Consider the following 144,179-nt stretch of genomic DNA (forward strand, 5'->3'; position numbering starts at 1 on the left):
TTCTATTTCCATGTACATGATTTGTGTTAAAGATTCTCAAAATGAACCTAATGCTTTAGCAAAAGAAAATATAAACAATCAAAAGAAATTAGAGTTATCTAATTTCCTCAAGGGGTTCCAAGATGTTTTTATTGACGACATCCCTTGTGAACTACCTCCCAAACGAGGCAATGACGACCATGCAATTGAACTTCTTCTAGGAAGCTCACCGCCTAATAAACCTCCTTATCGAGTTTGTCAAGCTCAACAAGAGGAGATCATGCGACAAGTGCATGAGTTGGTTGAGAAAGTCATGGTTAGGCCTAGCTCATTCCATTTTGTTCACCAGTGTTATTAGTGCAAAAGAAAGACGGCACATATCATATATGTGTCAACTATACAACACTAAATAGGATCACTATCAAGAATAGGTTTCCCGTTCCACAGGTAGAAGACCTATTTGATAAGCTATAGGGGTCGACCTACTTCAGTAGGATTGACCTAAAAAGTGGCTACAATCAAATAAGGATAGTTGATCAAGACATTGTAAAGACCACATTTCGCACTACATTTGGTCTTTACGAGTACATTGTCATGCCTTTTGACTTGACCAATGCACGAGCCACATTTAACCGCTTGATGGAAAAGCTATTCAGGCCTCACCGAACCTTTACTAGAGTGTTCTTTGATGATATAATCATCTATTCTAATTCATTGAACGGACACAAGCAAGACCTCCAGGTAATATTTCAAGTTTTACAAGAGAATAAACTTTATATTAATCGAAAGAAAAGTGAATTTTTCTTACAAGAGATTCAGTATTTAGGTCACATTATCTCTCAAGATGGCATCCAAATGGATCCATCAAAGCTAGAGGTAATAAAAGGATGGCCTAAGCCAAGGAATCTGCATGAACTAAGAAGCTTTATAGGTATGTGTGCATACTATAGATGCTTCGTCGAAAAGTTCTCACAAATCGTAGGACCGTTACATGACCTAACAAAGAAAAATGTTAGGTATATATGGTCCACCATGGAGAACAATGCTTTCGAAAAGCTTAAAGAGAAGCTTATCTCTCAACCTGTGCTTACATTGTCAGACCTCTCAAATCCATTTGAGGTCTAATGCGATTCTTGTGGTGATTGCCTTGGAGCTGTTTTGCTCCAAGAAGGACACACCATAGCCTATGAAAGTCAAAGGCTCGACCGTGTTGTGCAAGCTCTAGGCATATATGATAAAGGAACTCTTAGCCGTTCTACATGCTCTAGACTCGTGGAAGCACTATTTATTGGGGACTCCTTTCATTCTGCAAGGAACGGATCACCAAAGCCTTAAGTACTTCATGACGCAGACCAAGATCTCTGACAAACAAGTGAGGTGGGCAAATTTCCTTTTGCAATTTCATTTTCATATTGCTGACATTACTGGCAAGCATAATCAAGTGGCGGATGCACTCTCAAGGCAACCGATAGTGAATGAGGTATACATAGCAACTCACAATGATCTATCTTCTATGATAGATGAGTTCCTATCGATCCTGATTTTAGAGATGTAATTTTAGCCCTTGCACTAAGGAAGAAGGAAGAACTATTTACCCTAAAAGATGGTTATCTTCTCTATGGCAATAGACTATGCGTTACTAACTCACTACGTGAGAAAGTAATGTATGAATCTCATGCTCCTCCTTATGCAGGGCCTAGAGGGATTTAGTCTACCATAAAAGGGATAGAAACATATCTCTATTGTCCCAAGTAGTGATTCATCTAGTGAGTCTTCACTAGAAATCGACCGTAATCGAGAATTAAACAAGAGGAGTAAGAGATATAAGAGGCGACGATATTGAGCAAATGTTGTTGCTAGAATAAATGAAAAGAAATCTACCGCAGAATGGCTTAATTATATAGGGGCATGTGATTCTCATCGAAAGTTGGTAGATAATTGGGGTGAATACTTTCAAAGCGTTATGTGGTGTAGTCCACAACCCATTGACATCGCACAAGTCGAGGCTACAGAGAAGCCAAAGTTGAGCCGTACCGTAAGGAGACGACAAAATCGAGAGTTAGCTCAACAACAAAAGGAATCAGAAGTTAAATCACAGTCCACAGAACAACATGACCCCACAGACTTACACCCTGCACCTAAACATTTCAAATCCTATACCACAGAGGAACGTAAGGTTGTGTATACAAAGGCTCAAAGAAAACCTATCGATGGGAGCAATGGAGTCTATGATGGTCCAACAATAGTTAAGAAAATAGAGTTAGCAGACCCAGGAGAAGAGTCTAAACCTGTTTTCATTGCCCAAGATCTGACCGAGACTGAGGAGTGTGTACTTAAAGAACTTCTCAAGGAATTCAAAGATATATTTACCTGGACTTATCATGATATGAAAGGTGTTCCACCTTCCGTGGTGCAACACACAATCCCTATGAATAGCATGGCTAAACCAATTCAGCAACAACGACCCTACCCAATGAATCCTAAATATGCAAAAATCGTTCAAGAAGAGATTGAAAAGCTTGTGGAATGCGGATTCATATACCCTATTGAGCACTCAGAATGGGTGTCACCAATAGTGATTGTGCCAAAAAAGAATGGGAAACTCAGAGTGTGCGTGGATCTCAAGAAGGTCAATGCCGCCACTAGGAGGGACCATTACCCCTTGCCATATTCAGAACACGTGCTTGAAAGAGTTGCAGGGAAGGAAGCTTATAGCTTTTTAGATGGGTACTCTGGCTACAATCAAATCACAATTGCGTTGGAGGACCAAGCTAAAACAGCCTTTATAACCGAATTTGGAGTGTTCGCATTTCGTGTTATGGCTTTTGGTTTAACCAATGTCCCTGCTACCTTTCAAAGATTAATAAACATTGCTTTTAGAGAATATTTGAGGGAGTTTTGTGAAGCTTTCTTAGATGACCTTTGTGTTTATTCCTCTTGGAAAGAACATCTATCATGCTTACAAAAAGTGTTTGAGAAGTGTAGATTGTATCACATCTCCTTAAACCCTTTCAAATGCCAATTTTGGGTTAAACATGGAGTCATTTTAGGTCATATAGTGTCCAAAAATGGGATTTTCACACATGAGAGCAAAATTAAAGCCATTGTTGAATTGCCACCACCTACAAACTATAAAAGAGTTCAAAGGTTCATGGGCCATGTTGGTTATTACCGACGGTTTATTTTAAACTTTGCCGAGATAGCTCGTCCTTTGTACAAGCTTCTTATTGAGTTCAAATGGACTGCGGAGTGTGACCATGCTTATAAGTCATTGAAAAAGACCTTGACTAGCGCTCCTATTCTATGAGTGCCCAATTGGAATGTAATTTTTCATGTGCATATTGATGCATCGAACTTTGCTATTGGGTGTGTTCTAGCTCAACCAGGAGAACATAAACTGGACTATCCCATTAGCTTTGCAAGTCGTCAGTTGAATGATGCCGAAAGAAACTACACCACTACAGAGCGAGAAGGTTTAGGTATGATTTATGCAGTGAAGAAATTTCGCTACTACCTTCTGGCCAACAAGTTTGTGTTCTATGTTGATCATCAAGCTTTGTTGTATCTAGTAAATAAACCTTGTTCCACGGGAAGAATTACACGATGGTTATTAATTCTCCTTGAGTTTGATTTTACCGTTGTGGTGAGACCTGGTAAAAGACATGTCATGGCTGATCATTTGTCTCGCATACCCAATGGTGAAGCCCCTACTGGAGTCGATGATGAATTATCTGATACTTCTCTATTCCTAGTCGAAACCATACCTGAATGGAGTGAGAAGATTGTGAACTTTCTAGTTAATGGTTTTCCACCCAAAGAGCTTCGTAAAGACAGAGCTCGAAAACTGTTAAAAGAATGTGAACCTTACTCTCTCATTGTGGGAACTCTCTACAGGCTAGGGAAGGATGATATTCTTAGACGTTGTGCCTGTGAGGATGAGTATTTATACATACTGCAAGAAGCCCACATGGGTATAGCTAGAGGACATTTCTCAGGGGAACTAACAGCTAGAAAGGTGTTGCAATCAGGCTATTGGTGGCCAACCTTATTTAAGGATGCATCACTTTTTGCAAAAGGATGTGATGAATGCCAACGTTACAAGATCACACAACAAAAGGATAGGATGCCCTTACATCGTGTTAAAGTGACTCAACCATTTGAAAAATGGGGCTTGGACTTTGTAGGCTCAATTAGTCCGGCAGCTCGTAGCACTCAATCTCAATATATTATTGTTGCCACTGACTATGTGACAAAGTGGACGGAAGCCAGGGCAACACGTAAGGCCGATGCGAGGTCAACTGCCAAGTTTCTCTTTGAGAACATTATTACAAGATTTGGTTGTCCCTTTGAGATTGTGAGTGACAATGGTACTCATTTTATAAATGGAGTAATATAGCTCACCATAAATCCACACCTTATTATCCACAAGCAAATGGCCAAGCTGAGAGCACCAATAAGACCTTAATCTCTATCTTAACCAAAACGGTGGAAGGTCATCGCACAGATTGGGATTTAAAGCTTACATCAGCTCTATGGGCTTATCGTATTGCGTATAAAGTTGCCTTTAACTGCACACCATTCAAGATGGTGTATGGCCAAGAAACAGTTATGCCATGGGAGTTTGTCGTTCCTAGTCTTCGAGTAGCTTCTCAAGAAGGTTGGGATGGTAACCCCTTAGTTGAGCGATTATATATCCTTGAAAGGCTAGATGAAGAGAGGCAATTACCTGTGCAAAATGCACTTATGGAGAAAGATAGGAGGAAGAAATGGTTTGACTCTCATCTAAAGAAAAAAGATATCAATGTTGGTGATAAAGTCCTTATGTATGGAGTGCGTAACGAAAAGAAAAAGTTGAAATATGCGGGAAAAGGACCATATAGAGTATGTGAGATCACCCCATAAGGAACCATTCCTATGGCGACTCTTGATGGAGTTGAAACCATTGGATTCCTCAATGGGAGCAATTTTAAAAGATACTATGATCCTTTAAGCCAAGAGGAGTTGCATGCCATCCATACAAAAAAGGCAGCCAAGGCACAAATAGAATTGAAGAAGATACAAGCTCAAGCTGAGGCTAAGGAGCGACTAACAACGTATAAGACGAAAACGAGAGGCTAACCTAGGAGTCACACATGCATTCCACGTTGAAATCGACGAGGATTGGTTGGACTCTGACACACCTCTAATACCCTATTGAGCTAAACAGCACATATGGAAAAGTGCTATATAACGCCTTATTGGACACGGGTGCTAAATATAATCTGCTATCATATAGGGTGTGGTGTCAGTTAGGGAAGCCACCTCTATCTGAGAGTATTATCCAAGTCAAGGGTGTCAACAAGAAAAAAACTGCAGTTTTTGGAATCTGGCACACTTCTGTCAGTTATGAAAATGGGGTTGTAGCTCAAGACTTTTTGGTCATGCCTGTTGGAACTATGGAGGGTAATATAAACCTAGGACGCACGTGGATGATAGCCACCAAATGCACTATTGATTGGGGGACAGGGGGTGTCACAACACAAAAACCAACTCTTAGCCCTGCCACGCAAGCCATAGTCCCTGAGATATTGCCTCTTAAGGAAATAAAACCCAAAACATTGCATGTCCAAGAGGTTGAACCATATGTCCCCATAGCCCAAGTCTCTAGAGCTTCAACTGAGGTAGCTGAAATAAAGCTTGAGACACACAAGACCCATCCCAATATAACAAGGAAAACATACAAGTGGGTCCCTAAAGCTTCTTTAGCAACCATAGCCAATGCTAAAAGACAGGAGCCTGGTAAGAGACGTCTCATTCTCCCCAAGAAATGTTGCGTTGGATTCCTAAAAAACTATTGGAAGCCCAAGGCTACTATGAAGAAAATGATCAAATCTGGGTGCCAAAACGTAAATTGTGCTCTTACTTGTCACCGTGCCCATGTGAGCTCAATCATGTGGCTCCAAAACAAATTGAAGATCGTGGAAAGGAAAAAATCACGGAATGCGACACACCCGCTCCATAGTTAGTTTGGGTACCAAAGAAAGAACAATTTGTTCCACCTAGCTCACAAACAGGGAAAGCAAATGAAGCTTCTTGCTCTTCATGTAGTTCCTATACGGAAATAGAAGCTTCGACACAACCTCCACCTACCATTGTACTTATCCATACAAGCAAGAAAGAGTTTACACCTCCCGTTGTACGTTCACCACCTACAACGATGTTGCAAATAAAATCATGGGAGAGTACCTTACCACCCTTGCAACTAGATGAAACGCATAGAGCGATCGAAAACTATTGGTTAAAGCCTTCACCTATAACAACTTGAAACAACTGGTTTCAAAGGGTGACGACATCATTTCAAATGGTATGATCTACCCAAGGAAGGGGGGAGTGTTTGTTGACATCCATCATTCACTTGCTTCCCTCTCAACCTTTCTCCCTGACCTCTTAATCTCCAATCTTAGGGAATGTATATATAAAGCCTTATACTCACAAAAACAAGATAAAAAAGTAAAAGAGCAAGAGCCATAACACAAAATCATAAAAACACATTATGCACAAGAACACGACCCTTGTAATATTTGCACTCTAACCATCATCTATTTGCGTGTACAGATATGGCTAGTATGCTAAAGTCATCCACTCCTGCCTTGGGTGAGAGGTTTCCTCGTTACTTTTCACAAATGTTTCACATGGTCTTTCCGATGTTTGCATGTGAATGGGATTTGGTAGGTATACTAGCAAGTGAGAGGAGTTTTGAGGAGTTAGAGTGGCTGATACGTCTCTTGACCACGACTAATCCATACTTAGTAGAGAGTATTCCTCCCATTGGACAAGCCTGTCCTTTTGACCAAGATGACTATAGGTGTCTAGTGACCTTCTTAGTAAACATGGGTACCTATGATGAAGAAGAAGATTTACATGACTACACGGATGGCACATACGGTCTCATGGATGATGACTTTGTTTATCTCGACGACGAGGATAGGAGTTTAGCCTTAGGGTTTCCCCCCAATCTCTACAATGTCCTATTCCCTTGACTCTCTAGGGGGAGTGCAAATAATTAGGTTAGGGTTCCTTATGTTTTTTTTTGTGTGTTCAATAAGTGTTGGTACCTTTTTCCACTGATGTGCCTCCTAGAGGTATTCTTTGTGTTTCTTAGTGTGTACAGGAACGTGTTGCTGTTGTTAGGATTTGGACCTTCATGGGATCTTTCTCTCATTCACACTTCAAATCAAGCGCGACCATCGACACAAACAGGTGTTTCTTGTCCATTAGCATTGCCCCTTATCTTTTTGCATCCATGTTTGTCTGCTTTGATTGTGATTGGTAGCATAATATTCATCGCATTTGCTTAGTACCAAACATTAAATTCAATGAATTTTTTGTCATAATCACTTGTCTAGATTTAAAAATCAAGCAGTCCGACTAAACTAGTTTGACCAAGTTAGGTGTTAGAGATCTTCTCTTAATACCATGGGGAATGCCTTCCTAATAATCAATGGTTACTTAGGTTCTTAATCCAATTTAAGTAGCATTGTGTGAAATGTACTAGGGCTTTCTAGTGGACTTGACCCTATTGACCTTTAGCTTAAGTATTATAAAGGGAGTTTACTTGTGTGATGAGCCTAGGGAGGTGTATCAGTGTTATATGACCCCCCAAAGTTACAAAATTAAAATGTTAAAAATGAACAAACAAAAAATTAAAGTGTCACAATGTAAAATCTTAAGCTGGAAGAGAAATCTCAGCTTGATTGGGTACTTCACTCACATGTATCGACTATGGTACTAGAGTCCTAGAGGTTCCCAGTGTGGGCGTTTTTCCTTGAAAAGCAAAAAACCCAAGCATACAAAATAAGCACACACATCAAAATTGAATCACTGTGAAAAGACTTTGGGGGGTCAAAGAAAAGGTAATCAGTCAGGCGATGATTTCATGAGAAATTCCTTTTATCGTAGCTTAACTACAAGGTCTTTTAGGTATAGCCTCTAGTCAGCCCTCGAACATGAAATACTTGGCTCTCGCGATTAAACAACTTAATTGACCAAAGAAAATTAAGAAGCTTACCCATGGTATTAATAGTCGATCTCTAGTGCCTTTCGACCGTTAAATTAGCGACCCCAAACTTGTTTAATTTTTTACCTTTACATCTGTTTATGCATTTGATTATGTTGCAATTTAATGTTTATTGTGCTGACAAATTGTTTAAAATTCTGTTACCAATCAATTTGTCTGCTTAAAACTGCATATGCTTTTTAATCGCTTATGAGAATGCAATTACTATGCAAATGTTGTTTGATTTTGCAGTGACTTGAGAAGGCTAAGGACATTCATCTCAAATGCTCTTCCACCTCGACGAACGAGCTTCAACTCAATAGCTTCCGAGGACGGAATCTACATCAGGAAGGGGGGCATGTTAACCCTCACGGCTCACGGACACCCTATCACCTACGACGGACGTTGTAACCTACGACGGATGTTGTAACCTACGACGGACATTGTATTATTTATTTGGTAGAGTCAGGTACCGAGCTTGTCGGTCCAATAGGAAAAGGGTAAGAGTGATCGCCGATGAGAGACGCACTCTAACTGGAACATTCAAGGGATTAGTTGGCTAAGCATGGGCGCCCAAGTGTGAATGGGGCAAGCTCATATAAAAGTCAATTAAACCTTAAATTCATTCATTCTCTCATTTGTGCAATAGAAGAGTGCTCTTGCTCCATCTCCGTCTTCTTCTTCTTCATCCTTGTGTGTGTGTGTGTGTGTGTGTGTGTGTGTGTGTGTGTGTGTGTGTGTGTGTGTGTGTGCGCGTGAGAGAGAGAGAGAGAGTGCGATCGAGCATTGCGACGACAGCACGGTGGCGGCGAAGCAGTTGAGCACGACGAAGCGGCGGCTCGTTCTTCTTCGTGGCGAGGAATCCTCCACGAAGCAAGCGTAGAGCGGTGAGTGACATAGCATCGCCTTCTTTGAGGTTACTAGTTTAGGCTTGTTGTGTACTTGGAGCCATTTGTGGCTCGCACACGGTGTATCTGTAAGTTCCTTGCATTGACACGTGCGACATACACGCACAGTGTCCAGCTGCTAACACTCTCCCCTTCTAGTTCATGTCGTCCCTGACATGGCAGTAGAGCTGCTTTTTCAGTGGAGGCTTTCACGCATCTTTAGAAGGGACTCATATCGCGCATGCTAAGCCAGTAATGTCAGGCCAAATATCTCTATATTGATGGTGAAGAAGCCGGTGTAGAAGGCTTCTTCGAAGGCCTGGAGGTGATAAAAAGGCAAAAACATAATTCTCTGATATACTGCATGTATCACCTCGTGAGAAGGCTGAGCAGACAGATCGTATGCACATCTGTATGTGTCTTGGAAGAAAAAGATAATGTCTATTGCCTCTCCAGGTTTAAAGGTTTCGAAGACCGCGAGAAGGGTTTTACATATTTTTCTAAGCATGATGCAAGATAGGTCAGGTGAGCTAGTGAATAATTTAATGGCGCCCGTTAGGGTTTTCACCATGTATTGCTCACTCATTGTCTCGCCTGCCTTCAAGCCTGGCAGCTTCGGGTAATTGAGTCAAGTGGGTTTGGCTTCTCTGCAACAGTTCGTGTGCTTTCCATGTCCGCATCCTTGGTAGAGGGCACAAACTGAGGTTGTCCCTGATTCTTTTAGGCGCCTCTACCAGATGAATTAAGTATTGCGGATATTTGGTGAGCCATGCCTTTCTCCACCTGGGCTGAGAGTCCACGATCAGCTTGACTCCTTCAGGTTTGGAGATATCTACTTTGTATAATGGCACTATTGGCTCCTCTTTTATCCGTTTGTTGATCGTAGCAGCTTCATACTTTAGAAGAGGATATGGGAGAGACAATTGTAGCCATTCACGACGAATGATATTGGCATCTATCTTGTGAATGGTCACAGATTTAAACACTCTCTGTCCCACTCCAATGCTTCTTTGGCCGTGTCTTGTATTGCTGCTTCAATTGCCTTCTGTAGCTTTTCTTCTTCTTCTTGTGTCAGATCCTAGGGTTCTTGTGATGGCCCCACAAGGATGTCCTCTTGCATGGTGGTGTCCACTGGATCTGACACATTTTCTATGTCGATGCCTTCCATTGTTGTTGGCCCGGTGCTAAACTGTTGCTCTTCAGTTTGTTGTTGGCCTTCTAGCTCATCTATCTGCTTCTGAAATGTCTTCTTTGCCTCTTTCGCTTGATCTCCCATGTTCACTAGGAGGTAGTTCAGATCTGCATTGATTTTTTCCGCCTCCTCGAGCTTCCTCTTTATGTCCTTGTTTTCTGTTTGCCATCTCTGAAATTCCTCGCCCATCTTCGTTTTCACGGCTTCTAGCTCAGTTTGCATGGCTTTGTTCTCTTCTTCCAGGCGGTTTTGCATTACAAGAGATCCCTCTTCTAGCATCAGCCTTTGCCTTTTCTCTAGTGTCAACTCCTTTTGGAGTTCCTTCATTTGTTCTTCATACAAATAATTTTCTGAAGTTGTGCCAGTCGAGCTAGTAGCTCTAACTCTGACCGGAGATGCCCTTAGCCTTTGGATGGTCTGATCTTTTACTTTCATCTGATCTTTCAGCTTGATCACTTCATCCTGGCTTGTTGCCTCATATTCTATCTCGGACTTTTCCTTGGCATTCCCTAAAGGAATCCACCTCTTTGGACTCATCAGTAAGTTATAGAGTCAGATTGTCCCTCTCTTTCTCCGCATCTGTCAGTGACTTGCTGATTTTCTTGTATTCTTCCTCTACTCTTTGAAGTTTGTGTTCTGCTGCCTGATTCTGTCGTTCCATCTCCTGGCATCTTTGTAATGCCGCGTCCAGACTGGATTGCAGCTTTGTTTGTTTCTCTATGTTTTCTTGGCTCTGTTTTTGCAGTGAGTCCACTTCAGCTTTGACAAGAACTTCATTTGTTTTGAGATTATCAATCTCACTCTCAGTGGCCATTGATCTTGCTTTGAGCCCGGTTAGTTTTTGCATTACCACATCCCAATCATTCGTTAGTGGCTGTAGGTCCACTATATTTGTGGCCATCTCTTTTGACTCTACTAATTGAAGGCTCTGCATATGTTCCTTGGGTCTTGTGCTTGCCAACTCAAAAGCTACAGTAGCTGCCTCTTCTCGAGAGTACCCAACAGCCAGTAGATCAAGAAATATGATAAAGTTTCTTTCTTCTGGATCTGGCTTGTCGTCCTTTGGCTCAGCCTCTGTCTTCTACTCTTCCTCTGTGTTCTTCTCTTGCTTGGACTCTTTTTGTTCATCAGGTCTATTCAACTCCTCTTTGTGTTCGGTTTGTGGAGGGCTAAGAGGAGGTGGTGATGGTGGTGAGCTGGATTCCCGGCTTGACGGTGGAGTTGGTGGCTTCTTCTTGAAATCCCGGTCCGCCTTGGTTTTTCTCTCTCTTTCTTGGCCTTCCTGCTCTTCTAACAACTGCCGTCTCACTTCATCCACTTCTTCTTCTGTAAATGGGATATTCGGGATGTTCTTCGCCGTAGCATCTAAGATCTCAAAGTTTTTGATATAATCTTCGAACCGATCCCGGTGAACCCTTCAAGATGATCCCGACATGGCTTCAAGCGATGGATTCCACAACTCGCTTAGATCTCCTTTTAGTGCTCTCTCGGCTCTGAAACTTTCCATCAGTCTTTCTAGCCGGGCTGCTTTCTGTGACTTGGTTTCCTTGATTGGCACTTGTAGATTTTCTTTCTTTCCCTTCTTTGACTCTGGCGGCTCCTCTAGCACGGTCTCTAACCAGCGCTTCAACCGTGTGGCTACCCTGGGTGCTTTGGGAGGTTCTTCTTCTTTGTCTTCTTTCAGCTTTAGCCAATCATTTTGTGAGGGAGGTAGAGGCCAGTTTCCTTTGGCATGCAATGCTTCATGGACAACTTTTGTTATCAGCTCACCAGGTACAATATAGGTGGGATTTCTGTTTCCCATCTTCACCAAATTGTCGTGGATGTAAGCGGCGTAATTTATCTCTTTTGGTCTGCCCTTTTGCATTGCCCAGGTGAAAGTGGTAGCAATGGCTCCAGGTCGCATCCTGTATTTATGTGGCCGCTTTGTACACATGTGGAAGTATTGATTGTAGAGTTGGCTCATGATAGCCACCTTCGGGTTTGCAATATCTTCAAATGTGTAGTTATTCTTCTTTTCCGAGTAGACCTTGACTTCATCTCGCCTCTTTGTCACACTGTCTCCTTTGTTCGAGATGCCTGTTACCATATACATGTGGTAGTGATGTGTGTGAACACACTAGGACCGCCGGGGTTTATTTTCCCTCTTTAGGAGGTTTTTTCCCCCGTGCATTGTATATACGCCCATCACTCTAGGGCTATCTATCTTTCCATTGCACACTAAGTAACACACTCTCTATTGTGTGCCTTGAGCTTCCTTCGTCTTCTCCAAGCTGTGTGTGTTTCTCTGCAACCCTAATTCCAACAATTGGTATCAGAGCAGGTCACGTCCTCTCTGGCTTAGTCGCCAGCTGCTCCAGCACACGCCTGCTCACTTTCTCCGATTTCAGTGAGCTTTGGCGAGCGTTCGCAGGTCGACAAATATTTTGGGTCATCTCGAAGAGCTCGGTCTGCTCAGAATTTTGATTTGGGCTCATTTCGGCCTCCATTTCCACTACGGGCAGTACTGCACAGGCTATTTCGTCATTTTGTGCAGATTTTCTGTCAGTGCCGTTTTCTGCATAACAGGTGCCTTATAGTCTTCTACGGTTTGTGCTATATAGCACAAGTTGTTCCCGCTCCATTTCTCCAATTTTTGAGCAGTTTTCACATCAGGTGCAGCATTTACCATGGCTGACAACAACAACACATATGTGTTCAAGATGTTTGCTGCTGAGGACAGGTTGGATGGGGACAACTATCCTATGTGGGCTTATATGATGCAACATGTTCTTGTGTCAAAAGGTGTCTGGAACATTGTGCAAGGCATTGATGTACGTCCTGGTTCTGAAGATGTAGGCGATGTTGAGGATGTTGCAGGTCTTGCTGCAAGGATTGCAGTTGTTAGAGTTGTTTTGCCTACGGCTGAACAAACTCGTTGGGATGTTAAGGATGCGCAGGCTCATGCATTGATTGCGTTGTCTGTGAAGCGCACCATTATTCCTCACATCCGTTCAGCAAAATCTGCAAAACAGGCTTGGGATATTCTAGCAGGTCTTTATGCAAGCCGCAATGAGGCTAAAATTGCTTTGCTGCGTAAAGAGCTAGAGTCGAAGATTATGCATGAGGAAGATGATATGGACACTTTCCTTGCCAGTGTCAAGGATATCAATGAGCAACTCATTTCTGCAGGTGAAGTCATTTCGGACAGTTCCCTTGTGCAGACTGTTCTTGATGCCTTACCAGATTCCTACCAGACTTTTGCTAATACTTGGAGACTGATGACCCAAGGAAATCCTGAAGTTGTCAAGTTTGATGCATTATGCACATTGCTGTTGCAAGAGTCACTTTCTAGAAAAAACAGGACTAGGCAGCGTGCAGTTGAACAGGCTTTTATTGCTTCTCAAAGAAAGGGTGGTAACAGTAATGCAGCCACTTCTTATGGTTCTTCTGCGAGTGGCAAAAATTCTGTTCCTAATGCCTCTGCTGGCAGCACTTCGTCTGGCAATTCTGGTGATAAGGGAAAAAAGAAGATGCATTGCCATTATTGTAAAGCCAATGATCACTTGATCAAGTCGTGTCCTAAGTTGAAGGCCAAAGAGGCTAAGAAGAAAGAGGGTGGTTCCACTGCAAATGCTGGTTCCACTACAAATGCAGCCATTGTTGAGTCTTCTGTGAAAGGAGATTGTGATGCTGATGTTGATGCAGAATGGGCTTTTAGCGCAGAGTGCACTTACAATCCTGCTGTCCATGATGCATGCTTGTCAGTTGCTGCAGATTCACATGTGTGGTATTTTGACAGTGGTGCTACAAAGCACATTACCTCACATCGTGAATTGTTTACCTCTCTCGAGTCTGTCCCTCATGGGAATTCAGTCACTTGTGCCAACAACGCCTCTTATCCAGTTCAGGGAGTTGGAAAGATTGTGCTCACTGCTGCTAATGGCAGTTCCTTCACACTTGTTGATGCACTTTATGTACCTGGGATCAAGAAGAATCTCTTGTCTGTATCCGCACTTGCTAGACTTGGACTTGTAGTCAAATTTGTGGATGACAGATGTACAGTTCATGATCTCAGTTTTGGTGATGAAATTGTTGCATCTGGGCTTTTGTGCCGTGGGTTGTATAAGCTCACTTTGTATGACAAGTGTGGACAAAATTTTGCAAATGCTGTTGTAGATTCAAGGGCTATTTCAGATGCAAAACTTTGGCATGCACGTTTTGGTCATCTGAATTTTGCCAGTTTGCTGCGTTTGCAGAAATCTGATATGGTTGGTTCTTTGCCGCCTCTTGAAGCACCTGTCAAACATGTTTGTGAAGGCTGTATTCTGGGTAAAATGCAGCGTTCTAAGTTTCCAAAGGATGGTTCAGTTAGGGCCACATGCAGGTTGCAGCTTGTGCATAGTGATGTTTGTGGGCCCATGCAAACTCCGTCCTTGGGCAATTACCTGTACTTCGTGACTTTCATTGATGATTACTCCAGGCATGCATGGGTATTTCCGCTTAAAGCGAAGTCCGAAGTTTTTATGTGCTTCAAACAATTTTTGGCTATGGCTGAAAATGTCTCAAAATGTACTATGGGCACCCTCCGTTCCGATCGAGGGGGGGAGTATATGTCTCATGAATTTAATGCATTTCTAGCTAGTCGTGGGATAAAACACCAATGTACAGTGCCTTATACACCTCAGCAAAATGGTGTTGCTGAGAGGAAAAACAGGTCACTAACGGAAATGGCACGATGTATGGTCAAAAGTCAAGCTTTGCCGCATTCTTTTTGGCTTGAGGCCATCATGTGTGCCACTTATGTACTTAATAGGTGTCCTACGAAAGCTTTGCAGTCTATTACTCCATATGAAGCATGGCATGATAGAAAGCCTTCTATTGAGCACATGCGTGTTTTTGGTTGTTTGGCATATGCTTTGGTGCCACAAGTGCAGCGCAGAAAATTGGATGATAAGGCTGTCAAATGTATTTTTGTTGGTTATAGTGCTGAAAGCAAAGGTTACAGGTTGTATCATCCGCAAACAAAACGTATTCTAGTTTCACGGGATGTAGTGTTTGTGGAAGATTCTGTTCAGCCCTTGCTGTCATGTACTAGAGACAGTAATGTAAGCTCACAGGACATTTATGACACTTTGTTGCCTCTTTTCAGTGGTGGAAATACGAATGTAAGTTCCAATGAGGCAAATGTACAGCCTATGGGGGTTTCTGAAAATGTTTTAGAACAGCCTATTACTGATGCAGATGTACATGATGTACTTGATGAGGAAAGGGCTGAAAATGAGCAGGCTAGAGGTATGCCAAAATGGCTGGTGCACACTTTGCGTGATAGTAAATTGGATGCACCTTTATCTAGTCGTACTCGTTCAGGCTCTCGCCATGCATCTTATGCATCAGATTGTTATGCTTTGGCTATGTCTAGTTTACATGATGTTGAGGAGCCTCTGTCTTTTGATGAAGCACAGAATTCAGAAAATTGGATTGCTGCCATGAAATCAGAATATGATGCACTTATAGAGAATGACACATGGACTTTATGTGATTTGCCTCCTGGCAAAAAGGCCATTGGTACGAAGTGGGTTTACAAGTTGAAACGCAAGCCGGATGGTGAGATCGATCGCCATAAGGCTCAACTTGTTGCAAAGGGTTATGCACAACAAAAAGGCATAGATTATGAAGAGACTTTTGCTCCCACTTGTCGTATGACTACTGTACGTTTTCTATGTGCATTGGCAGCTCATTTTGGTTGGGATGTACATCAATCAGACATTGTTACTGCTTTCTTGAATGGTGACATATTTGAGGAAGTTTATGTAACGCAGCCTCGCGGTTTTGTCATAAAAGGACAAGAGGACAAAGTGTGCAAATGTAAGAAGGCTTTGTATGGGTTGAAGCAATCTCCTCGTGCTTGGTATGAGAAAGCTGACACTCATTTGGTTAAACGAGGCTTTCGTAACAGTCCAGCAGAAAGCACATTGTATGTAAAGCGTGAGGATGATGTATTTCTCATTGTGGTTCTTTATGTTGATGATTTGTTGATCACTGGACCAAATGAGAGACATATTGCTGAATTTAAGGCTGATTTGAATGCTACTTTCAAGATGAAAGATTTGGGGCTGTTGCATCATTACTTGGGTATACAGTTTAAGCAGTGTGATGGTGGTATTGCCTTGTGTCAGAAAAGTTACATAGAGACATTGCTATGTAAGTTTGGACTTGAGGATTGCAAACCTATTGCCACTCCCATGGAAACAGGTTTGAAATTGAGTCTACATGATGCTGGCGATCCTGCTGATGTCACTCTTTACCAAACTACTGTTGGCTGCCTCATTTATGTATGCAACACGAAGCCAGATATTCAGTTTGCAGTCTCGCAGGTCAGCAGATTTATGCATAGCCCAGGGTCTAAGCATTGGCAAGCTGTCAAGAGGATTTTCCGCTACCTTAGTGGCACTTTACATCTTGGCTTGTTTTATCCCAAGGGGGGATCATTGCCGCCAGACTTACATGCTTTTTCGAACTCAGATTGGGCTGGTTGTTTTGACACGCGAGTGTCCACAAGTGGTTTTTGTTTCATGCTTGGCAGTTCATGTATATCATGGTTGAGCAAGAAGCAACCTACTGTGGCCACTTCGAGTTGTGAGGCTGAGTACAGGGCAGTCTTCACAGCTGCGGTTGAGTGTGTATGGCTCAGACGCCTTATGGCTGACTTGGGTGTTGGACAGGACACTGCCAACACTATCTACACTGACAGTCAGAGCGCATTGGCAGTTGCGAGGAACCCAGTTTTTCATGCTCGCACAAAGCACATTGAGGTGCATTACCACTATGTCAGGGAGAGGCTCTCAGCAGGAGAGATCAGCTTGGCTTATGTGCCAACACAAGACAACCTTGCAGATCTTTTCACAAAGGCATTGTCTCGTGAGAAGCTTGAAGCTTTCTGCAAAGCTTTGGGCTTACTCCCCTTTGTGGACTGATCCTGTCCTCAGGGCATGGCACTTCCCTTTCCTCATGTGCCAGCTCTCGTTCACCGCATCACTCCAGGGGGGATTTGTTACCATATACATGTGGTAGTGATGTGTGCGAACACACTAGGACCGCCGGGGGTATTTTTTCCCTCTTTAGGAGGTTTTTTCCCCCGTGCATTGTATATACGCCCATCACTCTAGGGCTATCTATCTTTCCATTGCACACTAAGTAACACACTCTCTATTGTGTGCCTTGAGCTTCCTTCGTCTTCTCCAAGCTGTGTGTGTTTCTCTGCAACCCTAATTCCAACAATGCCAAGGGCAGCTTCCACCACCTTCTCTGTGATGACAATCATTGTATCTGGCTTGCCTTGCAGATCTGTGACTCGGGCCACTCCATCTTCTTTGATTGTGGTTACAAATTCCAACACTCTTTTAATATCAATCCCCGCTGGCAAAGCTTCAAAGTAGTTGTGGAGATCCAGCTTCTCCAAGTAATCCCCCATCTTGCTCCTTACAAATTCATTGAGCTCTCATGGTATCATGGGTAGCTCCACTGCATTTCTTTCTGGATCTTTGAATACTCCTTGGTAGATTCTCAGATCATTGGTCTCTAGCAGATCATCTTGAATCCATGTGCTTGTGGGCTTTAGGGTTCCCTCTGGGATCACAAAAGGCTCCACTTCTTCTAAGTAGTCCTTTATAGACATCCTCTTCTTCTTTGCAGGTGATTTTGCAGCTGCCATGGATCTTGTTGCACTCAGTAGTCCAAAGTTAGCATTTTTACATATTAGCTGATAAACTAAGTTCTGACTACCCAAATGACTTGAAAATTGAAATAAGAACTCAAAAGGAACTAGGGAAAGTCTGCATGTGCTCACAGTAGCTTTTTGGCTAAAAAATTATCATGTAGACATCCTACGCATAGTATGTCTACCTTCTCTGTTTTTGGTGAAACTTGGCAGGCTTGTGGCCCTTGACCTGTGCAACATGGCTATGTAATTGGAATTGGGTTTGGGCATCAAAAAGTGCAATTTTGGACAGATTTAGGCTTTAAGCTCAGAATTTGGGTAGGATGTCCTCAATAGGTGGAAAATGATATTCAACTGGGTTGAAAGTTGATGTACAGGCTTCTTACACCATGTAAATGGTTTCCATGAAGTCAGATCCTGCACAGTAGGTCAATATCACACTAGAGACATCCTATGCATAGGATGTCTATTTTATCAGAATGACTTGAAGTTGGTTCTGGGGGTAGCCTTTAGCATGTGGAACATGGCCTTGCTCTTAGATTTTGATTTGGATAAGCATTGGTGTTGTTAAGAGCATGTGTAGTGTTTTCAGGCTCAAAAAGTGCATCTTGGAGGTTTTGGGGGCCAAATGTGATGGGAATGGCTTGAAATTTGATACATGAGCTTATGAAGGTGTTGTAAAGAGATCTGGAACTCAAGAATACCAGTTTGGAGGTCAAATATGTCATTTAGACATCCTACGCGTAGGATGTCTATTTCATCAATTTTCACATATGACCCCACAGTTAGCTTGGCAATGTGCCCATGAGTATATTGTGCAAGTTTCATGTGATTTGGACTAGTTTTGGTAGGTCTATGACCCATTATTGTCTCTATGCTCTGACTTTCCGTTTTTTGATGCATATGAGGTCAACTTTTGTCCAAATGTGATGAAACTTGGTGGCTAGCATGTACAAGCTATTCAAAAGCTGTGTGTGAGATGAGATGTTGAGTTTGGTTCCCAGATATGGCCTTGAGACATCCTATGCGTAGGATGCCTCTTGATGAAATTTATATGAGAAGTGCTACTGGTGCCTGTCCTGAGCCCCCCTGAGTCCCCTTTAAGCCCTATTTCAACAAAAAAGTCAAATAGATAGATAGAAACTCCCTGTTTGGATTTCAAAGCCTCTAAGCCATTTTTTGACTCTTGGAGTGTTTTTCGGCGATGAAATTTCTTGATGTCGGTCTCCATAGCTTCACGGTTCCTTGGGGATCTTTGCCATATGGTTTTTGTTGACTTTGGCTTCACCGGAGCTTCGTTTGGCAATTTTTCGCTCTGGAAGCGCCCGTGGTTGCGTTTACATATCCTCGATGACTTGTGGTGGTCTACCACCATAGGACTTGGTTGTTGATGGTCTAGGAAAGCCGCTCGTGAAGTTTGGTGGCAAACAGACGTGCGGTTTGGCCGTGAGAGCTAGTTGACGCTTTGTGTGTCTGATGCCGTTTCTGAAGCTTAGTGCCGCTTCGGGTCGCCTTATGGCCATGTGGGCTATATAGACTTGTCGAGCATGTCGAGATGCTCCTACCCATGAGTTTTGGTAGCATTTGGGCGCCTTTCCATCGATTTACCATTTGGTGGCCTCTTGTAGGGCTCTAGAAGTTAGGGTTTTTCCCAATGGTTGTCCGCCGCCTTTGGACATCCAAGAGTGGTCTCCTATGCTAGGGTAGCCGTCGATGAAGCCTCATTGCTTTTGGGTTAGCCGTTAGGTGGCCACTTCTACCTGTAGGTCTCTACTGCTCGCTTCTCGTGTGAACCCTACGCTAGTTTTCGCGACAAAACATCAAACATACGCGAAAAGCTCAAGGTGGTGAGCCTACCTCTCATGTTTGGAGCCTGTCGGGTGGTCGTGCGCGTCGTAGAAGCCGCTGGAAGTCCGGTTTGCTCTAGGTGGCAAGAGCTCTCTCAAGAAGGCAATAGTAGAAATGAGCTTTAAATGAAGTGAAAAAATCTTATAATGGGGGTCCCCGAACGACTTTCCATGAAATTTGACATGTGCTCCCAACTTCTTGCGAGATGCGGTTTAGGCTTGAAAATTTCTTGATTTGGACTCCATTTGCCCAGTTTCCAAGAAATTTGACGTTTCGATCAAAATCTGGTCAAAACACGCTTTTCCCTCCATTCACATAATTGCACCCCCATTGCACCATACGTTGTCCTATAGTCATTGATTATCCCCATATTTTTTGTTTTTCATTACGACCGTATTTCACCAACTTTTTGTATTTTTGAAGTTTTTATGCCGATAATTAGTAAAATTAAAAAGAAAATCGCAAATTAAACCCAAAAAATCATAGTAACTCAAAAACATCACCACAAAACACTATATACACTCACATGCAATTTTTATGGTCGGATTTCTCCGTTTTACCAATATTTTGCCCGAAAAATGGCTATTTTTACCTATATACACACACCTAGGGGCTTGATTTGACGTTTGGCCCCATATACTTGTAGATTCGTGTTGTATAAGGGCATATGTACTTAGGTTAGTCAAGAAAATTCGCAATCAAACGACAACCCTATAGTCGAAAAACATGCCCCTTTTTTGCTCTTTTACCATTGGGTCCGCATTTGAGAATGCCTCCCCCCCTCCTAGCCGGAGTCCTCGCGGACAACAAGGTATCGCCTCGAAGTGTGTGCAATGCATGGGTTAAAAATTGTGATAATGCTTGACCGTGTAATGTGGCTCTATTTGATGCATACTCAATCAATGCATGGAAAAATCAATGTTGTGCAAGAGGAGGGAATAATCAAGATGCTTATTGGCATTGGACGTCAAGGTTTCCTGTTTGTTGTTGATTTGGTTGGCGCATTTTCTTTGCAAGTAAAAGTTGTAACTCTACAGCTCTCTGTTTGATCGTCTTTCTTGCAAAAGTCGCTTAGTTTGCCGCTACTGCCGATATGGCCATGGTTGTCTCCTTGGAGAGAATTGTCGTGGCGGAATTGGCCATAGTCTTTGTCTCTTTTGCTTTCCATTTGTAGCTTTGTTTTGGAGGTTTTTGTAGGTTTATTGCTACTTCCGCGGTTGTCATTGTTGTGCTACTGGGGCTGGCACCCACATTGATCGGTTTGTCGGTTTCATATGTAGTGTTTGTCTGCATGCTGATGTTGCTTGTACTGAAGGGAGTTCCTGTTGCTTTGGTTTCGGGATCCAAATGCGAGTCGCATTTAAGTTGTTACTAAGCATTCTCTTTGGGATCAATATCTTTTTTATTCCCTTGGTTTTTGGTTGAACTGTGAGCTTCTGTTGACTTCTTCTGTTGTATTGCATGTATGCCATGTCACCTTTATCCTTTCGCACCCATACTTGTTTTTCACCTGCTGCTAACCTTGATCTGTGCACTGTGGTCTGTGTTGTTGGATGTTTGTAGTGAACATGGTTGGCAATTCCCTGTTTGTTCGCCATGGGTATCGTGTTGTTCTTTAGTGACACCCATCCTTTTGGTTCTTTATCCAGTGATTGTGGTGCTGCCATCTAAATCTTCCGGGGTTGCTGAGCAAAGGCTATCACCTGTTGTTCTCGTGCATGTTGAATTTTTACTACATCCAAATTCCAATCTATCTGCACATTATACTCTTTTTGCCAAGGTTGTCCCAACAACATGGGGTGTAGTGTGCTCTCCTCCTCCACCACGTAAAACTTGTGTGGGTAAATATATTGATGTATTTGTACATGCAATATAGTATAGCCCAATGTTTTCAGCGAGTGTGAAGTACTACTTTCCAGCACTTGTGGAGTAGGATGTAGTTGATCTTTGGGCTTGAGTTGTTTGTATAATTTGTTAGAGATCAGATTTGCTTGAGCTCCAGAATCAAGCAATGCCGTCGATTCCACTTGATTGCTACCCACTTTGGCTGCAATTATTGGCTCCACTGTGTCTTCACCAAAATTCTTTAGTCGAATAGCATTTATTTGCAAAGGTGATCCACATTGTTTTTGTTGTCGTAGAAGCCTTCTTTTTGCAATGTGTTCTTTTGCTTCTACTTGGGCTTCTTCTCGTACCCTCTGTTTCTCCTTCATCCGTTGTTTTTCTTGATGGATTTGTTAAAGCATATCCTATGTTAGTGGTAAATGATACTTTTTTAATCGACACCCACTAATCCAATTTGGCATTCCTTCTCCTACTAATGTAGCAAGTTTGACAGCTCCACTTTGTGATAAGTCACTAATCACAAAGGGTCCCATCCCTCGCTTTTTAAGTTTCTTGGCATGTTGCTTCAAGGTATAAACAAGTACATAATCACCTGTTTTGAACTCTTTCGTGCGCACATGCTTGTCAGAAAACTCTTTTTGTCTTCTCTTTTTAGCATAGATCGAAGCTACAGCTCTCAATCGAAGTTCATCTAGCTTTTCAAGATCATCTATTCTTGAAGAGAGCTCGTGCCCTATCCATTCTAAGCGTTTCACGACTCGTAGAGTCAGAACTAAAAACTCTATCGGTAATATAGCGTTTAGACCAAACACCATGTTGTACGGTGTTGTTCCTATTGATGTTTTGTAAGCTACCTTGTATGCCCATGGTGCTGAGTGTAACTACTGATCTGTCCTTGACTTTGATACAATTTTAGTTAGAACAGTGCATAGTGTTTTATTTGTCGCATCAGCTTGTCCATTTGTCTGTGGATGATATGGAGCAGATTTTCTATGTATGACCATGAATTCCTCTAGTAGATATTCAATGACTTCATTAAGAAAACGTGTTCCTCGATCACTGACAATTTCTATTGGTAATCTGTATCGTACAAAGACATTCTCATACAAAAATTGTGCAGTGGTTCTTGCGTCTGCTTTTTGTGTTGCCTTAGCTTCTGCCCATTTTGTGAGATAGTCCGTAGCCACAATGATATATTGGGTATGGGTGCGATATGCAGGGAATGAAATAGGCCCCACAAAATCAATGCCCCATTTTGCAAATGCCCTTGCTCCCATCATTGGCCGTAGTGGCATCTCATCTCTCTTTATCGGCACCTTGGTGCGCTGACATGCGTCACAACGCTTTACAAACTCCTCCGCATCCATATGCAATGTAGGCCACCATATTCCTACAGTTAAGACAATTTTTACCGTCTTATCGCCTGAAAAATGGGCTCCACTTATTCCTCCATGAGTGTGTTCTAGAATCAGCAGGTATTCACTTTCACTTGCACAGATTCTAAGTTGATTGTCCTTTCCTCGCTTATATAGTTGATTCCCAATTAAATTAAAGTCGCGAGCCTCCAGCTCTATAGCCTTTTTTCGCGCTTTTGTTATGTTTTCAAGAAATGTCCTTGTTGTTAAGAAATCAATGATATATTGAATCCATGCAGATGCAATGTTTACCTGAAACAATGTCGCGTGATCCAGGGGTCGTTTGACACTACATATAGTACAATTGTTAACATAAGCATGTGTGTCAGCATACATAGTTGGCCAATAAACCCCTAATTGTTTCAGTCTTTGGTGTGTTTTCATTGTTGAACAATGAAATGCACAATCCTGGACGTGTGCTTCTTCAAGATAACACTCAAATTCCTCAGGATTTATACATAATCGCAGAATTTGGTCCGAGCCTAGATGATACAGTCGTCCTGCAATCAACTGGAAGTTTTTTGTTTGTTGTTTGGATCTGTCTTCCTTGTTATCAAATCTACCTCCAAAGGAAAGAATACTAACAATTTACTGAGACCATTTGGGAATCATTTCAATATTGAAAAGATAAGCGTTAGGTATGTCATCGTCTACTCCTTAAGGGGCTTCCCTATTTTGCAGCCTTGAAAGATGATCCACCCGTAGATGAGTTTTACCCTTTTTGACCAACACTATGAAATCAAATTCTAGCAATATAATAAACCAGCGTACAATTCTCCCAGTATTGCATGGTTTATTTACTAGATATAAAAGAGCTTGATGATCTGTGAAGAACACAAATTTGTTTGCGAGCAAATAATGCCAAAATTTCTTTACAACATAAATCATTCCTAACCCCTCTCTTTCAGTGGTTGTATAGTTCTTTTCTGCACTATTTAGCTGTCGGCTCGCATAAAAAACTGGGAAATCCATTGTTTCGTCTCCAGGTTGAGCCAGAACACTCCCAATTGCATATGCAGATGCATCAATGTGAACATGGAATATCTTTTCCCAATCTGGTGCTTTATGTACAGGTGCTGATACAAGGTTTTCCTTAAGCTTTTGGAATGAAGTTTCACACTCCTCATTCCAGTCGAAACTAACTAATAAGCGATACAGAGGTTGTGCAATGACGTCATACATATATATGAATCTTCGATAACATCTGCAGTGTCCCATGAAGGATTGCACTTGTTTGGCATTAGTAGGCCTGGGCAAGTCTACTATGACTCTGATTTTGTCTAGATCAGTGGTTATGCCATTTCTTGAGACAATATGTCCTAAGATGCGGCCTTGCCTAACCATAAAAATGCACTTTTCTGGGTTAAGACAGATTCGATATGTTCTGCATTTCTCAAATACCTTTTGTAAATGGTCAATATGTTCTTCTCGTAGAAGAGAGTGTACATAGAGATCATCCATATAAATTTCTAAGAATATTCTCAGGTATTCTTTGAACGCATGAGTCATTAACCTTTGGAAGGTAGCTGGGGCATTGGTTAAGCCAAAAGGCATAACTCTATACACATATATTCCCCATTCTGTGGCAAACGTTGTTTTGTGTTGATCCTCTATTGCAATTGCCAGTTGGTTATACCCTGAAAACCCATCTAAAAAGAAATAAGCCCGTTTTCCAGCCACCCTCTCAAGTACATGTTCTGTGATCGGCAAGGGATAATTATCCCTTGTTGTGGCTGCATTTATTTTTTTGAGGTTCACACACACGCGTAGCTTTCCGTTCTTTTTGGGGACAACCACAATGGGTGATACCCAATCTCTATGCTCGATTTCATAGATGAATTCAACATCCATTAGCTTGTCAATCTCCTCTTTGATTCGTTTAGCAAATGTGTCATTATATGTGTAAGGACGCTGTTTGCTAGGTTTGGCATCTGATTTCAACGGTATTGTATGTTGGCATATCGATGGATCAACTCCTTTGAGGTCTTTGTAGGACCATGCAAACACATCTTTATACTTCTTGAGAAGTTGTGTTAACAGTTCTTCTTCTTCAGGCTCTAAATCAATTGCGATATAGATCGGCTGAGGCTTTTCACCTGGCGCTACGAGGTCTATCCGTTTTGCATTTTCCGGCCCATCGTAAGATTCTTGGTTTATTCTTTCCGTGACTAGTGGTGTCATTATGATTTTTCTGTCCTGGATGGTGAATTTTCGATAGTGTGATGCTACGTTCATGTTTTCTTTTTCTGACTCCTTCTTACCATCACTTTCTCCCTTCGTAGTTCATACCTCTCGTAACGACCGTTTTAGTTCTTGGTATTTTTTTTTACGCTCCATTTTGGTCCACTATGGGTCTTTCGTTTTTTCATGTTTTGATTGTTGATATTTTTTTAATTTTGTTTCTGTTTTAGTCTTCCATACTTGTTTTCCTCTTCCGTTCCTTCCCCTCGAACTTTTGAGAATCTACCTGATATTTGGTCTTTTACACAATCCTCTGCTTTGACAAGCATTAGATAGTGAGTTTTATCTTTTATCCTGGGCATCAGGTTCTCTCTAATTTTATTTTTTGCTCTTTTTTTTCTATATCGTTCATGGCGTCTAGGGTTTGATTGGCAAAATCATAAAACTTGATAGTTGTTGTTGTCTCCCCACGCTCGCTTGAGCTTTCTGAACACTTGTTATCTGCATCGTTATTTACCTCCAGATGCTCAGAGGAGTTATAAAACTCTTCTTGTTCTGGTGGTTCTACAATCTCATCTTTTGCTGGTATAAGGCTTACCATGTAATACGGTAGCACATCATAGCCGTCCTTATCGCAAAATTTTGTCATTGAGCTATCTGTAATGGTACAACCATCCAATGTTGCTAGTATGTGTTCCCATTCCAGAGGTTCTAAGGTATCTTCGGGAAAAGGTTCCGAAATATAATCCTTGTCCTCAATTGATCTTTCTAAGTCGCATTCCTCTCTTTTTAAGCTCCCACAATGTGAAGCTCCGCACATCCATAGCTCTTTTTTTTGCCCTAACCATGCTGGGAGTTCGGACCCTGCCAATGTACCTGAATCAAACTCTTCCACTGGTGTCTGGTTCACATCTTTGTAACTATGGTCTTTTAGGTGTATTTTGGTTGTAGTCTCACCATGTCTGAGGTATATGTGGTCGTAACCCCAATCCTGGACCATCTTTAATTGTCTCATGAATGGTCTTTCCAAGATGATCTCGTAATTGTTCTTTTTGTCGAAATCGACTATTGCAAATGTACGCTCATACTCGATTCTACACGAGGTGACAATTACTTTTTCTAAAAGTCCTAGAGGCTTTTCCATGAACCCATATGCCAGTTGCAATTTCATTCTGGTAGCTCTCAAAGCCGGTTTTTCCCATTCTTTCCAGATTTCCTTGGTGGCGATAGCGACTCCTACTCCACTGTCAAGAATAGCTTTGGAAACTACTCCTTGGAATTCTACTGGTAGTGGGGTATTTCCATCTTCTCCCTCGCAATATTCACCAACGTTGTTTAAAGGTACTGGCCTAGTGTTTAGTTGAGGCTTGTCCAATTCTCTGATACCTTCTTGAAGTTTCAAGGTGGGATCTTTTACTCCAAATTTTCTAAGCATTTGCCTACGATGGTCCACATGTTTGACCGTAGCCTTAGGAGTTCGGCTAAAGTGATTGTGCATGCCACTGGGCTGGACAATAACTCAATCAACCCTTGTGAATCCCATAACTCGGTTAGAAGAAAGTCTTTGAGATATGATTGCTCTCACCTCAGACTTGGCTTCATACTCCCCTAGGTAAGAGGGTAGAGTTTTTAGCGAGTCTGGTTGGATGTGCCATGAACTAATTGATCCCTGGTCTCCCCCTTGTGAATGCATATCAAAGTTCATTCGTGATCTTGCCTCAAATTCTTCAATAGGAGGTACGATCTCATTTTTCTCTTTTCTCGTGCTATTCATTTGGTAGCTCACCCTGTTAGCTTCGTTGGCATCACGGATTTGCTTCCACAGGTCATCTAGACCGTTACAATCCTTACCCATTTCTACCAATGTTTTAGGTTGGAAACCTTCAATTGTCCCATCTGTTGTATTTGGCACTATGATAGGTTCTCTCCTAAACTCAGAGGCAGTCGTGAGTCTCTCCTTCGTGTCTACTTGTTTCTCTGAAGTTGATTTGATAGGGGTTGGAGCTGGTACTTCGTGCCAACTAGCAGGTTTACCAAGTGGGTTTTCTATCAAGGATTGGGTTGTTTCAATCATCTTTCGATACATTTCCAAACTCTGTTTGTCTATTTTGGCATATGGATAAGTCATCCAACTTTGCTCTTGGGTTTGGTTGTTTTTGAGTCTGGCTTCGTATGCTTTTAAAAGTGTGTCTAACTGCTCATTTACCTTTTCTGCCAACACTGATCCTCCTGATCCTGCACTTTTGGGTTCTGCTATTTCCTTGGGTGCTATGGTTGTCGCAATGTGTGAACTTAGACTAGTTAGATCCTCTAACCGCTCTAATCTATCCTTTGTGTGTTTTAACTCCTCGGATAGAGCCGTTTACTCTCTTTAGATCCTCTAACTTAGACTAGTTAGATCCTCTAACCGCTCTAATCTATCCTTTGTGTGTTTTAACTCCTCGGATAGAATCGTTCTCGTTCTCTCCTGGCTTTCACACACGCCTTTCTAGCTTTCCAAGTGCTTCTCTGATTCTTCATTTTTGAACTTGGGGCATTGGTTTTTGGCTCTTCAATTATGGGTTCATTCGCCATTCTTTGAGCTTGGGCTCGTGTCACTGCCTGAATAGATATTATTGTCTTGTTTTCTGACCCTCCACTGGAAGGCACTGCTTCAAGCATGTTCAAGGTAGTTTTTGCTCCTTTGCTCGGGTTCTTAGGGCAATCAGGAATTAAATGAGTAATTCCACACTCGGTGCAATATGCGTTGACTCTAATGATTTCATAATGAGTTCTCTTAGCCAATGGTCTCCACCACACTTGTAACAGGGTCCCTTAAGTTGTCGAGGTGCTCCTTGAGCTCCTCTTTGTTGGTATGCATGTCTCTACCCGCCCATGCCTCCGTTGGCTAAGAACAACAATGTTCGTTCATCCAAGCTATATCTTCCTTCTCCTGTTGCCTGTGCAGCTGTTGGTGGTCCTGCACTTCCCATCATGCCCAAGGTTCTGGCGTTAGGGGTTCTTCCGGTGGGTAATAGACAGGATTTGCAACATATCCATTGGGATCTTCGTAATATGCATGCATAGTTACCAAAGCCTTCTCCTCTGGTTCGGTTATTGTTGGTGTGTATCTTATGCCGACTGGTCGTAATCCTGGTAGGGGTGGTTGCTGACCCAACACTGGTTGTGGTCTTTCTACACCTACAGGTCCTGGTAGGTTGCCTGCTTGATACCTAGGCATCGGTGGAAGTTGAGGAGATGCTACCTGAGCCTATGGAGCATAAGGTCGTTCTCTCACATATCCCTTGTTATAATAACATTTCTCCGTCACATGGTTTGTCCATTTTTGTTCAATAGCACACCACTTTGGCTGTTTAGCCTGAGGTTTGGCATACAGGTTAATCTTTTTTAGCACTTCCTCTACAAGTTGCTCCTGGCTTACAGCTACTTTTCCTTTCGGTGCTGTCTTAGCGAACTTGGTTCCACTTTGTTATGAGGATGAATCGTCGTCAAGATCCTTGAATTCACCCGCCTTGTAGATCGCACAATTGTCTAAAAGGTAAAGAGCCTCCTTAGCTAACTCATTTAACGTCGTGCTCCTCTTCATATGTAAGTCCTTCTGGAGATCTGCGTTCCTTAGTCCTTGTATAAATATAAGCACAAGTCTGGACTGAGTTGGCAATTCTTCCACAGGGCAGAACTTAACATATCTTTTTAGTCGTAGGGCTGCCTTTCGCACAGATTCCCCTTCTTTCTGTTTGAATTTATGGATTTGTGAGACTGTATTATGAGCTATTCCCCGTTGTGAGAATTCCTCAATAAACTCGTCAAACACCTCCTCCATAGACTCAAAGTCTCTACGCTCCACAGAGTCAAACCAAGTAGCAGCATCCTCCTCTAGGGTCAGTCCAAACCCTGTAAATTGGGTAGGGAAGTTTAACACCTCTTCAGCTCTAATTACGCGCACAAAGGCTGCTACATGATCCCTAGGATCTTTGTTTCCCGTGTATTTCTTGTTTACCCATTTTTCAACCTGAGAAGGTCTAATTCTACGATGGTCTACAAATCTCATCATTGGTTCTCCTCGTCCCAATCGATATACCTCCTCTGGCCTTCGGTAGTGGGAAGGTTCCTCTCCCAGAGGTGCTCCCAAGCCATAATTTTTGACGGTTTTTGCAAGAGATGGTTCATCTCTCCAAACTCGTTCTATGGGTTGTCTTCCAGGCTCTGTTGACCCTTGAGTTTTTGGCTTACTCTCTCCTTGATACCGTGAATAGAGTGGTGGTTCTTGTAAATCCCTTAGCCCTCGTGCGGCTGGATAACCATCTCGGTTTTGGTCTTGTTCTAATGTTGCACTTTGTCGAAGCCATGCCTGCAATGATGGTTGGGTTGCTTGTTGGTTTTGGTAGTTGAACGCCTATTGTCGGTTAGAATGTGAGGTTGCGTCGTACTCTTCTGAAAAGGGATTTGTCGACTTGCTAGGGGTATAGGTGTACCTTGGCACTTCTTCGGGGGCATATGTTGATGTTTCTGGAACTGTTGTCTTTTCTACCTCCTCTGGGAGAATACGTTTGTATTCTCGCCGGTATCTATCAACAAAAATGATATCCTTCCCCATAGCAATTTCATAAGAGAATAAGTAAAGAACCTTGTCTTTGCTTAATTTGTTTGGGTAAGGTTCTTTGCATCGAAAATAAGAGACTACTCCCTCACTCTCATGCTTGTAAATTCCCACATTCTCATTATAAGTAGAGACCTTGGCTGTTTTCTTATCATACATAAAAAGAGCTCCAGGCCGATCAATGTTTGGAGGCGGTTCTTGAGTTTCCGAAACCATTTTTCTTTTTTCCACGTTATCTCCATATCTATTGTAATCCTCAGGGTTACTCACTATCAGATAGTGGTTCCCGTTTTCGTCTCGCAATCTATCTCCATCATCATAGACTCAAATTATCTCCAGTCTCTGAGCAGGTCTTTCTTCGATATAAATACACTTGCTTCCTCGATAGTTAGAATAAACTAGGGCTCCCCTCGAGTTTGTTCCTTCTAGGAAGATTATAGTGAAATCGGAATCATTCAAAGGATTTTGGGAGGTGATTCCTCCTAGCATTGGTCCTTCATCGGAGAAACCTTCTGGCTGTTGACTACCCATCATGAAGAAGGACTTATCGGATGAAGTGTCAGTATCACTACCCTCCTCAATGATTGGTGCTAGTGGATCTAGCCTTGCCTGAGTTACACTCTCCTCAGTGGACACTAAGCTACCCTGATCACTGCCACCTTTTGATCTCTAGGAATGTGTCTTCCTGATCTTAAATTCATCAAACTTAGCAATACAATTTATCACAAATCCAACCACTCACCTGGCAAAGGATCAGTTTCCACTCAACTTCTTGCTTTGCCGCTGAATATACCAGGTGTACACAAGCGTTTAATTTCGGCAATCGAATCAAAGCATTTAACCACTAGAGGTGGTCTTAGTAACGATTGGTATAACTGGAGGGTTAACCTCAACCACTACTATATTTTATACACTTCGCATGTTCTTGATTAGGTCTGCTAATCTGGAACTGTACTTCCCTCGGATGTTGGTCAATTTACATGGAAAGTCTTAATTCCGTCTTTGCTCCGTCAAAAGGTCAAACAAGGTCCAATTTCACTTCTAAAAGAAGTTCTGAAACTCTTAAGTCAATTGGAACATCACTCTATGTCCTCAGTCAGCTTTTCTCTTCACCAAGCCCATGTAGACATCCTACGCGTAGGATGTCTATCTGCTCTATTTTGCCTGGAGTTTTCACTATAGATTCCCGTTGATGTGTTGAGTCCACAACTGTTTTTATTGTTTGATTTGGACACCTATAAGCTGGTCAATTAATCAGAAATTTGTTCCAGTAGCCTGATGTTGGTCTGACTAGTCAAATCAACTCCTATTTGGACCAAAATTGACTAAGAGGCTTGCCTCAGGCTATACAACACCCTGCTATGCCTACAGTCAGTTTTTGGCTTCAATATCATGCAGTAGACATCCTACGCGTAGCATGTCTAACTGCTCAAAATGGCTTCAAATGAAAAGCACAAACTCCTCTTAAGGTGCTTATCACTTTGGTATGCTCAAATCTGGGTTTAGAGTGCTAAACCACACATAACACATCCTATGCGTAGGATGTCTATATGGTCTGTTTGACCCCAAACTTGAGTCACAACTTCCTCTTGATGTCAGCAACCCAGTGCTATACTTAGATTTTAGTTTGGATTTCAAAAGACCCCAATTTTAGCTTTCCTAGCCCTTTTCAGACAAAGATGCTAAAGTCTGCTTAAAATCCAATTTTCTCACCCAATTGAGATGAAAACTTCCTCAGGCACTCAATAAATCATGCAGCCATCCTATGGTTTTGGTCTTAAAATAATGCCTTGGCACAATATGGGTAGGATGTCTAGCAATTTCCTTCCTATTTGGCCTTATCCTGTCAAGATATGGTAAAACTTCCACTTTTCAGGTGAAAATAAGGTAAAACCTACCTTCTAAACACACTGGACTCTCAAGCTCTCCTTCCACCGCCTCTACAACTCCAACTCCTACTCTATACACCACAACTTAACTAATACCTAAAAACTATCTAAGTCTACTTAAGTCGAAGGATCTAGGCCAGACACTCGCTCCCTAGACTCCTCCTAAGACCTAGAGAGTCCTCCACCCTCTGATCCTATCTAAATGTAAAACGAGACTCTGGCAAGCCAGAGAATCCCTATCCTCAAGGACTAGTGTCGGTCACCTACCTAGGGTTTTCGTCCCCGACAGCGGCGCCAATGTTGGCGGATACGTCGCGACAGACGTCAGCACAGTGAGAACTCACCTAACAAGATTTTTCAGCTAAGGACGAAGCTTGACCCGCAAGCGCGTGAAAGCAAGCATAGGCTGTCAACCTACACTCGACTGACTCTCGACTACTTCCTACAGAGGTCTCTACCCAATGTCTAAGCTATAACCTTCAGGAGTGCATAAGAGGAGATTTCCTACAATGCTTTCAAGAGCCAAGTACCCATCAAACGTTCTCGAAACGCCACAGAATTTGAAGGAAAACCTATTAACTCCAATAGGTCACTCTCCCTAAGGTCCATGAACCAAAATCCCAACCCTAAACACCTGGTGCAAAATCGCGTAGGATGTCTGGTCGAAATTTGCAGCTCGTCGTTTCTAAAAACTAAAGTACGTAATGTGTAGCTCTACTCAATGCGAACGCGTGGATATGCTGAAATGCGAAAACAGACAATGTATGCTCACCGAATCACTAGATGTAGCTCGTGGGTCAAGTTCGCGAAGCCAGACCGTACACCCGCAATGTAGGTATTGGCGCGTAGCTCTCGTCGGGGGCAACACGCTGCACTTCTCCGCACTCGATTACGACCACAGGTGTGTGCATAGCGTCAAGATGAAACTCTCACTCTCTCTCGTACACAGAGTACGCTCACTCACACAGATATAACTTTTTAAAATGACAAAGGTTTTTTTCATTAAGGTCAAAAGTGGTATAAATACCTTACAATCTCAAACCCTAATGTTCCAATTTAACCATCTACTCAATCTAAATGTCAAAAATGGGATACAATCTGGAAGCTTCTGCAAGCCCCACTATTTACAAAGGTAAAATGACAGCTTTTCTCAATCAAAGAATAATTACAAAAAATAATATCCTACCGAGCAATCATTCTCCGTTGGGTGTGTCCAGCTGCTAACACCACCTCTTCTCTCTCTTAGCGCTCAATCTTACCATAGCTTGATCTCCTTCTTCTTATTCCATTCTCCCATATTCTTCTTGGATAGCCTAGGTTGTGGTGGACGTCAAAGTGAAGGTGAAGAAGAAAAGGGTTTGCTACCTCATCAAGCTTCTTCAACAACCTTCTAGGTAAGGAGAAGTCTTCCGAATTGAAGGTGTAGTAGAAGAGGGTTTGCTATCTCATCAATTTTATTCAACAGTAAGGAGAAGTCTCTACACACATCAAATCTAACAATTTCCTTTTCATTTTCTTATTACTTCACACCTTGAATTTGTTTTACCTAAATTCATTTTAAAATATTAGTTCATACATAAGCTCTGATGTTCTCCATAAGCAGGTTTCTCTTTTGATTTCTTGAGAAGAAGAGTAAATTATTTATTTTGTTTCTCCTTTCAACTATATGATTTGTTTTTTTAAATTTTAACTAATAACATCATTAACCCACTAGCTGCAATGTATTTTCAGGTTCTATTATTTTAAGTTTTTTAGATTACAAGGATAGAATTGCTTAGAGAGATTAGAAATCATTCTTTTTATCCATAGGTTCCTACAGATCATACTTATATAATTAGTATGCACGATAGATGGTGAAATACATAATGAAAATTACTCCTTAATCACCCCGCAAACCTCTTACTACTTGTTCTTTTATACGCATGAGTTACTCTTTGTTTTCTTGTTTTAATATACTTACTTAAATTACTCAATAGAGATAATTTCCATGAACTAGAGGCAATTAAGTATTGGATTCTTTTTTTAATGCCAGACTTTGAACTAACTTTATTATTCTAAAAGTACATATTATTATTCTAGCTACTATTCTTAGAAAAGTATAACTTTTGAAAAGAATTATCTCCCTTCTAACTCTCTCAAGAAATTCTCATAAACCTTTCTTGATTATGCATTCAAGCTAACCGAGGAATGTAAATTTTCCTCTTTACACAGTATTCATGCAAGATTAGGAAAAGATTTATGCCTTGAACTAGAGTCCAAGGTTACAAATTTAAGATTTGAAGTTAGGTTATCATGATTGAATGTTTTCGTTTTTGAAAGTGACTTGCCATTCCAAATAGGGCTGAAATCCCTCTCTTTTCCTTTGGAAAAGCCCCAAATATTTACAACCTCTCCTTTCTTTGCAATTTAATCCTCTTGACAAAAGTATAGGTATGCCTAAATTTCATGTAAATGAAAGGCATTTTATTTGAAAGCACTTCAATTGCATGACTATTTTACATTACGATAGCATGATCACTCATAGGATCTTTACATTACGATAGCATGATCACTCATAGGATCTTTGCATTCTACTCTTACATCATCATTTACTGAATGCTCATGATCTATTCTTACACGATCTACCACCGATGAGCTTACAAGTTAGTGCACTCCAAAGTTTTGTATTTGTAACTCATGATTTTCATCAGAACAAAGGTTAATGCCAAGAGCATATGCATTATTCATTTTAATCTTGTCTACTTTCAAATTTATTTTGCAATTTAGGGGGGGGGGGGCGCAAGGGGATAGCTTCACAAAAGCAATGCCCACGCTACTTGAACATAAAACTCCCACCACTTCCATAGAGATACATGATGTATGGAAAATGATGCAAGATAGAAAAAAAGGATGGATATGATCAAAGACGGACTTAACCTTGAAATTGACGTTGAGACAAAACCTTACATCCCAAGAAACTTGTTGTTTTTAAGGTCTTTTTGAATAGATATTAAAATGGACTAGGAACTATGGGATCATAACTCAATGAATCTAAACTAAATATTAACTAGGATTGAAAATTTATCGAGAGGATTTGACATGGATAGCCTTAGCATAAGATAGGTTTTTAGGTGTAAGATTTATCTCAAATGTTTCGGAAAAGGTCAATGCAAGTGTTTACATGTGGAATGCAATCGGGGATAGTCCTTTCTGGCTAGGACTGAATCATTGGTCTATTTTTTAGATCGGGGTTCATTCAATGTCCTAGATTGGGATATAATGGGAGTGAGTCCTGACCGGGTGGGAATACACACAAATGCGTTTGGAAATTGACCTAGTCCGGATAAGCCTAATGTTGATGGGAAAGGAGGAAAAAAAAAGGATCAAGGAAGGGATTGAATGAGAGAGATAGACATAATTAATTAAGAAACTCTTCTAATTGCTTGGTAAAAAGGAACCTTGGAAAAGCTACAAACCTAAATGGGCTATTCTGCATGTCCACATCAGTGGGACAATTGCTCTACTTCTTGGATTTTTCTAAAAGGAATATAAACTAGATTATTCTTTTAAACGCTTTTCCAAAAAAGATAAAGAAAAATGAGAATTATAAATTGTGTAAAGATATCATCTCAGCACGTGGTAGAGGAGATAGGGTATCCCAATCTTGGCATGATGATAAACATATTCTTAGAGAAGTATATATGACCGATTGAAAGATAGCTATATAGCTTTAATGTGACTAAATGAAAAAAAAATGTTAAAATAAAAAAGGTAGGGACAACTTGATAAATGCACACTTATAGGGGTATGCAACAACTTGCATGCTACCTTTAAATGCTTGAAATAAACTCTCTAATTTGACTTGATTGGAATTTTTATTTGCTAGAATTGTAGTACTACTTGGAAACATGAATTTATTGAATGGTTCCGTGGGAGGAGGGATTTAATTGGAGGATTATATTGTTGGCCAAAAAGTTAACCCCAATTTTTATTTAGCTATTTATTTACAAAGTAGGGATTAAACTTGGGAACGTGTTGTGTTATTGGCAATAACACTTATCTTAGGGAAACACATCAATGAAAATTGTGCTTGGCTATACCCAAGAAAAAAGAGTAGATGACCTTGAACCAAGGGTGAATTCAATAATTCCCACCAGTTGGCCGCGGAAGGTCTAGTTCTATTTTGTTTGATGACTTCAATTTGAAAGGCTGTTCCTATTTCAATAGATTTCTCGGGGTTAATGATGTGAGGAGAGAATCATGCTCTCTAAGCTTCAATGATGAGCTAGAAAGCTATGGAGGGTGTAGCCTCAAGCTCACCATGGCGTTAGAGTTAGAGTAATGAAGATTAGAGTTAGGGTTGCACTTTGAGAACAAACATATAGTTAGCGTGTAGACACAATGATAAAATCCAAAGTGCAAAGATTCATTAGAAAAGAGGCTCTCAAATAGACTTGATGCTTTACAATCATTGGTTAGTGCTATTGCACACTCTCTTGCTATTGGACCATGTCATAATTTCATCCTTCTTAAATGGTTAGTTTGCTTTCCCATAGAAGCCACAAGTTGGACTTATCACAACAATTGCCCCCTTAAGCCAAACTTGGGGCTTTCACAAAGATTTCATGATGTTATAGTGCTTAGGTCTCTTGTTGAATACACCTACAAGATTATCATGATAGATAATGGCAGGTCTCACTTGATTTAACACTTCACAATTCTCAATTGGATACATCTTGGTGATTCTCAGGCGGATTCAATGACCATGGTTCAACAAGATATAACATGAAGGGTCTTGTGAGATCCTAAGGCTCATACAAAACAAATCTATGTGAAGAGAGAACTGTGTCCTCTTCTTGTGTATCATGTCATTGACGATAACCTTTTTGAGAGACATATTGTTGAATTTAAGGCTGATTTGAATGCTACTTTCAGGATGAAAGATTTGGGGATGTTGCATCACTACTTGGGAATACAATTTAAGCAGTGTGATGGTGGTACTGCCTTGTGTCAGACGAGTTACATAAAGACATTTCTATGTAAGTTTGGACTTGAGGATTGCAAACCTATTGCCACTCCCATGGAAACATGTTTGAAATTGAGTCTTCATGATGCTGGTGATCTTGCCAATGTCACTCTTTACCAAACTGCAGTTGGCTGCCTCATTTATGTATGTAACATGAGGCCAAATATTTAGTTTGCAGTCTCATAGGTCAGTAGATTTATGTATAGCCCAGGGTCTAAGCATTGGCAGGGTATCAAGAGGATTTTTTGCTACTTGAGTGGCACTTTACATCTTGGCTTATAGGTGCTGGGTGGGCCCCTAGTTGGGGAGATGGGTTTGCAAGGATAATTTTCTTTATTCAAACCAAGAATTGAGAAGTGGAGGGTTGGACAACCAAACCCACCCGGCCCGTGGTTAGCATATCAGCTTGCCAACAAAGAGCTCACGCCCAGCTTGGAAGCGAGAAAGTCAACGATGTCTGATTTTTGTGGGCTGTCCATCCCCTCGAGTTCCGTGCGAACCTCTGTCCACCGTCGATCCCACAGCTTGGGTTTCATTAAATACCCCGTGCCACTTAGTGTTGTGGGGGGAGGGGAGCGATTCCCAAGAGGACATGGCGGGCTAGGTGTGGGTCTCTACGCCATAGCTAGCAGGTAGACTCCAAGGGTTCGCTAATAGACCGTCAAGGTCGAGGACAAGGAGGCTGCAGTTTTGCGCCCTCCATCTACCCTTCCTTCTGTGGAGGAATCTCTGCACAAGCCGTCCGATGAGCTACACGTCAGCACAAGGAATGAATGGCTCAAGCCTCCAATCATTGCTTTCCAGATCAGCGCAGGGAATGGCACCTCGTGTAGACAACTCAACATGCATAATTGATTCTTCTGATGACAAGTCAGCAGCAATTGGAGGCTAATGCGAGAAGCCAACACGTCAGCAGCAGCTGGAACGTCTCTTCACTGTGCGCTCTAACAATGGCCCCCCTGTCCCCCGAGTCGGAGTCGGGCGGGCCCGACTCTTGACGGCCGGGAAAGGACGTTTACTAACTATCCTTTCCCTCGTAACAAGTGCTCCCGCCGTGGCTCCCGGCCTCCTCCGGTCGCCATGCGGTCACAGCTGTTACGGGTAAACGTCCTTTCCACATTGATCCGCAGTGCCGACTGCCGAGTTTTAACTTTTCAAAAAATGCTGGCGGGAATTTCGAGCTAGCGATGGAGGAACACGAGCTTCACTGCAACCTGACACAGGGCCCTTCATTCCCTCTTCAGGCATCTGATCATTCGACAACTCTTCTCAATCCTCAACTTCACGATCTTACCGATTGTAACCCTGACCCCGTCCCCCCTTCATCTACACCGTCTAGCTGCTTCTTGCCTTCAGAAGCTCGCAAGAGAAGCCTAGGATTGAAGAGAGCACCACATTGGAGGCCTCAGAGTTTTTCCTCCATTAAGAAGCCGCTAGCTGCTGATGGCAAGCAGGTGAATGCTGTGCTTGCCAAGGTCTCCCGTCCACTTTCAACAGAAGCCTGTAAGCCTAGTGTCAATGAAAGCAATGAGACTTTTCAGTCACCAGACATTGCCGAGTTAAGACCACTCCAAGCAGTGTCTGACGCTAGCTTTAACCTTTCGCAGGAGACAGTACATACAAATTTTTCTCTTACACCTAGTTCCAAATTCAGTATATCACGGTTTAAGCCTCCATGTCTTGCAACTACCCCTGTGATCTCGTCTCTGCCATCAAACTCTACGTCTCGACCTCCTCTCAGAAATAATAACAATTTGGGAAACACACAGAAGTCAGTGTGCAATGAACAAGTAGGCACAAAAATTGCGGCACAGGAAGCATTGCCAGATCCAACTGCTTTCTACAGTGTTATGTACTGCATGAAGAAAAAGAATGCCAAACACAAGGGGCCTTGGTTTGATGGGGTCCTTATTGCACGAGGCAGCAAGTGCACATTACAGGACACAGAAGGCAAAATAGTCTGCAAAGGGAATTGCTTTGGCAACAAGAACTTGGCAGTGGATGCTACTACTGAAGTAAAGCACTCTTTGGCTTAAAAAAATCTGCTGTGCATAGCTTGAAAATACTCGAAGAGTCCATGAATGCCTTGGTTTCTTTTTGATTACAGATCAGCAAGTACGAAGTGGAGGTCATGAGAGTAGCTTCATGTGAAGAATATGGGAGTGGTACACTTTTCACAGGTTGCTTTGATACCAGCTTGAAGACTTTGAGTGAGAGAATTGACAAAGATTGTGCAAAACGGCAAAAGTTTGTGGCTCACTCTGGCTTCAAGGAAAATGAAAGAAAATCAAATGTCTTGCTCTCATCAAGAAGTTCAAAAGCAAAGAGGTTATTTGGCCTTTGAAAGGCACACTAATCTTGTTTTCTAAAATCCTATTTATGTAATGCATCAAATATATGCACGCATGTCTGACCTCATGTGTTTGATGGTAATGACTTGTTTGGAAACTCCAGCCTGGCTTCACAGATCTTCCAACAAATAACTTCAAAGGTCCATTCCCTTTTCATGTCTAATGACACACCTTTGGCAGATTAATGTACTTTGTGGGGTGAGCTTGCTGGTATCTTTACATGTCTGTGTATTCTTGATGCTTTGATATTAGATCTTACTTGACGGAGTGACCTGTGAATTGGGAATTTTAGCCCAGTGTGTTGGGGAGCATTTTAGCTTGCTCGCACAATTCAAATGCAGAAAGTTTACATCCCTGCACTTAGACTGCACTTTTAATATTCTGAATTCCATGCTGATTATTCTTTACATCCCTTGTTTCTATACATTTGTAGCAGGATGCCTTGATTTTAAATGCAAGGTACCTTTCTGATGATTGTGCACCGGTTGTCGTAGATCCAGTAAGTACCCTACGTAATTTCAAGGTTATGCATGGTATGGCTACATTGTTCCGACTGAAACATGGTTTGCCTCTTGAACAGTATCTTGCAGCTAAACTTAGACCTCATCAGAGAGAAGGGGTGCAGTTCATGTACGAATGTGTCATGGGTTTAAGGTCCCCGCTCTTTACTGGCTGCCTTCTAGCTGACGAGATGGGTATGCATTTTAGATTACCTTGACTGCTTGAAGAGTGCGTTGAGTTCTATATTGCTAGCTGTTATGCGACCAAACATCAGAACTCTGATCCATGCAGGCCTTGGTAAGACAATTCAGGTCATAGCACTCATTTGGACTCTGATACAACAATCATCCGGACAAGTACCTTCTTACCCATACTTGACATCGTGAAATGAGCAGGACGATATAATTCTTTCGGGTGTGTGCGTTTACAGGGGAACAAATGTCTGAGTTCCTTCAAGCACATGATTGTTGTCTGCCCCTCCTCACTCGTGCAAAATTGGGGAAATGAGGTTCTTATCAAACTCTTTGACATTTCAAAGAGATTTCTGCTATTGTGCCATAAACGATGACTTGATGTGCTTTGAGAACTTAAATGTTTCTTTATGGTTCTTTCCATCTTCTTACTGCGTATGGAGTTTAGGAAAAGATCATAACTTTCCATTACAATCTGCTCCCTTGGATGCATATTTCAATGATACTTGACATTTTTAAGGCCTTATCCCTTTTGTAGATCTTGTGTATGTTAGACCACCATCATCTTGTTCATTCCCTGCCTGATATTGCCTTTATGGGATCGTCATAGATTTGGCATATCAAAATTGAAGATCAATTTACTGTATACACATGGAGCATTGGTCGGGTCATATTGCAGTCAAAATACACTGCTTACTTAGCCCTTAAAATAAAAATCACAAAATTTTGCAAACTCTGTAGCTACCTTTTGTGCTCTTGTAATTTAATTGGCTTACCTGTTTGAGCTGCTGGGGGTGGGAAATCAAACCATCACCTTTTGCGTACAACTTGGTTGGATTGGCACGAGGAATTCAAGCTTTTAAAAGGAGATATGTTCTCGCACTAAGCTCATTGCGTTTGCTTATGTAGGTCAAAAAGTGGCTTGGAACAGAAAGGTTGAAAGCACTTGTGGTCTATGCAGGTTTACCAAAAGAGGTATTTCCATGTCTTACTTCTGATATGCCCTCAGAGACAAGATTACTTTGTAGACGCATGAAAAAAATCAGGTTTTGTAGTGCTGTAGATTATTGCAGATCTATATACACACAGAAGTCATTGTGATGGATCCAACCTATAGCAGAGAAACATTGAGCTGTATGTCTTCAGCTTAGAGCTCAATGTTTCTTTGCTAGATGTTGGTTCCATCACAATAATTTATGCCTTTTGTGAAAGAGTGTCTCACTGAAGTTGATCAGCTCAGCTGTTATCCACTTTGCAGAGAGTATTCTGATCTACCTTTTTGAGCTGTTTAATTGAAGTTTCAAGTGACACTTTCTTTGTGAATGATTATTTTGTTCATAGTTGAAGCACAGTTGTCTGAATGTTACTCAAGTGGTAGGCTCTTGGTCTCATGGCTTTTTGACGTCTCAACTTGTGCTCTTATTTGGTAACTCTGCATGCCCTCCGCAAGGCAAATGCCATGGTGGGCTCTTGCACAAGGTGCATGTTCAGAAAAACTTTCTGATCAGATCTTGTTCCTAGAATTGGCAATGTCTGGAAAGGGTCCATGGAATGTGTGTGTCTGATATTGGTAGTTTTAATACTACTTTGAAAACAAATAAAAGCATTCAACTTGAAAGCATTTAAGCAGGTAGAGCAGAAAATTCTTGATTTTAAGAATGGTAAAACGCATCCACTTTTGATCACATCGTATGAGTTACTGCGGAAGCATCAAGACCTTTTAGCATCTTCAAAGCCTGGGCTCCTTGTATGTGATGAAGCTCATCGTCTGAAAAACAGGTAGCCGTATGGATTTTGGTTTTTGCAGAACTTTTAAACCAGAAGTTATATACTCGCTAATTTGTCAATGTCCGTTGGCAGTGCAGGGAACAAAACTATTAGTGCACTTTTGGCTTTGAATTGTCCTCGAAGAGTGCTATTGGTAATGCTTGGAAGGGTTCATTTGGGTTTGGTGTACTATTAATGTTTGTGGAGACCTATGCTGATTTATATTAAAAAATTGCAGACTGGCACTCCTGTGCAGAATGATTTGAATGAATTTTATGCCATGGTGGACTTTGCAAATCCAAACCTTCTTGGCCCGCTTTCCGCATTCAAGCGTCTGTACACTGAACCCATTGAACTTAGCAGGGATCGAGATGCAAGGTTTGAGAATCTCTTGTTCATTAAAGTTTCATCTCTGCAATTTGGCTTCTAAAAGATCCATCAAATCTTTTCTCATTTAGTGATGAGCAGAAGCAGGTTGGACAGGCCAGGTTTCTAGAGCTCCAAGGGAGGACCAAGTTTTACATTTTACGAAGGACAGCTGCTATAAACAAAGGATACTTGCCCGCCAAGACAGAGTATGGCAGCCAATGATTGAAGTTGTTTATTTTGTTTTTTTATCGTTACTGAAAACTAGTCTCACTGCTTTGAATGCTGACATTCACCCAACTTTTCAAAAGCCTGGCAGAGTCTTACAAACCTCAGAAGGTCGTGTATGATCACTCTTCTTGGAAGGGGAGGGAATGTCACCGATTTTAGTCATTGCAAGGTTGATATGCAAACGTCTTCGATTTGGCCCATAGCAATGGACAAGGCTAAATATTTGCAAGTGTTGAATGCTTGATATGCTCGTTGAAATTTTGCAGGAACCACTTGAGAAGCTGTAGGAGATTTGCAACAAATTCTATAATCTATTGCTTGTGAAGCTCCATGTGCTTGACTTGTGTAGGGCGCCCAAGAGAAGGGAAACTAGCAAAGCATGCATGGCGATCCTTTTGGCAAAGAATGTAGAGATTGAGGCAAGACTATTGGTGCCGAGCAACTGATAGAGCATGCAAGAGAGGGGGACACTCGGATAGTCCATGCAAATCAACCAGAGTCCATACATGGTAGGTAGGAGTCCGTGCAAGTCAATTGAAGTCCACACATGGCAAGTGGGAGTCCATGCAAGCTATATGGAGTCCATGCATGGGAGGTGGCAGTTCAAGGATGGCAAGTACGAGGTGACCCTAGTGAAGGGCAGTTCAAGCATAGCAGGAAGCAAGTGACTCTAGTGAGGGAAATTCAAGCATGGCAGTCCCAAAACTGCCATTTTCAGCCCAGGCGACTACACACAGAGGCACTTGTAGTTGAGGAACCGACACTTGTCCAAAACAGCCCATTAGAGGCTTAATTAGAAGAAGAAAGTGTAGATACTTGGTACTTGGGCTTTGTGTTAGGTGCAACGGAATTAAAATGGTGAAGATCTAGGTTTTACACGTCCATCAATCCTTTTCTTTCTTTCCTTGCATTAGTCGTTTAGCTTGAATGATGGTTCCTTTTATAAACCTTTCCTTGAAGAGAGGGAATGAGAAAGTGCGGTAGAGATGTGAGAGGGAGAGAGAAAGAGAGAGAAGAGGAGAATGACACTCGATGGGGTCCTAGCCAACCCTCTCAAGGGCCCTCCATACCGTTGCCGTTGTGGTATTTGCTTTTGATTGCTTAAATAGAATGTACACTCATGCAATACCTCAAGGGCAGAATCTACTGACTCGAATGGTGAATGTCGTTGTAATAACTCCTCAAGATGAGGCACCGGGCTGATTTGATGCACCTTTGGATCCTTCTCGCTGTGGGATTGCGGATGGCCACCAAGGGGTAGATTTGGGGCTGAAATGCACTCCAGATGTGAGAGGAATGAAGGGCTGAAAGCTGGTTGCAAAAATGTAGATTTGCGACATTAAATGCAGCAGATCTCTCGTGTAAAGCAGGGGCTGAAAACGCAGATCTTGACGATGCCGATGATGGACAACAGTGGAGCACTCGATGCCGGCGAGGGAATGGCCGAGCAGAGGCTCAATGGGTTGCCGAACGACCGGACCCCATTTGGGATAGGCCAGCGCTTCCAAATCCAACACGTCTCCATGACGGGAGGGGCTGAAATAGAAAACGCTGGCTGATTTGCTATTGTTGAGAGAGCGCTAGGGCTGCAAGTGGAAAACATTGGCTGATCTTCTAGAAAAACGCTGGCTGCCTGCTCTCTCTTTGCTAGCGTTCTTTGCTTCTAATGAAAACGCTAGCTCCCTTGGCTCCTTTATAAGGCTAAAAATTGGCTTATGAATTTCCTTAGGCCTAGATAGGGCAACCCGTCAACCACACCCAACAAATAAATCATTAAAATGATTTTTTAGGCTAGGGGGGGACTAGTTTGTGTGAAACTGTCGTATATCTGCCCACCTGGGAATCCGATGTGTACTTGGTCTTCCCTCGTCCAAGGGTAAGAAAGCACACGAGACAACACAGGATGCCTTGCAGGCTGCGTTGTTTGCAGATTTGACAAATGCACAGAAGACGAGTACCGTGACGTGTGCATTGAGGTACCTTACTAGCATTGGTACTATTGGGCAATGCGGAGGATGCAAGCTTATAAGTCATTGCTATAGGATTAGGAGACTCTCAAGTTTAAAGTTAATGCCTGGCTACTTATACTTTTGTGCAAGTAGATCCGACTCAAGTGAAGATGGTTCCTGACTTCATTGTAGAGGAGATAGAGTGCCGGACATAGATGAGTAGGAGGAGATTCTATGAGAGCTTCATAGAGAGCTTGAGAGCGTGGATCGGCGGGTCACTCGATCACGAGCACGATCTTACAACATCCCTCTTCTCCAGGAGGTTGCAGATCGAGAGAGCACGACGGAAGAGCATTCGGGGAGGCAAGTTGCATGTGCATAGTAGTCATGGTTGAGGGAATGAGGCAACGCATCTCATTCAGACGGAGGATGACCAAATTGAGCAAGAGGCAGGTGCTTCAAGAGGTCCCATCTTTGTTGAGCCAGAGTTTGATGAGGAGGGCAATGTCTTGACAGAGGGAGACATGGCCTCCTCATCTTCAGAGTCTAGTGTGGATGTTTGAGTATTCAGATTCTCATGTAGATAGTAGTAGTATGTACTTTGCAATTGCTTCTAGCATGCTTCCTAGTTTTGTTGACTCTTGAGTCAAGACTCGTGGCTTTTTGTGGATTATGGATCATTGGATATTCTTTTTTTTGTATGGAATCAAGATTCTATCATCTTGTATTTTGATGGGATTACGATTTATCATCTATGTCATATCAGTACTTTTATGAGTTGTATTGCCTCTCGAGTCTCTTCTGTCGCATAGTGTGCAAATTCGCAAATCGTTGTAAAGTGCAGCGGAAGTGAATGTTGATATTGCTCAAGATGAGTGCTCCGAACTATGCTCAAGGGTTCCTTTTACTTACGGAAGGAAGAGCCTTCCGTTCCTTTAGTGAGAGAGTGCAATGATCACAACAAAGTGAATGCTACTATGAATGAAGGTGCTGAGAGAGAGAGAGAGAGAGAGAGAGAGAGAGAGAGAGAGAGAGAGAGAGAGAGAGAGAGAGAAGAATACGACACCAGACGGTTCTCAAACCCTCCTCCAAGGGCCCCACTCTCTATGGCAAGAGAGGTCTATGCTATAGATTGCACAATCTGGTACAATGGTCTAGATGCAATGAACTTGCCGACGATGTCGACGACAATGATGACGGTGACGAGGATGGGCTGAAAACTAAAAACGCTAGGGCTGAAATGCTGAAATCTGCAAAACGCTGACTTTTTGTTGATCTCTTACACTGTTGGTGAGGACGGCGATGGCGACGACGCGATGACGATGCACTAAAAACGCATATGCTGAAATCTGTGGACAGCGGGCTGAATCTGAAAACACTGGCCGACTCAACGGTACTGCGAGGATCTGCCGCGGATAGGTGAGATCTACGAGGCTAGGGGCTGAATCTGCTGTGGCTAAGGGCTCAAACTGAAAACGCTGAAGTGCTGGGAGTGATCTGACGCCATAATCCGCAAACTCTAGGCTAGGTCTGCAAACTGAAAAACGCCAGGCTGGATCTGCTATTAGTGAAAACTCTAGGCTGAATCTGTTGTGAAAACACTAGAGAACTGCATTCCAAAACGTTGTTTGTTCTGTTGGCTGGAAATGCTAGGGCCTGTTGCTAAATTGGCTTTATCTTATAGAAAAATAATTCTAAATGAATTATTGGATTTATAAGTGAGAGGGTTTTCTCGCTTGGAACACCAATGAAAAATAATTCTAAATGAATTATTGGAATTTTAAGTGAGAGGGTTTTTCTCAGTGGAGACATCCGAGTACAGAGTATTCCTAGTGCGTCATTTAAAGTAACGACGGGAACACTGAGAACGGGAATATCTGTAAGGCCACCAGGAACGGGTACTTTTGATGCGTCACATCGGATGGGTGACAGGGAGCATCGGAAAGAAGTATCCGACCATCCAAGAACGGACATCTCTGATGCGTCATAGGATGGGTGACATAGAGCATCGTGAAGGAGATTGTACCGTAAGTCCGGTAGGAAAGGATTAGGTGATGGGTATTCTTGATGCGTCACAAGGTGGGTGACGGGTGCATCAGAAAGGGAATATCCATAGTCGGGAGGAAATTCCGAATTGTGTTAGAATTGTGCACAAGGAAAAAGCAAGCACTTGAATGAAGATGGATTTAGAGGAAACTTTGAGGAAAAACAAATGCTTTTTGAGAAAGCGGGATTGCCTTTCGTGAAAGCAGATGCTTTCTCGCGAGGAAGTCTATGTCTGCATTGCAACTGTGCATGTGATTGCATCTAGGGATGCCTGGGAAGTGCTGTGAAAGCATTGTTTTTAACTTATAAGGTTTTATTGAGTTTTTGGACAGATTCAGACCATTTTTAAAGGTGACCGACCGCCCACTTAATAAGTGGGCAGCCATCTGATAAATAAGGCAACAGATCAGCCAGCGTTTTCTCTCTCTCTCTCTCTCTCTCTCTCTCTCTCTCTCTCTCTCTCTCTCTCTCTCTCTCTCTCTCTCTCTCTCTTTTTCTGGCAGAGCAGCGAAAAAAAAAACGAATTTTTTTTTTGAAAAAAAAAAAACGGCCGCGATCTCTACGCGAGCAGCTATTCGTGCCCGTGGCTAGGAGCTATAAAAGCATCACATGCCCTTACTCAGGGAGGAGGACCAATCTTTGCAAGGAGGAGATGCTGTTGCAAATTTCAGCCGTAAAGAAGACGTTGCAGGTGATGCCCATGGCTGCCCCAGGTGTACCAGATGTCGCCAAGACCCAGTGCGCGAGTTCCCTCGCGAAGAAGTGCATACAGAGCGTGTTTCCATCGCGACAAGCTGCTGTTTTTCTCTGTTTTCAGCCCATAAACGTCGTAGACGGGGCTGATTTACAAGAAGGAACCCGAGAACACACCTCTTTTGTGTGTAGGATTGGAAGAGAGGAATTTTCTATGTAGAGATCTCTTCCGGGGAATTGCTTTTCGAGAATGGAGTTGTGTTTCGAGCGTCGAGACTTTGAAGGTAACGATCTTCCTGTTATGATCTTTGAGTATTTGATTGCAAGTGTAATTCCTCTTCGTGAGGGAGTAGGAACAGAGGAAGGCATGAGCCTCTGTAGGAGAAAAGCGCTCTGAGGAACTAGAGCCAGATCAGCCCAAGGGTTTCGTACCCGAGTTTGGGAAGTAGATCCACGGATCGGAGAGAGGTAGAGTCTCTCAAGTTGTGATCCGGAAGTTGGGATTCCCAAGTAAGGATTGCGTGTCCAGGAAAGCAGAGTTGTTCTGCGGGAAGAGGACTTTGGAAATAGAGTTCTAAAAGAGAGTTGCAGGGATGTCATGCCCTGAGTCTGGAAGGTGAGATCTAGAGGCGAGAACCTTGATTCTCGAGGAATTGGAATAAGGAATGGAAGTTCCTTGGAGTAGGGTTTTGCCCTAGGAATCGGAAGCCGAGGTTTCCAGGAACCATCAAGTCTTATTCTAGAACAAACGTGGTAATACGTTCGGTTCAAGTGCTTGTATAGACTTCTCCTCAGTAATAAAGATACTATTACGGGGGGGGACCAACCCATCTTCTGGTCCCCAGTACTGTGTCGATCTTCTCACTTTATCTCTCTCTCTCTATCTATTTCTCTCTATATCCTCTGGCTTCAATATTAAGTGATAAATTTTATTTATCCGAGTATATTTTATATTGCTATGCGCTCCTCTTTGTGACAGTGGTATCAGAGCTGGTCTCCTCTCTTTCTCTGTAAAGGAGGACGACTCTGGGAAGATACGGGAAGAAGCCATGACGAGCCAAGAGAGAAGTAAGCAGGCGGAAACCTAAGTCCTGCAGGAAAAGCTCGTAGAGTTGGGAATTTTTTTTTCTCTCTGCAAGAAGTCGACAGAAGACTTGGGATTCTTTGAGAAGGCGACAAGAGCATGATGCTCAAGAACCTAGAGAATCCAAGGAGCAGAATGCTCAAGATCCTTCAGAATCTAGAAAATATCCATGAACATCAAACCATAACCATAGCCAAGAAATCCCGTCATTTCGGGAAGGATATGAAGGTCTTTAGACCTAGGAACACTCCAGTCAAGTTTGATACTTTTGACGGAAGGGAAGATGTCCTGAAAGCTACTGCTTTCATTCGACAGTTTGAAGTTGCCTTTCCAAACGGCAATTTTTGAGAAACGTCGAAGGTGAGGTATTGTGACCAAACACCTCAAGGGGATTGCAAGTACTTGGTGGTATACCAAAGCTCTGCAAGGAACTTACAACAAGACTTGGATTCAATTCAAGGCTGAATTTTTCGATAAATTTTTTTCCTCTACACTTTGAGGAAGGCATCCAAGAAGATTGGGATGGGTTTGCCCAATAGGAACACGAGTGAGTCAAAGCAAGTAGTGGTTCACTCTTGCCAAGGTAGCTCCACTCTCGATCCTCTCTGAGGAAGGAAAGATGAAGAAATTCAACAAAGGACTTTTGCCCGAATTTTGTAGACGCATCTGCAAAATACTTTGCAGCAGATGGTAGAGTCAACAATAAAAGATGAAAGTGTACACCTTAGTGTACATAGAATCCAATCCCCGTAGTGGGACTGGAATCATTGAACACAGAAAGTTTGGAGTAAGGAAATTCAATCTAACTCCTGAGTTCTTGAATAGAAGACCCTCGAACTTTAAGTGAGAGGGCAGGTTTTCAATCAAAGTTACATCTTTGAGGAAATCATAAAGTGCATTGTGCTTGTTTGCTCTTTTGCACAAGATATGGTTATGTCTAACCGGGACTACCACTCTCGAGTGTTTATGAGAGCAGGATCAAAGTGAAACATTGTTTTCTGAGATGAATTGGTTTGCTTAACTAGCCGGAAGGTCAACTATTGATCTGGTATCCGGTAATTCTTGAACAGATTACCTGCTACTGTGGGTAGGAAATTATGAAGGAACCATTTTGAGCTTTCAAGCAAAGAAAATCTTTCATGAAGCTTGAGTACTCTTTAAGCCCACACCCCCTACACGGTAAGGGAAGATATGGTAGTGCTTTTTGCACAAGTGAATGAACACTCTCTATAGGAGGGAAGGAACAAGCGACGACTACGGCCTGTGCTTGAGGAATCCAAGGATTAAAATCCTAGATTATTTGATGAGCGGGTTTTGCTCTAAGATCGAGCCAAGTGATCATCAAGTTGAGCGTCTTCGCTCTAAGGATCTTACGAAGGGAAGGTAATTTCCCAGGTTCACCGAAACTTTAACACAGCTTAAGAATTATGTACACTTTTGAGTACATGGATAACACACGAAGATGCAGACCTATGCCAAGGAACTGGACGAGAGTTTGTTATACTCTCTTGAGCGCCTTTTTGCACGCAAGAATATTCCGACACGAGAATCTCTATTTGAGATGTGTTTGGTAGAAGAAATTTGAGCTTCTCTACGGAGAAGAGGTTTTCCGATGGTCGTTGATCATTGAGTACGCTATGTGCTTTTACCATTACAGTAGCAACTTTTGGTTGCGGTATATGTTTCTCCATGAGCAGGTCAAGTAGCATTTACACGTTGCTGGAATAAATTTGAACTATTTTGTTCGTAAGAATATAATTCGCCAACCGTTTCAAAATGGTAAGGATTACAAATGGGAGAATATCCCTGAGAATCAAAGAGGGTTCGCTCTATTGTGAACCGGGTTTGAACGTACGTTCAGAAAATGCTATGGCTAGAATCCTACCTGCTTGAGGTTTTGCAAATCGTCATTGATGCTCGCAAGGTGAATCATTTTTTATGATTTTGTAAGGAAGAGACACTAATGGGCGTTGGGAAATCACTGCTGGTGGTAATAACTCGCAGGAGGAAACGATTGGAAGGAAGTGCTGTCATGCACAAGGAATCTTCGGATTGGAACCGTCCGCCTACGTTGAGCGACGGCCTGGAACAAGAACCTTCTTTAAGGTGATCGCAAATTGTGGAAGAAAGACATCGAACTTAATGCTCTCGACATGCCCTATGCGGGGGGACACAAGAGGTTTAATATCCTCAGGACTAATAGCGCAAGGTTATGCGCAAGGACATAGACCTAGATTGATTTCTAGGAGGTTTATTCTTCTCGGAATTGAGAAGGTGGAATTGAGTTAACAGATTCTCGGATGAGGAAACTTCCAATCTGTTGGAAAGACGCGAATGATGAGTTCTTACATGGCTCGTAACTTTAATGAAAGGTGAAGGATATCCTCGAGGTCCTAGAGGAAATACATGAACCGGTAAGGTAAGTATTGAATTATTGAATTTTTGTTTAATTAAATTTTTAAGTTCTCTTTTGAGAAAGGACTAGCTCAACTCACCATTGAGCAAGATTTGGAATCTTTCCGGTTTCTCCTCGGCAGTTTAGTTGGACCTCTACAGTTGAGGACAACTGTTTATAAGTGAGAGGGATGTTGCTAAATTGGCTTTATCTTATAGAAAAATAATTCTAAATGAATTATTGGATTTATAAGTGAGAGAATTTTCTCGCTTGGAACACCAATGAAAAATAATTCTAAATGAATTATTGGAATTTTAAGTGAGAGGGTTTTTCTCACTGGAGACATTCGAGTACAGAGTATTCCTAGTGCGTCATTTAAAGTAATGACGGGAACACTGAGAACGGGAATATCTGTAAGGCCACCAGGAACGGGTACTTCTGATGCGTCACATCGGATGGGTGACAGGGAGCATCGGAAAGAAGTATCCGACCATCCAAGAACGGACATCTCTGATGCGTCATAGGATGGGTGACATAGAGCATCGTGAAGGAGATTGTACCGTAAGTCCGGTAGGAAAGGATTAGGTGATGGGTATTCTTGATGCGTCACAAGGTGGGTGACGGGTGCATCAGAAAGGGAATATCCATAGTCGGGAGGAAATTCCGAACTGTGTTAGAATTGTGCACAAGGAAAAAGCAAGCACTTGAATGAAGATGGATTTAGAGGAAACTTTGAGGAAAAACAAATGCTTTTCGAGAAAGCGTGATTGCCTTTCGGGAAAGCAAATGCTTTCTCGCGAGGAAGTCTATGTTTGCATTGCAACTGTGCATGTGATTGCATCCAGGGACGCCTGGGAAGTGCTGTGAAAGCATTGTTTTTAACTTATAAGGTTTTATTGAGTTTTTGGACAGATTCAGACCATTTTTAAAGGTGACCGACCGCCCACTTAATAAGTGGGCAGCCATCTGATAAATAAGGCAACAGATCAGCCAGCATTTTCTCTCTCTCTTTTTCTGGCAGAGCAGCGAAAAAAAAACGATTTTTTTTTTTTGAAAAAAAAAAACAAAAAAAAACGGCCCCGATCTCTACGCGAGCAGCTATTCGTGCCCGTGGCTAGGAGCTATAAAAGCATCACATGCCCTTACTCAGGGAGGAGGACCAATCTTTGCAAAGAGAAGATGCTGTTGCAAATTTCAGCCGTAAAGAAGACGTTGCAGGTGATGCCCATGGCTGCCCCAGGTGTACCAGATGTCGCCAAGACCCAGTGCGCAAGTTCCCTCGCGAAGAAGTGCCTACGGAGCGTGTTTCCATCGTGACAAGCTGCTGTTTTTCTCTGTTTTCAGCCCATAAACGTCGTAGACGGGGCTGATTTACGAGAAGGAACCGGAGAACACACCTCTTTTGTGTGTAGGATTGGAAGAGAGGAATTTTCTATGTAGAGATCTCTTCCGGGGAATTGCTTTTCGAGAATCGAGTTGCGTTTTGAGCGTCGAGACTTTGAAGGTAACGATCTTCATGTTATGATCTTTGAGTATTTGATTGCAGGTGTAATTCCTCTTCGTGAGGGAGTAGGAACAGAGGAAGGCATGAGCCTCTGCAGGAGAAAAGCGCTCTGAGGAACTAGAGCCAGATCAGCCCAAGGGTTTCGTACCCGAGTTTGGGAAGTAGATCCACGGATCGGAGAGAGGTAGAGTCTCTCAAGTTGTGATCCGGAAGTTGGGATTCCGAAGTAAGGACTTCGTGTCCGGGAAAGCAGAGTTGTTCTGCGGGAAGAAGACTCTGGAAATAGAGTTCTAAAAGAGAGAGTTGCAGGGATGTCATGCCCCGAGTCTGGAAGGTGAGATCCAGAGGCGAGAACCTTGATTCTCGAGGAATTGGAACAAGGAACGGAAGTTCCTTGGAATAGCGTTTTGCCCTAGGAATCGGAAGCTGAGGCTTCTGGGAATCATCAAGTCTTATTCTAGAACGAACGTGGTAATACGTTCGGTTCAAGTGCTTGTATAGACTTCTCCTCAGTAATAAAGATACTATTACGGGGGGGACTAGCCCATCTTCTGGTCCCCAGTACTGTGTCGATCTTCTCACTTTATCTCTCTCTCTCTCTCTCTCTCTCTCTCTCTCTCTCTCTCTCTCTCTCTCTATTTCTCTCTATATCCTCTGGCTTCAATATTAAGTGATAAATTTTATTTATCCGAGTATATTTTATATTGCTATGCGCTCCCGTTTGTGACAGGGCCTCCTGCTGCGATTTAGCAAATTTGCCCTACTTACTTTTCCAATCACTTATTAATAAGTGAAAATTGTGTGTTTCGGGAAAAATGGTTCTATGCATTGTAAAATGCTCATGATGGGTACTGAATGTCATGCTGATGATCATGCTGTGTGCAACCAGAGGATATGCAACTACTTTAAGTGCTTGGACATGCACAGCCTGCGCACAGGCTCACAAAGGTGCCAGAACACTTCCTAAGCTGACCTGAATCCTAGACTTGAGATAGCTTGTCCACATGCACATAGGGTTAGATTTGCACGCGACATTCCCTTCTTTTTAAAGTGATGTATTGGTATCGAGCTGCATGGCTTTTGTAGTCCGCCAACAACTCTGGGTAATCTCTGAAAAACTCTTCATCGACCCACACTGCCTCGTGGGTTCCTCGATCCTTGAACTTCAAAAAGTATTGTCTGACATGCTTCTTTGAGCCATGGCGAAACCGATGTAACAATACTTGCTCCTGCTTCATGACTTCAGCTTCATCGATGATCTCTGGCTCTTCTTCTTCGGAAATGTCCTTCGGAGGTGTTCCTTGAAACGCTCTCAACCAAGAAAGATGGAAAACGTTGTGCATTGACCATGAGTTAGATAATTGCAGTTTCATCGAAACCTCATTGATCGTTTTAATGACACGAAATGGACCATACATTCTGAAAGACAACTTAGGACACTTCTTTCCAACTTACTTAAGACGTTGCTTCATGATTCTTAAATAAACCGATTCCCCTTCCTTGATAGAAATATTCTGACGATGCTTGTTAGCCTGTCGTGAGTAAGACTCTTGAGCCTTGCTTAGCCGAAGCTTCACACTCTCAGAAATCTCATCCAAAGACCGACTTTCAGTATTGGCGTCAGGCATTTGAGTGATCGAGCGAGTCAAAAGTGATTGGAATGGACGGCCAAAAGCTATCTCATACGGAGTTCTCCCAATGGCAAAGGAATAAGAGTCATTGAAAATTGCTTGCACCAAAGGGAGATAGAGCTTCCAATGAGACTGTTGATTATGCACATATGACTTCAAAACATCAAAAGCAAACTAATTGTAAATTTTTATTTGACCATTTGACTGTGGATGAAAAGCTGATGAAAAATTGAACTTAGTGTCAAAATTTTCAAAGAGTGCGGGCCAAAAATTGGATGTGAACTTAACATCCCTATGTGAAATGACTGATTTTGGTAAACCACAGAGGGGATACCAATGCTTTATGAACAACCGTGCTACATCTTGTGCGGTGACTGTGGCCTTACAATGAATCAACATGCAAAATTTGCTGAAACGGTCGACAATTGTCAAACATTGAGTGTTCCTTGAATGCAAACTAGGTGGAAGGTTAGTGACAAAATCCATAGAAATATCGTGAAAAGATCAATCGGGAATAGGTAGCGGAAGCAAGAGGCCTTGTTGCTTACCCCGAGCAGCTTTAACCTTTTGACAAATGGTGCACTGTGTGACATAAGGAAACACATCCTTTCACATCTTAGGCCAATAAAAGAATCTTTCTATTTTTTCCAAAGTGGTGTTCATTCCGCGTGCCTACCCGTGAGAGAGTTATGAGCATCGTGTAATATGGTTGTCTTGAGAGAGGGCAACACACATAGACGGTGAAGAAAATACAACAAACCTTCATGAATGTGATAGTTGCTAGGCCCTTGGGAAGCAAGAGTCTGCAACCATTGCTTACCAAACTCGGAATCTGCATACTGGTTCTTCATGCTGTCGAAAGACACGCCCTGAAGAGAAACTGTGGATCTTGATTCAAGAGCGAGGTCTGTCCTTTGTGACTTAATGCTTCTGCAACATGGTTAGCTTTACCAGGCACATACTCAATCAAACCTCCAAATTGCTCAAAAATTGTGACCATTGTGCTTGGCGATCACTTCAATGTGTAGTAGGCATAGACTGGAGCCACTTGAGGGCTTGGTGATCTGTGCTAACTGTGAACTCTCTACCATATAGAAAATGCTTCCAATGCTTGAGAGAGTGAATGACTGTCAAAAGTTCTTTGTTATAAACGGAATAGTTGTTTTCTGCACTATTTAACTTCCGACTAAGGAATGCAATTGGACGGCCATGCTGCTGAAGCACAACACCTATGGCGACATTGCTCGCATCCATCCATACCTCAAAGAGGTCATCCCAAGAGGCAAGGATAAGACACAACGCTTCTGTCACTGGAACCTTGAGAGTTGCGAAAGCCTCAATGGTTGCCTTGGGCAAATCCACGCGCTGTCGGCGAGTCTTTACCCCTTTCAAAACTTCTGTCATGGATGTGGCAATGCATGTAAAATTCTCTATGTACGAACTATATGCTTGACATAAACCAAGAAAAGTACGCACATATGCAGTTTTGGGAAAATCCCAATTACGAACCTGTTCCACCTTTGCGGGATCTAGCTTGACGCCTTTTGCAAAAATTATATAACCCAGATAAGTAACTTCAGTGAGAAAAAACTCAGATTTCTTAGCTGCAATGTATAGCTGACACTCATCCAAATGGGTTAAAACCCTTTTTACATTCTTTTCACGTTGTTCCCACAATGTAGAAAAAATGAGAATATCATCAAGAAAGATGAACACACACACGCCGACCATATCGTCAAAACGGCCTACCATAAGACGGTTAAATGTATCTACATCACCTGTCAATCCAAAAGGCATGACCACATACTTCCATGCCCTCGCTCTGTGCGAAAAGCGGTCTTGTAGATGTCGCCTTTGAATACCCTTACCTGATGGTATCCACTTTTGCGATCGACTTTACTGAAAATCTTTGCCCTATTGAGCCTATTGAGGATATACTCAATGCGAGGCATCGGGAACTTGTTCTTGAATCTTGATGGTCATCTTGTTCAATGCCCTATAATCAACACACAAACAAGACGAACCATCCTTGCGCACAAATAAGATAGGAGCAGCTAAAGGACTTACACTAGGACGTATGAATCCTTTGGCCCCACCAACTCCATGAGTTGCCGCTCTAACTCTTCTTCTTGCGTCTTGTCCAAACGGTAGGGAGCCTTACTGACTGGCTATGCCCCCTCCGTGAGTTCAATGCGATGGTCCCCTGGCCTCTCGGGAGGGAGACGGGGTGGAAGATCATCCTGCAAAAAGAGATGCTCATACTTGGTAAACAAAGCTGAATACCTGTCTGGAGCCTTAATGCTCTGGGTAATTGGAGAGGCATAGATGAATGCCGCTTGTGCTCCTCTTCGTAATTTATGCTTCGTCTGCACATGAGAGGTAAAGAATGCAAACCCTCCTTACCATGTATGATCATGGGAGAATCACTTTTGGCATTTAGGGTGAGAGTATTGTCCGCCCAATCAATGAGAGGGTTATGCTCATGAAACCATCTAATGCCCAAAATCATATCACATCTTGAGAGAGGAGACACGACAAATTTTCTGCGGAAGGAAGCTTGTTGAATAGTGAATAACACATCAAGGCACTCTTGTGTAATGAGAGAGCCCATACCGGGAGCGAAGCTCGACACCTCGAGAGGAGTTGTCTGGCTAACCTCTAGGCGAGCTCTCTCTACAAGAGGGACACCAATCACATCATGTATACTGCCTGAATCAAACAATACGACAAAACGCTGACCCTTCACATGACCATAACATTTAAAGAGAGACTCATCAATGTGTGTGTTAGAAACATGTGGAGACTCAGATTGGTTCATTAAAGTGCTTGTTGTAGTTGTCAGTGCTTTGGGTTCTTTAGGTGGTAGTGTCTTAGGACAAGCCTTCTTAATATGACCCTTGATGTGACAGTGATAACATCGACCTTCCTTAGCATATATGACTTGTTCTTTTGGCATTATGTATCCTCCTATAATTCCTTGTGCGGCTTTTTCATATGGGGTTAGCTTAGGTTTAGCCTTGGATTCATTTTGAGAGTTCTTTTTCGAAGAATTAGAGGAAGATTGGCTAGAGGAGTTACTGTTCTTACCATTCTTACTGTTCTGTGGGTTCTAAGGAGTCTAGAGGTAGTGTGAGAAGACTTGTTCTCCTTAGGCTTTCCTTTGTTGTGCTTCATCTCCTATGCGAGTGTAATCGCTACCGCCTTGTTGAGATCCATTGGATCGAGTACTTCGACATCAAACTTGATATACTCGTCCAATCCAAAAAGGAATGCCTCTTTGTGCTCATAATCCGAATTGCGTAATTGGGTGCTGAGCTGCAAAATACGGTTAGAAACAGACATGACTGGCATACCATTTTGCTTGAGATTGCGCCAATCTTCTTTCAACTGCGCTAAGTATTGAGATGGCCTAAACCGTGCCTTGAGTCGGCCCAATTGAAACAAAGGGGCACGTCTTCTTCGGCTTCCTCTAGGTGCGTGGCCAACTGCGTCTCTTGCCATGCGTGATACCAATTAATGGCATCACCGGCAAGATACATGGCTGCCGTCAAAACTTTGCTATTTCCTGTTTTCTTAGTTGTCGCAAAGTAAGCATTAAATTGATGCAACCAAGAATGAATAACATTAGCATCCATCTTACTGTCATACTTACTGAACGTCAACTTCTCAGTGAGTGGATTGTTGGAGTATCCGCATCTCGACTTGAGCTACCTGATGGATTGTCTACATCTTTGACCGGCTCAGACTTCGAGGTGAGTACCTGTAGGACCAACTCTTGCATGTGTTGATCTCTCTACGCCTCACGCTCTAAGTCAAAGGCTGTCGCCTTTCTTCGGCCGCTATGCGTTGAGCTTCGCGTGCTTGCTCACACTCAAGATCCATAGCCGCCCTTCTTTCTTCGGCTACCAAGCACGCTTTCTCACCCTCACGCTCACGCTCCAAGGCTGCCTTTCTTTCTTCGGCCGCCAAACGCGCATGCTCACGCTCGTGCTCCAAGGCTACCTATCTTTCTTCGCGCTTCGTGATCCAAGTTTGCCTTTCTTTCTTCGCGCTCGCGATCCAAGGCGGCGCATTGCGTCTCTTGTTGTAGCATCATGTCCATCATCAACTTCACCAAAGCCTCCATAGGATTTGGTGCAACCCGTGGCGTAGATGGGGAAGGGGGAGGATCGGAAAAAAATACCCCTGGTGGGAAAAATTCTTCGTAACCACCTCCATGCTCATCACCTTTATGCAATGTATCCATTCCGCTTCGGGTGATGACCATGCACTGAGATCTTGAGTAGTTAAGTTTGCGAGGAACTTGGGTTCTTGAGGTTCTTGAGTTCTTGAGGTCCTTGAGGTCCTTGAGGTTCTGTAGCTTGCAATCGGTGTTTGAGAAGGCTTTTCTCTTACCCAAGCTCGACTCTTCCTTGCGGGCGCACCCCTTGGCGACCTTGCGCTCACACCAAAGTTGCTTTTTTCCACCTCACGTCAATTGGCCGGCCGCTAAGTGCACGGTCCGCTCTCAATGAGTGAATAGAGGAACAAGGGGAGGCGGCACAAGCCCTTCTTTCTTGGGTTACTTGTCACTCTACAAAAACACAATTAGGGAGCGACACGCCCAAGTAGACTTGGGTTACGTGCGATCGCAACAAGCAAAAAATTTCTTGTGGTTCTTTCCTTGAGTGATACAGAACACTACCAAAGCTCTGATACCAATGTAAGGTGCAGCGGAAGTGAATGTTGATATTGCTCAAGATGAGTGCTCTGAACTGTGCTCAACGGTTCCTTTTACTTATGGAAGGGAGAGCCTTCCGTTTCTTTAGTGAGAGAGTGCAATGATCACAACAAAGTGAATGCTACTGTGAATGAAGGTGCTAAGACTGAGAGAGAGAGAGAAGAATACGACACCAGACGGTTCTCAAACCCTCCTCCAAAGGTTCCCCTCTCTATGGCGAGAGAGGTCTACGCTATAGATTGCACAAATCTGGTACAATGGTCTAGATGCAATGAACTTGCCGATGATGTCGACGACAATGATGACAGCGACGAGGACGGGCTGAAAACTGGAAACGCTAGGGCTGAAATGCTGAAATCTGCAAAACGCCGACTTTTTGTTGATCTCTGACACTGTGTCGGCAAGGATGGTGATGGCGACGACGATGCGATGAAAACACAGATGCTGAAATTTGCGGACAACGGGCTGAATCTGAAAACGCTGGCCGACTCGACGGTATGGCGAGGATCTGCTGTGGATAGGTGAGGTCTGCGAGGCTAGGAGCTGAATTTGCTGTGGCTAAGTGCTGAAATTGAAAACGCTAAAGTTCTAGGGCTGATCTGACGTCGGAATCTGCAAACGCTAGGCTAGGTCTGCAAACTAAAAACTGCAAGCCTTGATCTGGTGTTGGTGAAAATGCTAGGCTGAATCTGCCGTGAAATCGCTAGGGAACTGCATTCCAAAACGCTGTGTGTTTTGTTGGCTGAAAACGCTAGGGCCTCCTGCCGGTCTTGTCGAGAAGGTGCACTACAAGTTGCTGGAACTTCTTCTGCCTCTTTTGCTGAGAACTGCTAGCGCTAGGTTTCTTTTATAGTAACCTAGCAAATTTGCCCTACTCACTTTTCCAACAAAAGTCACTTACTAATAAATAAGTGAAAAATGTGTATTTTGGGAAAAATAGTTCTATACATTGTAAAATGCTCATAATGGGTATCATGCTGTGTGCAACCAGAGGATATGCAACTACTGTAAGTGCATGGACATGTATGGCCTGCACACAGGCTCTCAAAGGTGCCAAAACACTTCCTAAGCTGACCTGAACCCTAGACCTGAGATAGCTTGTCCACATGCACATAGGGTTAGATGTGCACGTGACAATCGTGATCTTTGTAGTAACTAATTTGTTGTGAAATTCAAATTTTAGGTTAGATATATTTGAGAGAGAACTAAAGCTTTGAATTGTATCTGTTCTTGTCACTTGAATGTTGAATGTCGAGCAAGGGTCATGACTCGTTGGTATTTACTATTCATATGAAAGCCTCAGACTATCAAATGTTTAGTTGTGGCAGCCTCTGGTTTGTAGAACTGTGAACTAACATCCTTGGAGCGATAGTTATGAATTTTTTGTGAAGTACGGACAATATTGTAGGTTTTTGGCTTTGAAAAAAAACATAGGAATTTTACGTACCTAACAACTCAATCCATTTGGTACTATGTGCAGGATGGACTGAATACGTATTGTACCTTACATAATGTACCACTTTGTTGCAACTCATAAGTAGTGAGACCAAGTTGATGAAGAAGCAACCATGGACACCCCAGCAACACTGGTCATGTTGGATATACTTCAGATTACTACCTCCAACTTTGTACCTTAGAAGAATGCCATCTTGAGCATCGGTTGCCTTGTAGAAAACTTAACTGTAGACCACACTACATCCAAGAATCTCCATTCGTTATTTGTGAATACATCATGTCCAAATACTCCTAGATAATGAACTTTGAAACACATCCTGCCCATAATTCGGTCAACAACAAAGGATTGGTGCACTCATGCATAGTGTTTTAGATACGTCTGATTGGTTCCTTGCCAATGCATGTGCTTTGAACTCCAACCCACAGGTAACTTGAACTCCAACACAAGGGTCCAAATTATTTATAGGAAGCACTGCTTGCCTCTCTCTGCCACTCACAAGTCCCTCTTTGACTTAAGTTAGTGGCGGTAATGGCCTCATGACTATAAATCTTGCATCGTGGCCATTGTGGTCGCCACCATGTGTGCCATGCTGATCTCCTTTGTCAAGTCTTTATCACCGTTATCTTTGTCCAGCTTGCCTTTGCCTTTGTCTTTTTGTGAGTTCCTCTTTGTCTTTGGCTTCAAACTCCCGAGCCAAACAAAGCATCGTGTCACATTTATAGCAATGATTGTCGGACCTCGTGAGCGAGGCAGGTAACTGACCATTGGTTATTTCGTCCTTGTCAAGCTTGCCTTTGTCTTTGTCCTCTAGCAAACTCGTGCATTTGCTTTTGGCTTCAAAATCCCGAGCCAAACAAATTGACGGCTTCCTTGAGAACGTCGCCCACGCATAGGCCGCTAATTGGGAACTGGTCCATCCACTTTTCATAGCCGATGGTTGGTGTTGGTTTATCTTTATAGTTGTCGAGGGTTCATGGGAACATCTGTTGGCTTTACCATTGGCTTGGACTTCGATATTATAATTGCTAGACTTTTCAAATTGCAAGCACAAGTACAAGCACAACCTCAAAACAGGCCACTTGGGGCAACATCGTAAAATGCTTTTAAAAGCTTTGCTTTCATGAGCTCTCCACACCATGTTATTAAAAACAGGTCGTCGGTTCCTATGCTTCAAAACATTGTACAAAATGTAGTCCTAGAGGAAGTCGTCATGTCGTCGTTGAGGCGAGCATTTCGAAATGCTATCCAAAAAACTGATGTTGTGTAGGGACGTTGCATAACCCCAATGCTTGCGCTATCGGCGTCTCAAAACGCCTACTATCTCCACGGTGCCGACTCCCCTTGCCCTAGTGTTTTTGAATGCATGGTACAAAGATTGCCCCCCTTCCTCTTTGTCGCCCACGATTGCCAACGCCCAAATTCGGCTAGCGTTTTAAAACGCCGTCGTTGTTGCCAAGAGGGCCAAAAGCCGCACCACCTTGCCGATGGAAAAACGCTAGTTTCTTGATTCTTGCATTTCAAAACGTCATTGTTGGCACAAGTACGCCTTGAGGCTTTTTGTTGCTAAATTGGCTTTATTTGACAAAAAAATAATTTTGAATGAATTATTGGATTTATAAGTGAGAGGGTTTTCTCGCTTGGAACACCAAGAAAATAATTCTAAATGAATTATTGGAATTTTAAGTGAGAGGGTTTTTCTCACTTGAGACATCCGAGTACAGAGTATCCCTAGTGTGTCATTCAAAGTAGTGACAGGAGCACTGTGAAAGGGAATATCTGTAAGGCCACCAGGATCGGGTACTTCTGATGCGTCACAACGGATGGGTGACAGGTAGCATCAGTAAGAAGTATCCGACCATCCGGGAACGGACATCTTTGATGCGTCATAGGATGGGTGACATAGAGCATCGTGAAGGGGATTGTACCGTAAGTTCGGTAGGAAAGGACTAGGTGATGGGTATTCCTGATGCGTCACAAGGTGGGTGATGGGTGACAGGGAGCATCAGTAAGAAGTATCCGACCATCCGGGAACGGACATCTCTGATGCATCATAGGATGGGTGACATAGAGCATTGTGAAGGGGATTGTACCGTAAGTTCGGTAGGAAAGGACTAGGTGATGGGTATTCCTGATGCGTCACAAGGTGGGTGATGGGTGCATCGGAAAGGGGATATCCATAGTTGAGAGGAAATTCGAACTGGAAAAGAGGAATACGCGTATAGACGCAAGCACAAGAATAAAGATTGGTTCTGAGAAGCTTTTCTTAAAAAGCGGAATATTTTAACGAGTTTTCCAGGAAGAGCAAACGCTTTCCCGCGAGGAATCTATGTATGCATTGCATTTGTGCATGTGGTTGCATCCAGGGATGCCTGGGAAGTGTTGTGAAAGGCATTGTTTTTAACTTATAAGGTTTTATTGAGTTTTTGGGCAGGTTCAGACCAATTTTAAAATATGTCGACCGTCCACTTAATAAGTGGGCAGTCACTTAGAAAATAAAGCAACAAAACTAGCCAACGAATTCTCTCTCCCTATTTCGGATAAAACAGAAAAAAAATTTTGAAAAAAAAAAACGGCCGCAATCTCTTCGCGAGCCGCTATTCGTGCCGTGGTGAAGGAGCTATAAAAGCACCACATGCCCTCACTGAAAAGAGGTTACCAACGTCAGCAAGAGAAGGCTCTGCCGCAAGATAACGCAAGAGATCGCGGGACTACGAAGCACGGAAGTCGCTTTTCCCACGCAAGAGCGACAGGTATCTATTGTGGATTCGCCATACGAATTGTTGTGGCGTGTTTGCGTGTGTTTGCAAGTACTTCATCGCGAAGGAGAAGCAAGAAGGCTTTGGCGTAAGCTTGGGAATTCCGGGAACGGAATTCGGAAATTGTCTGCGGAGTCTCGACTCCGAGTACAAACGGAAAAAGGATTGAGAGCTCGTCTCTCGGATTTCCCTTACGGGAAGGAACGACCATTGAGTAAGAGAATTAGAACGGAGGGGTTTTCTCCGGTTCTTGTGCTTGTAAAAAGATTCTCCCTAATAAAGGATTCTCTTTAAGGGGGGGGGACCAGCCCATCTTCTTGTCCCCAGTACTGTGTCGATCTTCTCACTCTCTCTCTCTCTCTCTCTCTATCTATTTATTTCTCTCTATATCCTTTGGCTTCAATATTAAGTGATAAATTCTATTTATCCGAGTATATTTTATATTGTTATGCGCTCCCGTTTGTGACACTTTCCTCTTAGTCCTCATTGCTATTTAAAAAAAAAACGTCACTCTTGTTCCTATTCTCACTGTGGCTTCCCGAGACCAACGAGCTTAAAGCTTTGATACCATGTCAGAGTTGACGACAATGCGGAAGCAACGAGCGTAGAGCAACGGGAAGAATACACGAGAGAGAGAAGAAGAAGAAGAAGAAGAAGAAGAAGAAGAAGAAGAAGAGAGTTTTAACGTCGTAGGAAACCATCCCAAGAGACCTTAAAGATCTAGCCGACGAGGAGAGTTGTACTCAAGACATGTTATTCAAGCGGGAAATGGCATAACCAATCTACCACAGTTGGGTGATAGAAAGGTTATACCATTTTCCTCTTTTTATTAGCACTCACACACATCCACACACACCCAAGAAGAAGAGAGTTTTAACGTCGTAGAAAACTATCCCAAGAGACCTTAAACATCTAGCCGACGAGGAGAGTTGAACTCAAGACCTGTTATTCAAGAGGGAAATGGCATAACCAATCTACCACAGTTGGGTGATAGAAAGGTTATACCATTTTCCTCTTTTTATTAGCACTCACACACATCCACACACACCCAAGAAGAAGAGAGTTTTAACGTCGTAGAAAACTATCCCAAGAGACCTTAAACATCTAGCTGACGAGGAGAGTTGAACTCAAGACTTGTTATTCAAGAGGGAAATGGCATAACCAATCTACCACAGTTGGGTGATAGAAAGGTTATACCATTTTCCTCTTTTTATTAGCGCGTGCACACACACACACCCGAGAAGAAGAGAGTTTTAACGTCCGTAGGAAACTCTCCCAGGAGACCTTAAAGATCTACCCGACGAGAGAGAGAGAGAGAGAGAGAGAGAGAGAGAGAGAGAGAGAGAGAGAGAGAGAGAGAGAAAGAGAGAGAGAGAGAGAGAGAGAGAGAGAGAGAGAGAGAGATACTACTGAACCAACCAACCTTGGCAATGAATTGATGATAGTACAATGGGTGTGTGCTTATATAGTCACCTTAGTAAATTGCCCTACCCAAATTTTCGTATCGAGCAATGAGGAGAATACATGAGAGAGAAACCATCCCAAGAGACCTTAAAGATCTAGCCGACGAGGAGAGTTAAACTCAAGACATGTTATTCAAGCGGGAAATGGCATAACCAATCTACCACAATTGGGTGATAGAAAGGTTATACCATTTTCCTCTTTTTATTAGCACTCACACACATCCACACACATCCAAGAAGAAGAGAGTTTTAAAGTCGTAGAAAACTATCCCAAGAGACCTTAAACATCTAGCCGACGAGGAGAGTTGAACTCAAGACCTGTTATTCAAGAGGGAAGTGGAATAACCAATCTACCACAGTTGGGTGATAGAAAGGTTATACCATTTTCCTCTTTTTATTAGCGCGCGCGCACACACACACACCCGAGAAGAAGAGAGTTTTAACGTCCGTAGGAAACTATCCCAAGAGACCTTAAAGATCAATGATATGAGAGAGAGAGAGAGAGAGAGAGAGAGAAATGAAATGAAATGTTATATTAACGTCTTCAAAAGGCCATAATGACCTATGAGACCCGAAAGTTACAAAGTGGTGGATCTGATACAAAGTCAGAGTAACAAAATAACCTAACAACAGTACAAAACAAAGATATATACTATGGGGTCCTAAGTTGATCAATGTGAACCAAGCAAAAGACCAAGCAAAAAATGGGTGGCTTGTTGGGATAGCTGAATCACAAGAGATCTAGCATCGGTCGTTGGCGAATCTCATCAATTTCCTCCATGGTTAGTAGTCTGACCGGGCGTCGTGCATGTCTGGCCAGCATGCTCCGAATTTTCTGTCGTAGCCTTCGTCGATGCTGTGTAGTTCTTCGCAGTCGCGGGCGCCTAGATTTCTCCAGTTCAATCGCTCGATCAATCAGTGTGCCTCTGGTATGAGACGAGGGGGAGCTCTGCTGTGGGAGTGGCTCTTGCGGCTGTCCCGTGTCTGCTCTGAAGAAGTCTGTGATCTGTCTTTGAGACTGGCTAGCCTCGCCATTCATCAGGCTATCTCTGTGTCTGCGCAGCTCGAGCAAGAACAAACCCAGACATCTTTGATCTTCGTATCCCATGACTCTTGAGAGTGGTCCAAAACCTTCTCTGAACAAGCAATGGAAGCGGCCTCGTATCTCGTAGTAGAAGGGGCAGCGACATGTATAGTGTAGCTCTGTCTCAGGTTCCATGTTACACAAGGGGCATGTCCTGTCCTCTGCTGGTACTCCGCTGTATCTCCCCGTCTCAATCCGCAACTAGTGAGAAGATGTGCGTAACTAGCCAATAGCACATCGTATCCCATGAGACAAGTGGGTATCCATGTATCTGGGTCTCACCACAAAACCATCTTCCGTAAGCTGGAGAAGGTGGTCTTTGTAAAAAGCCATCTTCGTGCCCAATTCCTATGCTGGTTGTATCCATGTCCTTCTGGTGTCTAGCTGGGTCAGGTCTTGGCGTATGAGCTTGGTGATCTCTGACTGTGTAATGGTGAGAGATGGTGCATCCAATGAGTAATGGAATGGTGGCAACCGGTCTATGGTGAACCCATGTGCCTGAAACCATGATGTCATCTCCCCATACCAGCATGTTGTATCTCCTTGTATGGCTAACTGTCGAGAGGCTTCAAGTGCTATGCGAGCATATCTGTCTCGAGGAAGTGCCCATGTGCGGTTTATGAAGGAGACTGATCTGGTGAGCGCCTCCACCACAAGTGGGGGGGCCGCTAGCTCTGCTCGGATAATGGCGCGTGGTACTGATGCCTTGGCTCTAATGAGCCGCAAGATCATAGAGACGAGAGGTTTCTCCATGTTCCCCCATCCGTCTAAGCGACCCCTCCTCCCGTGGTGATCCAGTGAAGGTCCCCATATCTCGGTTCCATAGAGCAATGCTGAAGCCACCAAGGTGTCAAAGAGCCAGAGCTTCGTCCGGGGCTCCTCAAACTGAACCTGCGAACACATCCTCTCCAATCTACCCAATGCTGCGTGGGCTCTAGTAAGTCTGGTTTCTGCTGCTCTTCTGAGTGAGAATGTAGGTCCGCTAAAAACCACTCCAAGGTAAGTGTAAGCGTCTGTGTACTCCACAGTCTCCTGGCCGTATGTGAGTGTGGGTGCTGACCTCCTGATCCACTGTGGGGTGGTATTAAACACCATAACCTTGGTTTTACCTAGGTTGACAGACAAACCACTTTCGTGGGCAAACGTATGCAGAGCATCCAATTGACGTTGCATTCCCTCCGGAGATTCGGAGATCAACACTATGTCATCAGCATATAACAAAAGTGGAATCCATGTCCCTGCCAACTGAGCACCTTTATCCCCATCGCTGTCAATGTAGTCAAAAATCTCATCCACATACATACCGAAAAGAGTGGGAGAGAGCGGGCAGCCTTGCTTCACCCCAATAGTGGAGTGAACCGGTGTAGAAAGTCCCTCCGGGGTGCGTACATGCCCTACTATTGATCTGTACAATGCCATGATGCCCCAAATGAGTTCTGTGGGTACTCCCATTTCCTGTAATCTGCGCATCAATCTAGCTCTGGGTACCGTGTCGAAAGCTTTGCGGAAGTCCACAAAGCTACAATAGATCCGTCTCCCATGAGATCTGCCTTCCTTGATGATGGCCCTGAGTGTTAGGATATGGTCAAGAGTAGAGAAGCCTCTCCTGAATCCTGCCTGCCCAGTTGCACGTATTCCTTCCCTCTCTGCCCATCTACTCAGCTGTTGCTCAAGAATGGATGCATACAACCGTGCCAGTGTGTGCCCAATCATAATAGTGCGATAATTCCCAGGCTCCATGGGGTCTCCTGATTTGAAGATAGGTACGATTGTAGATAGGCTCCAAGTGTCCGGTAGGCCCTCACACATGGCACGGTTAAACATAACTACTAGAAGCTCTGCTAGTAGGTCTTTGGCATGCATGAAATGCTCAGCTACTAGGCCCTCATGATCATATGCTCTCCCAGTCTTCATCCTGTCAATGGCTTTCTTCACCATCTCAGCAGTGAAAAAGACACATGTACGTGGGCATCGGTCGGGGGGGTTGGGGAGGGGCGGCTGTCCAGGTACTGTGTACAAAGATGATGCGTACTGACCCCAGGTCTCTGTGGAGGAAATAGCAGGGGGGGGGGGGGGGGGGGGGGGGGGGGGGAGAATAGCTGATATAGATCCTGCTCGAGTCTAGCCAAAAAAGCCCTCTTCTTCCGCCGCACCAGGCGTCGGAAGTCCATCTGTGACTGTCTGTGAGCGACGTCCCCCAACAGCACCTCGCTCTGAAGTCTGGCTCTAGTCTGGCGGCACTCCTCATCGTACCAGCTGTTTTGAGGCATGCTCCCAAATCGGCAGCTCTGCTCAGGCTGGGTGTGTGGGTATGCTTCAGCTGCTGCCTCATGTAATGTCTGTGTTAGTATAGTAGTTAGCTCCTCCAGAGGTCGCCCCGGGTCCTCACTGCATAGGCGTCTGTAGATTCCGTCCATGTATACAGAGTCCGTCTCCCTTGTGAATGTGTAGCGAGTAGGGACTGCTACTCGTGGCCTGTGTGCTGCACTGAAATGGAAGGAGATGGTCATTGACACCAAAGCATGATCCACCGCCACTCTGACCGGTGTGGGCCCAACTGTGAGATCCTCGATACTAGAGATGAGATTCGGTTGTGCCATGACATAGTCTACCGTGCTGGCTCCATGTTTGTGTGGGAAGCATGTAAAGCCTCTCGCAGCAAGAAATCTCTGTAGGCCGTTCAAGATGGCCAATCCATGTGCAGTGCCCATGTCTATCAGGTGTCGCCCATACTCAGTATATTCCATATCGTGTGATAGTCTGGAAAGGCCCGCCTCTGCCACATCTATCTCTCTTAGCATCTCCTTTGAAGTATCATAAAACACTGCCTGGTGATGGGCAGTCCTAGCATTGAAGTCCCCGAGGATGATAATGTCACCGTCCCCAGAGAACTCCCATATGTCATCATCCAAAATAGAGAAAGGGGACTGTCCTTTGGGTGGTGCATACACTGATTTACTCGGGGGAAAGTAACAAATAGCTAGATAGAGGTATCTGCTTGTCTCTGCTTTCAGTCTCACCCACATGTACCTAGCCTGCTCGTCCCTGCGGGCTATATGTATCAGTGGCTGCAGATCCTCTCTAAATAACACTGCCACTCCTCCCGAGCCCCGCCCTCTGTGCTCTGAGCGTGTCTCTTGTTTGTAGGCTGTCGCCCACCTATATCCACTGATGTGAGGCATGGATTGCCCAGGGGCCTAGTGTGTCTCAGAGTAGAAGATTATGTCTCTTCCAGTAAAGCTATCCTCAAAAGCACCCACATCAAGACGCATAGATCCATTGCAGTTCCAGGCAGCTACTTTGAGTGTGGTCCCATAAGTCTCGCACCGTCATGTGGAGCGTCGCTCAAGTATTACCACTTTTCCGTCTCGGTAAAAAGCGATCTTGCCTTTTCCCCTTGCCGCTCTAATCTCCGACATTACTTCCTGCATATGAGCGATCTGCGAGAGGGTGGGATCGTCCCCAAGAAAGATGCCAGTCTCTTTAAGAGTTGGTCTTTTCTTCAAGAATGACTTCTTTGCTTCCATGGAGTGAAAACGGAGGATGAGTGCTCTTTCTTTTGAGGTTTCTCCACTGCCTCCACTTTTCTTTATGTTGCCCACTCTCCATGCCCTTGTGTGTGTCGGCTCATGAATCCCCATCAAGGCTGTGAGTTCTTTTACTTCTTCGTCCACATTGTCTTTGTCTGTAAGACCGCAAATTCTCACATGACCCTTCTCCTCTGCTCCTCCTCTAGTGTCTGGTTAATGATGTTGTTGGGTGTGGATGTGGGCGTTATCTCCTTGTCTTTTCCTTTCTTGGCCACCTTGATCCATTTCTCGGCTTCGTCTGCCTTTTGTTGGGTTTTGGTAAGAACATGCACCCAAGAAGTCGTCATTTCTTTGTGCTGTTCTTCTCCCTCTTTGATGGCCTGTACTTGTTCCTTGATCGTGTTGATATCTTCAATTACTGAGGGTTGTAGTTCGCCCTCTTCCAGTGTGTTTCTTGATCGGGCTTCGACGAGTTCTTTCTTGAGTGACGTGATCTCTTCCTCTTGGGTCGTCACTCGGTCTTCTAGCGTGCTTATCTTGCTCTCTTGGATCAGCACACGTCCTTCGAGAATGTTTATTGTGCTCCAGAGATTGCGGTTCATCTTGGTGATGGTCTCCGTCATTTCCTCTTTGCATTTTCGAATGGCATCCTCTAGGGGGTCGGCTTTTTCGTTCGTCTTCCTCATGTTTGATCGCCGTCCGCAAGGGGGTTAGATGCGCGTGTGCACCCACTCTAGCAACGGGCGCGGCACTGGATGTATGTGTGCACCCACATTGACGGCGATCGCGACGAGCGGCGGAGCGCAAGGCGGTGTGGCCCGGTGCCCTCAATATGTTCAGCTGTGTGTGTGTGTGTGTGTGCGCGCGCGCGCGCCTCGAAAACAAAAGTGAAGGAGGGGGGGTAGAAATGAAATGAAATGTTATACTAAAGTCCTCATAAGGCCATAATGACCTATGGGGCCCAAAAGTTAAAAAGTGGTGGGGGCGGGGGGCGAGAGAGAGAGAGAGAGAGAGAGAGAGAGAGAGAACGTGCGATAGACTCATCGCGATAGAGAGAGGGAGAGAACGCGTGATAGAGAGAGAGAGAGAGAGAGAGAGAGAGAGAGAGAGAGAGAGAGAGAGAGAGAGAGAGAGAGAGAGAGAGAGAGAGAGAGAGAGAGAGAGAGAGAGAGAGAGAGAGAGAGAGAGAGAGAGAGAGAACGTGCGATAGAGAGAGGGAGCGGGAAGGGGGGCGGGGGGGGGGGGGGGGGGGGGGGGGGGGGGACAACGAGTGGGGTAGGGGCGCAGGGGTAGGGCAGGGGGGGGTGTGGTTGCGGGGCCGGAGAGGGAAAGACTCAGGGGGGTGCGGGTGCGGGGTGGGAGAGGGGGGGAGATTTACCTGCGCAGGGGTAGCAGGGGGGGCCAGGGGAAGCGGGAGCGCAGTGGCAGCAGCGGGGGCGAGGGGAAGCAGGAGCGCAGTGGCAGCAGCGGGGGGCGAGGGGAAGCAGGAGCACAGGGGCGGCAACGGGGGGCAAGGGGAAGCAGGAGCGCAGTGGCAGCAGAGAGAGAGAGAGAGAGAGAGAGAGAGAGAGAGAGAGAGAGAGAGAGAGAGAGAGAGAGAGAGAGAGAGAGAGAGAGAGAGAGATGAGATGAGATGAGATGAGATGAAATGATATATTAACGTCTTCAAAAGGCCAAAATGACCTATGAGACCATCAGATACAAAGTGGTGAATCTAATACAATGTCTGAAGTACAAGTACAAAAAGTACTGAAAGTAAACTAGGTGTCGGCTAGAATGCCTCTGATCTCTGTTGGAGTCTCCGTCGATGGAGTGTGCTCTTGTGTGTCGGTTGTGGTTGTCTTGATCTCCCGAGCTTAGTCGCCCTGTCAATGAGGGTGCCTCTGGTATGAATGCGGGTACAACCTTGTGCTGGTGGTTGGTCTCTTGGCTCCCTCGATCCAAAGAAGTATGTGATCTGTCTCTGTGACTGTCGTACTCCATGTCTTCTCAACAGACTATCTCTATGTCGGTGTAGCTCAAGTGGATATAAGCCAAGGCATCTCTGATCCTGATACCTCATGACTCTATCTAGGGGTCCAAAACCCTCCCTGAATAAGCAATGGAAGCGCCCTCGTATCTCATAATACACAGTGCAGTGGCATATGTAGTGTAGCTCTGTCTCTGGCTCTCTACCGCATATTTGACATATCCTAGACTCCGGTGGTATCCCTCTGAATCTACCCGTCTCAATCTCCAGCTGGTGTGAGGATGTGTGAATCTGACCAATAGCACATCGTAGACCATGAGACAAATGAGTGTCCATGTAGCTCGGACGAGTCACAAACCCATCTCCCGAATGTTGGAGAAGGTGCTCTTTGTAGAAAGCCATCTTCGTGCCCAACTCTTGCATCGGCTCTACCCATGTCCTCTTGGTGTCCAACTGTATAAGATCCTGACGAATGAGTCTAGTGATCTCCGTCTGTGTGACTGGCAAGGAGGGTGCATCCAGGGAATACTGAAAAGGAGGCAATCTATCCATGCTGAGACCATGCCTCTGAAACCATGAGGTCATCATACCAACATGATGCGTCTCCCTGCATCGCTAACTGTCTAGAGGACTCAAGAGCCAATCTAATATATCTGCCTCTATGTGTATCCCATAGACTGTGCATAAAGGACACTGATCTGGTAAGAGCCTCAATCTCTATAGGAGGGGCGGCTACCTCCGCTCGAATAATCGCATGTGGTATGGAGGCCTTGGCTCTAATCATTCGGGATATCATAAATACCAAGGGTCTCTCCATGTTCCTCCAACTGTCATGATTCACAGATGGTTCCCAAACCTGGACCCCATAAAGCATAGCTGAATCAACTAAAGTATCAAAGAGCCATAGCTTTGTTCGTGGTTCTTGAAACTGAACCTGCGAACACATCCTCTCTAGCCCTCCCAATGCTGCATAGGCTCTGGACAGTCTAGTCTCTGCTGCAGAGTAAACCTCGGTCCCGTGAATACCACCCCCAGATATGTATATTCATCTGTGTACTCCACAGTGTCCTGACCATATACGAGTGTAGGTGCCGATCTCTTGACCCACTGTGGTGTGGTGTTATACACCATAACCTTGGTTTTACCAAGGTTCACAGACAGTCCACTATCCTCTGCAAAAGTTGTGCAATGCATCCAATTGTCTCTGCATGCCCTCTGGCGACTCTGATATCAACACAATATCATCAGCATATAATAATAAAGGGATCCATGTCCCTGCTAGCTGAGCGCCTTTGTCACCCTCTCTGTCAATGTAGTCAGAGACCTCATCTACATACATACCAAAAAGTGTAGGGGACAAAGGACACCCCTGTTTCACTCCAATAGTGGAATGAACAATGTCAGAAATCCCCTCAAGAGTGCGTACCTGGCCAATCAGTGAGCCGTATAAAGCCATGATCCCCCATATGATCTCTATGGGTACTCCCAACTTCAGTAGCGTGTGCATCAATCTGGCCCTCGGCACCGTGTCAAATGCTTTGCGGAAGTCCACAAAGCAACAATACATCCGTCTCCCATGTGCCCGACCCTCCTCAATAATAGCTCAGAGAGAGCCCTCCTCAATAATAGCTCAGAGAGAGAGAGAGAGAGAGAGAGAGAGAGAGAGAGAGAGAGAGAGAGAGAGAGAGAGAGAGAGAGAGAGACTCTACTGAACCAACCAACCTTGGCAATGAATTGATGATAGTACAATGGGAGCTATGTGTGCTTATATAGTCACCTTAGTAAATTGCCCTACCCAGATTTTCGTATCGAGCAATGAGGAGAATACATGAGAGAGAAAAAGAGAGAGAGATACTGCTGAAACAATCAACCTTGGCAATGAATTGATGATAATACAATGGGGGGTAGGTGTGCTTATATAGCCACCTTAGTAAATTGCCCTACCTAGACTTTGACAATAAGTAAAATAAATACCTAAAAGCCAAAATAAATATTGATATCACATTGGGCAGTTCACTTGAGATGCCATAACTTTAACAAGTAGTTTCATTCACAAGGAGCCACATTTGTCTTTGATTGATACAAAATGCGGATGGTAAACATGCCCTAGTGGCAATGGGTTACTTCCCAATGTTGTTGAGAAGTTGGCGTTCTTGCCAGGAAGGCGCCACATGCCCCGGCACGACATCGTATGGGCGTGTTTGAATTGATTCTTGATAAGAGAGTTTCAGATGACACTTGCAGATGCTTGTTCCAGACTTCAACTCCTTTTCAAGAGAAGAGTAGTTTGAGGCAGAGAACGCCTTGTTGTCTTCTTCGATAGGGGACAGACGAGCTTTGTCTTTAGCTATCACCTAGTAGCTCCATAGCCACCTCATTTTTTGTCTTATCGGCAGAAGTGCTAGTACTCGTGTATCTCCTAGGGGCAAGTTTTAGGAAGCGAAGACAAATTTGTGGTTGTGCCCGGCCTATGCGAGGTAGTTTCTCTTTTATGTATTGTTTGACTGTGTTCCAAAGTTCACATCATTTTTGGTGTGCACTGCGTGAAATTTTTGGCTCGTAATTGAATTTCTTATTAGCATTTGCATCCACAGCCTGAAGGACGAACTGAAATTTATAATGAGTTGAAATTTGATGTTTAAAAATCTTATTTTCATAATTTACAATCTAAGTGAGACCAATATTTTCCTTTGTTCTCAAGCTATCTTAAATGATACATACTCTTAGTGCAATTGGTCATACTTCTTATGACTTATGAGGCAGCTCTTGGTGGACCTTTTCAATCTCTCTTGACTAGGTATTGGTGCTAATCTTTTTAGTAAGAGATTCTTCAGAGTGTTGAGCTTCGGCTTAGCAAGGCTCAAGAGTCTTACTCTAGGCATGCTAGTAAACATCGTAAGGATGTGTCTTTCAAGGAGTGTGACTGGGTGTATTGAGGATCATGAAGCAATGTCTCAAGAAAGTTGGTAAGAAATGTCCTAAACTCTCCTTTTGTATGTATGGTCCATTTTCGATCATCAAAAAAGTAAATGATGTTTATGCGCAATTGTGCTTGCCATCTTCTTGGGCAATGTATAATGTTTTCCATGTTTTTTCGCTCAAAGTGTACCTCCACAAAGCATTCTCGAAAGGAGCAACCGGAGAGAGTTTAAGGCAATTCCGACGCATTGAATGATCTTAATGATAGCATGTAAACTATGGGTCCGCTTTCTTTTAAAAGTTGAAGCTAAAATTTTGGAGCCAGAACAGATCCTCTGGCATCAATTCAAGCAAGGTATAAAGAAAGACGCAAAGCAATACTTATTGAGTTCAAGGATCGAGGGACACGTGCAGCTACTTGGATGGACGATAAATTTTTCGTCGACTATTTAGATTTGCTAGCCTCATACAAGGAGGCCATGGAGCTTGGTACTTGTACCTCACCTTAAGTTGGTGTGGATGTCATGTGCACATGGCCGTGTGTGCCATGTGGGCATGCTACATCGTTTTCTAGAGCCAATGTTGTACGTAGCAGTGTCTTAGAGCTTACGAGATCTAGTACCGGCAATTTTGTAAATGTTTGTATGACGTACATGGCAAGACAATTCGATCAGATTCTCTTGCCTAACTGGTTGTACTTGTGTTTTGACGGATGCTATTACAGTTTGGTGGGCTTGTGGCAAGACGAACATGTACTTTCGGTCTAGAGGAATATGTCAATTCAGTTCCTAGGTCAAATGCATCGTCTGTTAGTGAGATACGACGAGCAATGCTAGAAGCCTTATGTGTACTGTAGCTCTTGTAGCCTCTAATTCCTCATCCATTGACCTATGCTGTCGTGGACGCCTCTCTTGTGGCGTAGCATTGGACAGGGCTGTTGCCTATCCATGATCACAAACCTTATCTAAGCTTGCTCACCATCAGCAGATTTGAGCGACGACACAGGGGTGTCTCCTTCTCGAGGAAATCTTTGATGGAGATATTGTGCTAAGGAGAAATTGCTATGACTTGCCAGTTGTAGCCTACAGCTCCAGAGTCATTCATGAGCTTTCCTTTCTTGTTCTAGTTAGGGATTTAGTTAGGATTATACGTCTTTTTGGTGACAATGTATGATAAAAGGTATTATTATAAGCTGTACATTGTTCTGGCCATTTTGGAGCCTTAAGAGAGGTCAATATGTATTTCTATCTTTCTCTCGGGGCTTCTCTGAAGGTTATAACTTGTAATACTCCCATTACAATCAACCAATGGGCACTACGATGCTTGACTCAATTTTTCAATTGAATGTTGTTCTTAATTTGCATCCTAGATTCATGGTATCAGATTCACCAGTTCGTAACAGATAGGTCTCATAGGTCATTTTGGCCTTTTGAAGACGTTAATATATCATTCCATTTCATTTCATTTCATTCCTCACCATTTCAGATTTGTGAAGTTTGGGCCACGTATAAAAGACAAGCTTAACTTTCAACTTTCTAGTTATTGAAATGCTGCAGCTATGAATTGATTTGCTGATGCAAGATGTTTAAAATTTGAAAATAGCTGATTTTCATAACGCAGATATCTTGTATTCTGTCGACTTCAGCCTCTTCAAGTTTCACTGTATGAGACTTTTGTAAGATCACAGGTTGGTAATCATGAGCTTTTGTAATACAACAAGGATTGATTGTTTCAGATGGCCCGTATAGTAAAGACTGTAAGTTCATTTGTGTGATCATTATGATCGATTGATTGTATTCACAGTTCGTGACCAAGTTGTTCCTGTCAGAGACCAGTGCTGCAAATGTGCTAACAGCAATTGGCGTTTTGAGGAAACTTTGCAATCACCCAAGATTGGTTTTAGATGACATCTCAAAGAAAGGTTGGGAAAGCTCTTTGCAACATTGCAACTACACTGAGGATCTTGCTTGCATTCGAAGTGATGAAGGGTCTTCAAGTACATCGTCTATATCGACTCAGTAAGTTATTGTTTGAAAGCTTTGGTAAACACCACACACATAGACTCTGACATTTTAATTGCTTTCATTTTGCAGGTATGCAAGCTCTTTATCTGGAAAACTTGATTGTTTACGTGCTCTGCTTTCTGCAACCTTTGATAATGCATCAACTGATCTAACTGGAAAAGTGGTGGTGGTTTCCAACTTCACTCAAACCCTCAACTTTGTTCAGGTCTTCTCTCCTTCTTTTGGTATTTATTGGTAATATCCTTGAAGACATTCTGAGAATATTTGGCGGTTGTAGGGTTTGTGTGAGTGGAAGGGCTGGAAATGGTTGCGCCTGGATGGAGCGACACTCGTTGCAGACAGGCAAAAATTGGTTGATCGTTTCAACTCTGGTTTTGGAGGGGAAAGAGTATTTCTGCTTTCTTCAAAAGCAGGTGGCATGGGTCTAAATCTAGTGGGAGCAAACCGGTAATTTGCCACTCCTTTTTGTCTCTCGTTTGACAACAGCATGAGAACATAGAACTAAGTTACACTCATTTGTATGACTGGAGACAGCTTGATACTTTTTGATCCAGATTGGAATCCTGCTACTGATGCGCAGGTTCAAAAAATTCTCTTTGCTGGATTCATGTAGTGCCATAAATGCACTCTAATAAAACATTATTACTTTGTGGCAGGCCATGGCACGCATATGGAGAGAAGGGCAAAGAAAGGCAGTGATCATTTACAGACTCTTTGCCACGGGCAGGTTCTTTCTTTAACAAAATTCAAGCTATGCGCTAAGCATCATCATTTGGCCAGTTTTACTCTGGGCTTAAGTACTTAGCATGAGGGTGTACTTCCTATTCGCATGGTCGGGGGCTCTAAACGGCTGCTGGTTCAATTTAACTAACCCATCTACTATGCATAATTACTCACAATACATTGATGTCTGGTATTTCAGCATTGAGGAAAAAATTTACCAAAGGCAGATGGTTAAAGGGGAAATTGCTTCAACTGTGGAAGACAACGTTGAATGCAAAAACAAGAGCAGTGGTGGTAGATATTTCAGCAGGGAGGAGCTTCGTGAACTCTTTTCACTGAATAAGGTATGCGTCATCGAAGCTGGCTAATGGTTTTTGCGTTTCAATAAGTAGGAAAACAAATAGTTTTTTGATTGGTGGTAGCAGGAAACTCAATGTGACACATATGATTTGCTGTTGGGAAGAGAGCTGCGTATAGATGAGCAGTGGAGGGACTGTGCAATGGACGTGGAGGATGTTGCTCTGAAGGAGGCAATTGGCTCTGGTGTAGTCACATTTGTGCAGAGAAAAATGCATGCATTTGAAGTTCCGAAGGAGGCAAGTTGTGCCTCCTTGTGACGATTATTCAACGGTGGTATGTACTGTCTCTGCCTATATTGCATCTTAATCGGCAACTGCATCTTCCCGTAGTGATAATGCATCTATCTTTAGCTCCCACCCGGAACAAAGGTCAGTCTCAGCTCTTGATTCTTAGCAACTATGGGTTTACAGAATTAGCTCAAAAAACCCCCATTCTCTTCTCAAGAGCTCAGACTTGACTCACCTTGAAATAAATGCTTTGCCTTTTTTTTTGGGCTAATGGAAATTACAGAAAAACTCAATAAAATTTTCTAGTGGTGGTTTAAAAATGTTTTCACTCCAATTATTACTACTTTTCTCTAAAATGGGACATCTTGAAGGCCACTCATTTGAGACTTAAAGTGGTTTGTTTGAACCATGATTGTGTCTTGAGCCTTTTTGACCTGCCCAATTCTTCTGTTTTAGAATTTTTATTGGTGGAAAACTTTGGATGATGGTAAGTATATGGGTGTGGTCATCAGGGAGTTTTTAATAGGTGGAAGGAGATTTGACTGTGTACTTTTCTTAGTGTCACATTTAGAAATGCCACAATCAAAGGATATTCGATCTATCATTCCTAGTTTCGCTACACGGTTCAATTGACTTAAGGTTTTGGGACTTTACATGACTAAGAAAATATGTGATTGATGGAAAGAGATAGCGGGTGATACCTTTTTCTTGAAGTTTGTTTTGGGAGTAAAAATGGACATCATTTTGGGGACAAATTTGTAGTGGGATCAAGCCAATTAGCCTACTCAGAGAGGCTTTCTCATTGCTTGGGGTCACCCAACGCAGCACCGTTGAAAATAGATTGTAGCTTGCTTTCTTTCATAAAATGGTACTTTTTCTAGAGAAACTGATCGCTTGAAATTTAACCATTTTCAAAGGCTTTGTTCTTGATTGTGTTTTGCTTTTGCCTTCTCTTTGACTTACATGCTTTGTTGGTGAGGTGAAGCCATTTTCTACAAGCACAAATGGTCCATTCTAATCAACTCCTTTCTATAGAGCATACTTAAGATGGACTTATTATGCTCCATAGGGATATATTGCTTGGGATAGAAAAAATACCTTTGTGGACAAGGATTATATGCATGTGAGTGAAGCCAAATCTAAATTTTCCACTTTACACTAATTTTGTCCTCAATGTGGTTTCATGGGTGCTCCAAGCAAGACATCAATGCAACTAGGTAACTAGTGAAGAGATGGAGCAAGGGAATGATTGTTGTGAGCTTAATGTGTAAATTCATGGTTCTTAGTAATAGCAATTGTCATAATGACGAGCCTACACAAGTTCTTTTGTATAGTGATGATTGCGTGAGTGCTTGGCTTGGAGCTCTCTATGCTATTTGAAAGGCAGGCTTTGTTCAAGCTTTGTATTATCTTATGCTTGACAGATATGAATTGCAATTCTTCCAATGCTAAAGAAGGATACATTAACACGGTTAATTGCATTGGTTCTCGTACATTGACACAACAAATTATTATGAGCTAATTTCAGACTACAAGCTGAACTACTCTTTTAAAGAGGATTGAAGGCCATAAGGCCGCTATTGCATGTTCCCCCCCTTCAATTTGCATTTTGTAACTTTGACTACATAGTAAAGTTTCTTTCATTGTTGTTGAAATCCTTATATTATGTGAGGCAAGCCTTCATCATTTGTTTGTACTTTCAACATTGTGGCATAAGGTTTAACAGCAAGAGATGCAAGGGCATGTGAAATGTAGAGGGGAAATGCCAAGCCTTTTGCCAGCTTCCATGGCTGATGCAAGTTGTCGAATATGAAGCTAATTTATTAGAATGAAGAATCCACCATTGAATGAAGCCTATACAATACATACGCATCACAAGGTCTTTCAACCAATGAAAAGCTACAGAGCTGTGCCTTCCTACTACCACAACATTGGTTATCACATGGAAGTGCTCCCGATGGGAATGGTGGATCTAGCAAGAAAATTGAAAAATATTGCCAATTTTGGTTGAGCTCAAGCTCAATCCACTTGCAAAGTGCCAAAATACTTTGTCTAATTTGTGGCTACATGTACGTCATTTCATAATGGCGTAGATAGTTTCATGAACATTGGTCATAATTGCACTCATTCCTAGGGTAATTTGACCCTTCCAGTGATGGTTCAAAGTTTCCAATTTTGCTTAATTACCTTCTGGCTCGAATTGTTTCACTTCAAACATTTTTTCATCATACAAAGGTGTATCACTCCTAGCTATGTGATACAAAGGTGTATCACTCCTAGCTATGTGTTGCACATGCTGTACACAATATTTGAGCTGGATGAAGCATCAAGTTGTTTCACACTATATTTTCTTTTTGAGCCCCCTTAAACTAAGTTTTTTTGACTCATAGCACATTCTTGATAGCTTTTTGGTTCCCATTTCAAAGATGCTTGCTTGACCTTTTGTTCGTGCAACTTAATTGTGTGTTTGCTAGCTTCATCTACTTTCTTAGTCTTACTTACCTAATTCCCTCTATTCTTCGGTCTTTCTTGCCTTTTTCATGGATTTTAGTACTACTATTCATATTTAAAAGGTGGTGGTCTCAACTTTGCTAAAAAGAATGCGTGGTGCTGTGTTGAGAACAACATAATGCAAGCCTTGAAAAGTGCAAGGCTCCATTATTGCAAGAAATGATATGATACATGCAAAGAGGAGATTAGGAAAAGGTCTCGGGCTATCAATCACAAGGTTAAACTAGCCATACCAAGTGCATTAAGTTTTTTTAATGCATGTGGGCATAAAGCAACATAGGAAATGATAGATGTTCTTGTACATCGTGTCAAATTAGCCAAGCTCTCTCTCTCTCTCTCTCTCTCTCTCTCTCTCTCTCTCTCCCCTCCTTTTTGGCTTTCTAAAAGAAGCCTTAGTGTTGAGTCGAGTTAGGCATCCTTCCAATGTTTTCAATGCCAGCGATGGAGACTCATCTTAAATGTTGATGGAGTTTGTCAAATGGGTCCCTTTCATTTCATAGCCTTACAGGGCTTTTTAAGACTTTGCCTTGTTTTTTTTTTTGTCCTTGCTCATCTTATATTATTTTCAACATGAACACACAATTTATACTTGTTCTTTTTTTTATAGGATGAGACTACATTGCTTTTATTTTGTGTACCTTCTTATTTCTAAAGCTTTTAAAGAGTAAAGAGCTTTTTTCACAAGAACAAGCGATTGTGACTCTCTCTCTCTCTTTCTATATATATATATATATATAGTATTTTTATTTCCCTCATATCTTGATTTCCTTTTTGAAAAGCCATCGTGAAATCTCACCTTGTTTTTAATGTGTCGCTTGAAACAAGGTGAATTACACAACAAGGTTGGAAAAAACAACAAAAACATTTTGCAATACTCACCTATCTATGTTGTAAGGATCTCTTAAAACTTGTCTTTCCCCAAATATTGAGCCTGGGTTGATCTAGTGTATGAGATTCACGATTTTTTAGTAAGACCGTTCTCTTACACACATGGTCACTTGCTCTAGTGACTTCCTCATAAGTGCTCGCACACACACATGCACATAAGTGCACGCACACAATTCTCACCTATCTATCTTGTAAGGATCTCTTAAAACTCACCTTTCCTCAAATATTGAGCCTGGGTTGATCTTGTGTATGTTAATGTACAGATTCACAATTTCTTAGTAAGACCATTCTCTTACATACACATGGTTATTTGCTCTAGTGGGTTCCTCATATGTGCACGCAAGCGCGCGCGCACACACATGCACACATGCAATACTCACCTATCATCTTGTAAGGATCTCTTATAACTTGTCGTTCCTCAAATATTGAGCCTGGGTCGATCTAGTGTATTTTAATGTACAAATTCACGATTTCTTAGTAAGACCATTCTCTCACACACATGGTCACTTGCTCTAGTGAGTTCCTCATAAGTGCACGCGCGTGTGTGCGCACACACACACACACACACATGTTGGATATGCTTTTCATTATTATTTGCAGTGTGCTATCCCCAACTCTTACACTTTATGTTCCCGTCTAGTTTGCGCACTCTTAATTCAAGAAAGCGAGAGCATCAAGCACCATTCTGCGAACTCGATTGCAAGGCCAGATGCCAACTGAGGGTTTTATATATCACTGACTGACGCAAGAGTAGAGGACCAAGAAAAGAAGCCATGGAAAAACCACAAAAAGAATACTACGCTTTGACTAAGAAGGCCACCACCATCAGTAACTCTTATACAATTCAACCTTCCAACAATAGAAGGGATTGGACAGAAAACATGCGTCATCATTGTTTGTTTCCATGTGTTGAAACAAGACTTCAACCTATAGTATGACCCTCCTCACTACCACAGGCATATGGGGGTGAGATCTAGGGCCCCTATTAATCCACATGATATAGATCTTGTTGCCGAAAGTAACCCAGGGTACGAGATTATTTCTGTTTGTGGGAACTGATAAAATCATTAAGTAGACTGCAAGGTTCCTTAAGGTCAAACAGACCATAAAGTGATTACTAACCACAAATCTAGAACTACTAAATGATGGTTATCGAGAGTTGGGTGCTAGTGTCCTTTGCAAACTAGGACAAAATAACTTCTCAGAAGTTCTAGGCTTGCCCATGCCCTGGATGAGTGCTTGTCCCATGAAAGACTTAACAATACAGATGAAGCCATCAATGGCTACATGGTAGCCAAGAGACATCCTCATTCTACAAACCTCGAGAGTTGGAACTTGGAGGCAAGGGAGCCATTCTGACCATTATGTGCTCGAGCATTCTCTCTTTCTTCCTTTCGTGGTAAGCCCCCGTGGCTGTGGACCCAACCTCATGCCTCCAAGGGAGAAGGCTCTTCATGGAGTCATAGCTACATTATGCTATATGTAAATACAAACAGGTCTATTTTAAAAATGAAATGAAATGTTTTATTAAACGTCTTCAAAAGTCCAAAATGACCTATGAGACCAAACTGATACAATACTTCGTGGATCTAATCCAATGTCTAGGTACAAAAATAAAATGAAGTAAAGTGAAAGACTAAAATTGTCAACAGACTGAAATCATCATCATCATCAATGCCCGAGGATGCCCAACATCGGGCGTTGTCCGAGAATGTATTGAATCGGTTGCTGAAGAGCTTCGTCAATGTCTGCCCCTGTAAATAGTCATACTGGGCGTCTCCCATATCATGCTAGAATAGTCCAGATCCTCTGATGTAGCCTCCGTTGATGTCATGGTCGCCCTCGTAGACGTGGGCGTCTAGCACTCCCGAGCTCAATGGCTCTGTCCACTAATATACCTCTGGTATAAGTGGGCTCCGAAGTTTGCCGTGAAGCATGCTCATCTGGCTACCAAGTCCCTGCTCTAAAGAAGTTAGTGATCTTTCTCTGTGAATGTCTCCCACTTCCTCGTCTCCTCAAGAGACTCCCTGTGTCTACGCAGCTAGCAAAAACAACCCGAGGCATCTCTGATCCTGATATCTCATGACTCTAGCCAACGGTCCAAAGCCCTCTCTGAATAGACAGTGAAAGCGGCCTCGTATCTCATAGTATACCGGACAATGACAAATGTGATGTAACTCTATCTCTGGCTCTATATATCACAACGGGCATATCCTGGCTTCTGTTGGTACTCTCCTAAATCTGTCATTATCAATCTCTAGCTGATGCGATGATGTGCGCATCTGACCAATAGCACATCGTATCCCATAGGATAAATGAGACTCCATATAGGCCGGCATGATCACATATCTATCCTCTGTTAGTTGGAGAAGATGCTCTTTATAGAAAGCCATCTTCGTGCTCAACTCTTGTACCGGCTATATCCATGTGCTTCAAGTCAGGTTGTTTTTGCTAGAGCTGCGCAGACATTGGGAGTCTCTTGAGGAGAATAGATAGTGGGAGACATTCATAGAGGGAGATCACTGACTTCTTTAGAGCAGAGACTCGACAGTCACATGATCAAGCTTCACAACAGACTTCAGAGTCCACCTATCTGAGAGGTATATTGATTGACAGAGCCATTGAGCTTGGAACGTGGAAGAGCTAGACGCCCACGTCTATGAGGGTCACCATGACTTCGACGGAGGCTCTATCAGAGGATTAGGACTATTCTAGCACAACATGGGAGACGTCCGGTACGACTATTTACAAAGGCGGACATTGGCGATGCTCTTCAACGACCGATGTAGTACATCCTCGGATAGCGCCCGATGCCGGACATCCTTGAACACTGACGTTCATTTTAGCTTTTATCTTACTTCATTTTAGTTTGTACCCAGACATTGTATTAGATCCACCAGAATTGTATCAGTTTGGTCTCATAGGTCATTTTGGCTTTTTGAAGATGTTTAATATAACATTTTATAACGTCTTCCCTCCCTCAACTGAGCACTGCGGTATAGCGGAGCCTCGGGTCAATATCTTTGATCACGCGGGCTACAATTTGATTCCCGGGCTCTATCGGCCAAGGTGTGTGCGCAAGGTGTACATTTCTCCTCCAACACGTCGTGGTTGCAGCTATATCGAGCTCACGAGTTGCCACACAACAAAACACCCCCTAGGATGCTGAAGGCGACTTTCATGCTCACACACAAACGGCTCACAGAGATGGAAAAAGAGATTAAGGAGTGGAAAGCGGAGATGGAAGGCTGGAGGGAGGAAAAGGCAAGTTCCCTCCAAAAGCAAGCTAGTAAAGATGAACAATGGAAAGGGGAGAAAAAGGACATGCGGGCTGAAATTGACGTACTCAAAGGGGAGGTATCGGCCCTTAAAAAAGAGCTAGCTGAAGTTAAGACAAGAGGGGAACTCGAAGAAGGAGAAGTTCAGCCCTTAGTGATCGAAGAGCTCAAAGTCATCGAGGAGCAAGTGCAAGTGATCAAAGAGCATGAGAAGCAACATGAAGCAAAGACGTCTACATGGGTGGAGGTGATCACCAAGACGCACAAGAAGATGGATGAAGCGAAGAAGTAAATAGAGGTTGCCAAGAAAGGAAAAGGGAAGGAAGCATCAACCCCGGTCCCCCACACCAACCATCATCAACATGACACTAGAGGAGGAACAGGGGAGACGCTCGCGTGCTGTATATGTGAGAGTTACCGGTCTAAAAGATCGAGATAAAGTCAAGGAAGAAGTAAGGGAGCTCATGGAGTTAATGGGAATAGATAAACCAACGCACACAAAGGCATGGAGAGTCGGTAAAAGAAGTGGAGGTGTTGGAGAGACATCGAAGAAATGTGCTCTCATTTTGCGCTTTTGCACTATTGAGGCGAAGAAAGAGTTTTTGAAGAAAAGACTAGCATATTCATTGGCAATGATCTCACTCTATCATAGCTTGCCCACAAGCAGAAAATTATGCCAGAGATTAGGGCGGCAAGGGAAAATGGAAAGATAGCCTTCTATTGGCAAATGCGCATAAAACCCCCAGAACGCTACATGGTCATTTGAGAAGCCCAACTAGTGGGGTATTACCATATGTGCAAAGGGGAGAGAGAGATGCACGGGAGCAAATCATCGCGCTGCATGAGACAAGGGAGAAGGCAAGCTTTCCATTAAAGCTGAAGAACCTGAAAATCTACCACAAAGCTTAAAAATTAGCTTTCCCAGCCTCATATTGGGCGCCCCCCCTCTTGGATGAGACCTTCTAGAGTGAGAGTTGACCTGCAGGTTGCTCTTCTACTGCAATGTGTCGGGTTTTCTCTTTTTGGATTAATTCCTAGTACCCACCAACTTATAAAGTCCTGCCGAGGGGCCTAAATGACTTTAACTGAGCCTAGCCACTTCTTTACTAGTCAGATTCCAGTGCCGATTGGCCCAACCATCTCGTGGCTGCCTGGCCCTCAAACAAGGCCAGAGTCAATCAGGACCAAAAACCGTAAAACAGACTCACAAAGAGACTTTTGGGAGGCCTAAGGGAAATCAAACCACCTAAAAATCAATTAACAACTATCAAGAGGCTGTGAGAGCCCTATGTGCCAAGTTTCAAGTGATTCTGGGTACATGATCGCGATCCATGATCCCATATCGCAAAAATTGCCCAGATTGATACCAGAGATAGCACCAGCCCTTGAGAGCATAGTGGTGTTTTCAAAATTAAATTTGGAGTTGGATTGTGCATATTACAAGCAAAATAGCAGTTTGTGTCAAAAATTCGATAAAATTTTGATTCTAGTAGATTTTGACTTACCCAACGGCTGTAAAGCTATAGCCACCAAGTGAATTTTGTGTAGGATCAGATGGCCGTTTCACACTGACCATGCAATGTCTGGGCATTTGTGATTTTAACAAGAGGGTCCCAAAAATCGAATAAAAATCAAGGAAAAGAAACCAGCAAATATATATAGTGGTTGTCACAATCTCGTGATAGCTAGGGTTCTGTGTGAGCGCTAAGGTTCCGTGAGAGTGAGTTCTGAGCGTTGAGGTTCTGTGCGAGCAAGGTCTAAGCGACCAGGCTCATTGCACAAGCAGGTTCTGAGTGAGCGCCAGCAGGTGCTGATAATCATTGAGCGCGAACAAGTTTACTACGCGAGTAGGCTCTGATTTGACGAGTAGGTTTTGTAGCACTTAGCGCCAACAAGCTCTGAGCTTCTGAGCGCAAGCAGTCAGCTCATCAACGCGAACAGGTTCCGTCGAGGAGAGTTGCTGGTTTTTTCCATGGGTTACTCATCGTTGAGCCGCAGTCTTTGAGTGCGAGCAGTTTTTGAGTGCGAGCAGGTGTTGCAGCATTGAGCACCCGCTTTTACATATGGCCAAGAGAGGGTGAAGTATACAGATGCATACACCTATCTTGGGGTAGTCTTCAGTGGACTGGTGCTTTCATTGAGGAGAGCAGCAAAGACTAGATTGACGATAGCTTATGCAGCCTTGGGAGGATTGGAGAAGATGTGTTCACAGGTTCAGTTTCAGGAACCTTGAACAAAGCTATGGCTTTTTGACACTCCAGTGGCTTCAGCTATGCTTTATGGGGTTCAGACTTGGGGACCCTCAGTGGACCACCATGGAAGATCAGGTAGCACTGATGGATGGAGATGTATGAAGAGGCCTCTAGTCTCTATGATCTCTCGATTGATTCGGGCTAAGGCCTCAGTGTCACATGAGATTATTCGAGCCGAGCTAGCTGCCCCCCTCTCGTAGTTGAGGGCCTCACTAGATCAGTTTCCTTCATGCATAATTTATGGGACCTCCCCAGAGATAGATATGCTCGGCTAACCCTTGAGTCATCCCGACATCTAGCACTATTGGGGGACCCAGCATGTTGGTATGGGCAGATGACATCATGATTTCAGTCACATGGCTTCGGCATGGATAGACTGCCTCCATTCCAGTACTCCTTGGATGCACCCTCCCTTTCTCTTACACGGACAGAGATCACTAGACTTATACGTCAGGATTTGATGCAACTAGATACCTGAAGCCATAGAAACAGGAAACGGCGTTTTCAGCATGCTGAAATGGGCACATAAGCCGAGGTGAAACATTGCAACGCCTTGAAATGGGCAGCGTTTGACTCCAGAAAGAAGGCGTTTTTTTTTTCCCAGCGGCAAGCGCAGAGCGTTCAAAACGCTTGGCTGTAGTTTAATTTGGGGGCTTTAAAAAAAATGTGCCACGTGGCATTTTGATCAGCACACAATATTTCAGCGTGAAAAATATGCGGGCATCCTGTGGGCCTCTCTCTTCTCTAACACACAAGAACCACACCCAATAACTAAATATGCAATGAATAATTTGAATAGGTAGATTACAATCTCTCTCTCTCTCTCTCTCTCTCTCTCTCTCTCTCTCTCACCCTTTGTATCAGCTTTCACCCCACCCCTACCCACTATTTTCTTTTCAGTTCTTTGTACTTTTTGTACCTAGACCTGGTATTAGATTCACCACATGTAAACTTTTGGTCTCATAGGTCATTTTGGCCTTTTGAAGACGTTAATATTACATTTCATTTCTCTCTCTCTCTCTCTCTCTCTATATTTTATATATATATATATATATATATATGGTTGAATAAGCTTGCTGGTGCAAAGAGTGTGTTGCGGACAGGCAGTACATTGAGACAACCCATTGCGAATGTCCGCTTCCTTTGAAGACCTCTCTTACTCTTGTTGATGCTATCAGGGCATGGACACTTGCTTGCAAGTGTGAACCAATCATCTTTTGGGACGATTGGCAGTGTTTTACCAGGAAGAGGCAACAAAGGCGTCTTGCCTCCATTTGGAGGGAGGCAACAGCAACAGAGCAACAACTCCCTCCCAATAGCAATCCACCTCAATAGGATTGCCAAGGAAGTGGGCAAAGGGCTCTAGGTCGACTTGGTCATGGTGAGAAGAAGTGGAGGTCGAAAGTGTATATGATAGTGGTGGTCAAAGAGATGGGCATGCCCTTACTGTGACTACAAGAAAACGGGAGGTGCTGATCGGGTGCGAGCTCATTTCTTGCACATTCCATGCCACGACACCTATTGGAGCTATATATGGCTCACTCTACTCAACTTGGTCTCACTTATATGTTTGTATCTTGTTTTCAATATGAATCAGTCTTTGGGAGCGTATATGGTGTGTCTCTTGTCTCGTCTCTCTCTCTCTCTCTCTCTCTCTCTCTCTCTCTCTCTCTCTCTCTCTCTTTATCTCTACATCTCAACATGATATCAGAGCGGTAACGATCACGCGCCGATTTAATTCATGGTGACAAAACAGTATGTGTATGCGATTCGCATGTAAGATTCAAAATTGCTACAAATTTTATTTTTGAGCATTGATTCTTGTTAACTGTGGTTGTTTTGTGTTAAGAAGAATATGATTAGTGTTTTGTGTGGTCTTTATTGCTAATCAATCTAATCGTTGATTACGTTTTCTCGTTATGACACTCTAACTTCATTTCAATTTTTGGGGGTCTTCTGCTCAAAATTTGGAGAAACGGGAAAAGCGCAATGAAGCGCAGCGCAATGGCAATTTTCATCCAAAATTTGTTCGTCTCCTCGAGCTCTTCGATTTGAGTTCTAGGTTTGTGTCAATCGGAGTTTGCAACAAAAAGTTATGTTGTTTTTACTACAATTGAGCTTGACGCAGCTTTCTTCGTCGTGCTTCTTCGTGAAGCGTTCGCTATCGTTTTTCTAATTTTGGCGTTAACTTTTCCGAGAAAATTTAGCTTTTTGCTATTCGTATTGTGGTCGTCAATCTTGCGTCTCACGCTACTCTATTTTGAGGACTCTTTTATTATTAACGTCTCCTTTACCCTGCCTTTTTTGGGTGACGTCTCTCACATCTTTGGACTTTCTTTGAGCATCCTTCTTGCGTTTATCGTTGAAAGAACGCAGTTCTCATATTTCTCTCATTCTCAATTGCGGCCTTCACCATATATGGTGTGCAGATTCTGTGATCTTATCTTATACGTCTTCTCGCAACAAGATATGGCTATGACTATTCTCGTCAACGGCTTTCCTTCTGGCCAGCGTTCTGTTCCTCCTTTCCAAGGCCAAGGATTTTCAAGCTGGAAAGCAAAGATGTTAATTCTTGAAGGCGATGAACTCTCTGATGTTGTTCTTGGAAATCGTGTTTGTCCGCCTCAGCCTATTGATACGGATAATGATAACATGCTTATCACTGAAGGACCTATATTTGAAGATTGGAATGTTGCCTATACGGATTAGCAACGACGTGATAAAGCAGCTCGTCGGTATATTCTTTCTGCTCTTACTGATTCCCTTTTGCTTGATATGTATGAACTGCTTACTTCCCACGACGTATGGAAGTACCTTATTGCAAACTTTCAGAAGAAATCTGTTACAAAAATACTTTATTTGAGAGGGTTGCTTAACAAGTTACAATATGAAGTTGGTACTTCCATGACGGGACATATTGAATCTTTCAAATCTATTATTAATAAACTTACTACTGCCGGTGATCCCGTTCCACAAAAGCAACTGATTACACTTCTCCTTGTTACGGTGAAGGACTCTTCTTATGATAATATTGTTACTATTCTCTCTAATAAAGATGGTCTTGATTTCGACCAAGCCTGCATGTCTTTAATTGAATACTCTCAATGTCAAGAACATCGGAATGCTGGTCACGATACAGCTATGATTTCACAAGAGGAGACTGAGTCACAACAGATGGAACGTGCTTTTTATGCTCGAAGACGTGCATTTCAACGAGAAAACCGTAGAGGTGGCCGTCGCGGTAATATTTTCTCTCGTCTCAAATTTCCTAATAAGCAATGTTCTTACTGCAACAGAAATGGCCATACTGAAGATGATTGTTGGGCACGTCAATATGATGAAGAACACAATATTACCACGAAACAACCACGTTTATCTAGAGACTCTTCTTCTTCTTGTGAATATTGTGGACGATCTGATCATCCTACTTATATGAGCTATAAGCGTCGATTCGACACAAATCGTAATAGAGCATATGCTACTGAACATCGAAACAACATTGTACCAGAAACAAGCTGCGTCCTCTGTTCAGTTGCTCCAGACAGAATACTTCATGTACGTGATGGATCATTTTTTATTGTCAATTTTGGTGCTACAGGAAATATGACATATCAGTCTAAGTGGCTCCATAATTATCATCCACTACCAGTTCAACGTGTTGTTTATCTTGCTGATGTTACTACTTGTCAAGTAAAGGGTATTGGAGACTTATATCTTGGTACCTTATTTTCTTCCACTCGAATTTTGCGAGGAGTATTACATGTACTGCCGAACTGAGAAAGAAATGCTCCTCGAAACAGTAATTTGTTTGAACTCTCTCTCAACGATGCTGTAGCAAATGTTGTCACTGCTCCAGGTGATCATGATTGCAAAGTATGGCATCACCATTTTGTTCATGCTGATTTCTCAAAACTCTTTGATCTTCAATGTCGTGATCTTGTTCATGGCATGGATCTTAAAGCCCATCCCCATATGGGAATTTGTGAATTTTGTGCTCTTGGGAAACACAATCGTAAACCCTTTCCTCTTTCAAATACAACTCATTCTCATGACATATTGGATCTTGTTCATACTGATATATGTGGACCTCTATCTTCTTCGAGATCACAATATCACTACTTCATTACTTTCATTGATGATTTCTCAAGGTATACGACTATATTTCTACTTAGACAAAAATCTAAAGCCCTATCTGTTTTCAAACAATTTCACAAGGCTACGAAACTTCAAACTGGTCGTCGCCTTAAGAAGCTTCGTAGTGACAATGGAGGCGAATATGTTTCTCGAGAGTTTGTTAGTTACTGTGCTGACAGTGGAATTCATCATGAACACACTATTCCATATTCGCCTCAACAGAACGGCGTTGCTGAACGAAAGAATCGCACTATCCTCAATGCTGTAAGATGTATGCTGATTCATTTTGGCTTATCTCGTGTTTTCTGGGTTGAAGCTACTTTGACAGCAGTATTTATTTAGAATCATCTTCCTACTACTGCACCCTCTGGTAAGATACCCATCACAGCATGGACATGTGACATTCCTTCTGTATCTCATTTTCGAACTTTTGGATGTATTGCTTATATTCATGTTCCCAAAGAAACACGAACAAATCTTGATGCTCTTGGTCTTAAAGTTATTTTTATTGGATATTCTGATACTTCCAAAGGCTACAAATTCTATGACCCTTCCTCCAAGAAAGTAATTGTGAATCGTGATGCTACTTTTAACGAACAACTTATGGAGGCTCATGATTCATGGATGATTCTGATGATACTAAATCATTGCTTCAAGCTTTTCCATTTCTTTCAGATGATGAAACTCTTCCTATAGAGCAACTTTTCTCTTCACAACCATCCATTCCGAATGTTATGAATGATAATATTGATATTTTTGTTGATCTGCCTATTGATTTTGAACATGGCTCATGTCATGTTTACGATGAAGATATTGATGATAATGATTTTTCTACTTCTGAAGATCCCGTTACTTATGATGAAGCTATATCTTCACCACAAAAGGATCAATGGCAAGAGGCTATGGAAGCAGAGTACGATTCTCTTATCTCTTAAGGTACATGGATACTAACTGAATTACCTCCTGATCGTACAACTATTAAATGTAAGTGGGTGTATAAGACAAAAGTAAAAGCAGATGGATTTTTTGACAAGTTCAAGGCGCGTTTAGTTGCAAAAGGTTACTCCCAAGTAGCTGGTGTTGATTATCAAGAGACTTTTTCACCAGCTGTTCGCATTACAAGTGTTCGCGTCTTATTTGCATTTGCTGTTCAATTTGATTTAGAAGCTCATCAAATGGATGTGCGAACTGCTTTTCTTAATGGTGACTTGGAAGAGGAAATTTATATGGAACAACCAGAAGGGTTTGTTATTCCAGGTAAAGAAGACCTTGTTGCTCAACTCCATAAGGCACTATATGGTCTCAAACAAGCTTCGCGAGCCTGGTATACAAAATTTGATCTTTTTCTCATCTCTAAAGGATTCATCTCTTACTTTTCAGACCCCAACTTATACATAAAATGCCAAGGTAGCAGATTTGTGATTCTTGCTCTTTGTGGATGATACCATTTTTGTTTCCAATGATTTGGGATTTCTTCAGCAAGTGAAATAGTTATTGTCTTCTGCATTTGATATGGTGGATCTTGGAGAGATTCAGTTTTGTTTTGGCATTCAAATCCAACGAAACCATACAAAAGGTATTTTATTCCTTCGACAGTCAAAGTTTATTGCATGATACTATTCAAAATTTTGGTATAGAATCTGCTCATTCAACCAACATACACCTTGTCTTGCGAGCTCTACGAAGAACACTTTTGACAATAGCGGTCAACTTGTCACAAATCAACCTTATGCTAACTGATTGGATGTCTTCAGTTTGTTGGCATGAACACTCGTCCTGATATTCTGTTTGCTGCTAATTATCTTGGACAACATCTTGCATGCCCTTCTCTTAAGCATTGGTCTGCTGCAAAGCGTGTATTGAAATACTTGAAAGGCATTACAAATTTTGGTTTAGTCTATCGACGACAACTCACATCGGATTCTATGTAATCTCTTTCTCTTTTGGGTTACACAGATGCAAACTGGGCAAGCTCACATTTATCTATGCGATCTACTAGTGGAAATTGCTTCTTTATAAATGGTTGTTTTGTTTCTTGGACCAGCAAGAAACAACGTTGTGTTGCAGTTTCTACGACTGAGTCAGAATATGTTGCGGCATCACTTGCAGCTCGTGAGTTGATTTGGCTTCGACAAATGCTGGTTGATATTGGTCACTCTCCTCTTTCTAGCACACCCTTGCGGTGTGACAACCAAAGTGCTATTAGTTTTGCAAAAGACTATGTTCAACATAATAAGTCAAAGCACATTGCTGTCCATTATTACTATGTCAAGTATGAAGTGCGCAAAGGAACCATTATGGTTGAACACTGTCCAAGTGACCAGATGATTGCAGACATTTTGACCAAAGGTCTCAACGAGTCACGTTTCATCCTCTTGCACTCGGAGCTTGGAGTTGCTTCGGCCTCACTCTTTCTAAATTAGCTTCTTTGCTATTGTAATAGCTTTGTACATATGATATTGTAATCTTTTAGGTACCATGCACTATGAACACTCCACATTTTCACATTGTGATCTCTGAGTCACTTGAATATTTGTACATAGATGCACAATTCACTTTCACATCATCATCGCTGGTTCATATTTTCACATTGTATAGGGGCTTGGGTTTTTCCCTTGAACTTCCAAGGGTTTTTTCATCCAAAGCTAGAGACCTTTGTTTGAGTGGGGGTGTTGGAGCTATATGTGGCTCACTCTACTCTACTTGGTCTCACCTATATATTTGTATCTTGTCCTCAATATGAATCAGTCTTTGGGAGCGTATATGGTGTGTCTCTTGTCTCGTCTCTCTCTTTATCTCTACATATCAACAACACTAAGTTCTGCTTCAAGGTTCCCGTAGAGAAAAAGAGGATGATGCTGGAGAAGGACACTACTATTCAATTTCATGCTCCTCCACCTCGAAGCGTGGCTGTCAATCCTCAAATGTATGCTTCCACTCCTGGGAGTTCTCTTGGGTCATCTGCTGTAGCATGCGCTCCACCATTGCAAGGTGGACAACGCACATTGCGAGGGACTTGGGACCCTCGCAAGAAAGAAAGTGTTGATGCCACAGTTGCAAGGTTTTTCTATCATGATCATGTGCCATGTCGTGAAGCAAGGTCTCCCTATTTTTGAGATATGGTGAGAGCAATTGCATCTTTCGGACCCACTTATACCCCCCCTTCCTCGGAAGCCATCCGGACCACACTCTTGGCAAAGGAGAAGGCAGCAATTGAGGCTGCATTGGAAAATGTTTTCATTGGCCAGAGGAAGAATGGTGTCTCTCATTAGCGATGGGTGGACAGATTCGCGCTCTCGAACAATTCATGGCATTGTCTTGTATTCTCGTGGCGGTGTGCACTTCTTGTCCTCCAATGATGCGTCTCCAACAGGTAAGAACTTGGAGCAACTTTAACAAGAGTGGTCGGAAGCTGTTAATCGAGTTGGTGTGGAGCATGTCATCCAATTCATTTCTAATGGAGAACCAGCAAACAAGGCAGCGGGGAAAGCATTGGAGAAGGCCTTCTATAACCCGAGGTGGTGACATCATAAGCTTCATCACTCGGCACACCTACATTCATTCTGAATTCAGAAGGAGATTACCAGTTAAAGATTTGTTGAAGTACAGTGACACCAGATTTATCTACAATTTCCTCATGCTCGAAAGGCTAGGGAAAGTTGAAAATGTGTTAAGGCAGCTTGTGGTCCACATCAAAGACAATATCAGGTAAATCTTGTCGAATTGATGTGCAAGATGATCGGTTTTGGGAAGCTGTGTCTTATGTCAATACATTAGTGTCTCCTATGCTCAGAGTTGTTGACAGCAAGGAGTCCTGTATTGGCTAAGTCTACGAGGGGATGGATAGGATGGTGAAGCGCGTGAAGGAGATTGAGTGTGACGAGGAGAAGCAAAAACGATTGGAGTCACTTTGTGAGGAGAGATGGAACTCCAATGCATGCAGCTGCATTTGTGCTTGATCTATAATTTCAAGGCCATGGGCAAGAGACTGATGATGAAGTGGTTACAGGCTGGGAGGAAGTGTTAACAAATGGCGATGACAGACGCACTGTAAAGGATGATCTCTCCAAGTATAGAGAGCGAAAAGGCAGGTTTGGCTCAGCCGATGCATAGGCAAACAAGACAAAAATATGGGCTGCATTATGGTGGGAGGACTAAGGCGCGGAAACCCCTTTACTTCAGCGACTTGCGGTGCGACTTCTTAGCCAAGGAGCAAGCTCATCACCCTTGGAACAATTGTGGAGTGTCTTTAGGCGAAACAAGCTTCTAACCAAGCGCACCAATGACTTGGTTTATGTCTCCTAGTGGGAGGGGGAGGCTTTACACTTTGCCTTCAAAAAGTATTGGGGACCGTCGGCCCGTGCGAACTAACCCTCGGTCACGTCATAACTGTGCTACACTACTGCTGCCTGATGGCTTGCATGAATGACCACCGACACGCCGCCCACCACTGTTGTTGCGCTGCCATGTAGTCAAAACCGAGGGTTTTGCCACATCATAATTGCGCTACACTACCGCTGCCCGACAGCTTGCATGACGGACCACTGACATGCCGCCCACCGCTATCGTTGCATCGCCACGCAGCCAAAACCACCCAACGATCCACCAATGCAGCGCCCACAGCGCGCATGAGGGGGGAGATGAGGTGAGCGCCATAGCCTTCCTCTCCCTCCCTGAATGCCTTCAACTGGCGCTTGATCCGTGTCTTATACCCCTGCCTTCCAAATGGCGGGTTTGCATGTGGCTTCATAGCAACGATAAGTGGTACCACCACGCCATTTAAGCTCCTAAAATCCTCTACTCCATGCTCTTAAAAAACCCTTTTTTTGCACCACCTTTGAATTGCCACCATTTCCAACCCTTGAATCGCTTTGGCAAGCGGTAAAGCCCCACTGAAAGCCCACTACGCCAGCTCTAGAGCATAATACCCTTGCCCTATTTTGACTCTCTTAAGACCCCGAACCAATGCCCTGAAAACGGGGAACATCATCCAACACAATGCATCTAACAACTGCACCCAACTCTGACCGGGCATATCTTGTCCACCGTGACTCCCATCGACGAGCCGTCAAATCCGACCAGCTTCACATGCTGCATACTATCCTCCAGAACCTGGTCGAGCCTAAAAAACACTAGATGGAACGCCTGTCGATGAGGTCAACTTGGCACATAACTGCCCTCGACAAATCTTCAATGGGCCATAACTTTCCCATCTGAGCTCCAATTCATGATCTGGAAAGGCCGGCATGCTCCACAACTCGAGCACTTCACATCCATCCACTCACACGAGCTCTGGCCACTTGTCTTCACTTGCCCTGTCCGTCAAGGATCTCCAAATCATTCCAACTTTGGATTGTCATATCTTTCTCACCGTAGCACCATTTGAGGAGCCGTCTGGACCGGCTCATACAACACCTCGAACACTACATTCCAAGGCACAATTCTCGCACTTCGGTCACTTGGATCTACCCTTTTGATTGGTACATCCTGGAGCCCTTCCGGCATATAGAACAACCTTAAGCATACATTTCCACTGCTCTTTGCTTGCTCAGGGTCTTCACACCTACTTAAATACTTGGCCATGTCCCTGTATGCACCCATAACACTGCTTGACACCACTTCTAGCCTCGACTAGCTTTGGATGCACCATCATTGCTGGCCCCCTTGTTGAACATTCATGTTAAACCAAAAACATAATTACAAAACTTAAAAACTGCCACACTAAATTGACCATCGAACATACTCGAAAACCACAACCATATGTACAAGCTTCATTTCCTAGCCTCTCTAAGGTGGGTTGCCCACCCTCCTTGGCTACAATGTGATGCACATCGAGCACTAGACTCTTGTCAAAGTATAGCTTGAGCCGCACACCATTTACCCTATGCCTAAGAAGATTACCATTTGCTCTCACCAACTGATAGGTCCCGTTCGGAAAGGCTTTCTGTACCTTGTATGGACCCGTCCACTTTTTTGAACTTCTTCTAGAAGGTAAAATCCAAGTAGCTTTCATACTTCATCACTAGGTCTCCCCTTCCTCTATCTTCTTGTCTGGCAGGTTCTGATTGAACTTGGCAACCCGCTTCTCCTGCTGCTTCACATAATAGTCCGCTGCTATCTCTCTCTCCATTTGCAAGGCTTTAAGACTAGCAATCTGATCCTGCAAAACCTCTTGCTGAGTGGCATTGACTCGCCACATGCCCTTCAAAGCTCCTAACTATGCATGAACTAGCAACGCTGCCTCCTTACCATAGACCAACTCAAATGGGATGAAATTTGTCACCACTTTGTAGGATGTCCTGTATGAACACTTCTCAAGGTTTGCTTCCCACTCTGTCTCCTACTTGTATACATACTTCGTTAACATCTTAATGATCTGGCCATTGGCCCTCTCCACTAGACCATTGCATTGGGGTTGATAGGGCGAAGAAAACCAATGTTCAATACCCAACTTCTTGACCAATGCACGCATTAACTTGTTTCTAAACCCCTAGCCTCTATCAGAAATGAGCACCCAAGGCACTCCAAAACGAGCAATCGAAAACAAATTGGGCCACAACATGCGCATTTATCTCCTTGACTGCTTCGGCCTCGACCCACCTAGTGAGGTAGTCAATGGCTACCACAACATACTTTTGACCACTTGTAGACCTAGGGAGTGGACCGATGGCATCCACACCCCATTTCTCGAAGGCACTTTGGGCAATGATAGCCCCTTGCGATTCGGCTACCGATTGTCTTTCACCCATGGTCTGGCACTTGTGACAGGTCTTGCACTAGTAATGCACATCTCGCATTAGGGAAGGCCACCAAAAGCCTGCTCTTAGAACTCGAAACAGCACCCGGTCTTTAACCTGATGTCCGCTCCCTCATGGCATTGCTCCAACACTGTGCCAATCTCCTCTTTGTAAAGTACTCTTCTCAACTCCATCTCAACCATAGATCATCAGATCTTCACCTACCAATGTGAACTTGCGGGCCTTCTACACGATTCTTCTTTTCTAGCTTGGACAAGCCTTTTGGACACTGCCCTGTGTTAAAAAATTCCTCTCTCGTTCAGGGTTTCCCTACCTGCATAAGTGGCTCGTGCCACATATAGACCTCCAACGTGGTTCTAGCTAGTTGATCCGCCTCTTGGTTTTGCTCTCTCTTGACATGCTTGAATTGAACCGCTTCAAAAAAATTCAACAGCTTCTTAATGGCAAAAAACCAATGCTTCAACGAATCCAGCTTTACTTGCCATTGGTCTAAAAGCTGCTTGATGACTAGCAACGCATCACCTTTCACCACCAACCTGGAAATGCCAAACTCACGCACTGCTTCAAACCCAAATGCAGAGTGAGGTACTCTGCCTCATTGTTTGTGTGGACATCCTCCAGGTCGTACGCTCTCGAGAAGATCACCTTGCCCTGCGGATCCTTATCACCACACCACCTTCTGCCTTCTGCACTACTCTTCAATACGCTCCATCGAACCACCTCGTAAAAGCATTCTCCAAGTCTGGCTCCTCTTGAGTTTCATCTCGTACCACCCTTGGACAAGCCGGCAAATCAATACCCTTGTTGACCAAAACATTGGCCAAGTGGGAGCGGCTAGTGTGGTCAATCTTCAACTCGACCTCGAACTCAAACTCGAACTCTTGCAACGTTGGCACCCACTTCATAATCCGCTTCCCTGGCTTCCAATGCAATACCACTTCCGGTAACAAATTGTTAGCTGTCAACACATAAAACTTACGCACAATGAGATGCACCTTAAACTTCCTGCAAGCAAAAACCCAAGCCATCACCCACTGCTTCGCTTCAATGTAGGTCGTCTCTCTAGGACTTATCACTCTGCTCTCAAAATATATGGGTTTGTAGCTTCTTCCTACCTTCTGCAACAATACCGCTCCAACAGCCACAGTACCTACCGTCATAGCAACATAGAGATCGTCCTCTCGATTTGGAGGACACACCGTCGGCAACTGACACAAGATCTCTTTCACCTTGTCAAAGGCTTCTTGCGCTTCTTCATCCCATTCGAAACCATGCACCTGCTGGGCCCTCTTTTGAAGAGGATACACATATTGCGACAACATCTAAAAAACCACGACAAATACTTTAGCTTATGTACAAATGAAGCCAAATCTTGAGCATTTGATGGCGTCTCCATCAACACCAAAGCTTTCACCTTCTCCGGATGAGCCTCTATCCTGTTTTATGACACCACATGACCCAACAACTGAGCTCGAGGCTGTGCCAACTTGCACTTCTTTGGGTTCAAATGACCACCTTCTTCATCGAGCCTCTGAAAACACAATTGCAGCTTCGATAGGTGCTCTGACCATGAGCTATAACAGCCTACATTATCCATAAACACCCTGATAAACCTGCCCAAGTAGGGACCAATCACCATGTTCGTCCAATCCTGGAAAGTAGCATATGCATTCACCAACTCGAATGGCACCATGTGGTAGGTAAAACATCCCCAAGGAGAGAGAAACATTGTCTTCAACTGGTCTTCAAGTGCGATCCCTATCTGCAAGTATCCTGAAAATCCATCCATAATGGAATATCTTTCATGACCAGCCGCTTGATTTAAGATCTCGTCCTGGAAGCAAAGGGTAGTGGTTCACCTTGGTATTAGCATTCAATTTTTTGTAGTCAACACACACTCTCCACTTCCCATTCTTCTTCGAAGTGATGACCACAGGTGAAATCCACTCTAACTCCTTCACAAGGTATATGATGCCTGCATCCATGATCTCCTGCCAAAGAGCTTTCTTTTGAATCTCCCCTAACCTTCTCAGCTTTTGTGCTTTCGGCTTGTACCCCTCTTTGAGTTCAATCTTATGCTCCACCCTTTTGCTAGTTTCTTGCTACTCTCGGCCTTCATACACGTTCTCCTTACCTTTGCGAGCCCGGGTGTCCCGCTCCGTCTCCGTCTCCGTCTCCCTTTCACCTCTTGCCCTTTCGTTAGCCAAAACCTTAACATCCTGCTTATCCACCACGATGATATTGACCCTAGGGACTTCACCACTATCTGGCCATTGAATTGCCCTTGACCTCTACCTCTACCAAACAGCGGGTACATACCACCTCTTTCTCTCGGCGGATGGGGACAATCCGGCGCATAATGTCCCTCTTCTCCACAATTGTAACACCTGCCAGGAAATGGCCTCGCCTCGCCTCTTATTCCTCTTGGTTGTCCTCTATCCATCACGCTTAGCCTCAATTCCTGCATCTGCTCGTCAAATCCTGCAATGTTCGCACCCAATTCTGCGGCACAACCACTACACCCCAATTTCCATGTTTCTCCTCATGACATCTTCTCGAGGGCTCAACGGTACCGTCTCATAGCCCAACATGCCCTGCTCAATCTTCTCCTTTGTCTTCCTGCTCTTTGACCGTGCAATTTCTACTGCACTGTTGTAATTCTCTGGGCTTTCAAAATCTACGTTTTCCCTCACCTTAGTATGCAGACATGCCATGAACTTTTCCAGCTTGAAATAGTCTCCATTAGCAAGCTATATGGCTACTGCTAATTCTTCCCAACATGCTTCAAAACGATCCAAAAAAAACTAAACTCTTTACTTACATCTTGTTTGAGCGCCTTCAGTTTCGCATCCATCTCGAGTGGGGATGCCTCCTTGCAGAAATCGTTAAGAAACCGCGCGCCCGTAGAGCCGCCCAAGCATGCCTTGGCTCACCTTCCAAAGCTTCATACCATACTTTAGCTTTTCCACGCATCACCAAAGAAAATGTCTGCATCTTGCTATCCTCGTTCGGCATACGCAGTGATAGCATATATAGCTCGAAATCCGCCATCCACTCGTCTATATTCTCCTCGCCTGTAAAAATTGGTCCATAGCTTCGCATTGCCATGCTTACCAACGCAAACAACTTTGCCTTCATGTCAAATTGGGAGCAATCACTGTGCTCCTGAGCGGGGGAACCATAAGATGGAGAGAGGGAACACATCCGACACACAACACAATGCCTCTATAGCTCAGGGCATTCACAACATCCTTGTCCTCTCAGAAACACCTTCTAAAGATACAACCCACAATAGCGGACCACTGCTTGCACATTTCCCAATGCTCACACACTCTACCAGACCACAACACAACACATATCCACTGCCACAATCTGTCTCAACCCTGACACACACACACACACACATAACCTCTCAATCTCACCCTCCGTGGGGACACCAGAGATGGAGAGAGGAATGGGGGAACACACCCAACACACAACACAATGCGTCTCTATAGCTCAACGCATTGACAACAACCATGTCCTCTCAGAAACACCTTCAAAAGATACAACTCACACTAGCAGACCACCGCCTGCACATTTCCTAATGCTCACACAATCTACCAGACCACATCACAACACACATCCACTGCCACAATCCGTCTCAACCCTTACACATGTACACAACCGCTCAATCTCACCCTCTTACACCAAACACCGCCGGTTCAAGGGGGACACACACATCCACATTGCCGACATCGTGGGATACCACAAGAGCAAGAGAAAGAGGAGCGGGGGAGGGGAAACGACACAAAAACTGGGCAACAGTGGCTTGATATTGCTTCAAGAAAACACTTACAGAGATTGCAATGCCATCATAATGGCCATTCACATGAAAAACCACCTTCGTGGTAATGGAAAAAAGGTTGGGTCGATCCGGAGTTGTTGTGGCGCGTTGCGGGAACACACAAAGGTTTGACAAGCATACCCCTCTGTAAAAAACTCACTCTACATGCTTCGAAATGGATCAAAAAGCCCTTTGAAATGATTGAAAATCCCTTTTATAGGGAGGCCTTTACAACTTTGGAATTTGCCCTTTGATTGGGCCACTTGGCATCTTTGAAGGACGGCTCTAGCTTGCTCTTGCTCTCATCTACTCTTCTTTGAGTTGGGGGGGGGGGGGGGGGGGGGGAAGGCATTCCTTTTGGAACTGCCCCTTTGATGGGATTTTACCGTCTCTCAACCCACACAATTCCTTCTTTCGGGCCCTTCAAAGTTATCCTCTCTCTTTTGGGACTTGACTCACTCCCTCTCTTACATAACCTCTCCCTCCCGGGCACTAGTGACATCGCTAGTGGGTGGGGAAGCTTTACACTTTCAAAAAGTATTGGGAGCCGTCGGCCTATGGGAACTAGCCATACTTAGGGTTTTGCCATGTCATAAATGCACTACACTATCGCCGCCTGATGGCTTGCATGATGGACCACCGACGCGCCGCCTAGCACTGTCGTTGCACCACCACGCAACGCACTTGGGAGGGGGGGGGGGGGGATGAGGTGAGCGCCATATCCTTCCTCCTCCTTGGATGCCTTTAGCTGGCGCTTGATCCGGGTCTTATACCCCCTATCCCCCAAGTGGTGGGTTTGCATGTGGATTCACTGCTAGGACACGTGGTACCACCACGCCCCCTTGACCCTCTAAGCTCCTAAAATCCTCTGCTCCATGCTCTTAATAAACCCTTTTTTTGCACCACCTTTGAATTGCCACCATTTCCGGCCTCTGAATCGCTTTGGCAAGCAGAGAAGCTCGACTAAAAGCCCACTACGCCGGCTCTAGAACATAATACCATTGCCCTATTTTGACTCTCTTAAGACCCCGAACCAATGCCCTGAAACGGGGGAACATCATCCGACACCATGCATCTAACAACTGCATCGAACTCTGACCGGGCATATCTTCTCCACCGTGACTCCGATCGACGGGCCCTCAAATCCAACCAACTTCACATGATGCATACTATCCTCCTGAACCTGGTCGAGCCCAAAAAACACCAGATGGAACGCCTGCCAATGCGATCAACTTGGCACATAACTGGCCCCTGACAAATTATCAATTGACAATAACTTTCCCATTTGAGCTCCAATTGATGATCCGGAAAGGCCGACATGCTCCACAACTCGAGCACTTCCCATCTATCCGCTCACACGAGCTCTGGCCACCTGTCTTCACTTGCCCTGTCCATCAAGGATCTCCAAATCATTCCAACTTTGGACTGTCATATCTTTCACACAGTAGCACCATTTGACGAGCCGTCTAGACTGGCTTGTACAACACCTCAAACACTACTATCCAAGTTATAATTCTTGCACTTCGGTCACTTGGATCTGCCGTTTTGATTGGCCCATCCTAGAGCCCTTATGGCCTATAGAACCACCTTAAGCATACAGTTCCACTGCTCTTTGCTTGTCGAGGGTCTTCACACCTACTTAAACACTTGGCTGGCCATGCCCTTGTATGCACCCTTAGCACTGCTTGGCACCACTTCTAGCCTCGACCAGCTTCGATTACACAAGCGCCAACAAATACGTTTGATCACCCTTAGCATGAGCAATGGTTTAAAACTTTGCACCTACATCATCTCCGTCACCAACCATGTTCTCTTCATCTTCATACCTTGCTCTCGATAGCATATCTGCCATTGGATTATCCTTCCCTGTAATATGCCTAAACTTTGGACAATTTGTCATCATGCCGAGGACATGTCAACAATTCGTTTCCACAATCACTCTTGCCCCTATCAAGTACTCGTCACACCTTAATGCTGTAATAACCCTCCATGATTCCCTCTTTACTTGTATACAAGTGTCTTGGCGAGAACTCAAAACCTTTGCCCAAATCTCATCACATACCTTATTCCTTTTTCATCATCTTGTTCTATTGCCCATCCTATCCTTTTAGGACTTGTATCTTCTGTCATAACCACACGCCTTCCATATGCATAGTCTACCTTCCTCAATGTTGGTGATGAAAGAAGTAACTTCTTTAACTTTCTCATGGATTTTGTATGCTCTTCTTCACATTGAAACATTTGATTCTTTCTCAACAACCGATAGAGAGGATCTGCTACATGTGCATAATTTGGTATCCAGATAAGATAGAAGACGTATGCACCCAAAAATTTTGCACTTAAGTTATTGTTGTACATGTTTTTGATTGCATCCACCTTCATCAGATAAGGCCTTCTACCATAAGGACCACACATATGCTCCACAATCAACAATTCATTGACCTCAAATACAGACTTTTGCCCTGACAAGGTAAGGTTGACTCCTTGCAACCTTGTCAAAATCTTCTCACAATCTTCAATATAGTCTACCACAAATTTACGGCACCCACTCGAATCTATAGCTTCATCTTCGTCTTTCTCTTCACATCCTTTGATAGGCAAATCATCAAGAAATGGCATTGTGACTTGGGGTGTGAAGTCACGTAGAACTTTATTCATCCCCGTTCATCACATGTGCAACTGAATTAGTTGCTCCCTTTAGGTAAGATACACATCCTTACCAATCCCAAAGGTGTTTTCATTGCTGTCAAATCTCTGTTTTCAATAGCGAATTGAAATTGATCATACCCTAAATAGAGGTCTCTCATTGAGTAAATTGCCCTTCCTGCAAATGCCTTTGTAAATTCATCCACAATTGGTCCTGTACCCACATTCCTCATAGTAACCTTGTTTACATGCTGCATATCTTGAATGAAACACAAGGCTCCATTCTTCTTAGGCACAATGAACCACCTCTTTGAATATTATGTGCAAGAAGGCTCGTAAATTCCAAAGTACATGAGGGATACTGAACATCACCATAGGTGCAACAACACTAGGATCAACACATCCTATCTCATTCGGCCGGAAGTAAAAGCCTTACCACACCTTGAGAGCATTTCTGCAAAACACCACTTCTCTTCTTGTGTTAAAAACTCCTCACAGCCTACCTTTAATTCTTTTAAAGATTCCATTGTGAACTTGTGTCCTGTTCTTTGTAGATCCCTAAGATTTGACTGCAAAGAAGCTTCCTCTAGCTTTTCCCTAGAATTTGATGGTAAAGGCAAGGCCACTGTCTTACTTTCTTTGCCACAATTTTCTACTTGGTCTCTACTCGCACTTTCGGTCCTTCATTGACGTTGAATCCTTCCTCATTTTCTAAAGCCTCAATCATTTCATACATTTTCATAGTGCATACTTCCACAATATGGCTCCATATTGCATCTTAGAATCCATTATAGCCTCAAGCTCATACATAGTATCAACATAAGAAACTTGCTCAAAGAAACCTGAAATACATTCACTATCCTTTATAAAATCCATGTCCTCATCTCATTTTGTACATTATATGCATGTTGATGTTTGGTTCTATTTTCAAGCTTTATGACACATACTGTCCCATGCTCTATTAGCCCTTGAAAACCTGTAGAGACAGGCTCTTCTTCATTTGGGTCATACGAGATCCTTTGTCTTTTTGTACCATACTCCACAATGGTACATGGCCAAAACCCCTCATCTTTTTGAAGTCCTCTCTTTGTTTGCCTTTGGTAGAGGATACCCCCGAAGACTATCACGATTCCTCTCATTATTCACACATACTGTCAAGAACTCGGCAGCTCGCTTCCCATCTCTACTCTTTATCCTAGCATAAGCAGAACCATCATCCAAGACCTTTGTTTCCATGTGAGCGATTGTGATGTATAACTGCCCAAAGATAAAAGGATAAGTAGACATCTCTTGCACGAAGAAGTTTTGCTGGTCTTTTGATTGCCAATGGTCACCTTCACATTTGGACACGCCCCATAGAGATCTCTTGATGAGCTGTCGGCAGCTCTAGTCATCCAACCATGGTCACTATCTATTGGCCACTTGCCCTTCATGTAAAGACTCTTGGACATAAGATTAGTTTCCGGGCCATGATCTATCAATGCAACATACGGCTCCTCAAGATCACCCACTTTGACCAAAGTTTCCATTGTAGCTCTTGCCCAATGCTTTTACTGTAGTGGCTTTTATGTAAAGCTTCACCTTCATCATCGTCATGCACAAATCTAGCATGCATATCTCTTCCAGAATACTAGTAGCATCCTACCATAGTGTCATCAACTTCCATGCTTTGTGCATGTATTCCTTGTGCCTTCAATGGCTCTCCTTCACCTTGTGATTGTGGAGAAATAGACTCAACAAGTGTTTGTCTCTTTCTTTGTATGATATCTACGACCTCCTCATGGAACTCACGCTTAGCTATGCCAAGAACTTTACCCACCAAAGTAGATTGAACTTTACTATTCAAAATCCTTTCCTCCATTACTTGCTTGAAGTTTGTAGCAGCTTCAATGTCAGATTGTAATCTGTAAGTAGGCCCTATTGGTTGGCCATGATGCCAAAAGATCTTTCTACTAGTCCAAACTTTTGGTACACATCAGATCCCATACCCACGATCACATCTCTAATTGAGTAGCATGGCCAACTAATAGGGCCTACTGATTTTCCTTGTTGGTTGTCCATGCTGCCAAAAGATCATTCTATTGGTCCAAACTTTTGAACTTTTGGTCCACATTAGGTCCCATACCCATGATCATATCTCTAGTTGAGTAGCCTTGATATTTGGTTTGTTTAACCTCTTTTGGAGCCATCATAACAAAGTTATTGTTATAGCAATCCCTAAGGAATTGTATGGGAAGGTTCGCTACACCTTTCTCCCTTATCTCGAAGATGTACATGATTTTCAAGGGTGTTAACTGCCTTGGTTTTGCGTGAGCTGTCCACAACAAATCTGTTATGTTATTGTCCTCCCAACAATAGAATCCTAGTCTTGGGTTATTAGTCGGTATGCACTTTAGAGGTTTAATATCTTCTTGCTTATACCCTTCTAACAAGCGTATGAAATCACCAGCTTCATGGAACACCTATTTAGTTACCTTCCCTTTCTTAGCTGACGCCACTACGCACGGCCACAAGCCATCGAAATCCTCAAAATTATTTTGAAAAGGCTTTGACCCTTTCCTTGGAATGGGCACTATCTTCACGCCATAGGTAACAACCTCCATTGCGGAGACGGCACGATTGGTCGTCATATCCTCCAATAACTTTCGTATACCCCCTTTTTCAAAGTTAGTGTCTAATGGCATACCTATCTCTCGCAAGTGGATTTTCCAATCCTTAAAAAGCACAAGATGCACAAAATTGTTGTTTTTGCTCTCTAAAATCCATCTTTTGGAAGACAGTGGCTTTGAGATGTAAATCCCAAAACTTGTCTACATATTTGTGGATAGATTCATAGGGAGAGAGCTTCAAGCTTTGCCATTCGGTGAGTACTTTGTCTTTGGCATCGATAGCGAAAAACTGCTTCACGATGGAAGCTCTTAAAGCTTTCCATGTTCGTGGAGCTTCACCGTTTGATCATAGGCTAGACCACCATTGCCTGGCGGACTTTTGAAAATGCACAGCTACATGACGTAGCTTAGAGGACTCCATGAAGCCTTCATCTCCAAACGCCGCATTGAATTGTTGGATAAAGGCCAAGACTTTGTCCGTAGCACCAAAGGTGCCATCGTAGGTAAGGAAAGAGATGTTATTTCCTCCCTCTTTGAACTTTTTGAGCTTGGACGGCCTCTTCCAGGTGGCATAGGATTTCCTATGGCCTCTTTTTTTAGGTGGTTTGAGAACTGCACCATCACTTTCTTATGAAGAGGAAGAGTATGAGGAGGATGGAGAAGAGGGTGACCTCTTTCTCGCCTTTTTCTTCCCTTGTTCCTCCTTGTCTGCACCATCACTTTCTTCAGAAGAGGAAGAGGATAAGAAGATGGAGAAGAGGGTGACCTCTTTCGTGCCTTTTTCTTCTCTTGTTTTCTCTCTTCCCTCTTTGAATTATGGTGTAGAGAAGTATGCAATGGTCTTCTTCGTTTAGGGGGTGTTGGAGAGCGTTTTGCCCGTCGTCTTCGTGGAGCCATCTGTGACGAGGTGGCAGGAGACTCATTTCTTTCTCGTTCTTTTGGTGGGGGCTCGACCGTTGATACTTGGGTTCTCCTTTGGGAGGGAGATGCCTCATCGAGTAGCAAGTTTTCCTTTGTATGGATCCTCCTCTTCTTCCCTTATTGGAGAGAGTCCTCTTTTGGAAGTCTCACTAGGAGGCTTCCTAGGTACTCTTTCTTCTTGGTGGGGAGTTTGGAGAATACCATAGGTGCGCACTTGCTGTAGCACTTCACCTTGGAGGGATGGATTGCCCAGGGCTTGTTGAAGCCTAGAAACAAGATAGCTTACAAGAATAGGGGCATCATTAGTTTCTCTTTCATTAGCAAAATCAAAGCTATCAACATTCATTTCAATCTCTTTTCCCTTGTCAGCCATACTAGCAAATTTTAGGTGTAAATTTTACTCGTACTTTGGCACTTCAAGCCCTAGTTGCTAATCCTCTTTACCTTCAAAGCTAAGCACTCAAGCCTCTATACCCGTGGCCCAAATATTATTAATTGCAAGGAAGGAATAGAAGAGAGGGTTCAACAGAGCCAAGACAACACCAGTTCCTGTCAAGCTTCTAATAGCTAAATAATGGTTAAGACATAGGCAAGCCCCGTAGGACTCCATTATTGAGATCATATCTCTCGACGGTATCCCCGTTAACTGCATACCGTTACCTGCATAAAGTAGGCGTGCTTCAAGGATGAAACTCCCTATTCTACTTACTCTTTTGCAATTAATAACACCAACCATTTGTAACAAGCTTGAGGACCTCTTTTCTTGAGCAAGAAACAGAAACCAATATCTCTAATTCCAATGTAACATTTAATGCACTAGTAACTTGTGTGTAGCGGAAATTGATAACATAGTGAGCATTTTATTAAGAACAAGTTCCTAATGAGCATAGGGAGAGTACTTAATTTGAGAAAGCAACATAGCAATTTATCAACGTGAACTTGTGAGCTTTATGTACTATCCTCCTCTTTCTGTAGCTTGGATAAGCTTTCTAGACATTGGCCCGAGCTTAAAAAGACTTCAATTCCTTTAAATTTTCATGACCTACATAAGTGGCTGGGGCCACATATAAACGTGTAACATGTACATGCACTCTACTACTTGCAAGTTGGCCCGCCTCTTGGTTTTGGTCCCTTTTGACATGCTTGAATTGAACCTCTTCAAAAAACTTCAACAACTTTTTAATGGCCAAGAGCCAATGCTTCAATGAATCCCGTCTTACATGCCATTGGCCTAATAGCTGCTTGATGACTAACAAAGCACCACTTTTTACCACTAGTCTGGAAATTTCAAACTCCATGCATTGCTTCAAACCTAAATGCAAAGTAAGATACTCCACCTCATTGTTGGTGTGAACATCCTCCAAGTCGTTAGCCTTTGAAAATATCACTTTTCCATGTGGATCCTGTATCACCACACCTCCACCTACTTTTTGTATCACCCTTCTGAAAGCACAACTGAACCACAAAGTAAACGTTACATCCAAGTCCGACTCTTGTTTAGCTTCATCTCGTACCACTCTTGGATAAACTGGAAATTCGACCTCCTTGTTGACCAAAATATCTGCCAAATGAGACCGACTAGTATGGTTGACCTTGAATTCAAACTCAAACTAATGTAGCTCTATCACCCATTTCACAATCTGCTTGGTTGGCTTCAAGTGCAGCACCACCTCAAGCAAAAGATTGTTAGCTGTCAACACATAAAACTTACAAACAATGAGATACACTTTGAACTTCCTGCAAGCAAAGACTAAAACCATCATCCACTGTTCTACTTCAGTATAGGTTTCCTCTCTAGGACTTATCACCTTGCTCTCAGAATAAATAGGCTTGTAGCTTTTTCCTACCTTGTGCAGCAACATCGCTCCAATAGCCACAATACCCACCGTCATAGCAATGTAAAAAGTGTCCTCTTGGTTGGGAGGACACACTGTAGGTAGCTGACATATAATCCCGTTCACCTTATATAACACTTCTTGAGCTTCATCATCCCATTGAAAACCGATGCACCTAGTGAGACCTATTATGTAGTAGAGGATACACATACTGGGACAACATTCAAAAAAACCATGACAAATACTTTACTTTATGCACAAATGAGGCCAAACCTCGAGCACTGGAACGAGGCTCCATCATAACTAGAGCCTTAACCTTGTTTGGATCCACCGCAATTCCATTTTGTGACACCACATGGCCCATCAACTATGCTCGAGATTGTGCTAGCTTGCATTTCTTTAGGTTCAATTGACCTCCCTCTTCGTCCAACCTTTGAAAACACAAGTGCAACTTTGACAAGTGCTCCTCTCTAGAGATATAGCAGCCAACATCAACCATGAATACCCCCCTAAACCTACCCAAGCAAACACCCCGTTCATCTAATCTTGGAAAGTAGCATAAGCATTTACCAACCCGAATGGCATCCTACGATAGGCAAAATATCCCCATGGAGAGATAAATGTAGTCTTCAATCGATCCTCTGGTGCAATCCCTATTTGGAAATATCCTGAAAATCCATCCATAGTTGAATACCTCTCATGGCCAGCTACTTGATTCAAGATCTCGTCCTAGAATGGTAGTGGGTAGTGGTTCCGCTTCATGGCCACATTCAATGGCAATCCCTCTCTGGAAATATCCTAAAAAACCATCCATAGTTGAATACCTCTCTGTTGGAACGAGGGCTATGGTGGGTGCAGCCTAAGGCAAGCCATGGCGTGGATGATGAGCGTGCAGAGATATGAGAGAGAGAGAGAGAGAGAGAGAGAGAGAGAGAGAGAGAGAGAGAGAGAGAGAGAGAGAGAGAGAGAGAGAGAGAGAGAGAGAGAGAGAGAGAGAGAGAGAGAGAGATCTCAACACAGCTTGAAGAGGGAAAAACACGCTACTCTCTTTTCTATTAATGAAAGGGTCTTTACATAGCTTTTGAAAGATGATAGCAACCACTCCTTTCTCTTTATGCAAACTGAACTTATTTGATGGCCTATAGGTGTATGCTTTGAGCCATGTTCTCATGGGCTAACAAACATGGGCTTGAACCCAACAATCCCCCCCTCAAGCCCGAACTGGACAAGCAACTCATGATACCTCGAGTTTTTGGTATACTCGTCAACAGTGAGTTTTAGGTTTTCTCACAACCAAGGATTTTTGGTTTATCCATAACCTGGTGCTAGATCAGTAACCCCCCCTTGAATAGATAGGGTGTAGGTGAAAACATTAGCTACCAAAAGTGGAGTATTTGGTTCATTGCCAAACCTTGGGTTTTAGGTGTACCCAGTAACCTCATGAGAAGCAGTAAAAAAATAGGCTGAGAACTGACAAAAATTGGGACTTGAGAACAAAATCTGATAAATTTGGGAGGTCTTACCACTTATCTGTGAGGTGGCAGTGTCTATATCCCGTACAAATTTTTTGATATGATGAAAGCTGACAAGCATGACAATGACTGAAAACAAGGCTTTGACTGAAAAATGTATGTTTGTTTGAACAATAGACAAAAGCTGGCAAATCTATGACACTAAAGTGGTAAAATAATTTGTGAAAACTTGTAGTGCAATCTCGAAGGAGATCTTGATGTTCATCATCTGTTGAAGTACCTCTTGGTTCTCGAAGCAAACTGTTGGTTTATGGATGTTTTTCATCTTCTCCAAATCAACATGTAGTATTGGATCAATCTCCATCGAGCTATTCTCTGTCCGATCTAGTTCTCCAGTACCATATAGCTCTTGATAACCACCGTGGTTGACAAGGCCCAAAGCTTTGTTTAACTTCTCCGTTGTCACCAACAAAATCTCCAATAGCTGCATTTTTTTAATACGCAGGTAGCTTGCCTTCCACAATTTGGAAATTCGATCTGCAAAGAGACTATGAGCATTGACGAGCATCCGGTTATTAATGCTGAGTGCCGTATTGCAGGGTCGAGGATGCTCGAGGTGGGAATAGTGCCTTGCTTGAAATAGTAATTGGGTGGCCACTTTGTTTTCAGTGTGAAAATCACAATAAAACATTACCAAAAAAGAAGCACATTGTCCTTAGCAGCCGAAACAGACGATGGCGAGCAAGGCAGTTTTACTCACAGCGGGATGAGGAGGCCGAACCAGGGCTTGCTCATGTGTCGAGAAAGCCTTACAATAGCAGGGCGATCAGGTTGATGCCGTTTTTGATCGTTTTGGTGCAGTTCGATAGCTTGCTTTCCCTTCTGCAGGCAGTCGTTCCCGCGCGCCGACTCGAGCCGAGAAGCACTAGCTTTGATACCAGTTGTTGGAACGAGGGCTATGGTGGGTGCAGCCTAAGGCAAGCCATGGCGTGGATGATGAGCATGCAGAGATATGAGAGAGAGAGAGAGAGAGAGAGAGAGAGAGAGAGATCTCGACACAGCTTGAAGAGGGAAAAACACGCTACTCTCTTTTCTATTAATGAAAGGGTCTTTACATAGATTTTGAAAGATGATAGCAACCACTCCTTTCTCTTTATGCAAACTGAACTTATTTGATGGCCTATAGCTGTATGCTTTGAGCCATGTTCTCATGGGCTAACAAACATGGGCTTGAACCCAACACTCTCATGGCTAGCTACTTGATTCAAGATCTCGTCCTAGAATGGTAGTGGGTAGTGGTTCCGCTTCATGGCCACATTCAATGGCTTGTAGTCGACACATACTCTCCACTTCCCATTCTTCTTTGGAGTGATGACCACCACTGAACAAACCCACTCTGACTCCTTCACAAGATAGATGATACATGCATCCAATAGTTTGTTTATCTCCTACCAAAGGGCTTCTTTTTGTATCTCTCCTAGTATTCTTAGCTTTTGTGCTTTCAACTTGTATCCTCCTTGAGAACAATTTTGTGATCAACTCCCCTCGCACCTCATAGATCTCTGTACTCCATTGCACAAAAGATTTGGATAGAAAGCACACAATTTCACATAACTCTCTTTCTCCTGCTTGGTTGAATCCTTCCTCAACATAATTATCACCTCCTCGGATCCTATACCATGAACCTGTGGTTGCACCTCCTCTTTCCCATGAGAACTTTCCATTGTGACACCAAATAAATCGGCATCAATCTTCACATATCATCTTCACTGTGATCTTGCTCTATATTTGTGTAACCTTCATCGTATGTCATCTCCGTCTCATACTCATAGATGGTTGTTGTATCCTCTTCATCTCTTGTTGCCATAGGATGTGCATGGCTTTCTTTGGTCGTCAAATTCAACACTATCTACCTTCCTTTCTCTCTGCCATAGGCAAGGAAAACACCCCACTCTCCCAATCCTGCTTGGCTCCAATTGCCTGGAGCGATGGACTCCCCAAAATAATATGGTATGCATTGTCACCTGCCTTCATCACAAAAAAATTCAATCAAGCATTATATACCCATCACCTTCACCTTCATATTTTGAGCCACACCCAAACACCCTAGCTTTAGCATGGTTGGCCATCCTCATCCGCACATTTGACTTGGCTATTACCTTTACAACTATCTCTTTCATAGCCGCTTCTGTCATCACACCTACATGTGCTCCACCATCTATGTAGGCTTATACCTGCATCCGCTTCTCAATGACCACATCCATAAGAGGAAGAACATCAATCGAAATGCCCATACTTAAGGCCATATTCTGCACTGCTTGCACATTGCCCTTAGCTCTTGGCAGCCTTGTGCCGACACTCGTGGACCAGTGTCTTCTTAGATTGGGGTTCAAAGCCAACAATTTCCCAAATGTAATATTAGCTTTTTGACTTTCGACATCACTTACTAGATCATACTTGGGGTAGCTGTGTCCTAGCTGAAAATCTGCTTTCTTTATCTTGCGGTGCCTTCTCCTCTTGCCAGTCTTAGGCTGCTCTTTGCTCTCGTACATCTTCTCTTTACCTTACGAGCTGGGGTTTCCCTTTTGGTCTCTGTCTCCCTTTCACCTCTTGCATTTTTGTTGGTTAAGACTTCCAAAAATTCAACCTCCTGCCTATCCACCCCGATGATATTCACTCTAGGGGTCTCACCACCATCAAGCGGGGTCGGCTGCACTGGATTCTCAGCTTCCTGCTCCCTCTGGCCATTGGACTACCCTTGACATCTGCCTCTGCCAAATAGCGAGTACATGCCTCCTTTTTCTCTTGGCGGATGTGGAAAATCTTGTGCATGATGACCTTCTTCTCCACAATTGTAACATGGGCCAGGCAATGGTCTCACCCTGCATCTTGCTCCTCTTGGTTGTGCCCTGTCCATCACATTTAGCCTCAACTCTTGCATATTCTCAAACAGATCTTGGACTGTCCGCACCCAGTTTTATGGCACACCTGCTACACCCCGATTACCATGGTTCCCCTCTTGGACAACTTCTCGGGGGCTCTGAGGTTGGATAGGAGCCATCGCCTCGTAGCCTATTTGCACCCTGCTCAGTTTTCTTCTTTATTTTCTTGCTTTTTGATCGTGCAGTCGCCATTGCACCATTCTAGTTTTTTGGACTTTCAAAATCCACCTTTTTCTAACTTTAAGATGTAGGCACACCATGAATTTTTCAAGATTGAAATAGTCCTTGTTAGCCAACTGCATGACCGCCGTCAACTTTGTCCAACATGCTTCAAAACGATCTAAAAACAGATTGAAATCCTCAATTACATCTTGCTTGAGAGCTTTAAGCTTCACATCCATCTTGACGGAGATGCTTCCCTGCAAAAATCCTATAAGAACCGTGCCCGTAAAGCCGACCATGCTTGCCTCGGCTCACCTTCCAATGCATCATACCATACTTTAGTTTTACTGCGCATCACCAATGGAAAGGTTTGCATTCTACTATCTTCATTAGGCATACACAATGACAACGTATACAATCTAAAATCTACAATCCACTCATTGGGATTCACCTCGCCTATGAAAATTGGACCATAGCTTCAAGACACCATCTCTACCAATGCCAAAAACTACACTTCTTCACCAAAACAGGAGCAACCAGTGTGGACCTTTGTGGGGGCACTAGAAGATGGAAAGGGGGAAGGGGATACACACCCATAACACAAAACCAATGCCTCTCTATAGCCCAGCGTATACACAACACCCCTAAACACTCAAATTCACCTTTGAAACAACACGATATTACTTGCAAACATACGTTTGAGTACATTAACACACATATATACGTCTTGAAAAGCTCAAGCACCCAATGCACACACATAAACCCTGGTTCCACATGACAACCACAAGCAAAAGAGAAAAAGGGGGGTGGGAAATCATCATCGTGTTGGGCAATGGCAAGCTTCTTCTTCAAAAGGCGGTTACAAAAGCCCTTGTACTATGCAGGGCACTCCTCTCTTCACTCTCCTCCTCCACCATGTTCAGAGCCCCTAAAAAATGACAAAAAAGGCCCCTATATATGCGTGCATGATTATCTTTAACAATTGCTATTTTTAATCAACCACTTCTTTAGTAACCCTATTGGTGAACACCCCATTCTATTTTTGGCATCATCTTGCATGGCTAAACCCACATGAACCACCCCTTGAGCCCTAGGGGGATGTCACGGAGCCGTTACAACCCCTTGGGTGCACAATCTCCTCAATAAAATGTTTTGGTGCCTAAGGGCACCATGGGAGCGGAGCGCCCCCTGCCATGTCATCATTGTTGCCATGGTAGCTGGTCACCACCGTCCAACACAAACGATGCAAATGTTGCCACGTGCCACCATAAACTTCCAACGAGCACCACAGACGCTGTCGCAGTGCCTCCCAAGACCGCTTGTGAGCACGCCATAGCGAAGGAGCTCTGTATCCCCCATCTCTTCTCCCAAATGGCCTCATGACCTAGCTCAAATACGCAGTGCATTTCACTCGATGTTGCACATACAGGTTATTATCTGTTGCCATGTGGCATGCTCATAGGGTATACACCCTCCTTGCCTCCAAAAAATCCCTGTGTGGAATATACAAAAATCTTCTTTTTTGTCACCAATTTGCAAGTATGCCATTTTTTCCTTTGGAACCCAATTTTTATCTTGTAAAACCACCGTCAGAGCTCGTATTGTCGACTTCAACTCTTATGGAGCTTGCTGTATTTTGAGACACCTAGGCTGCAAAAACAAGCAAAAAACATCTCACGCCCCCTCTCCACCAACTTCTCCAACCTTCTGCAGCCCGTAACTTTTCAACCATGAGCTCGATGGATGAGCCGTCAAGTCTTGTCAACTCTATATGGCATACAATACCTTCTAAATCCTGATTGGGCCTAAAAAAACATAGAACAACATGCCAACCAATGCAATCAAGTTGGCTGGCCCCCATCAAACTTTCAATTGACCATATCTTTCTCGTTTGGGACCCGATTGGTGATCCGAAAAAATCGGCATGACCCATAACTCGAGCACTTAAATCCTATGTATTGAAACCTGCTTTGGCTACCACTTGCCCCCATCTACCCTATCCATTGGGAATCTGCAAACTACTTCAGCTTTAAAAAGCCATAACTAGCACTCTATAGATCCATTTGAGGAGTCGTCTGGACCGGCTTCTAAAAAACCTCGAACACTACATTCCAAAGCATCAACTCAACACTTACATACATGGACTTGCCAACCCAATTGGCCTCTTCTGGAGATTTTTTGGCGTAAGAAACCACATCAAACATACACTTCTGTTGTCCCTTACTTTCTCAGGCCTCCCATACCATGCACTTGCCATCATCCATAGCACTGCACAATACACTTCCCAAAATTGACCAACTTCATCTGTACCAATGTCTATGTCAAACTCTTCATTGTCTATAGGGATAACAACTCTTGCTGCCATTATGCCCAATATAATTTTGTCGTAGAAAATCAATGGAGCATAGTTATCACATGTGTCAAATCCTGGAAAGCTATTGAAACTTTTGAAAAAAGCTCATTAACTTCTTGGTTAAATTGTGACTCTCCATCAACAATAAACTCTCAACTTTAGCGAGATCAAGAGCTATACCATATGCATTGATTTGATGTCCTAGGAGCACCACCTTTGGCCTAGCTATCTTACACTTGGATGGATTGAGCTATGTTCTATCTTCATCAAGCTTTTTGAACACCCAATCAAGATCTATAACATGCAAATCTCTATTGCCCTCAAACACAAAAATCAATCATTAGGACTTGAGCAAAAGAACCATTGAGGTAAGGAGCAAGGACCTTATCCATCCAACGTTTAAAATTTGCATATGCATTCAAGAGTCCAAATGACATAACTTTGTAGAAAAATACTCTTTAAAATTTGACAAAGCTTTTTTTCCTTTGATCTTTATGTGCTATGCAAAAATGAAAGTAGCCACTAAATCCATCGCATATAAAATACCTTTGATTCCTTGGAACATCATCCAAAATTTCATCTTGAAATGGAAGAAACTATTAATTCCACTTTGAAGCAACATTTAAAGGTATGTGTCATCCTCCATATGTTGACTTCCTTTGGAACAATGACAACAAGAGAGATCCATTTTGCATCATCAACCGAATAGATAAAACTTGCTTGCAAAAGCTTCTCAACTTCTACCTCCAAAACCTATCAATATTGAATAGTATCCAAACACCTTAGCTTTTGAAAAACTGGTCGTGTACCCTCCTTTGTTACGTTATTTCATGAACCACGCTTGAAGTCCCTCTTATTGCCAAAATAGCTTTTGCAAAAAAATTTGTACACCTGTCAAAAAGATACAAATAATCTTCTCTTTTATGAATAGTCAAATCATTAACAAGCATACCCATCAATTCCTCCTTTGGTACATTGGATTTGAAGTCAATTTTCTTATCTTCTTTCTTCTTTTTCTCCTTTTGAATGGCCTAGTCTTCATCCATATGCAAACCACAAACATCCATGCCAAGCTATAAAAGACCTTGACTAAAGCTATCTTCTTCATTGTAGATAGAAGAAGCACTTAAATTTTCATCGTACATGTCTTGCATGGTTGAAGTAGACACCTCTATTTCTTCCTCTTCCTCTCCAATTTACAATACTTTTTCTGTTTCCATGCCGTAACAAGTTCTTTGATGTCTTGGAAAATCCACAAATAGATTAGTGTAGCCTCTATATTGACCCTGCCTCGATCTCATGGCTATTAGCCATGGCCTCCCCCAAATGAACGAATAAGTTTCGAACTATACTGGCATCACATGCATATCCATAATTGCTTTTTGACCCAAAACATTCAGCTCCAAACCATGTATGACACCCACGCATTTAAGGGGGTTTCTAATCACTGAGCAAAAAAACCAAGTGAAGATAAATCCGAGCAAATTGATACAAGAGCAACAATAGTGAAAGAAAAACATTATGCCATACACATTACTTTCACTACCACATATCTGACACTTAATTAGCAAAAAATGAGATTTTAGAACCATTATGAAAATTGAATACTCGAGACACAAGCAATCTCTTCATACTCAAAACATATATAGTTCAATTCCACGTGGCATGTCTCCTTGTTAAGTATGGAGCCTGATTTACCCTTGTAATTTTCTGTGGTAAAAGCTCACATTTGTAAAGCCCCCATTATGAGGAGAAGCCATCGTGCGTGAAGGAAAATCACTCACCGGAAACCAAAATTTTCACGGACAAGAATCGGGGGCAACTTTAAAGGCCTAAGGGACGGAGGCTCCCGAGACTTTTTTTTCGTCGGAATATTCTTTTTCGCCGGAATATTATGGCCGGACGGCGGCCGAAAAGTGGTCGGAAAACAACCGGTCGGTTGGCCTGTGGTCAGAAGTCAATGGCCGGTGGCCGGTGGCCGAATTCAAAAGCGGACTTGTCTTCTCAAGGGCGGCCACACATGGGCGGATTGGAGGGTCCGATTTGGACTTATTCGCACAAGGGCGGCTACACATTGCTGTCTCTCATAAGAGAGGGCAACCCTTTTGGCCTATAAAAGGAGGCCATTTCTACACACATTTCATAGTGTGAAGTTGATGCAACAAGGTGAGTGTGAGGTGGTGAGAGTGAAGCAAGGCAGGAGCTCCATTAAGGGTATAATCCCTTTGTAAACTACTTCTTGTTTTGAAGTACTAAAGCCATTGAGTGGATGCTTTCCCGTGGACGTAGCCCACATTGGGTGAACCACGTATATCGTGTGTACTCTCTCTCTCTCTCTCTACTCTATAATCTCGTGTATATAAATCTGTCTCTCTCCATTAAGTAATCTACTCAATTATCTATTTAGCTACGTCTTATTTCCTAACAACTGGTATCAGAGCAAGGTTTGCTCGTAGCTAAATTATCTCAAGGAAAGGATTCCTTGAATTGAGTGGGAGTTATGGCAGAGGAAGGGAAGCTCAAGATTGAGAAGTTCAACGGCAAAAACTACCAACATTGGAAGATGCAGATTGAAGACTATCTTTACCAGAAGGACCTCTATTTGCCACTAGGTGGTCTTGCGAAGAAGCCCGCAACAATGGCAGATGAAGCATGGATTGTCCTTGATCGAAAGGCACTGGGAACAATCCGGTTAAGCTTGGCGTCAACGGTGGCCTTCAATGTTTCGGAGATGAAGACCACGGAGGACTTGATGAAGTCACTTGACGACTTCTACGAGAAACCATCGGCATCCAATAAGGTATTTCTTATGAAGCGCTTGTTCAATCTAAAGATGGCAGAGAATGGTTCAGTTGCAGAACACCTAAATGACTTTAACACAAACATAAGTCAACTTCGATCAGTGAAAATTAATTTCGATGACGAAGTGCGAGCTCTCCTTATACTATCATCTCTACCGGATAGTTGGGACAGCCTTGTGATGGCTGTAAGTAATTCTATCTCTGGCACAAATACTCTTAAGTTTGATGATGTTGTGGGTGTTCTCCTAAGCAAGGAAATGCAAAGGAGAAGCACAAGAGAATCATCAAGTGCTGCACTATCAGTGGAAACAAGAGGAAGGCTTAAGGAGAAGTTCAAAAACCAAAAGGGTCGTGATCGCTCAAGGTGGAGCAAGTCACGCACAAAGTCAGTTCTTGAATGTTGGAACAGCGGCAAGAAGGGCCACATCAAGAAGGATTGCTGGTCCAAGAAGAAGAAGGAGACAGAGTCTCAAGACAACAAGCCAACATCGGAGGCCAATGTGGCAGGTATAGTAGAGCAAGATGCTCTAATTCTCTCATTAGACAATGCGTCTAATTCCTGGATAGTAGATTCCGGGGCTTCATTCCATGCGACACCACACAAGCAACATTTCCAAGACTACACCAAAGGTAATTTTGGGTATGTATACTTGGGAGATGATGAAGCTTGTGAGATTGTCGGCAAAGGTACAGTTTCTGTCAAAACTGCTAACGGAAATGAATGGAAGCTTAAAGATGTTAGGCATGTTCCTTCTCTTCGCAAAAATTTGATCTCTACAGGACAATTGGACGATGAAGGTCACAACATTGCATTCGGAAACAAACGGTGGAAGATCTCAAAGGGATCTTTGGTGGTTGCCAAGGGTGAAAAAGTCGGTACACTTTACTTGTGTACTGTTAGCACGCAACCTTCAGCTTGTGCAGCAACTACAGAAGTTGACAGTGCAAGCCCCTTGGGTGAACGATTGAGGAAACCTGCAACCAAGATTCTCTGGTCGATGCCATTCAACAACAGAGGATTGATCAGCTGAACCACCTGGGTCCTCCCTCGAGGTGTCTATTAGTACCAACTTGACCAAAAAGAAGTGGACTCCCTTTTGCTCTAATAAGTAACTGGTTGTATAGGTTGCTCAATCCTTGTAAAAGAAAGTACTTTTAGTCCTTGTGTGCCCATGGCAAGATCACTTTGCATGGGGTAGCTTTGTATCTTTTTTGTTTCTGTCCATACAAAAATCCCACATAATATGGTAATTGCCAAAAAAAAAAAGAATTATAATTTCAAATCATCATCACCTTATCTCCAAAGCTAACAAAAAATAACCAAACAATAAGGCATTTTCCATGTCAAGGCAAAAAAAGTCATTGCTTTCAAAGAAGATAATTTGCTTATCTATACTATTATAATGGGGGGAGGGATTCCAGCCCCTCCACGAAACACGTGGCAGTTTCTCTTAGTCCGACCAGTGTGCCTTGTAGCCATCATGCTCAATGTGTGTGTGTGTGTGTGTGTGTGTGTGAGAGAGAGAGAGAGAGAGAGAGAGAGAGAGAGAGAGAGAGAGAGAGAGAGAGAGGCGGCCGGTAATACTAGTTCTCTTTAAGTTGGTCCTTTCTTTTTTGTGCAATTCCCAAAAACCTATACAAAAGACACCTCATGCAATAAATTGACATGAGGGGCAACACCAAGTGACATGGTTGAGACGAGAGCTCAAACCAATTGCCCCAAGGCCCAACCTCGTGCACACGCAATGGACCATGGCAAGGAGGGAGGGAAGCCCCGATTGAGCTCATCAACCATCTCTTTAAGCTGGTCTTAACAATGAAAGGGAGGTCAACACATTTCTGGACAAACAAGGTGAGATTTCATGATGGCTTTCCAAAAATGAAATCAAGATATGAGGGAAATAAAAATACAATTAATATATATATATATATATATAAATAGAGAGAGATAGAGTCGCAATCGTTTGTTTTTGTGAAAAAAGCTCTTTACTCTTTAAAAGCTTTAAAAATAAAAAGATACACAAAATAAAAGCATGTAGTCCCATCCTAAGAAAAAAGAAAAAGTATAAATTGTGTGTTCATGTTGAAAATAATATAAGATGAGCAACGACAAAAAAAACAAACAAGTCTGTAAGGCTATAAAATGAAAGGGACCGTTTGAAAAACTCCATCAACATTGAAGATGAGTCTCCATCGTTGGCACTAAAAACATTGGAAGGATGCCTAACTCGACTCAACACTAAGGGTTCTTTTAGAAAGCCAAAAAGGAGAAGGTACTATTAGATAACCATCTAGAGGAGGAGCAGATTGAAAGCAAGTTATGGTTGCTTTTTCAAAAGAGACTTCTAAACCTTCAAGTTGAATGGCCTATCCAAACGGAGGTGCAACAAGACAATTAAGAGGTACAAAGCATCTTTGTAGAAAGAGACTATGGGCAGGAAAAACTCTAAAAGCAATTCCAAGAGTTAGAATCCTTGTTGAAGAGTAAGATTTGTTTTGAAAGGCGCTCTCTCTCTCTCAATTGTTCCCACGAGGTTATTTCTTCTTGTGTCTGTTATAACTCAAGTTCAAGTCTCTTGTTGTTGTCAATGATGTCAAGTCTCGCCCCCACTTTGAAGCTTTCTTTGTTTGTAGAAATAAGGGATGATCACTTATAAAAAGGGGGGGGGGAGGGGGGGTTGGAGACATGCTCGAGTTGATAGGAATCTAGCAAGAAAATAGATGACATTCAAAAGAGTGAGGGTGCACAAATAACACCAAATCTCTTCTAGGAGCACACATTTATCTTTATCTCTCTTCCAGGCTCCATCACTGCGTAGGAAGACGCTTTACACTGTGGCAATTGGGGACGTGGCATCTCTCTCTCTCTCTCTCTCTCTCTCTCTCTCTCTTTCTTTTTACACACACATACGCTACATCACACGAGCATGATATTGAGCTAGCTGTGTTGCATGAAGGAAGGGGTCATAAGCTTTCCATCATTTCATCATACTTAAATTTCACACACCTTAGGCCATTACTCTCTTACTTTCAAATTGTCGGAGCACTTCCTATTAGAGAGTTGTAGAGAACGAGAGTCTAGAGGTTGTGAATCTGTGACCGACACCAAAGAGAGAGAGAGAGAGAGAGAGAGAGAGAGAGAGAGAGAGAGAGAGAGAGAGAGAGAGAGAGAGAGAGAGAGAGAGAGAGAGAGAGAGAGAGAGAGAGAGAGAGAAGGTAGTGAGGTGTGCATGCATGTGTATGAGAGAGAGAGAGAGAGAGAGGGGGGGGGGAGTACTTAAGGTGGGTGTGTGTGTCTCTTGCAGTGTGTGCGCTCCTTGCCGCACTGTCGAAGCAAGGGCCTTGCCTAACACTGTGTGCGAGCCATAGACGGCTCCAAGCACACAACTAGCTTAACTAGTAAGCTCAAAAGAGGGCAATGGTGTGTCACTCACCGCTCTATGCTCCTGCCGTGGAGGATTCCTCGCCGCGAAGAAGAAGGAGACGCCGCTACGTCGTGCTCAACCGCTTCACCGCCGTCGTGCCGCCGCAATGCTTGATCGCACTCTCTCTCTCACATACACACACACACAAGGAGGTGAAGAAGAAGAAGATGGAGATGGAGATGGAGCAAGAGCACTCTTCTATTGCACAAATGAGAGAATAAGTGAATTTTAGGTTTAGTTGGCTTTTATATGAGCTCACCCCATTCACACTCGGGCGCCCATGCTTAGCCAACTAATCCCTTGAATGTCCTAGTTAGAGTGCGCCTCTCATCGGCGATCACTCTTACCCTTTTCCTATTGGTCCGACAAGCCCGGTTCCTGACTCTACCAAATACATAATACACGTCCGTCGTAGGTGATGGGGTGTCCGTGAGCCCTGAGGGTTAACATGCCCTCCTTCCTGATGTAGATTCCGTCCTCGGAAGCTATTGAGTTGAAGCTCGTTCGTCAAGGTGGAAGAGCATTTGAGATGAATGTCCTTAGCCTTCTTCAGTCACTGCAAAATCAAACAACATTGACACAGTAATTGCATTCTCATAAGTGATTAAAAAGCATATGCAATTTTAGGTAGACAAATTGATTGGTAAAAGAATTTCACACAATTTGTCAGCAATGAACATTAAATTGCAATGTAATCAAATGCATAAACAGATGTAAAGGTAAAAAATTAAACAAGTCTGGGGTCGCTAATTTGATGGTCGAAAGGCACTAGAGATCGAATATTAATACCATGGGTAAGCTTCTTAATTTTTTGTGGTCAATTAAGTTGTTTAATCGCGAGAGCCAAGTATTCATGTTCGAGGGCTGACTAGAGGCTATATCTAGAAGACCTTGTAGTTAAGCTACCATAAAAGGAATTTCTCTTGAAATCATCGCCTGACTGATTACTTTTTCTTTGACCCCCCAAAGTCTTTTCACAGTGATTCAATTTGATGTGTGTGCTTAGTTTGTATGCCTTGGGTTTTTTGCTTTTCAAGGAAAAGCGCCCACACTGGGAACCTCTAGGGCTCTAGTACCATAGGCAATACATGTGAGTGAAGTACCAAATCAAGCTGAGATTTCTCTTCCAGCTTAAGATTTTACAGTGTGGCACTTTGATTTTTTGTTTGTTCATTTTCAACATTTTAATTTTGTAACTTTGGGGGGTCATATAACACTGATACACCTCCCCAGGCTCATCACACTAGTAAACTCCCTTTGTAATACTTAAGCTAAAGGTCAATAGGGTCAAGCCCACTAGAAAGCCCTAGTACATTTCACACAATGTTGCCTAGATCGGATTAAGAACCTAAGTAACCATTGATTATTAGGAAGGCATTCCCCATGGTATTAAGAGAAGATCTCTAACACCTAACTTGGTCAAACTAGCTTAGTCGGACTGCTTGATTTTTAAACCTAGACAAGTGATTATGACAAAAAATTACATTGAATTAAATGTTTGATACTAAGCAAATGCTGTGAATATTAGGCTACCAATCACAATTAAAGCAGACAATCATAGATGCAAAAAGATAAGGGGCAATGCTAATGGACAAGAAACACCTGTTTGTGTCGATGGTCGCGCTTGATTTGAAGAGTGAGTCGAGATAAAGATTCCATGAAGGTCCAAATCCTATCAATAGAAACATGCTCCTGTACACACTAGGAAACAAAAGGAATACCTCCAGGAGGCACATTAGTGGGAAAAGGTACCAACACTTATTGAACACAACAAAAAACATAAGGAACCCTAACCTAATTATTTGCACTCCCCCTAGAGAGTCAAGGGAATAGGATATTGTAGAGGTTGGGGGGAAACCCTAAGGCTAAACCCCTATCCTCGTCGTCGAGATAAACAAAGTCATCATCCATGAGACCATATGTGCCATCCGTGTAGTCCTGCAAATTTTCTTCTTCATTATAGGTGCCCATGTTTACTAAGAAGGTCACTAGACGCCTATAGTCATCTTGGTCAAAAGGGTAGACTTGTGCAATGGGAGAAACGCTCTCTACTAAGTATGGATCAGACGTGGTCAAGAGACGTATCAGCCATTCTAACTCCTCAAAATTCCTCTCACATGCTAGCGTATCTATCAAATCCCATTCACATGCAAGCACTGGAAAGACCATGTGAAATATTTGTGAAAAGTAACGAGGGTACCTCTCACCCAAGGCAGGAGTGGATGACTCTAGCGTACTAGCCATATCTGTACACGCAAATAGATGATGGTTAGAGTGCAAATATTACAAGGGTGGTGTTCTTGTGCATAATTTGCTTTTATGATTTTGTGTTATGGCTCTTGCTCTTTTACTTTTTTATCTTGTTTTGTGAGTATAAGGCTTTATATATACATTCCCTAAGATTGGAGATTAAGAGGTCAGGGAGAAAGGTTGAGAGGGAAGCAAGTGAATAATGGATGTCCACAAACACTCCCCCCTTCCTTGGGTAGATCATACTGTTTGAAATGATGTCGTCACCCTTTGAAACCAGTTTTTCCAAGTTGTTATAGGTGAAGATTTTTGCCAGTAGTTTTCTTTTACCTTAGGTGCCTCGTCGAGTTGCAAGGGTGGTAAGGTACTCTCCCAGGATCAAACTTGAAGTGGTTCATCGGGTAATTCTTGAACACTGGAAGGTGTGGATTCCTTTGTAGCTTCATGGAGGTCCACTATTGTAGGTGGAGGCTGTGTAGAAGCTTTTACCTCTATGGATGTATTACATGAGGAGCTAGAAGCTTCATGGAACTCCCCCCTTCCTAAGCTAGGTGGAATAAATTGGTTTTGCCTTGGAGCCCAAACTAGCTCCGGACTAGGTGTGTAGCATTCTGTGATCTTTCCCTTCCTACGGTCTGCCATTGGCTTTAGCGTTACACTGTTTGACTCATATGGGTTTGTTGTCGATAGGGAAGGAAACATTTTACGTTTAGGTACCCAAATTTGCTCATTTTCATCATAGTAGCCTTGGGCTTCTAATAGTTGTTTTGGAATCCATCGTGATTTGGTCTTGACTCTCCTAGGGCATGCTCTTGGTTTTCCGGGGAAATTTTTTCTTGGAATGGATGGGAGGGTTGAGGTAGTTGGAAGTAAGGCCTTGGGGACCCATTGATATGTACTCTTAGGTCGTGCAGGCTGAGTACTTGCAATATTACTGCTTGTTGCAACTACAAGTGTTGAAGTGCTAGGTTCATGGGTAGCCGGCAAAGACGAGTTAACCACCTTGGCTTGTGAATGTTGGCTATCCTTCAACTTTGCTAGAGTTTGCAACGTAGGTGACTTTGCTTGAATGATAGGGGTAAGAGTCGGTGGTCGCGTCGTGACACTACCAGTATCCCAATCAATAGTGCATTTGGTTGCCAACATCCATGTGCGTCCCAGGTTTACGTTGCCTTCCATAGCTCCCGCGGGGATGACTAGAAACCTGTGCATTATGCTTCCATTTTCATAGACAACAGGGGTCTGAAGGACTCCAAGAATAGCAGTTTTCTTTTTATTAATGCCCTTGACTTGCATCGTACTCGGGGATAGGGTCGGTTTCCCTAATTGACACCAAACTCCATAGGACAACAAATTGTGTTTAGCTCCCGTATCTAATAAGGCATTGTATAGTACTTTCCCATAGGGGCTATTTAGCTCAATTGGGTATCGTAAGGGTGGCTCAGATTCTAATGAGTCGTCATCTGTGTCCTCGAAAAGTGCTTGCTTGATTCCCAGATTAGCCTCTCGTTGGCGTCTAAGGCGTTGTTGTTGTTCTCGAGCCTCAACTCTTGCTTGGATTTTTCTAAGCTCTGCTTGTTCCTTGACAGCCTTCTTTTGATGGATGGCTTGTAACTCTTCCTGGCTTAGAGGATCATAATATCTTTTGAATTTACTCCCATTAAGGAATCCAATAGTTTCAAGTCCATCTAGAGTCTCCACACGAATGGTACCTTGCGGGGTAATTTCACACACTCGATATGGTCCCTTACCAGCGTATTCCAATTTCTTCTTTTCATTACGTACCCCGTACATAAGAACTTTATCACCAACCTTGATGTCTTTATCCTTTAAATGTCTATCAAACCACTTCTTTCTCCTATCCTTCTCCACTAGAGCATTTCGCACAGCTAATTGCCTCTCTTCATCTAGCCTTACCAGGATATATAATCGCTCCACTAAGGGGTTACCATCCCAACCTTCTTGAGAAGCTACTCGAAGACTAGGAATGAAAAACTCCCATGGCATAACTGCTTCTTGGCCATACACCATCTTAAACAGTGTTCAATTAATAGCAACTTTATACGCAATACGATAAGCCCATAAAGCTGATGTAAGCTTTAGGTCCCAATCAGTGCGATGAGCCTCAACTATCTTTGTCAAAATGGAGATGAGAGTTTTGTTGGTACTCTCAGCTTGGCCATTTGCTTGGGGATAATAGGGTGTAGACTTGTGGTGAGATATCATGAAGTTTGATGTGAGTTCTTTTATTACTTCATTTATAAAATGAGTTCAATTGTCACTCACAAGTTCAAAGGGGCATCCAAAACGTGTGATAATGTTCTCAAAGAGGAACTTAGCTGTTGCTTTTGCATCCGCCTTCCGTGTTGCTTTTGCTTCAGCCCATTTGGTTACATAGTCGGTAGCCACAATGATATATCGTGATTGCGTGTTATGTGCAGCCGGACTAATCGGTCCTACAAAGTCTAAGCCCCACTTTTCAAATGGTTGGGTTACCTTGATGGGATGTAGAGGCATCCTATCACTTCTTTGTGGCTTCTTGAAGCGTTGGCATTCATCACATCCCTTTGCAAAAAGTGATGCATCCTTAAACAGAGTGGGCCACCAATAGCCTGACTGTAAGATCTTTCGGGCAGTCAACTTTCTTGAAAAGTGACCACCAGCTACGCCCATGTGTGCCTCTTGTAGAATATATAAATACTCATCCTCGCGGGCACAGCTTCTAAGAACATCATCTTTTCCTCTCTTATAGAGAGTTCCCGCCAGTAAGCAATAGGGTTCGCATTCCTTGATTAATTTTCGAGCTATATCTTTTCGCAACTCTTTGGGTGGAAAACCATTAACTAAGAAGTTAACAATCTTTTCACTCCATTCAGGCATTGTCTCAACAATGAACAAAGGAGTATCAGGCAATTCATCATCAACCCCCGTAGGAGCTTCGCCATTAGGGATACGAGATAAATGATCCGCCATGACATGTTTTCTCCCAGGCCTCACAACAACGTTGAAGTCAAACTCAAGAAGAATTAACAACCATCGTGTAATTCGACCTGTGGAACACGGCTTGTTTACCAAATATAGCAATGCTTGATGATCCACATAAAACACAAACTTGGTAGCAAGAAGGTAATAGCAAAATTTCCTTACTGCGTAAATCATAGCTAGACCTTCGCGCTCTGTAGAAGTGTAGTTCATCTCGGCATCATTTAATTGGCGACTTGCAAAGCTAATAGGGTAGTCCAATTTATGTTCTCCTGGTTGAGTTAGAACACACCCAATAGCAAAGTTTGATGCATCAATATGCACATGAAAAGGTACATTCCAATCAGGTGTTCGCAAGATTGGAGCACTTGTTAGGGCCTTCTTTAATAACTCATAAGATTGATGACATTCGTCCGTCCAGTGAAACTCAATAAGAAGCTTGTACAATGGACGCGCTATCTCGGCAAAGTTTAAAATAAACCTTCGATAATAACCAACATGGCCCATAAATCTTTGAACTCCTTTATAGTTCGTAGGTGGTGGCAAATCGGCAATGTCTTTAATCTTACTCTCATCTGTGGATATCCCGTTCTTGGACACTATATGCCCTAGAATGACTCCATGCTTAACCCAAAATTGGCAATGAAAGGGTTCAATGAGATGCGATAAAATCTGCACCTTTCAAATATTTTTCGTAGATATAACATGTTGGGGTTTAGGCGTCTGTGCCTTGCCCGGCCGCCCAGAGTCTGGGCACCCACTGACTTGTATACCTTATACATAGCATAAGTGTATAGGGGGCTGCTCACTCTTTGAGTCTCCCCACCCACATCGTATGTGTCTCCTTCTCTCTCTCTCACTCTCCGTCTGTGGTGTGCTCCCCGATCCCCTTCAATTGGTATCAGAGCGTAGGTGCAGAGGGAGCGTGTGTGTGCACAGTCACGACCACAGCGGAGAGCCAGTTTCATTCCCGAAATCGCGTCCGCGCGCGCGCACTTTCAAGAGTGCAAACAGGGTTTCGACTTCGGCATCGGCAAATTCAGCTATCCGAGAGCGTTTCCCCTAGGTGTCTTGGCGTTTTACCCCCCTTTCGAAGCCATTCGACCCATCAGAAACCTCATTTGAGCTACGGTTGAGGAGCTGCATTTTTCAGCCCTCTTTTGGCAGTTTATGCTGCGTTTTTGGGTCGAAACGGAGGTTTTTGGCATAGCTTTCACACCCGGACTCGGATACATGTGATCCAGGAGTCTACCTTGGGGTTTTGGCACGCTCCGGATGCGCTCGTCATATCAGAATTTTAAAATTCTGAACGCTGAATTTTCTGCAGCAGCAGTTGTTTATTGTGTGTCGAGGATTCCACACATGGCTTGCTCTCAGATGTCAGAGTTATATTTGCTGCAAGTTTCCTCACAGGTGGGAGGATACGATGTATGCCTTATGTGGTTTGATGCTCAGGGAGACTAATGTGATTGCATTTTGAGCTCGGAAATGTATGCCTCGAGCATGTTTTTTGGCAATCACAGGTAGAGCAGATATTTGTGTACTAGATTTGCAGGTGTTTGCAATGATGTATGCAAAGTGTGTAGATTGGTGCATGCATTTGGAGTGAGGTTTGATGCGCTTTGGTTGCTCATGGTTTTGAGCATGCAGTCAGTTTGGTTACTAGTTTTGTGGCCGTTTTACTGACGAAACTCTGGCGAAATTTTCCCAGGAGTTTTATGCGTATCATTTATGCGATCTAGGTAGAGATTGCGGGTTGCACTCAACATTTGCGTGTGGTGTTCTCTGCAGATGGGAGATTTGTGCATGTGTATGCATCGATACCGTACAGTGTGGGCTTGGTGATTAGCTCACAGATTGCAGTGTGATACTAGAGCATGCGAGGCTTGTATTGACATTGCAGGAGCTCTTGTGCGTGTGTATGCATCGATACCGCAAAGTGTGGGCTTGGTGATTTGCTCACGGTTTGACAGGCATACAGTTATCTTGGCACACTCACAGGAGTGAGTATTGTGATGTATGCTTGTGTGGCTACGAGCTAGGTAGCCGGATTCGAGCACTAATGGCTTGAGGTTTTTCAGCAGGTTTCAGCTACAGGTTTACAAGTTTACAGGCAAGTTTGAGGGCTTATTTGGGCGCTGAATTTTCAGCCATTGTTTCCTCTTTGCAAGTGTCCATGTATGGCTCAGTTGTAGGCTGATTTGGGACACATTTGTGACTTGTTTATGCAGCTGTTTAAGAGCTGAATTTTGGGGCTGTTTTGGGGCTGATTTGGTTGACATTTGCTACTCATTGTTGGTTGCTCTTTTGTGAGCATATTGGCTGATTTTTCATTTGACTTCCAACGTTATGGTCTGACACAGTTTGATGGTGCAGATTTTGTTGCTTGGAAGGAGCATATGCTTGTTGCATTGGTGGATTTGGGGCAGGATAAACGCTTGCGTGGTTTATCGGCGAAGCCCAAGTCTATGCGTGATGATGATTGGCAGGATCTTGATGAGTTAGTAATGTCTACGATTCGTTTGCACCTGGTTGAGTCTGTTGACTGGCAGGTCTCGAGGGAGACTACAACTCATGCTTTATGCCAGAGTTTACATGCTATGTACGTGACATCCATGTCTACAGGGGAGTCTAGTCCCACTTTTATGTCCATGGGAGAGATTGATCCCACACGCAAGTCTCGACGACATAGAGACTTGACATGTTGGCATTGTGGACATAGAGGGCACATTAGGCGTCAATGTTTCAAGCGTTTGAGACAACGGAGGCGACAGATGCGTGATGCAGATTTGGGCACGACAGATGCTAGTGAGATCAGTACGGTGGTTACTAAGTATGCTTGTGACGGCGATGTCACATTTACATGTATCTTGTCTTCAGACGATCTTATGTCTACGGATTGCATATCGGATTGCACATTTTCTTCACGTTGGTTACTAGATTCAGATGCTACTTTCCATGTCACGTCGCATCGTGAGTGGTTTAGAACGTTTACTAGTGGGAGACTTGGTTTTGTGCACATGGCTGATGGTGCTGTGTATGACATTGAGGGTACAAGAGACGTATGTTTGTCCTTGCCTAGTGGTATGAGATTTACCCTGCGTCATGTGCGTTATGTGCCAGATCTGAGACGGGATTTGATCTCAGTCAGACAGTTACGGGATAGTGGATGTCAGATTTCGCTACGAGAGAGAGATTTTGTGATGCATTTGGGTTCGCTAGTGATTGCGAGAGGTGCCAGGAGTGGTATAGGTTACCCATTGCATGTGGATTACGGGAGAGACGGTGTTGTCTCTATGATCATGCAGCCAGGTAGAGAGCGAGAGAGCAGGCGAGTCTCTTTTGCTCATGGGTTACAGGGTACTTTGCATGGAGTGCAGAGTAGTGAGCTCGTTGTGCACACAGTTGGGGCACGACTTGAGCAGTCACACAGAGAGGTGACAGAGTCAGACATGCATGCTTTGCTAGTGACTGAGCAAAGCAGAGAGTCAGTTGTGCGAGATACTTATATGCAGGATAGACAGGTAGAGAGGTCTTGCTCTAGTGAGTCACGACAGGAGGACGTTGTGCAAGAGTCTATGCATACGAAGTTAGAGCATGAGAGCTCTAGTCAGTCACAACAGATTGAGTGGTCATGTTTACAGTGGATGATTGCAGAGGAGACTGAGATGTCAGCGATTATGCAGTCATTCCTTTCTATGCTCGACAGTGAGCATGGGGATATAGTTGTGCAGGATATGTCTTCCAGCAGACACCTAGAGCAGCTGGTGTGCTATGAGGTTGCACGACAGGTTGATGCGTCTTTTGTGGACAGTAAGGAGATGCATGTGGCTGACATGCCTTGTCAGTCAAAGATTCCTATTGCCAGGGATATATATGTTGATGCATGCTCCGTAGAGCTAGTAGGGCCCGCTAGCATTGCATCGGCATTCGGTGGTCTCATGTATGAGATGTTGATCTTGAGACCGGATATCGCAGCTACAGTGGGAGCATTTGCAGTTGGGATTGTCAGTCGTTTGTTGACTGATGATGGCATAGTGCACGAGGGAGATATGCAGGTATTGCGTACATACTTGCAGTACGTGTGCGGTACGTCTGGTGGTGTATGGACTTACACGGGAGCAGGACAACCGGATGCACATGATCATAGCAAGCCAGTGGGCATCGGTTGAGAGCGGTTTTCTCTCACCTTTTGTAGTCTTTAGACTAGGTTCCCTTGCTTAAAGGCACAGTCGCCTTTAAGTGGGAGTTTGTTGGGGTATAGGCGTCTGTGCCTTGCCCGGCCGCCCAGAGTCTTGGCGCCCACTGACTTGTATACCTTATACATAGCATAAGTGTATAGGGGGCTACTCACTCTTTGAGTCTCCCCACCCACATCGTGTGTGTCTCCTTCTCTCTCTCTCACTCTCCATCTGTGGTGTGCTCCCCGATCCCCTTCATAACAAATGCTTCTCCCAAGAAGAATAAACACAAAGGTCGTCTAGGAAAGCTTCACAAAACTCCCTTAGAAATTCTTTAAACGCAGTGTTTATTAATCGTTGGAATGTAGCAGAGGCATTTGTTAAGCCAAAAGCCATAACACGAAATGCAAACACTCCAAACTCTGTGATAAAAGCAGTTTTAGCTTGGTCCTCAAATGCAATTGTGATTTGATTGTAACCAGAGTACCCATCTAAAAAGCTATAAGCTTCCTTGTCCGCAACTCTCTCAAGCACATGTTCTGAATATGGCAAGGGATAATGATCTCTCCTAGTAGCTGCAATAACTTTCTTGAGGTCCACGCACACTCTTAGTTTCCCATTCTTTTTTGGCACAATGACTATTGGAGAAACCCATTCTGAGTGCTCAATAGGGTATCTGAATCCACATTGGATAAGTTTTTCAATCTCCTCTTGTACAATTTTGGCGTACTTAGGATTCATTGGATAGGGTCGTTGCTAGATGGGTTTAGAAATGTTGATAATGGGAATTGTATGTTGCACCACAGAAGGTGGAACGTCCTTCATGTCATGATATGTCCAAGCAAAGATATACTTGTATTCCTTGAGGAGCTCCTTAAGTACAGCCTCTTCAGTTTTGGTAAGGCCTTGAGCAATAAAGACTGGTTTAGACTCCTCACCTGGTTCTACTAATTCTATCTCTTTAACTACCGCTGGACCATCATAAACTCCACTGCTTCCATTGGTAGGTATTCGTTGGGCTTTGGCATACACAACCTTTCGCTCCCCCGTGGTATAAGATTTAAAATTTTCAGGAGCCGTATGTAAGTCAGCAGGCTCTTGTCCTGACAGAGACCTTTCTTTTAGTTCTGCCTCCTTTTGTTGTTGTGCTAACTCTCGGTTTTGACGTCTTCTTATAGTTCGACTCAATTTCGGCTCTGTAACCTCCAGTTGAGCGAGGTCAATGGGTCGCAGGCTGCACCACATGACACTCTGGAGATGTTCACCCCAATTGTCTACTAGCTTTCGATGAGCATCACATGCCCCTAGATAGATAAGCCATTCTACAGTAGATCTTTCCTTGTCTATCCTAGCTCTCACATTTGCTCGATATCGTCGTCTCTTATATGACCTTTGTTTCTTGTTAAGGTTTTGATTTTGGTAAATGTTTGAACTCGACTCACCTGATAGTTCTTCGCTTGTATCTTCTTCACTCTCATATAAATTACCATAGATGGTCGTACTAGGCCTTGAGTGTTCATTTTCTATACTTGGTTCACTCGATGTTTCCTCAGGTTCTGAATCCATTTCTCCCTGAGATTCCGTTTCTGATGTGTATTGGCCTGAAGCCTTTGAGGAATCATCAGTTTCACTCTCAGGTAGGTGTGACTCTTTCTTATCATCGGATGTTACATGCGCTACACCTAACATGTTTACTGGTGCAATGTGTGGTATCTCTTCCCCATCTGATGTTACCCAGGTCGTTCCTCTAGCTCCCCATGTATCTATAGTTGCCACTAGGTGTACCCAATCGACATTGTCTGACTCAGCCATTTCGGGTAGGATATCCATATAAGGAGAGTTCTCCCCAATATCCGTGTCTTCGTTACACGTGTAACAATATTGTAATGGAGCTGAGTGAATTGTTGTGTCTGATCGATTATCAATGATGAATTTATTTCCTAGAGGATGAGTTCGACCACTTAAAAGATCAACTCGAATGACAGAGTCTTGGAACTGTAAGTAGACGTGGTTTTTGGACCAGTCATGTACCATTTTTGCTTCCCTCATGAATGGACGCCCTAAGATCATCTCAAATGACATAGGATGCTTGGAAAAATCCATAACAATGAAATTCTGCTTTACCTTGTGTCCCAAGACCTTGATTCTGAGATCCTTTAGCATTCCAATAGGCGTAACAATAGATCCATTAGCCATTTTTACCACTACGCTTGTGGCTTCAAGGTGAGGTCACCCCATAGACTCCCAACAACTCTTTGTCACCATGCTGACTCCCGCACTACCGTCAAGGACCCCCTTTACAGTTAATCCTTTAGCAGTGATTGGTAGAGTAGCATTAGATTCATCACCTTCAAAGTATTTCCCCAACTTGTTAACGGGTATTTCAATTACAGATTCATGTCCCGCTAGGTCAGATGGTGGTGCTAAATATTCCTCATCATTCATTACCGAGTCAGGTTTGTTCATATGTGCAAACTGTGGTAATCCGGCCTGTAATTCTCCATTGAGGAAGGCTCGAAGAGTTGAGACTAGCTCGGGGTCTTTATATAGTTTGGACATGATGGTGGTTCTAACTTCTGAAGACATGAAATCCATCAATTTGGAAACATTTAATGGGATCTTGTGGGACGTAGGACCCTGACAAGAGAATGGTGAAGATGGAATCTCCACTTCCTCAAGGGGGTCAAGCATTCCCTCACCAAACATTCTCTCTAGTAGGAAAGGTGTGTGTCCACTTTCAGATGTCCTACCCTCACTCTCTTCCCGAATGATACTGGGTATAGCTAACGGCCTGTAGTTCTTGTGAGGTTGAACTTGTGTGGGAAACACTGTGTCCGACATCTGGATATGTTTGGGTTCAGGTTCTAATGTTCGTTGAGTTTCTTCCACCAAACCTCAGTTGTTTGACTCGTTCAATTTCCACTGTTGGGTTTGGATAGGTTCCAATCTTTCTCTTGCAATCCTCATTTTTTGTCTCTCGTGGCTTATCTTGGGGGTTCGCAACTGGGCGGTTTAACTTTGAATACTCTTTTGGTCTTCGTCGTAATTCCCTCTCGTGATCCTCCTCACTGGCTTTTTCCTTTGTCGTAACAGTTTTGGTCTTTGTGGTATCTATCAAATTTGAGTCATCCGCAGGGTCATTCATATACACGGGATCCTCTCTTGTCCCTATCTTAGTCTTTGAACTAGGTTTTGAGCTAGAAGCATTAAGGGATTTCTTTCTTCGTGTTTTCTTCTTTCTCGCTCGGCCAATGGATGCAGCATCTCTCTCTTCGAGGATGTAATTTTTCTTTTGGAGAATCGACCGTTGTCGTGCTGTGACACGTACATAGTGGGAACGCATGCTACAAGATCTATCTTGTATTTTTTTAGATACATAATTATATTTCCTATAGTGTACATATGCATATTTAAGTATAATAATAAGCCTTCTATCTCATCCTATTATTTTTCTCAAGGGTAACATATCCTTAATTTACCATCAAAAAATACTATGGGAAAAGCATCAATAGCTCCGTCTCTTTAACTTGGGGCAAAAAGCATTAATTCTTTATTTCTACTATTTCATTATCATCTCACACCCTAGCTAGATCCTATATCTAGAGTAATTTTCACAATACCTCATGTGCCTTGGAATCTGTGGCCTATTCCGGTTCCAAAGGCTCATTTGCCAAAGTTAGTAGAGCTACTGAATGAGAAAATCAAAATGGGAATCTTGGAGCCTTCTTGTGTTCCATACTCAAACAGGTGGTTCACAGTTCCAAAGAAGAATGGTTCTCTACGCTTCATCCAAGATATGCAACCAGTGAACAAGGTGACAATTAGAAATGTAGGTACAGGTCCAATTGTGGATGAATTTGCAGAGGCGTTTGTAGGGAGGGCAATCTACTCAATGAGGGATCTCTACTCAGGGTATGATCAATTTCATCTTGCAATCGAAAGCAGAGACTTGACAACCATGAGGACACCTTTGGGTTTGGTAAGGATGTGTACCTTGCCATAGGGAGCAACCAACTCGGTTGCACATATGATGAATGGGATGAATAAGGTCTTACGCGACTTTATTCCTCAAATCACAATGCCTTTCATTGATGATTTGCCTATCAAAGGATGTGAAGAAAGTGACAAAGATGAAGCTTTGGATCTCAAGGGATGTCGCAGGTTTGTGGTAAATCACATAAATGATTGTGATAAAATTTTGTCTAGGTTGGAAGAAGTGAATCTTACATTGTCAGGGAAAAAGTCTATGTTTGGTGTCAAAGAAGTGCTCATTGTGGGGCACATGTGTGGGCCATATGGTAGGAAACCTTGTCCATCAAAGGTAGATGCCATCCAAAGAATGAAAGAAACATGCACTAGCATCACTGAGGTTAGAAGGTTTCTGGGAGCATGTGTCTTCTATGTTATTTGGATTCCACATTATGCACATGTAGCTAATCCTCTTTATCAGCTGCTTAGAAAGAATCAAAAGTTTAAATGGACAGAAGCACATGTAAAATCCATGAAAAAGCTAAAGGAGTTACTCCAGTCAGCAACGACTTTGAGAAAGGTAGACTATGAGTGTCAAAGGCCAGTGATTGTGACTGTAGATACCAGTCCTACAGGGATTGGATGGGCAATAGGGCAAGATGACAAAGAAGGACACAGGTATGTGGTAAGATTTGGAGCAAAGGTACTATGTGCTCGCCAAAGAAACTATCCACAGATAAAGAGAGAGTTATGGGGTATGGTTATAGCCTTGAAAAGTGGGAAAGAGTACCTAATTGGTGCATGTGTGGTTGTAGAAACAGATTGTCTACCACTTCTTGGGATGATTACAAGCTGCTCAACACCAGACATTGCTATGTTGCGGTGGATTGCCTACATTAAGTCCTTAAATCCCGAGTTTAAGCACATTGCAGGTAAAGACAATACAGTGGCAGATATGCTATCAAGGGCAAGGTATGAAGATGAGTCACAAATGATTGATGAGGGAGATGATGTAGGCACAAAATTCTATTCTATCTCTCATGTCAAAGGTAATAATGTCTGCATGACTTATTCGCTTGAATTGTTCTTGAAAGATCTTTATGAAGGTGATTGGCTTTCTATTAGAAGGTACTTGAGTACTCTAACAAAACAGGATGATTGGTCTGAACAAGAATTCAAGAGGATACGCAGGAAAGCATATGGGTACTTTTTAAGGGATGGTTACTTGTGGAAGCATCCTAAGCAAAATGGTGCTACACCACAACGGGTTATATGTAAAAAAGAGACTCAAGTAAAGCTCATGCAAGAGTTTCATGAGAGTCTATGGGCTGGACACAGGGGTGTGTGGGAAACCTTCTCCAAGATGAAAGAAAAATACTGGTGGAAGGGTATGTATAAAGATGTATCTCAGTTTGTAGAGTCATGTGTAACTTGTCAAATGTATTCAAATGTTCGGCATCGTGATGGATTGCACCCTACATATCCACTAGCCATGCACTATAAATGGGTTGTGGATCTAGTCACGATGCCTTTAGGACTCTGGAAGATGAGATACTTGGTTCTTGCACGAGAGGACCTAACTACCTAGGTTGAAGGAAGAGCATTAAGAGCTAAGACCACAGAAGCTGTGTGCAAATTCCTTCTTGATGAGGTGATTTGCCGTTATGGTTGTGTGGGAAAAATCACTGCAGATCAAGGTGAGCTGGATGCCGAAGAAGCAAGGGAGTTCTTTTCTAGATTATGGATCAAGCTTTCTCTTACTACAGCTTACAACCCTGAAGGCAATGGAAAGAGTGAAAGAGGGCATCCTCCTATCATCAAAGCTTTGGCCAAGGCTTGCAAAGGAAGAGTTGGTGAGTGGCCAAAATTGTTACCATATGCTTTATGGGCTGATCGTACAACACATAGCTCAATAACTGGCTACATGCCTGCGGAGCTAATGCATGGTCAAAAGCCAGTGATGCCGATTGAGGATACAATTCCCACATGGAATATACTACCTTGGCAAGAGGGGCTTAGTAGGGAAGATCTCCTTGCACTGCGTATAAGGCAGCTAGAGAGAAGACCTGGAGACATTGAAGCTGCAAAAGAACGACTCAAAAATGCAAGGTTGAAAAACAAGGACTATTTTGATAAGCGACATCGACTCAGGAGCAAAGCAATTGACAAAGGTGACTGGGTTTTAGTGTATGATAGTAGCCTTGATAACCAACACACAGTCATGCGTAAGTTCTCAAAAAGATGGTTTGGACCGTATGTTGTAAAGCATGTGCATGAAAATGCTACTTACAACTTGTCTGAACTAGATGGTACAGAAGTAAAGATTCCCATTGCAGGAAAAAGGATTAAAATGTTTAAGAGAAGAGGAGACAATGATCTAGAAGATATGGATGAGGAAGAAGAGAAAAACACAAGTGAAGATCAAAGTGAACATGAAGCTCTGGAATCATCCAGAGCTTCATGTTCACTTACAAAGATGTACAAGAGGTCTAATCTTACAAAGAGACAATGTGGCACATACCGGAGGATGTGCAGGTTTAGAGGGGGTGGATGTCGTGCTGTGACACGTACATAGTGGGAACGCATGCTACAAGATCTATCTTGTATTTTTTTAGATACATAATTATATTTCCTATAGTGTACATATGCATATTTAAGTATAATAATAAGCCTTCTATCTCATCCTATTATTTTTCTCAAGGGTAACATATCCTTACTTTACCATCAGAAAATACTATGGGAAAAGCATCAATAGCTCCGTCTCTTTAACTTGGGGCAAAAAGCATTGATTCTTTATTTCTACTATTTCATTATCATCTCACACCCTAGCTAGATCCTATATCTAGGGTAAACTCCAATATATATATATTCTATGTATTTTTTATACTTTTCTTATATTTCTTTTTAAATAGCTACTAGGAGAGAATCAAATCCTAGTGGGACACTAGGTGGCATGATTTCAAAGATACACTTATTTTAATGCATTATTACAAGCATGATTACAAAACTTTGTCAAGGAGCAATGTCATGCTTTCATATGGCATGAGGTGTCCTTTGGAATTAAATGAAAGTCTAAGCTAAGGAGACCACATGAAGACTTTTGCTGCCATAAATGGACCCTATTTTGATGAATTTTTTACACACGGTTCCAATCCGAATTGGAAAACGATTTTAAAATGAAAATCGTAGCTAATGAGCTGAAGTGTTTTTCCATATTTTTACTTTTTTATTTGGAGCCACGGTTGAGGAGATATGATCAAAATACTGGACCCCAGTCTGCCCACATCATGCAGGGGCAGCTCATTTCCAACTTTTCCAATTCCTGTTCACACTGGCTCCTCTCTTCTTGTGTAAACCCTTGGGGGTTCCCTTCACCTATAAAAGGGGACCTCTTCCTCCTTGGAAGGAACTCAAGCATTCAAGCCATTGATGAGAGGAATTCTTGAGGGAGTGAGTAGTAATGCCTAATTGTACTTAGCCATTAACATAAGCCCAAGCCTACACTTTCTCCTAGAGGGAGACTAGCCATTCTTGCAACAAGATAACCTTGGAAGATCAACTCTAATCAAATAAGGTCTTGCACTTGGTGTATCAATCAAAGTGGAATTATCCACTCTTCTTCTCTCTCCCATCAATAATGGTGCCGAAGGGTTTCAAGTAAGATGTGTTCTACATTGATGTTTTCTTGATTTCTTGTTGTTTTCATTTTCATCTCTAATCCAACATATATATATATATATATATATATATTTATCTAATCTCATCTCCTTAACCAAACCTATCTCTCTCATTCTTAGTAATTCATCCTCTCTAGGTTCTCTTTGCTACAGGTACATCTCTCCCCGCAGTATCCTTATTGCCTACGGGCAAGAATAGGGCTTGGGAGGGACACTTCTCATCTCTTCACTTCTCTCATATCTACATTTCTCTCACATAATATCCTAGATGAATAACCCACATGATGATCATTTCTATCGCTTTCACTCTGTACGATCTATTAGAATTAACGTATGGATTAGCCGAAAAATACACTTTCAACAACGTATAGTGTTTCTCTTTGGCCCCGAAAGGCTTAATGAAATACTTCTATCACCGGATCCCATCATACTACCTCTCATAGACTATAATTTTTCTTTTGATGTAAGCGTAGTTATCTTGCTATGAACCAAGAGGATTTGTACACACAATTAATCCCAATCACTAGACAAAATATATATATTATGGTAAGCACAAAACTACAATTCCAAAGAACAATTCGTAGCCTATTTGGTCAGCCAAGATTGAATGCCATTAACTCATCCATTAACCCTTTCATATTACCCATGATACGATATGACCATAGCCTTGATGTTTTCATCTTCGTATTGTTTTGACATTCTCTTTTGCGTTCTTTCTTTGTGTGTGTGAATGCAAGAGAGAAAGAGTGAGTCTTCTTTGATTGCACTTCTTTCCAAACCCTAGTCTTCATGGCATCTATGGTTTAACTCCTTCATATAGTTTTTGTTGAGTTCTCTCACAAACTCTCACAGCCATAAGCCCGGTGCTTTCCTGGCAAGACCGCAAATTTCTCGACATATTTTTGGTGAACCCGACGCAAATCTGCTAGGGTGAGAGTTTGTGGGTAACCATGGGTGATCATGTTGAGCAACAGGGTATGCATTTTGACCCAGCAACAATGCAAATGTTTCAAGCATTTGCAATGTTCATGCAACAACAACATGCTACTGAAAGAAGGGAGATTTCAGCGACGAAGGCCATACAAGTGGTCGTCAACAGAATGGATCAGTTCAATGGCAAAGATGTGAGATGATTCAAAGCTTTGAGCTAGTTGTTGCTCCAGAAATTAGGGAGCATGTTAGGGAAATTAAAGATGGGCATGGGAGAAATTGGGAAGAACTCAAAGTAGCTTTAAAGGAGGAATATTTCATGGAGGACTCGGAGAGAGTGACCAAAAGGACATTCTTAGAATGGGTAGTCAAGCCAAAGCAACGACTATCAATAACAGAGCTACTTAGGGAATTTGAGCGGCGCTATGCACAACTCACTAGGACAGAAAGGGCCACACTAGATGCAGAGAAGACATATCTTTTCTTACAAGCTGCAGGTAAAGAGTTTCAAGAAAATTTGGAGCCTCTTCTTGAAGATAAAGATGCTGAGCAAGGACTAAAGATCTCTCGGATGTTTCGGGCTAAGGCCTCAGTGCCACATGAGATTATTCGAGCCGAGCTAGCTACCCCTCCTCTCGTGGTCGAGGGCCTTACTAGATCGATATCCTTCATGCATAACTTATGGGACCTCCCCAGAGATAGATATGCTCAACTAGCCCTTGAGTCATCTCAACAGCTAGCACTGCAAGGTGACAGTAGATGACCTCATGGTTTCAGTCACATGGTTTCAACATGGATAGATTGCCTCCATTCCAGTACTCCTTAGATGCACCCTCCCTATCTCTCACACAAACAAAGATCACCACACTCATACATGAGGATCTGATTTAGCAAGATACCATGAGCACATGGATACAATTGGCACAAGAGTTGCACACGAAGATGGTTTTCTATCTAGTTCTCATCATCCACTTTTGTTCCTTTGGTTTGTTTCTGATCTTGCTTTTGTTGGCGGAGTCTTTCCCTCAATGCCTGAGCTTCTTCCATTGTTCTCTTGGCATGTGTAATGGGAATAGCCTCTGCCACATGCACAACTTTCCTTCGCAAGCGTGTATATCCAAGTGTGTATGGGTTGTCCTGCTCCTCCTCCAAAGACTGGTACTCCGAAGGAGTGTCTCTTGGGTGGGACCCTTCTTCCTGGCTACTCCGAGCATCTGACTCAGTCTTCTCGCTATCAGAATCCATTATTGGTGCACTTTGCCTTGTCTATTTGACTTCTGGTTTTGGCCTTGTAGAAGGTCGTGCAACTAGTCTTACAGCTCTTTTAGATATGTGGATTAGATCTATCTGCGCTTCTACAGGTGGTAGATCCTCGATCATCCCCAGTGCTGCCTGATAGGCTATACGTGTGAGCATTGGTTCCCTGTTCATGTAAGCTTTACTTCTTTGACTTCCTTTTAGGTTTGTTTCCACAATAGTGTCAAGAAGATAGTTGCTAAAGTCGCAACTGACCACCCTGCCTTTAGCCAATCCCATTGCCATTACCACGACCATGTGCAACAAAGGTTCGGTATATCTAGGCGGCTTTTGCACCTTGAAATGTTGCAATATAAGACACAATGGTAGTTCAATTTCTGAGTATATCAGGTCTTGATATGTCAGCTTGTGGCCTTGTTGCTTCAAAAAGGCTTTATCATTGTCTATTGCCTTCGTCTTCTGCAAGAGATTGTGCATCCCTTGCGGGGCAGGTGGAGGGCTCCATTGATAATTACCGTTGTGATCTTTACCTTGATGACTGCCCCATTCTTGTCCGTCAGAGTTGCTTCCGTATTGTACTAAATTGAACTTATGAGCTCGTCTAAAGTCTGTACCCCAAGGAGGCAGTCGCGTAAGAAGTTGTCTAGTTGTAGGCACCTACCCCCTGCTTGCACTTCTGGCTTTTGGTGCAAAGTCCACATTTCCTCTGGAAAGATTGTGACCTTGAGTATTTCTCTGTCTGCTGCCTAAAACCTTTCGATGAAGATGTTAGCCAAAATGGCTTCAAGTATCTGTTAGCTTTCTCATTCAAGGAGATATAGGTTATCCCATAGGGTGCCGTGTTCCACTCCCTTTGTGCTTTCCTTTGAAGCATCCTGTTGTCAATTCTAGCATTGAAAATAGGTTTTAGCCAATGATCAGAACTGTCAAAAAGTGTAAACTCGACCACAGAATGAAAAATGAGCATAACTTTGTCAAAACTACTCCAAATTTGACCAAATTTCACCAGTGCATCTAGGATTACTATAGGCACAAGATTGTAATGTAACAGATGAATTTTGGCTAAAAAGAACATGAATTGTGATCCATGTTGGGATGCATTTTGAAATTGTAACTTTGGGAAGTTATTCCTGGGCATCTGTGTTAGAAAATAAGACGTAGCTAAATAGATTTTTGAGTAGATTACTTAATGGAGAGAGATAGATTTCACACACAAGAGATTATAGAGTAGAGAGAGAGAGAGAGAGAGAGAGAGAGAGAGAGAGAGAGAGAGTACACACGATATACGTGGTTCACCCAATGTGGGCTACGTCCACGGGAAAGCAGCCACTCAATGGCTTTAGCACTTCAAAAGAAGAAGTAGTTTACAAAGGGATTAAACCCTTGATAGAGCTCCCGCCTTGCTTCACTCTCACCACCTCACACTCACCTTGTTGCATCAACTTCACACTATGAAATGTGTGTAGAAATGGCCTCCTTTTATAGGCCAAAAGGGCTGCCCTCTCTTATGAGAGACAGCCATGTGTAGCCGCCCTTGTGCCAATAAGTCCAAATCGGACCCTCCAATCCGCCCATGTGTGGCCGCCCTTGAGAAGACAAGTCCGCTTTTGAATTCGGCCACCGGCCATTGAGTACCGGCCACCGGCCAACCGACCGGTTGATTTCTGACCACTTTTCGGCCGCCGTCCGGCCATAATATTCCGGCGAAAAGGAATATTCCAGTGAAAAAAAAAGTCTCGGGGTCCTCCGCCCCCGAGGCCTTTAAAGTTGCCCTTGATTCTTGTCCGTGAAAATTTTGGTTTCCGGTGAGTGATTTTCCTTCACGCACGATGGCTTCTCCTCATAATGGGGGCCTTACAAATGTGCGCTTTTACCACAGAAAATTACAAGGGTAAATCAGGCTCCATACTTAACAATCTTGGGATGCCACTGAGCAATTTTCTTTGGATTTAGGGTTGAAGGTATATGGATCGTGATCCATGTTGGGCAACATTCTGGAAATCTGATGATACCATCTGGTAGGGTTCATCTAGATTATGACTTGGTCCAATTTTTTTGGGATTTAGATCATTGGTTTGACACTTGGGCTAAATTTTGGAAACCTTTTGCAGACTTAGAGGTTTTTGGCATTTTGAAGTGGATTTTGGGATTCAAATGGCTTGAAACTCCATGGCTTGGATTTCTTGAACATACTAAATCAAATGGCATGGTTTTTACTTATATTGGGTAGAAAGGTACATGCATCGCAATCCATGTTGGACAGAATTTGATACAGTTCTTTTGCACATTTGTTCCTATAGGTTTTCCTAGTACACTGGTGAAATATTTTCAACTTTGGACATGTTTTTTCTTAGTTAGACCCCTTTTCTAGTTTATGGCCATGTTTTTTCCGTTTTGACCATATTTGTTTTTGGCAACCACTTTTGGACTCATGTTTTGCTCTCCCTCCCTAGAGTGAGTCGTCCCCGACGAACATGTGTCAGAGTGCTTGGGAGCAAAGCACGTGTCTATGCATAGCCGTATAATCTGGCTCTATGATGCTGGTAGAGGATATGCATGGGGAGACAAAATGTTGTGCAAGAGAGAGGTGCTGAGCAATATGTTCAATGGCTGTTGGTGGCGAGGTTTCCTTGAAGCTGCATGGGCCGAACAATAGTAATTGGAGAAGACGTGCTCTGTGTTTTACTGCGACATGCAAAAGTTTTGATGCTGATGGTTGGGTTGCTTTTTGGCTTTGTTATGGTCTCCACTGAAATTGCTTCGGTTTGAATTCACTAGAAGAGGCATCATGCTGGCAAGTTTGTTTTTGTTGCCATACCCACTTGACAGTGTTTGGTTGTCAAAGATAGTGGTTGGCTTAGGTCGTGTGACAACAACGGTGGGCGATTTTTTTGGAGGTTTGATTTTTTTGTAGGCAATGTAGGCTGACGTGTATTGGTTTGTCGTTTTGGTATCCACAATTTCCTAGGATTGGTTTCCATGATTGATTTTTTAACCCATATTTTCTTGACCATGGTTGTGGAATATCGCTGAGTTGGTGCATGTGGCGATGGTAAAGGTTCCCATACATGGTCCATTTGTACAAATGGCGTGGCGAAAGATTGGGCCTCATGTTCGAGGAGTAAGGTATTGTCCTACCAGTTTGGCGTGGCTTGATAAGTGCGCATCCACGACGCTTCTAGATTAACTGCTTCGTTAAGATGTCGATATTTGACCACATGAAATTGATGCGGATAAACTGTTCCAGCAATGGTGATTGGTAAATTTATGTGGCCCAGACTGTCCATGGTGCCTTTGTTTGCTACTTTGAACCCCATAGTGTTTGGCATTAGAGGTTCTCGCGTGATTTTTTTGAAAGTGGATTAGTTAACCACATTAGCTCTAGCCTCTGTGTCCACTAAGGCTCTCTCGGTGGTGCCGTCAGAAAGTTGTAAATGAATGCGTAGATCCATTCCTCCTAACCATGTAGCTGCCGTTTGTATGGATGCTATCGGAGTAGTCTCAATAGCAATGTTCTGTTCTGCTTTCATCTGGAAGTTTGCTTGCTCTTTGCGCTTTAATATTTTGAGTTTTGGCTTCCTGTTGTGCTTGTTCTTGAATATCTT

At 43.1% G+C, this 144,179-nt stretch overlaps 1 protein-coding gene across 4 annotated transcripts; it reads left to right on the forward strand.

Moving 5' to 3' along the window:
* The first annotated feature begins 37,694 nt into the window (after window positions 1-37,694).
* LOC147430901 (uncharacterized) lies at window positions 37,695-76,912 on the forward strand. 4 transcript variants are annotated; one of them, XM_086493438.1, is made up of 20 exons: window positions 37,695-38,590; window positions 38,683-38,903; window positions 39,030-39,066; window positions 39,360-39,425; window positions 39,507-39,621; window positions 39,719-39,783; window positions 39,858-39,935; window positions 40,528-40,593; window positions 41,249-41,397; window positions 41,479-41,539; window positions 41,624-41,763; window positions 41,844-41,960; window positions 74,802-74,868; window positions 74,985-75,199; window positions 75,275-75,410; window positions 75,483-75,652; window positions 75,740-75,785; window positions 75,862-75,932; window positions 76,128-76,272; window positions 76,354-76,912. In XM_086493438.1, the coding sequence occupies exons 1-20, from the start codon at window positions 37,763-37,765 to the stop codon at window positions 76,543-76,545; spliced, it is 2,985 nt and encodes a 994-aa protein (XP_086349564.1). In that variant the 5' UTR covers window positions 37,695-37,762; the 3' UTR covers window positions 76,546-76,912. The 4 variants fall into 4 exon arrangements, 3 of the variants coding, with proteins under 3 accessions (XP_086349564.1, XP_086349565.1, XP_086349566.1); XM_086493439.1 differs by having other exon boundaries at window positions 39,363-39,425; window positions 76,354-76,911; XR_015185655.1 differs by lacking the exon at window positions 76,354-76,912 and having other exon boundaries at window positions 75,736-75,785; window positions 76,128-76,192.
* Window positions 76,913-144,179: the final 67,267 nt, after the last annotated feature.

The sequence above is a fragment of the Adiantum capillus-veneris genome, chromosome 21 (assembly GCF_014529385.1).
Source record: "Adiantum capillus-veneris isolate H3 chromosome 21, ASM1452938v2, whole genome shotgun sequence".
Classification (NCBI taxonomy): Eukaryota; Viridiplantae; Streptophyta; class Polypodiopsida; order Polypodiales; family Pteridaceae; genus Adiantum; species Adiantum capillus-veneris.

Coding starts and splice junctions, on each gene's coding strand:
- LOC147430901 (XM_086493438.1), top strand. CDS start 37,763: ATGGAGGAACACGAGCTTCACTGCAACCTGACACAGGGCCCTTCATTC. Junction 41,764..41,843: donor AGCAGGGATCGAGATGCAAG/GTTTGAGAATCT, acceptor TTTCTCATTTAG/TGATGAGCAGAAGCAGGTTG. Junction 75,653..75,739: donor AATCTAGTGGGAGCAAACCG/GTAATTTGCCAC, acceptor GACTGGAGACAG/CTTGATACTTTTTGATCCAG.